The 144,179-nt window shown below is 37.6% G+C and overlaps 1 long non-coding RNA gene across 1 annotated transcript; it reads left to right on the forward strand.

The window, feature by feature from the left end:
- The first annotated feature begins 21,902 nt into the window (after positions 1-21,902).
- On the forward strand, positions 21,903-111,852 carry LOC148005693 (uncharacterized). Its single transcript, XR_015620161.1, has 3 exons — positions 21,903-22,028; positions 83,246-83,313; positions 108,572-111,852. It is a non-coding gene; the product is annotated as an uncharacterized LOC148005693 (long non-coding RNA).
- Positions 111,853-144,179: the final 32,327 nt, after the last annotated feature.

Genomic DNA, 144,179 nt, shown 5'->3' on the forward strand with positions numbered 1-144,179 from the left:
ATCTGCATTGCTTTGTCTCCAGTAATGCTAAATGGGACTAAAGAGTTCTTTTCTAGTTCTATCCATTTGCCTGTGAATTTTATGAAGTCTTTTTAAAAATAGTGGCTGAGTAATACTCATTGTGTAAATGTACCAAATATTCTTTACTCATTCTTTAGTTGAGGGACATCTAGGTTATTTTCAGCCTTTGGACATTACAAATAAGATTCTATAAACGTAGTTGGGCAAGTGTCCTTGGGTAGGACGGAGTGTCCTTTGGGTATATATCCAGAAGTCATATAGCTGGGTATTCAGGTATATGAATTCCCAACTTTCTGAGGAATTGGCATATTGATTTCCATAGTGGCTGTGCAAGCTTACACTCTTACCAGCAACGGAGGAGTGTTCTCCTTGCTTCACAATCTCACTAACATGAGCTGCCACTTGTGTTATTTATCTTAGCCATTATTATGTAAGATGTAAGATGAAATCTCAAAATAGTTTTGACATACATTTCCCTGATGGCTAGCAATGCTGAACATTTCTTCAAGTGTTTCTCACCCACTTGAGATTCCTCTATTGAGGATTCAGTTTAGACCTGCTCCCCATCTTAAAAGTTAGATTGTTTCTTCTTTTTGATATCTTGTTTCTTGAGTTCATTATATATATATTAGTCCTCTGTCAGATGGAGAATTAGTAAAAATCTTTTTCCATGTTGCAAGCTCCACCTTGTTTGATTAATGATATCCTTTGCCTACAGAAGCATTTCAGTTTCTTGAGGTCTCATTGATTAATCATTGCTCTTAGTGCCCATACTATTAATGTTCTGTTCAGAAAGTTTTCTCCTGTGCCAATGTGTTCAGGAATATTCTCCATTTTCTCTGCTATCAGATTCAGTATATCTGATTTTATATCAAGGGCTTTCAATCTTGGATTTCAATCTTGTTCAGGGTGATAAACCTGGATGCATTTGTATTCTCTTACATGCAGACATCCAATTTGAACATCATTTATTGAAGATGCTGTATTTCCCCCATTGTGTGTTTTTGGCTTCTTTATAAAAAATCAGATATTCATATGTAAGTGGACTTGTGTCTAGGATTTTAATTTGATTTTGTTCGTCAATGTGTTTGTTTTTGTGTCAATACCATGCTGTTCTGTTGACTATAGCTCTGGAGCACAAATTGAAATCAGTAATGAAATCTTTTATTGTTTAATATTGTTTTAGCTATCCTGAATTTCTGTTTTTCCACAATAATTTGAAAATGTTCTTGCATTTCTTTAAAAATTACGTTAAAATTTTGATGGAAATTGTTTGACTATGTAAATTGCTTTTGAAAGGATGGCCATTTTGATTACATCAATGTTATATATCCATGGTCATGGGAATTTTTTCAACTTTTGATATCTTCTTTAATTCCTTTCTTCAAAGACTTCAAGTTTATAGTCATATAAGTTTTTTACTTGCTTTGTTAGTTATCTTGAGATATTTCATATTATTTGAGATTATTGTAAAAACTATTGTTTCCTTGATTGTTTTTTCAGTCCATTTTTTGAAAGTATTTATCAGCTGTAGGAATTCACTGGTGGAATTTTCATGGCCATTTATATATAGTATCATCTTTGACCAATAAAAGTACTTTGACATCTTCCTTTTAATTTTTTATTTCCTTGCTCTTCTTCAGTTGTCTTATTGCTTCTACTACAATTTCAAATACTATTGGAGAGAGTGGACAACTCGGTCTTGTAATTTTAGGGGAATTTATTTAAGTTCCTCTTGATGTATTTTTATATTGGCTATGGGCTTGCTATAAATTGCCTTTATTATGTTTATGCATCTCCCTTGCTTGTATCCCTAATATCTCCAGGACTTTTGGTATGAAAGTGTTATGAATTATGTTAAAGGCCTTTTCTGTATCTAATTAGATGATCATATGTATTTTCTTGTTTTCAGTTTGTTTTTATGGTAGGTATCTATTTATTTGTTGGAAATTAAATAGTCCTAGCATCTCAGGGATGAAACCTACTTGATCATAGTGGATGATCTTTTTGATGTGTTCTTGGATTCAGTTTGCCTGTATTTTATTGGGTATTTTTGCATCTATTTTTATAAGGGAAATTGGTCTGTATTTCTCTTTATTGATTCTTTAAGTAGTTTTCATATCAGGTTAACTGTGGCCTCATACAATGAATTTGGCAATGTTCTTTCCGTTTCTTTTTTGTGAAATAACTTGAGCCATATTATTGGTAACTCTTCTTTGAAAGTCTGGTAATATTCTGTGCTAAATTCTTTTTTGTTGTTATTGGAAGTCTTTTAATGACTGCTTCTATTTCATTTAGGAATATAGGTATTTTAAAATTATTTATCTGATTTTTTTCACTTTGGTATTTGGGTACCTATGGAGAAATTATCCATTTCTTTTATTGTTTATAATTTGACAGAGTTCAAGGTTATAAAGTATGTCTTTATGATTCTCTGCATTTGCTAGGAGTCTGTCATTATATCTCCCTTTTCATTTCTCATTTTATTAATTTGGGTATAATTGTCCTGCTAAAATTTTTAGTTAATTTAGGTAAGAGTTTTTCTGTCTTTTTTATTTTCTCAAAGAACCAATTCTTTGTTGCAGTCAATTGCTTTATTTGGTTCTATTTGATTTCAACCCTTTGTTTAATTTTTTTGATGTTTACTCATTTTGAGCTTTATTGCTCCTATTTTTTCTAGAGATTTCAGGTGTGCTGTTAAGTTGCTCTGTTTGTTTGTAATTTGAAAAAATATGCAGTTGCTTAGCGGTATGAGCTTTCATTTTTGTTAAATAAGTTTGGTTATTCTGCATATTCATTTTCATCGAATTCTAGAAAGTCTTTCATGTCTATCTTGACTTAGTTTTCGTTTATCAGAGAGTAGTTCAGTTTCCATGAGTTTGTAAGCTTTGCATTGTTTCTCTTGTTGTTAATATCCAGTTTTATTTCTGATAGGTTACAGGGAATTATTTCAATTTTCTTATATCTGTTGAGACTGCTTTGTGTACATGCATGTAGTCAATTTTAGAAAAAGTTGCATTAGATGTGAAGTAGAGGATAAATTCTTTTGTATTTGGGTGATATGTTCTATTAAATATATGTTACCTCCATTTGGCTTTAGTCCTTCTTTCTTTAGATTTTTGTCTTGATGACCTTTGTGTTGGTGAGAGTTGGGTATCAAAGTCTTCCATTATCAATTAGTGAGGTCAATATAGGATTAAAGCTGTCATATGGTTTCTTTTATGAATTTGGATGTCCTTGTATTTGGGGTATAGATATTAAGTATTTACACACCATGCTGCTGGTGTGTTTTTTGTTTGATATGTAAGTGTTGTTCTTACCCAAAATTATTGCTAGACTTCTTGAATCCCTCTCTTTCGCTTAAGATCCTCACAAAATTTCATTGGCAACTCACTCAATAGCTCCACACCTACTTTCTTACTATTTCACTTTTCCTTATATATTTGAGATTATAGTATGATTACATCATTTCCCCTTCCCTTCCCCCCTCCTTATATTCTTCCTTGTTCTCTTGCAAATTCATGGTCTTTTTTCCATGAATTTTTGTTGCATATTATATATATATACATATGTATATGTATATATATATTCCTAAATATGTAAGTGCAACTTATCTAATCTGTATAAATATATAATACAACACTGGTACTTAAGACTCAGGGAGCACTGTGGATTGTAAGAACCAAAGGATCAGAGAGTTTGCTGTGAGATTGTCTCCCAGAAATGTAGACCTATAATGTCTCACCAACCTGAACAAGGTCAACAACAATAGATATGCCAGTGTGGACTGAGGAAAGCCCAGGAAGCCTAACTCATACACAAAGACTTATAGATAACCCAATACAAAGAATTGAAATACTGAGGATGCGATAAGTAGTCTTTCTCAGGGACAAACATATCAACTGGTTATTTAAAATTGAATGATCAACCCTTAAAATGTACACACATGTAACATTATACATGATTCCCTATCTTTAAAAACAGTGCAATTGCCAATACACCCTGTTATTATAAGGGCTATGTAAGAGATGTTAAACACACAAATCCTCTTGAGTAAGCTATTGTTAGATCAAGAATCTTATTTCTTCTCTGGACTATTGTAATTTGTTTTCTTATCTTTCTGTATCTGTTCTGCTCACTGACAGACTTACAACACTAACCCAAGGAGGATTACCATGTAGAGTCAAAAACTAATTATTCCTTCAATCAATCAATCAATCAATCAAGCAAGCAAACAAACAAACAAGCAAGCAAGCAAACAAGCAAACAAACCCTAATAGCTTTAACTGCTATGAGAATAAAGGCTGAAATCCTTACATCTTAACTTGTCCTCCAAATGTTGCTCGGCTTACACATTCCTCTCTAACATTTGCTTTCTGCCCTCCTCTTGGCAAAGCTGCCTCCATCAGCTTATCAAGAAGTTCATGTCCATCTAGTTTCTCTGAATATATTGTTTGACCTCTCTGGAATGTTTGTTTAATGCACTTCGTTCATTCTCTCCATCTTTCCCACTATAGTCTGGGAACTATTTTCTTGGGTAAACTTATTCTTTAGGCTTAAACATGCTGGTTGAAGTCTCCTGATATAATCTTAAAAATTGCTTCTTTGACAGAGGATCCTTACCTGGTGTGATGGCTTGTATATGCTTAGCCCAAGGAGTGGCAGTGTTGGGAGGTGTGGCTTTGTTGGAGTAGGTGTGGCCTTGTGCTTTTGTTCCTTAATACCCTTGTCCTAGCTGCCTGGGAGAGAGTGTTCTGCTAGCAGCCTTCAGATGAAGATGTAGAACATTCAGCTCCTCTAGTTCCATGTCTGTCTGGACACTGCCAGGCTCCCACATTGATGATACTGGACTGAACCTCCGAACCTGTAAGCCAGCCCCAGTTAAATGTTGTCCTTAAAAAATTGCTTCTTTATTTTGGATAGATTCCAAAATAATCTATATGTGCTTATATTCATATATTCCTTATTGTAGAGTACATGTCTGGTTCTTAGTAGCTTCAATTTTGTCTGAATCAAAGTACTAATTTTTTAAACAATTCACCAAATAGGTTAGGAAATAGTAATCAAGAAGCATTGACAAAAGCTTCCGATGTTTGATGATCTATAGGTCATCAGCTGTCTAAAAACCAAAACAGACAAGCCATTCATGAACTGGTCCTACACTGGGCATGTGTTTATTAGCCTGTAGGGTTCAGAAGGAACATTGATACCTTATTCTAAAGTGACTTCATTTAAACTGATTTCATATATATTATATGTGTGTGTGTGTGTGTGTGTGTGTGTGTGTGTGTGTATTTTAGAAAACTTCGTCAACTATAGATTTCTATGTAACATTTCCAAGTGTCCACAAAAAAAAAAAAAGATTATTTTACAAACAAAATGAAGCCAAAAGAAAGACCATGAGGCTGTGTTTCTTCAGCTTATATTCTCATTCTTTCTGGTCTTTCTTTCTTTCTTTCTTTCTTTCTTTCTTTCTTTCTTTCTTTCTTTCTTTCTTCAGAAGAAGAGTAGGTGGACGTAAGCTGAAGCGTGCATGTAACTATTTGTTTAGTTTACAGCCATCCCAATTTAGTAGCAAAATATGCAAACCTGAATATTTTCTCTAATAGGTACATACAGTGTTAGAATAGCTGACTCACATTGTTTGAATATATCATTGTGTAGTTATTATTCACAAAAATGCAATGGAGCCAAAAATTAAAAATGTACTCTCCAGTTTACTTTCATTTTTATTATTTTTTCTTTAGGAAAGCTCTCATAAGCATAGTAATGGGCTTCTTATTTTTATTTTATCTTTAATTTTTTCTTTTTCAGACTATAATATAATTACATCACTTCCTCCTTCCCTTTCCTCTCTTCAAGCTTTGCCATACATCCCATTTTCTTGGACCCTTTCAAATACATAACCACTTTCTCCATTAATTGTTTTGACCAATTATTCCAATTACTTTAGAGGCAGACATTTGTAGGTTCTCTCATTTTGCTGCAAAAAATTCAGTTGCTTTTGTTTCTTAGTAAAAGTTGTTACATTTTTCTACATAAAATTTTGCTCCATTTATATTCAGCTTTGTTAGTGATTGGAGTGATTATAATTGTTTAAACCATTTTAGATCAGATGCTTTCTAAAATCTAAAAGAGTGCCAGTGGAAGTGAAGCCCTTGGTCCTGCCAAGACTTAACCCCCAGTGAATGAGATTGTTGTGGGGAGGGCAGTAATGGGGGGAGGATGGGGATGGGAACAGCCATAGAGAAGGGGAGGGGGAGGGGTTAGGAGGATGTTGGTCTGGAAACCAGGAAAGGGAATAACAATTGAAATGTAAACAAGAAATACCCAAGTTGATAAAGATGGAGAAAAAAAAAGAAATATATCTAATAAAAATTTTTTAAAAATTTGAAAATCATAAACAGTCAAATCATGACGAAATGGAACCTTTTAAAAAATCCTCACATTCTATTTAAGCAAATTAGGTATTTATGCATACTGGCATGACTTCACAAATAACCTTATATCTTAATGATTTATTTCAAAAATAAAGTTTGTTTATTGTGTTGCATGCATAGTATATTATTTGTATGGTAATTTACCAGATAAATTTATGTTTAATTCTTATTCCATCCCTAAGATTCAGTGTGATAGGGAACATCAATGCTATGAACAACAGGAACTATAGCTATTGCATTGCTGAGGTTCGAATAATAATTTTTGTGATCATACTTCAGATTAAGCTCTAAAATTTATGGCAACCAGTGCAAAGGAGAAATGAGCCTCATTATTGAGGTAGAAAGAAGCATTCAGTTCACTAGACAATATTTTCTCTGATTTAAAATTCTGAAATAAATCCCTGAAGAAGGGCTTTGTGTTCAGGACATGAATTATTTAATAGACAATATTTTCTAAATGTTGAATGGAATTATATGACAAGCAGAATGAATCCTGATTTTGGGATTGGATTGGCACATTATACAGTGTAGTGGTTTATTTGGAATCAGAGGCCTTGTACTTTTGCTGGATGAGGAGAGTTCATGTGAGCATTTTTAGGGAAGCATCATCAAAAAAAAGTAAATGTGTTGTTTGTGTGTGTTTGTTTGTGTGGTTGTGTGTGTGTGTGTATGTATGAGTGATTATATGTGTTTGTGTGCTTGTGTATGTGTGTGAGTGCATGTGCAAGTGCCTGTGGAGGGCGGAAGAGTGTCAAATTTCCTAGAGCTATAGTTACAGGTAGTTGTGGACCTCCTCATGTGAGTGTGAAATGGTTGGGAAGTGAACTGTCCAGCCCCAAGGTTTTTTCTTTTTTTCCTGAATATTTTCTTTTTTTCTTTTTTTTTTATGGGCATAATACATTTTTAATGGGGGAGAGAGAGAAACTGGTATTTTTTGCACCACAAAAATACATTGAACAATTTTGAGAGATTTTCATTTTATGCACAACTATTTGGGGTTCAAATGTAACGCTAATTTCAGGTTTCACAGGAGTGTTTTTTTTTTTTTTTTTTATTAACTTGAGTATTTCTTATATACATTTCGAGTGTTATTCCCTTTCCCGGTTTCCGGGCAAACATCCCCCTCCCCCCTCCACTTCCTTATGGGTGTTCCCCTCCCAACCCTCCCCCCATTGCCACCCTCCCCCCATAGACTAGTTCACTGGGGGTTCAGTCTTAGCAGGACCCAGGGCTTCCCCTTCCACTGGTGCTCTTACTAGGATATTCATTGCTACCTATGGGGTCAGAGTCCAGGGTCAGTCCATGTATAGTCTTTAGGTAGTGGCTTAGTTCCTGGAAGCTCTGGTTGCTTGGCATTGTTGTACTTTTGGGGTCACGAGCCCCTTCAAGCTCTTCCAGTTCTTTCTCTGATTCCTTCATAGGGGACCTATTCTCAGTTCAGTGGTTTGCTGCTGGCATTCGCCTCTGTATTTGCTGTATTCTGGCTGTGTCTCTCAGGAGAGATCTACATCCGGCTCCTGTCGGTCTGCACTTCTTTGCTTCATCCATCTTGTCTAATTGGGTGGCTGTATATGTATGGGCCACATGTGGGGCAGGCTCTAAATGGGTGTTCCTTCAGTCTCTGTTTTAATCTTTGCCTCTCCCTTCCCTGCCAAGGGTATTCTTTTTCCTCATTTAAAGAAGGAGTGAAGCATTCACATTTTGATCATCCGTCTTGAGTTTCGTTTGTTCTAGGGATCTAGGGTAATTCAAGCATTTGGGCTAATAGCCACTTATCAATGAGTGCATACCATGTATGTCTTTCTGTGATTGGGTTAGCTCACTCAGGATGATATTTTCCAGTTCCAACCATTTGCCTACGAATTTCATAAAGTCATTGTTTTTGATAGCTGAGTAATATTCCATTGTGTAGATGTACCACATTTTCTGTATCCACTCCTCTGTTGAAGGGCATCTGGGTTCTTTCCATTTTCTGGCTATTATAAATAAGGCTGCGATGAACATAGTGGAGCACGTGTCTCTTTTATATGTTGAGGCATCTTTTGGGTATATGCCCAAGAGAGGTATAGCTGGATCCTCAGGCAGTTCAATGTCCAATTTTCTGAGGAACCTCCAGACTGATTTCCAGAATGGTTTCACCAGTCTGCAATCAAACCAACAATGGAGTAGTGTTCCTCTTTCTCCACATCCTCGCCAGCATCTGCTGTCACCTGAGTTTTTGATCTTAGCCAATCGCACTGGTGTGAGGTGAAATCTCAGGGTTGTTTTGATTTGCATTTCCGTTATGACTAAAGATGTTGAACATTTCTTTAGGTGTTTCTCAGCCATTCGGCATTCCTCAGCTGTGAATTCTTTATTTAGCTCTGAACCCCATTTTTTAATAGGGTTATTTGTTTCCCTGCGGTCTAACTTCTTGAGTTCTTTGTATATTTTGGATATAAGGCCTCTATCTGTTGTAGGATTGGTAAAGACCTTTTCCCAATCTGTTGGTTGCCGTTTTGTCCTAACCACAGTGTCCTTTGCCTTACAGAAGCTTTGCAGTTTTATGAGATCCCATTTGTCCATTCTTGATCTTAGAGCATAAGCCATTGGTGTTTTGTTCAGGAAATTTTTTCCAGTGCCCATGTGTTCCAGATGCTTCTCTAGTTTTTCTTCTATTAGTTTGAGTGTGTCTGGTTTGATGTGGAGGTCCTTGATCCACTTGGACTTAAGCTTTGTACAGGGTGATAAGCATGGATCGATCTGCATTCTTCTACATGTTGCCCTCCAGTTGAACCAGCACGATTTGCTGAAAATGCTATCTTTTTTCCATTGAACGGTTTTGGCTCCTTTGTCAAAAATCAAGTGACCGTAGGTGTGTGGGTTCATTTCTGGGTCATCAATTCTGTTCCATTGGTCTATCTGTCTGTCTCTGTACCAATACCATGCAGTTTTTATCACTATTGCTCTGTAATACTGCTTGAGTTCAGGGATAGTGATTCCCCCTGAAGTCCTTTTATTGTTGAGGATAGCTTTAGCTATCCTGGGTTTTTTGTTATTCCAGATGAATTTGCAAATTGTTCTGTCTAACTCTTTGAAGAATTGGATTGGTATTTTGATGGGGATTGCATTGAATCTGTAGATTGCTTTTGGTAAAATGGCCATTTTTACTATATTAATCCTGCCAATCCATGAGCATGGGAGAGCTTTCCATCTTCTGAGGTCTTCTTCAATTTCTTTCCTCAGTGTCTTGAAGTTCTTATTGTACAGATCTTTTACTTGCTTGGTTAAAGTCACACCGAGGTACTTTATATTATTTGGGTCTATTATGAAGGGTGTCGTTTCCCTAATTTCTTTCTCGGCTTGTTTCTCTTTTGTATAGAGGAAGGCAACTGATTTATTTGAGTTAATTTTATACCCAGCCACTTTGCTGAAGTTGTTTATCAGCTTTAGTAGTTCTCTGGTGGAACTTTTGGGATCACTTAAATATACTATCATGTCATCTGCAAATAGTGATATTTTGACCTCTTCTTTTCCGATCTGTATCCCCTTGATCTCCTTTTGTTGTCTGATTGCTCTGGCTAGAACTTCAAGAACTATATTGAATAAGTAGGGAGAGAGTGGGCAGCCTTGTCTAGTCCCCGATTTTAGTGGGATTGCTTCAAGTTTCTCTCCATTTAGTTTAATGTTAGCAACTGGTTTGCTGTATATGGCTTTTACTATGTTTAGGTATGGGCCTTGAATTCCTAATTCTTTCCAGGACTTTTATCATAAAGGGGTGTTGAATTTTGTCAAATGCTTTCTCAGCATCTAATGAAATGATCATGTGGTTCTGTTCTTTCAGTTTGTTTATATAATGGATCACGTTGATGGTTTTCCGTATATTAAACCATCCCTGCATGCCTGGGATGAAGCCTGCTTGATCATGGTGGATGATTGTTTTGATGTGCTCTTGAATTCGGTTTGCCAGAATTTTATTGAGTATTTTTGCGTCGATATTCATAAGGGAAATTGGTCTGAAGTTCTCTTTCCTTGTTGCGTCTTTGTGTGGTTTAGGTATAAGAGTAATTGTGGCTTCGTAGAAGGAATTCGTAGGGCTCCATCTGTTTCAATTTTGTGGAATAGTTTGGATAATATTGGTATGAGGTCTTCTATGAAGGTTTGATAGAATTCTGCACTAAACCCGTCTGGACCTGGGCTCTTTTTGGTTGGGAGACCTTTAATGACTGCTTCTATTTCCTTAGGAGTTATGGGGTTGTTTAACTGGTTTATCTGTTCCTGATTTAACTTCGATACCTGGTATCTGTCTAGGAAATTGTCCATTTCCTGAAGATTTTCAAATTTTGTTGAATATAGGTTTTTATAGTAAGATCTGATGATTTTTTGAATTTCCTCTGAATCTGTTGTTATGTCTCCCTTTTCATTTCTGATTTTGTTAATTTGGACGCACTCTCTGTGTCCTCTCGTTAGTCTGGCTAAGGGTTTATCTATCTTGTTGATTTTCTCAAAGAACCAACTTTTGGTTCTGTTGATTCTTTCTATGGTCCTTTTTGTTTCTACTTGGTTGATTTCAGCTCTGAGTTTGATTATTTCCTGCCTTCTACTCCTCCTGGGTGTATTTCCTTCTTTTTGTTCTAGAGCTTTTAGGTGTGCTGTCAAGCTGCTGACATATGCTCTTTCCTGTTTCTTTCTGCAGGCACTCAGCGCTATGAGTTTTCCTCTTAGCACAGCTTTCATTGTGTCCCATAAGTTTGAGTATGTTGTATCTTCATTTTCATTAAATTTTAAAAAGTTTTTAATTTCTTTCTTTATTTCTTCCTTGACTAGGTTATCATTGCGTAGAGCATTGTTCAATTTCCACGTATATGTGGGCATTCTTCCCTTATTGTTATTGAAGACCAGTTTTAGGCCGTGGTGGTCCGATAGCACGCATGGGATTATTTCTATCTTTCTGTACCTGTTGAGGCCCGTTTTTTGACCAATTATATGGTCAATTTTGGAAAGAAGTACCATGAGGAGCTGAGAAGAAGGTATATCCTTTTGCTTTAGGATAGAATGTTCTATAAATATCCATTAAGTCCATTTGGCTCATGACTTCTCTTAGTCTGTCAACATCACTGTTTAATTTCTGTTTCCATGATCTGTCCATTGATGAGAGTGGGGTGTTGAAATCTCCCACTATTATTGTGTGAGGTGCAATGTGTGTTTTGAGCTTTAGTAAGGTTTCTTTTACGTATGTAGGTGCCCTTGTATTTGGGGCATAGATATTTAGGATTGAGAGTTCATCTTGGTGGATTTTTCCTTTGATGAATATGAAGTGTCCTTCCTTATCTTTTTTGATGACTTTTAGTTGGAAATTGCTTTTATTTGATATTAGAATGGCTACTCCAGCTTGCTTCTTCTGACCATTTGCTTGGAAAGTTGTTTTCCAGCCTTTCACTCTGAGGTAGTGTCTGTCTTTGTCTCTGAGGTGTGTTTCCTGTAGGCAGCAGAATGCAGGGTCCTTGTTGCGTATCCAGTTTGTTAATCTATGTCTTTTTATTGGGGAGTTGAGGCCATTGATATTGAGAGATATTAAGGAATAGTGATTATTGTTTCCCTTTATATTCATATTTGGATGTGAGGTTATGTTTGTGTGCTTTCATTCTCTTTGTTTTGTTGCCAAGACGATTAGTTTCTTGCTTCTTCTAGGGTATAGCTTGCCTCCTTATGTTGGGCTTTACCATTTATTATCCTTTGTAGTGTTGGATTTGTGGAAAGATATTGTGTAAATTTGGTTTTGTCATGGAATATCTTGGTTTCTCCATCTAGGTTAATTGAGAGTTTTGCTGGATACAGTAACCTGGGGTGGCATTTGTGTTCTCTTAGGGTCTGTATGACATCAGTCCAGGATCTTCTGGCCTTCATAATTTCTGGCGAGAAATTTGGTGTGATTCTGATAGGTCTGCCTTTATATGTTACTTGACCTTTTTCCCTTACTGCTTTTAATATTCTTTCTTTATTTTGTGCGTTTGGTGTTTTGACAATTATGTGACGGGAGGTGTTTCTTTTCTGGTCCAATCTATTTGGAGTTCTGTAGGCTTCTTGTATGTCTATGGGTATCTCTTTTTTTAGGTTAGGGAGGTTTTCTTCTATGATTTTGTTGAAGATATTTACTGGTCCTTTGAGCTGGGGTCTTCACTCTCTTCTATACCTATTATCCTTAGGTTTGATCTTCTCATTGAGTCCTGGATTTCCTGTATGTTTTGGACCAGTAGCTTTTTCCGCTTTACATTATCTTTGACAGTTGAGTCAATGATTTCTATGGAATCTTCTGCTCCTGAGATTCTCTCTTCAATCTCTTGTATTCTGTTGGTGAAGCTTGTATCTACAGCTCCTTGTCTCTTCTTTTGGTTTTCTATATCCAGGGTTGTTTCCATGTGTTCTTTCTTGATTGCTTCTATTTCCATTTTTAATTCCTTCAACTGTTTGATTGTGTTTTCCTGGCATTCTTTCAGGGATTTTTGTGTCTCCTCTCTTTGGGCTTCTACTTGTTTATTTATGTTTTCCTGGAATTCTTTCAGGGATTTTTGCGATTCTTTGAGGCATTTTTGCGATTCCTCTCTGTAGGCTTCTACTCGTTCTCTAAGGGAGTTCTTCATGTCTTTCTTGAAGTCCTCCAGCATCATGATCAAATATGATTTTGAAACTAGATCTTGCTTTTCTGGTGTGTTTGGATATTCCGTGTTTGCTTTGGTGGGAGAATTGGGCTCCAATGATGCCATGTAGTCTTGGTTTCTGTTGCTTGTGTTCTTGTGCTTGCCTCTCGCCATCAGATTATCTCTAGTGTTACTTTGTTCTGCCATTTCTGACAGTGGCTAGACTGTCCTATAAGCCTGTGTGTCAGGAGTGCTGTAGACCTGTTTTCCTCTCTTTCAGTCAGTTATGGGGACAGAGTGTTCTGCTTTCAGGCGTGTAGTTTTTCCTCTCTACAGGTCTTCAGCTGTTCCTGTGGGCCTGTGTCTTGAGTTCACCAGGCAGCTTTCTTGCAGCAGAAAATTTGGTCTTACCTGTGGTCCTGAGGCTCAAGTTCGCTCGTGGGGTGCTGCCCACGGGCTCTCTGCAGCGGCAGCAACCAGTAAGACCTGTGCCGCCCCTTCCGGGAGCTTCAGTGCACCAGGGTTCCAGATGATCTTTCGCTTTTTCCTCTGGCGTCCGAGATGTGTGTGCAGGGAGCAGTCTCTTCTGGTTTCCCAGGCTTGTCTGCCTCTCTGAAGGTTTAGCTCTCCCTCCCACGGGATTTGGGTGCAGAGAACTGTTTATCCAGTCTGTTTCTTTCAGGTTCCGGAGGTGTCTCAGGCAGGGGTCCTGCCGCTCCTGGGCCCTCCCCCACGGGAGCCCAGAGGCCTTATACAGTTTCCTCTTGGGCCAGGGATGTGGGCAGGGGTGAGCAGTGTTGGTGGTCTCTTCCGCTTGCAGCCTCAGGAGTGCCCACCTGACCAGGCGGTTGGGTCTCTCTCTCACCGGGTCTGGGAGCAGAGAGCTGCTGCGGGCCGGGATCTGTGGGTGTGGGACTTCCGGTAAACACAGAACGTGCTGGTCCTAGAGAAATTCTGCTTCTGTGTGTCCCAAGCTCACCAGGCAGCTTTCTTGCAGCAGAAAATTTGGTCTTACCTATGGTCCCGAGGCTCAGGTTCGCTCGTGGGGTGCTGCCCAGGGGCTCTCTGCAGCAGCAGCAACCAGGAAGACCTGTGCGGCCCCTTCCGGGAGCTTCCGAATATTTTCTTTATTTACATTTCAAATGTTATTACCTTTTTTGGTTTCCCTTTGGGGAACCCCATCCTGGTTTCCCTGACCCCTGCGTTCATGAGAGTGCTCCTCCACCCACCCACCAACTCCAATCCATAAGCCCCCTATCCCATTCCCCCTCTCCTTCTTCTATGAGGGTGTTTCCCCTCCTCAACACTCCCCCTTCCCACCCTAGCATTTCCCTACACTGGGGCAATCGAGCCTTTACAGGATTAAGGGCCTCTCCTACCAATGATGCCAGACAAGACCCAATCTCTGCTACATATGTGGCTGGAACCATTGGTCTGTCCATGTGTACTCTTTGATTGGTGGTTTAGTCCCTGGGAGCTCTGGGGTGTCTGATTGGTTGGTATTGTTGTGCTTTCTATGGGGTTGCAACCCCCCTCAATTACCTCTGTCCTTTCTCTAATTCCTCCATTAGGGACCCCATTCTCAGTCCAATGGTTGACTGCGAGCGTCTGCCTCTGTACATCAGAAAGCAAGCTGAACCAAACCATAAAGAGCAAGCCAATAAAAAGCATTCCTTCCCAGCTTTACTTCAGATTGTTGCCTCCAGAGTCTTGCTTGCATTCTTGCCCTGAATTCCCCTCTTGGCTATAAACTGTGTAATGAAATAAGCCATCTCCTTAAGTTACCCTTGGTCATGGTCTTGATCATAACAATAGAATCAAAATATAGCACTGCATAACACAAGGTTATCCAGGTAAATACATTTTCCTGAAAATTTAATAATTTTATTTTATATTTCAAGATAAATAAAATTCTGTTATATATCTATATATGAATACACACACACACACACACACACACACACACACGTGCACTTGTTTCCTGGCTGTTTTGAATGATGTAACAAATAGCATAAATGGAAAATACCTCTTTGGTATATTAATTTATATTTCCTTTGGATACATATTCAAGAATGATATACACTTATCACGCTTTAGTTTCTTGAGCTTTGATTTTCACAATGGCTGCATGAGTTTTTGGTCCTACCAATAGTGCATAAGATTCTTCTTCCTCTGGAAAAATATATCTTTTATAGTATTATTTCCTGACTATAGTTTCCTTTCTCTTTACTCCTCCAAGTTATTTTCTGTTAACGTTTTGCTACAGTCAGAGGGCCAAGGAATGCTGCAGGTATCATACCATGCAATGAACTTAATGCAAGAGATTGATTGATTGAGTGTGTGTGTGTGTGTGTGTGGCCACCTCTGAGCAGGATGAGAGAGACAGAGACAGTGAGAGACATACACACACAGAGACACAAAGAGAGACAAGGCAGACAGAGTGATAGAGGGAGACAGAGACAGACACTCCATGGAGTGGACTTTATATACCGTGTATCTAACTGGTGGTGACAGTAGAAATGTGTTGCATTTTTCTACTGGTAATGGCATGGCTGTTGGCACAGAAAGCTGAATGGGGAGCTCTTGGTTCTGGAATGTGGGCAATTCTTGGTTTAGCACCACCCCCACCTCGTAGTCCATCTGGATCCACTCTCTTTCTGTCTCTCATTAGAAAATAAGCAGGAATATAACCGTTAATACTAAACTAAAATGTGGTAAGGTAATACAATAGCCATATTTGCAACAGGACAAAAACAGGAGAAAAAGAGCCCAGGACGAGGCACAAGAAACAGACATAGATGCAGAGACCCACTTGTTTGCATACTCAGGAATCTCAAAAAAGTACAAAATTGGAAGCCATAATATTATACACAGAAGTCTTGTAGGGTAACAGCATAAAGTTAAAAAATTAAGAAAAGAGTAAAAAGACTTAGTAAAATATGACATTTACCGTACATTTAAATTATTCAAGGATATTATATGTTTAAAAGTTAAGAAAAATACATTTTAATTTTATTTTTTGCTGAATGAGAATTTTATACATCCATGTATTTTGATCCAGTCCACTTTCTATTTTTGTCCCTTTAATTCCGTACTCATTTCTACTATCACTGCTCTGTCCCAACTTCATGTGTTCTTTCTTAACGCCCTACATAAAATCCACTTTGTGCAGTCAGCATGGGCCTGCATGTAGTCATCTACTGGAGCACAGGCAACCCCTTTTCTAGCAGACTTCAGTTGCCATAGGGCCTCAGCCATAGGTAGAGCTCCCTGGCTACCTCCAGTCTATAACTGGGTTTTTTTTTCTGGTAATGTTAGTAAACTGTCCTTCGCACAAGCAATGTCACCAAGTATAAGTTTATTCCTTGTAAGGAGGAATCATACTATTTTGTACTTTTCAAGTATCTTCTGTCATATGCTATTGTTGTGGCCGGTTGTTATATACCTGTGTGTCTTCTGTATCATGGAATAGGGTATTTTGGCACAATGACAAAGGGATGAGTTGGTAAAGTAATAACCAACTAACATCGCACCATAAAGAAACCACCACTCTTGCCTTTGGTGAGAATTCTACACATCTGCATTATTATTCTGACCGTTGGAGTTCAGGAAGGCATTTGTTCTTCTTAGGTTTTCCCCCAATTATCAACATCCTCTAGGAAACATCATCAAGGGGGTTCCTAGTAAACCTTATGCTTAAGTTTAGTATTGATAAAGGTGAAGGTTTAAGTAAATGGCAATTTTATTAACTTGGGAAAAGAACATTTTGTAATGCTGATAAAATGCTATCGGTGGTGACTATCAGTCCTCTTGCTTTCAAACATTTTTAAATACTAATGGGTTCACTTAAAATCCTGAAGTGCCCTCCTCATTTCAAAAAATTACCCTGAAGTGAATGAATGACAGACACCAGCATCCTTACATTTTGAAGCTTTTGTCTCTTTTATGTGTGTCACATTCACTGCCTTTTCTGTGTCTGCTCGGTTCCAACCTGGACCTGGTTTCTAAGTTATTTAAAGAATGATCCCCCCTACTCAGTTTATAGTTTTTGAGGATAGTGCAGCCTTTACTCAGGAAAAAATACGTTTGTACTTCTTGACATGTTGTATAAGTATGTGACAGGTGCTTAAGCACTGTATATACAATAATCAAGTCAAAGCAACAAGTAATATAGGAACCTATGTACATGAAAGAACATATATGAAGATATCAGTCATTAATTTGTGTGTGTGTGTGTGTGTGTGTGTGTGTGTATTTGTATAAAACATTAGTTAAGATTTGCACAGGGCCAAACACAGCATTATTTTCTTTTAATCTCAGCGCTGAGGAGGCATGTGGATTTCTATAAGTTTGACATCAACCTGGTCTGTATGAAGATGGCCATAATAAGACACTATCTTAAACTAGAAAACAAAAGAATAGATCAGGACATGAGTAAAGATTCATGATAGAAAAGGTAATAAAATTAATATCTTTTTGTTTGAAATATATGGCTTTTAAGCAATTAAGAATTCTAGATACTTTTATTGATTTTGCAGATGTATATGAATCTTCACACCTTTATGAAATTAAAAACATGCTGAAACTCTTTGTATTCCAATAAATTTTACTTTGGAATTGAGATTCTATTAAAGATCTGATTTGATGGACTACTGTGGTGGTTTGAATGAGAAATGTTCCCCAGAATCTCAGGCATTCAAACACACTGGACCCAGTTGGTACTGCTGCTGGGAAGGTTTGGTTGTTTCCTTGCTAGACTAAGGATGGCGCTGGTTGTGGGCTTTGGGAATGCAAGCTTTGCTTATTCCTGGTTTACTATCTCTCCTTCATGCTTGAGGTTTCAGAAATGAACTTTTAGCTTCTTATTCCACCTTACAAGCCTGCTGCTTGCTGCATGCTGCCAATGCTGTCCCAATATTGTGGAATCTAACTCTCTGGAACTGTAAGCCGAAATAAATATTTTCACAAGTTGCCTTGGTTATGGTATTTTACAACAGCAAGAGAAGAGTAGCTAATATGCTAAACACTGACAATTTTTCTGATCTTTATCAGCTTCCTATTGAGCTTCTGGCTAAAGTAAATAAGCTCCTTTGCAAGTGAATGTGCTGCAGGCAGAAATAAGTGAACTTATCTGCATGGAGATAAAGACAAATGTAAATTGTGTTCCTGCTTTCAAAGTCCTCTCCTTCTGAGAATTATAAAATGAAGATGATCATTTGAAATTATTTCAGTCTTCTTGATGCCTGTTATTAGTCATATCATTTAGCCCTGGGCACATGGGCTTTTTTTTTTTTTTTTTTGGTTCTATTTTTCGGAGCTGGGGACTGAACCCAGGGCCTTGTGCTTCCTAGGCAAGCGCTCTACCACTGAGCTAAATCCCCAACCCCAAGGGCTTTTATTGACCCGGTTGACCCATAAAGCTGAAATGTGCTATCTGTGATAACCATTGCATAGGTCTGTATTCTGTATATTTGACTGATGTAAGTTTCAAACATTCACTGAATTCCATGGTGGTTATATAGTAAGAGCTTAGGGTTCAGAAACCCTTCCACAAGCAGTACTTGCTATTGGCAAACAGAATCTAGCTGTCAGGTTCTATCAGTGCCAGTTGATGGCACACATTTGGTACAGTTGCCAAGTCTTATGCGGTAAAAGTTGGAGTTTGTGTAAAGGAAAGTTCTCAGTCCAGTTCTTTGGGGAAGATGGCTATAGACTATGGTTTGTCTGTGTCAGTTTTAAGAAGCAGCTCCTTTTCTGGAGAAATTTAATTTATGACCCAGACTTAATTACAAACCCATACAGCTTTAGACTTTTCCATTCCTGGCCACTGCAACTAAGACAGCTAATGTTTCTTGCCAACGTTTAGTTTCTAAAAGTGCATGGTGGATATGAAACAGCCAACTTTTGTGTAAGCCTTAATAACTTTTTGAGAATAATTCTGAGTAGCGGGCATTATAAAATGTTAAAGGTTATCAAGATTTTAAAATCTAAAATCACCTTTCTTGAAAATACCCGTTAATAACCGCTGACTCACAGTGTGAATCATTTACCCTTCCTCTCAGACTTCACCAAGAAAATACCTTCGGTGAGTCAGGATGGGCCTTCAAGGGGAAATGATTCCAGGAGGAAGCGTCTTTTGAAAGCTCATCAGTTGATAAAACTCTTGCTGTTGTTTTTCAGAATAATCCTGCTTGATTTGTTTACTTTCTTTCCTGTAACCTTGGATTTTGGGGATATCTCACTAAGTCACTGGGAACAATTTGCTTCCCTTTTTTAGAAAGGTTGCTTCCGTACATCAGGCATATTTCCTACAGAGTGTTTGAGCCTCTGGCTCTTGTGCTATCTGATAAATTGTAGCTTTGGTGTCTTCTTTTTGTCCTTTCATTGTTCGGATTTAAATTTAAAATTTTGCTTATTTTAAAAGTCTGGCTTTCTTCATTGTATTTAAGTTTTAAAATTCTATGATGGTTCTTTTAAAAAATAAACTTTTTATTAATACCGTGAGAATTTCATACAAGGTAGTTTGATAGATCATATTCACTCTCCTCCTTTAGCCTTTCCAAATTCTACCCTGACCTTCATACCCAACCAACTTCATGGTCTCTATTAGATTATTCTTTTTAATTAGATAAGGAATATTAAAAACTTGTTAGTTTAACTTAAAATCTCCAGTGCTGGAAGTGAGGTTCAGAGCAGGCTTATGATCTTGAGTTGATGCTTATCATTAGGACCCAGTTAGGGGAACAGGGTCCACAGACAGGCAACTGCTTTAGAAACAGCCCCCATTCCAGTGGTTGAGGGACCCACATGAAGGCAGAGCTACATACCTGCTACATATGTGTGTGGGGCCTAGGTCCAGCCCTTGTATGGCCTTCAATTATTGGTTCAGTCTTTGAGAGCCCCCAAGGGTTCAGTTTAGTTGACTCTGCTGGTCTTCCTGTAGAGTTCTTATCACCTCCAGATTCTTCCCCAACTCTCTTCTTCTCCAAAGACTCCCTGAGCTTTGTCCAATATTTGGCTATGGGTCTCTGCATCTGTTTCAGTCAGCACTCACAGAACAATTATACTAGGTTCCTGACTGCAAGCTTAATAGAGTATTATTAATAATGTCAGAGATCATTGCTTGCCCATGGGATGACCCTCAAGTTGGATCAGTTATTAATTGGTGATTTCCTCCCTCTTTATCCCTGCATATCTTGTAGGTAGATGGTGGCCACTTCACATTCTATACTTCCACTGCTAGGAGTCTCAGGTAATGTCATTACCACAGAGTTCTGGGAGCCTTTCCCATTCCAGGTCTCTGGCAGGTCCTAGAGATCACCCCCATTTTCTGCCAGCCCTGGATTTCCATTAATTCCCCTTGCCCTCTGGTCCTCTCTCCTGTCTCTAAATCCAGACACCCATGGACACTTGATTTTTTACAAAGAAGCCAAAGCCATACAATGGAAAAATGAAAGGATCTTCAATAAATGGTTCTGGTCTAACATGATAGAAGAATACAAGTAGATCTGTATTTATCAACCTGGACAAAATTCAGGTCCAAGTGTATCAAAGACCTCAAAATAAAACCAAATACCCTAAATCTAATAGAAGAGAATGCAAGAAATAACCATTAACTTATTGGTACAGGGGACAACTTCCTGAACAGAACAACAATGACCCATGCACTAAGTTCAAAAATTAATGAATGAGGCCTCACTAAACTGAAAAATCTCTGTAAGGCAAAGGACATTGTCAATAGGATAAAACATTAGCCTACAGATTGGAAAAATGTCTTCACCAACCCCACATTCAACAGAGGGCCAATATCCAAAATATATAAAGAACTCAAGAAGTCAGAGACCAACAACCAAAATATCCAATTAGAAATGAGGTCCGGAGCAGAACAGAAGTCTCAACAAAGGAATTTCAAATGGCCCAAAAGCACTTAAGGAAAATTTGAACATTCTTACTCATCTGGGAAATGCAAATCAAAGCAATTCTGAGGTTTCAGCTTACACCCATGGGAATCACTAAGATCAAAACCTCTGGCTAGATTTGAAGCAACTGGAACACTTCTTCATTGCTGGGGGGAGTACAAACTTGTACAAGCACTCTGGATATAAATCTTGCAGTTTCTCAGAAAATTGGGAATAGTTCTACCTGAAGACCCAGCTATACTGTTCCTGGGCATATATCCAAAAGATGCTCCACCATATGACAAGGGCACTTACTCCACTATATTCATAGCAGATTTATTTGTAATAGCCAGAAACTGGAAATAACTCAGATGACCATCAACCAAAGAATGGGTATAGAAAATGTCATTCATTTACACAGTGAAATATTATTAAGCTATTAAAAATAAAGACATTTTGAAATTTGTAGTCAAATGGATGCAACAAGACAATATCCTGAGTGAGGTAACCCAGACCTAGAAGGACATGTATGGTGTGTATGCACTTATAAATGGATATTATCCATACAGTTCAGGATATACATGGTATATTTCCAAGACTCAAAGAAGCTAATCAAGGAGGAAGGCTCAAGTAGGATGCTTAAATCTCACTTACAAGAGGGAATAAAATAATCATAGGAAGAAGATAGAGGGAGGGCACAGGGTACAAGAGGGGATGAGGCAGGGAAATGGGGGTTCAGGTTCCTGAGAACTGTTTTTAAAGTCTTTATAGTAGTATTTCCAAGTGGAAAACCTCTATTAAGAAGTGTACTTACTATATACATTAGATCCAGTGAACTCCAGTAGAACAGTGTCTGGAATCTGATGGCTGTGTTCCTTGTAGTGTCTTGCTTTCATTATTCTTCCTCACCTGTTCTCTTTCCTCAGAGTTTTTCCTCTTGCCCTGACAGGATGCTTTGGCCTCATTTCCTCTCTCCATAGTCCACAGAGCTTCCTATGAAAGAGACAAAAGAAGAAAAAGAAGGAAATACATATCTCAGGAACATCACAGAGGTAAACATCCATCCAGGAGTCACTCCAATCCCAGCTGTGGCCAAGTTGGAAAAGCTATTTATAATTCCCCTGCTTCTCTCAGTCCCATTACATTTATCCCCTATGCCTGATGCTGGGCTTTCTGGAACTGGCAAAACATCCTTAAAACAAATGTATAAATAGAGACAATACAGAGTGTGAAGCAGTTTATCAGAGTTACCCATGGGGAAGAGAAGTGCTGGAGGGAGGGTGCTACAATTGAGGCGTTCTTGGTCTCATTATCCATTTACCAGTGGATAATAACTGAGAGGAAAATGTTCTACAATTTTAGGCTATGTGCGTTTGCTAATTTAAGTAGTCCTACAATAAAGTCCAGTAATATCTGTATTTTTATAGTTTTGCTATAAACTATATAAATGCATTTTTAAATGTTTGGGTTTTCTAAAGTTCTATCTTGAAATTTTAGTCTTCTGGTAAAATGCAGTTTGTAGATCACAATGATGTCACACTGAATGAATTATAACAGAAACTATTGAATGTAGACTTAAAGTATGTTATTTAGTATCTAGGAAGGAACATGGAGGGCATAGAGCAGTTCATTGAAATTGATACTAGGCAAAATATCTTTCTTTTCAAAATTAGTACTTTAGGATATCATACAAATAATATATTTTATAATAGCAGGGCATTTTTCCTCTTCCTCCTCCTCCCCATCCTCTGTCTTATTCCCTTTTTTCTTTGACATAATTTCCCATATCCCAGAGTGGCCCTGGTTCCCCAATATGTAGCAGAGAATAATTTTGACTTTCTAATTCTTTTTTTTTAACTTGAGTATTTCTTATATACATTTCGAGTATTATTCCCTTTCCCGGTTCCCGGGCAAACATCCCCCTCCCCCCTCCCCTTCCTTATGGGTGTTCCCCTCCCAACCCTCCCCCCATTGCCGCCCTCCCCCCATGGACTAGTTCACTGGGGGTTCAGTCTTAGCAGGACCCAGGGCTTCCCCTTCCACTGGTGCTCTTACTAGGATATTCGTTGCTACCTATGGGGTCAGAGTCCAGGGTCAGTCCATGTATAGTCTTTAGGTAGTGGCTTAGTCCCTGGAAGCTCTGGTTGCTTGGCATTGTTGTACTTTTGGGGTCTCGAGCCCCTTCAAGCTCTTCCAGTTCTTTCTCTGATTCCTTCAATAGAGGACCTATTCTCAGTTCAGTGGTTTGCTGCTGGCATTCGCCTCTGTATTTGCTGTATTCTGGCTGTGTCTCTCAGGAGCGATCTACATCCGGCTCCTGTCGGTCTGCACTTCTTTGCTTCATCCATCTTGTCTAATTGGGTGGCTGTATATGTATGGGCCACATGTGGGGCAGGCTCTGAATGGGTGTTCCTTCAGTCTCTGTTTTAATCTTTGCCTCTCCCTTCCCTGCCAAGGCTATTCTTTTTCCTCATTTAAAGAAGGAGTGAAGCATTCACATTTTGATCATCCGTCTTGAGTTTCATTTGTTCTAGGGATCTAGGGTAATTCAAGCATTTGGGCTAATAGCCACTTATCAATGAGTGCATACCATGTATGTCTTTCTGTGTTTGGGTTAGCTCACTCAGGATGATATTTTCCAGTTCCAACCATTTGCCTACGAATTTCATAAACTCGTTGTTTTTGATAGCTGAGTAATATTCCAAGGTGTAGATGTACCACATTTTCTGTATCCATTCCTCTGTTGAAGGGCATCTGGGTTCTTTCCATTTTCTGGCTATTATAAATAAGGCTGCGATGAACATAGTGGAGCACGTGTCTCTTTTATATGTTGAGGCATCTTTTGGGTATACGCCCAAGAGAGGTATAGCTGGATCCTCAGGCAGTTCAATGTCCAATTTTCTGAGGAACCTCCAGACTGATTTCCAGAATGGTTTTACCAGTCTGCAATCCCACCAACAATGGAGGAGTGTTCCTCTTTCTCCACATCCTCGCCAGCATCTGCTGTCACCTGAGTTTTTGATCTTAGCCAATCGCACTGGTGTGAGGTGAAATATCAGGGTTGTTTTGATTTGCATTTCCCTTATGACTAAAGATGTTGAACATTTCTTTAGGTGTTTCTCAGCCATTCGGCATTCCTCAGCTGTGAATTCTTTGTTTAGCTCTGAACCCCATTTTTTAATAGGGTTATTTGTTTCCCTGCGGTCTAACTTCTTGAGTTCTTTGTATATTTTGGATATAAGGCCTCTATCTGTTGTAGGATTGGTAAAGATCTTTTCCCAATCTGTTGGTTGCCGTTTTGTCCTAACCACAGTGTCCTTTGCCTTACAGAAGCTTTGCAGTTTTATGAGATCCCATTTGTCCATTCTTGATCTTAGAGCATAAGCCATTGGTGTTTTGTTCAGGAAATTTTTTCCAGTGCCCATGTGTTCCAGATGTTTCCCTAGTTTTTCTTCTATTAGTTTGAGTGTGTCTGGTTTGATGTGGAGGTCCTTGATCCACTTGGACTTAAGCTTTGTACAGGGTGATAAGCATGGATCGATCTGCATTCTTCTACATGTTGCCCTCCAGTTGAACCAGCACGATTTGCTGAAAATGCTATCTTTTTTCCATTGGATGGTTTTGGCTCCTTTGTCAAAAATCAAGTGACCATAGGTGTGTGGGTTCATTTCTGGGTCTTCAATTCTATTCCATTGGTCTATCTGTCTGTCTCTGTACCAATACCATGCAGTTTTTATCACTATTGCTCTGTAATACTGCTTGAGTTCAGGGATAGTGATTCCCCCTGAAGTCCTTTTATTGTTGAGGATAGCTTTAGCTATCCTGGGTTTTTTGTTATTCCAGATGAATTTGCAAATTGTTCTGTCTAACTCTTTGAAGAATTGGATTGGTATTTTGATGGGGATTGCATTGAATCTGTAGATTGCTTTTGGTAAAATAGCCATTTTTACTATATTAATCCTGCCAATCCATGAGCATGGGAGATCTTTCCATCTTCTGAGGTCTTCTTCAATTTCCTTCTTCAGTGTCTTGAAGTTCTTATTGTACAAATCTTTTACTTGCTTTGTTAAAGTCACTCCGAGGTACTTTATATTATTTGGGTCTATTATGAAGGGTGTCATTTCCCTAATTTCTTTCTCGGCTTGTTTCTCTTTTGTATAGAGGAAGGCAACTGATTTATTTGAGTTAATTTTATACCCAGCCACTTTGCTGAAGTTGTTTATCAGCTTAGGAAGTTCTCTGGTGGAACTTTTGGGATCACTTAAATATACTATCATGTCATCTGCAAATAGTGATATTTTGACCTCTTCTTTTCCGATCTGTATCCCTTTGATCTCCTTTTTTGCCTGATTGCTCTGGCTAGAACTTCAAGAACTATATTGAATAAGTAGGGAGAGAGTGGGCAGCCTTGTCTAGTCCCTGATTTTAGTGGGATTGCTTCAAGTTTCTCTCCATTTAGTTTAATGTTAGCAACTGGTTTGCTGTATATGGCTTTTACTATGTTTAGGTATGGGCCTTGAATTCCTATTCTTTCCAGGACTTTTATCATGAAGAGGTGTTGGATTTTGTCAAATGCTTTCTCAGCATCTAATGAAATGATCATGTGGTTCTGTTCTTTCAGTTTGTTTATATAATGGATCACGTTGATGGTTTTCCGTATATTAAACCATCCCTGCATGCCTGGGATGAAGCCTACTTGATCATGGTGGATGATTGTTTTGATGTGCTCTTGAATTCGGTTTGCCAGAATTTTATTGAGTATTTTTGCGTCGATATTCATAAGGGAAATTGGTCTGAAGTTCTCTTTCTTTGTTGTGTCTTTGTGTGGTTTAGGTATTAGAGTAATTGTGGCTTCGTAGAAGGAATTCGGTAGGGCTCCATCTGTTTCAATTTTGTGGAATAGTTTGGATAATATTGGTACGAGGTCTTCTATGAAGGTTTGATAGAATTCTGCACTAAACCCGTCTGGACCTGGGCTCTTTTTGGTTGGGAGACCTTTAATGACTGCTTCTATTTCCTTAGGAGTTATGGGGTTGTTTAACTGGTTTATCTGTTCCTGATTTAACTTCGATACCTGGTATCTGTCTAGGAAATTGTCCATTTCCTGAAGATTTTCAAATTTTGTTGAATATAGGTTTTTATAGTAAGATCTAATGATTTTTTGAATTTCCTCTGAATCTGTAGTTATGTCTCCCTTTTCATTTCTGATTTTGTCAATTTGGACGCACTCTCTGTGTCCTCTCGTTAGTCTGGCTAAGGGTTTATCTATCTTGTTGATTTTCTCAAAGAACCAACTTTTGGTTCTGTTGATTCTTTCTATGGTCCTTTTTGTTTCTACTTGGTTGATTTCAGCTCTGAGTTTGATTATTTCCTGCCTTCTACTCCTCCTGGGTGTATTTCCTTCTTTTTGTTCTAGAGCTTTTAGGTGTGCTGTCAAGCTGCTGACATATGCTCTTTCCTGTTTCTTTCTGCAGGCACTCAGCGCTATGAGTTTTCCTCTTAGCACAGCTTTCATTGTGTCCCATAAGTTTGAGTATGTTGTATCTTCATTTTCATTAAATTCTAAAAAGTCTTTAATTTCATTCTTTATTTCTTCCTTGACCAGGTTATCATTGAGTAGAGCATTGTTCAATTTCCACGTATATGTGGGCATTCTTCCCTTATTGTTATTGAAGACCAGTTTTAGGCCGTGGTGGTCCGATAGCACGCATGGGATTATTTCTATCTTTCTGTACCTGTTGAGGCCCGTTTTTTGACCAATTATATGGTCAATTTTGGAGAAAGTACCATGAGGAGCTGAGAAGAAGGTATATCCTTTTGCTTTAGGATAGAATGTTCTATAAATATCCGTTAAGTCCATTTGGCTCATGATTTCTCTTAGTCTGTCGACATCACTGTTTAATTTCTGTTTCCATGATCTGTCCATTGATGAGAGTGGGGTGTTGAAATCTCCCACTATTATTGTGTGAGGTGCAATGTGTGTTTTGAGCTTTAGTAAGGTTTCTTTTACGTATGTAGGTGCCCTTGTATTTGGGGCATAGATATTTAGGATTGAGAGTTCATCTTGGTGGATTTTTCCTTTGATGAATATGAAGTGTCCTTCCTTATCTTTTTTGATGACTTTTAGTTGGAAATGATTTTATTTGATATTAGAATGGCTACTCCAGCTTGCTTCTTCTGACCATTTGCTTGGAAAGTTGTTTTCCAGCCTTTCACTCTGAGGTAGTGTCTGTCTTTGTCTCTGAGGTGTGTTTCCTGTAGGCAGCAGAATGCAGGGTCCTCGTTGCGTATCCAGTTTGTTAATCTATGTCTTTTTATTGGGGAGTTGAGGCCATTGATATTGAGAGATATTAAGGAATAGTGATTATTGTTTCCCTTTATATTCATATTTGGATGTGAGGTTATGTTTGTGTGCTTTCATTCTCTTTGTTTTGTTGCCAAGACGATTAGTTTCTTGCTTCTTCTAGGGTATAGCTTGCCTCCTTATGTTGGGCTTTACCATTTATTATCCTTTGTAGTGCTGGATTTGTAGAAAGATATTATGTAAATTTGGTTTTGTCATGGAATATCTTGGTTTCTCCATCAATGTTAATTGAGAGTTTTGCTGGATACAGTAACCTGGGCTGGCATTTGTGTTCTCTTAGGGTCTGTATGACATCAGTCCAGGATCTTCTGGCCTTCATAGTTTCTGGCGAGAAGTCTGGTGTGATTCTGATAGGTCTCCCTTTATATGTTACTTGACCTTTTTCCCTTACTGCTTTTAATATTCTTTCTTTATTTTGTGCGTTTTGTGTTTTGACAATTATGTGACGGGAGGTGTTTCTTTTCTGGTCCAATCTATTTGGAGTTCTGTAGGCTTCTTGTATGTCTATGGGTATCTCTTTTTTTAGGTTAGGGAAGTTTTCTTCTATGATTTTGTTGAAGATATTTACTGGTCCTTTGAGCTGGGAGTCTTCACTCTCTTCTATACCTATTATCCTTAGGTTTGATCTTCTCATTGAGTCCTGGATTTCCTGTATGTTTTGGACCAGTAGCTTTTTCCGCTTTACATTATCTTTGACAGTTGAGTCAATGATTTCTATGGAATCTTCTGCTCCTGAGATTCTCTCTTCCATCTCTTGTATTCTGTTGGTGAAGCTTGTATCTACAGCTCCTTGTCTCTTCTTTTGGTTTTCTATATCCAGGGTTGTTTCCATGTGTTCTTTCTTGATTGCTTCTATTTCCATTTTTAATTCCTTCAACTGTTTGATTGTGTTTTCCTGGAATTCTTTCAGGGATTTTTGCGATTCCTCTCTGTAGGCTTTTACTTGTTTATTAATGTTTTCCTGTGCTTCCCTAAGTGTGTTCATGTCTTTCTTGAAGTCCTCCAGCATCATGATCAAATATGATTTTGAAACTAGATCTTGCTTTTCTGGTGTGTTTGGATATTCCATGTTTGTTTTGGTGGGAGAATTGGGCTCCGATGATGGCATGTAGTCTTGGTTTCTGTTGCTTGGGTTCCTGCGCTTGCCTCTCGCCATCAGATTATCTCTAGTGTTACTTTGTTCTGCTATTTCTGACAGTGGCTAGACTGTCCTATAAGCCTGTGTGTCAGGAGTGCTGTAGACCTGTTTTCCTCTCTTTCAGTCAGTTATGGGGACAGAGTGTTCTGCTTTCGGGCGTGTAGTTTTTCCTCTCTACAGGTCTTCAGCTGTTCCTGTGGGCCTGTGTCTTGAGTTCACCAGGCAGCTTTCTTGCAGCAGAAAATTTGGTCTTACCTGTGGTCCCGAGGCTCAAGTTCGCTCGTGGGGTGCTGCCCAGGGGCTCTCTGCAGCGGCAGCATCCAGGAAGACCTGTGCCGCCCCTTCTGGGAGCTTCAGTGCACCAGGGTTCCAGATGGTCTTTGGCTTTTTCCTCTGGCGTCCGAGATGTGTGTGCAGGGAGCTGTCTCTTCTGGTTTCCCAGGCTTGTCTGCCTCTCTGAAGGTTTAGCTCTCCCTCCCACAGGATTTGGGTGCAGAGAACTGTTTATCTGGTCTGTTTCTTTCAGGTTCTGGCGGTGTCTCAGGCAGGTGTCCTGCTGCTCCTGGGCCCTCCCCCACGGGAGCCCAGAGGCCTTATACAATTTCCTCTTGGGCCAGGGATGTGGGCAGGGGTGAGCAGTGTTGGTGGTCTCTTCCGCTCTGTAGCCTCAGGAGTGCCCACCTGACCAGGCGGTTGGGTCTCTCTCTCACCGGGTCTGGGAGCAGAGAGCTGCTGCAGGCTGGGATCCGCGGGTGTGGGACTTCCGGTAAACACAGAACGTGCCGGTCCTAGAGAAATTCTGCTTCTGTGTGTCCCAAGCTCACCAGGCAGCTTTCTTGCAGCAGAAAATTTGGTCTTACCTGTGGTCCCGAGGCTCAGGTTCGCTAGTGGGGTGCTGCCCAGGGGCTCTCTGCAGCGGCAGCAACCAGGAAGACCTAATTCTTTTTTTTTTTTTATTTTTATTAACTTGAGTGTTTCTTATTTACATTTCGAGTGTTATTCCCTTTCCCGGTTTCCGGGCAAACATTTCCCTCATCCCTCCCCCTCCCCTTCCTTATAAGTGTTCCCCTCCCCATCCTCCCCCCATTGCCGCCCTCCCCCCAACAATCACGTTCACTGGGAGTTCAGTCTTAGCAGGACCAAGGGCTTCCCCTTCCACTGGTGCTCTTACTAGGATATTCATTGCTACCTATGAGGTCAGAGTCCTGGGTCAGTCCATGTATAGTCCTTAGGTAGTGACTTAGTCCCTGGAAGCTCTGGCTGCTTGGCATTGTTGTTCATAAGGGGTCTCGAGCTCTTTCAAGCTCTTCGAGTTCTTTCTCTGATTCCTTCAACGGGGGTCCCATTCTCAGTTCAGTGGTTTGCTGCTGGCATTCGCCTTTGAATTTGCTGTATTCTGGCTGTGTCTCTGGAGCGATCTACATCCAGCTCCTGTCGGCCTGCACTTCTTTGCTTCATCCATCTTGTCTGATTGGGTGGCTGTATATGTATGGGCCACATGTGGGGCAGGCTCTGAATGGGTGTTCCTTCAGTCTCTGTTTTAATCTTTGCCTCTCCCTTCCCTGCCAAGGGTATTCTTGTTCGCCTTTTAAAGAAGGAGTGAAGTATTCACATTTTGATCATCCGTCTTGAGTTTCATTTGTTCTAGGCATCTAGGGTAATTCAAGCATTTGGGCTAATAGCCACTTATCAATGAGTGCATACCATGTGTGTTTTTCTGTGATTGGGTTACCTCACTCAGGATGATATTTTCCAGTTCCAACCATTTGCCTATGAATTTCATAAAGTCATTGTTTTTGATAGCTGAGTAATATTCCATTGTATAGATGTACCACATTTTCTGTATCCATTCCTCTGTTGAAGGGCATCTGGGTTCTTTCCAGCTTCTGGCTATTATAAATAAGGCTGCAATGAACATAGTGGAGCACGTGTCTTTTTTATATGTTGGGGCATCTTTTGGGTATATGCCCAAGAGAGGTATAGCTGGATCCTCAGGCAGTTCAATGTCCAATTTTCTGAGGAACCTCCAGACTGATTTCCAGAATGGTTTTACCAGTCTGCAATCCCACCAACAATGGAGGAGTGTTCCTCTTTCCCCGCATCCTCCCCAGCATCTGCTGTCACCTGAGTTTTTGATCTTAGCCATTCTCACTGGTGTGAGGTGAAATCTCAGGGTTGTTTTGATTTGCATTTCCCTTATGACTAAAGATGTTGAACATTTCTTTAGGTGTTTCTCAGCCATTTGGCATTCCTCAGCTGTGAATTCTTTCTTTAGCTCTGAACTCCATTTTTAATAGGGTTATTTGTCTCCCTGCGGTCTAACTTCTTGAGTTCTTTGTATATTTTGGATATAAGGCCTCTATCTGTTGTAGGATTGGTAAAGATCTTTTCCCAATCTGTTGGTTGCCATTTTGTCCTAACCTCAGTGTCCTTTGCCTTACAGAAGTTTTGCAGTTTTATGAGATCCCATTTGTCCATTCTTGATCTTAGAGCATAAGCCATTGGTGTTTTGTTCAGGAAATTTTTTTCCAGTGCCCATGTGTTCCAGATGCTTCCCTAGTTTTTCTTCTATTAGTTTGAGTGTGTCTGGTTTGATGTGGAGGTCCTTGACCCACTTGGACTTAAGCTTTGTACAGGGTGATAAGAATAGATCGATCTGCATTCTTCTACATGCTGACCTCCAGTTGAACCAGCACCATTTGCTGAAAATGCTATCTTTTTTCCATTTGATAGTTTTGGCTCCTTTGTCAAAAATCAAGTGCCCATAGGTGTGTGGGTTCATTTCTGGGTCTTCAATTCTGTTCCATTGGTCTATCTGTCTGTCTCTGTACCAATACCATGCATTTTTTTTAATCACTATTGCTCTGTAATACTGCTTGAGTTCAGGGATATTGATTCCCCCTGAAGTCCTTTTATTATTGAGGAGAGTTTTAGCTATCCTGGGTTTTTTGTTATTCCAGATGAATTTGCAAATTGTTCTGTCTAACTCTTTGAAGAATTGGATTGGTATTTTGATGGGGATTGCATTGAATCTGTAGATCGCTTTTGGTAGAATGGCCATTTTTACTATATTAATCCTGCCAATCCATGAGCATGGGAGATCTTTCCATCTTCTGAGGTCTTCTTCAATTTCTTTCTTCAGAGTCTTGATGTTCTTATTGTACAAATCTTTTACTTGCTTGGTTAAAGTCACACCGAGGTACTTTATTTTATTTGGGTCTATTATGAAGGGTGTCGTTTCCCTAATTTCTTTCTCGGCTTGTTTCTCTTTTGTGTAGTGGAAGGCTACCGATTTATTTGAGTTAATTTTATACCCAGCCACTTTGCTGAATTTGTTTATCAGCTTTAGTAGTTCTCTGGTGGAATTTTGGGATCACTTAAATATACTATCATATCATCTGCAAATAGTGATATTTTGACTTCTTCTTTTCCGATCTATATCCCCTTGACCTCCTTTTGTTGTCTGATTGCTCTGGCTAGAACTTCAAGAACTATATTGAATAAGTAGGGAGAGAGTGGGCAGCCTTGTCTAGTCCCTGATTTTAGTGGGATTGTTTCAAGTTTCTCTCCTTTTAGTTTTTTTGTCAGCTACTGGTTTGCTGTATATGGCTTTTACTATATTTAGGTATGGGCCTTGAATTCCTATTCTTTCCAGGACTTTTATCATGAAGGGATGTTGAATTTTGTCAAATGCTTTCTCAGCATCTAATGAAATGATCGTGTGGTTTTGTTCTTTCAGTTTGTTTATATAATGGATCACGTTGATGTTTTTCTGTATATTAAAACATCCCTGCATGCCTGGGATGCAGCCTACTTGATCATGGTGGATGATTGTTTTGATGTGCTCTTGGATTCGGTTTGCCAGAATTTTATTGAGTATTTTTGCATCGATAATCATAAGGGAAATTGGTCTGAAGTTCTCTTTGTTTGTTGGGTCTTTGTGTGGTTTAGGTATAAGAGTAATTGTGTCTTCATAGAAGGTATTCGGAGAGCTCGTAGGCTCTACCCCACGAGCAAACTTGAGTCTCGGGACCACAGGTAAGACAAACTTTTCTGCTGCATTCGACCTGCCTGATGAACTCAAGACACAGGCCCACAGGAACAGCTGAAGACCTGTAGATAGGAAAAAATACACGCCCGAAAGCAGAACACTCTGTCCCCATAACTGGCTGAAAGAAAACAGGAAAACAGGTCTACAGCACTCCTGAAACACAGGCTTATAGGACAGTCTAGCCACTGTCAGAAATAGCAGAACAAAGTAACACTAGAGATAACCTGATAGCGAGAGACAAGTGCAGGAACCCAAGCAACAGAAACCAAGATTACAAGGCATCATCGGAGCCCAATTCTCCCACCAAAGCAAACACGGAATATCCAAACACACCAGAAAAGCAAGATCTAATTTCAAAATCATATTTGATCATGATGCTGGAGGACTTCAAGAAAGACGTGAAGAACTCCCTTATAGAACAAGTAGAAGCTGCATTTGTCATTGAATCTCCTTTGTTTACAAAGGTACAATTATATTTCAGGCCTCGGCTCCTGTGCTATGAATTCGTTTTCCCTCACTTCCCCTTATCAGAGCACCTGGGAAAATCCTTGAATTTCCTGACATAGGCTGTTTGTCATTCTGTATTAAAGTAATGAAGAGAAACATCCCTTATTTATTTATCTTCATCTTGGCATATCACACAGCTCTTGGTGTCACATAGTTGACATACACATTATACTATGGTGTATATTAGTGTTTCTAACCAAATAGAGCCTGTTGGTGTTTTTGTATGCCAAGTAAATAGCCTCTTAAAAGCTAAGCTATTAGCTAAATATTTAAAGTGACCACAGATTTTAGCTTGTGTTTGATGTGTTATGTAAATGCCACAGAACCCTCCTTTCATTTTTACTTACAAGAAAACGTTAATGTAATTTTAAACTTCATCATTTATGATTTGATGTCACGGGTTCACATCCGTAAGTCATATGTTTAATTAGTGTGAATTATGTACAGAGTGGTTATGGACTGTGTTCATTTCCTCAACAGGATATTTTTAGAGAATAGGATGCTTTTAGAATGATTAATTCAAAAGAAGTTGTACTTGTATTATATTTGGATTGAAGTTTACATGTAATCACTTCTCCTCTCCTTTTTCCTCTTTCTCCTCCTACTCTGTATTTCCTCTCCTACCTTCTTCTTTCTTTTTGTTAAATACCAAGACTTAGTTGCTAACACGAAGGTCAGTTTAACTTAGTCCTAGGCACACAAGTTTGCATAAACCCCAAAAGTTTGGTATAAAAGTTTGCATAAAACCCTTCAGTTTGGTCTATGTAATAACGAGGTTATATGAAATGATGACAGTGAGGATTTCAGGTTTTAATAAAGTTAACCCCAGGGGCTAGGGAGATAGTGCAATATGTCATATATTCGCCACACAAACATGAGGATCTGAGTTCAAACCAGCACTTGTAAAAAAAAAAAGGCAGGACATAGTGGCCAGTACTTGTAATTCTGGCTCTGGGGAGATATAGAAAGGAAAACGTCTGGGACTCACTGGCCAGCATGCTTACCCTAATCAGTGTGGTCCGGTATCAAGTACCACCACCACCACCACCACCACCATGATCATCACAACCATCTCTAGAACACACTCAAAAGAATGGCACATAGTAAACAACGCCTTGGGAGCTGTGAGAGGCTCCAGGGAAAAAGGCAGAGAGCCCTTTACCTCAGGTGCAGTTTGTGCCCTGTACCATACTCAGTATGATTATTTCCATCTTCATCCATTTACCTTTAAATTGTAGATTTCCACTTTCCTTTACAGGTGAAGAATTGTCTCCTTTGCATATAAATCACTTTTCACTTCTCACGCATCAGGCGAAGGACATTTAGGCTGTTTGCATTTCCTGGCTGTTGCAGATAGAGTGACAGTGAGCATGGATGAAGAATGGTCTCTCTAGTTGTTTTATCTGAAATATGGAGATGTGACCTGTCATAGCATTTGTCATGGTTAGTGTTAGAGACTTGGATAATAGCATAAATAATTAAAATGTTTCATGCAGGCATCTGGAATAAAGCAGAACATTGCCAATATCAGTGCACAGTAAATGAGCAGCATCCTAAAGGTAACAAATATACCTCTTTATTTCAGTCTCTAGAGATACTGACTTTCATCCCAAACAACATTTGCTATACCTTTTTTCTTTGTCCTTCCTCTTGGCATACTCTTTATTAGAAATTGTGATGTTCTGAAAGCTTGTCTTACATGTGGTCAAATATGAACAATGTGGGGTTTATAAAACTCCCGCTGATTCTGCTAAATCGGTGGCCTCATCCCGTGGTCTGTGCCCTGGTTGAAAATATAAGCACTTTCTTCAAATCTCAGTTTCTATTTCTGTGCTGCTATTTGACCTTGTACATTATAATTAGATTTGCAACTTGTGCAGATATGCACACATTCTTCCCACTGTGTGGAACACGAAGGGACAAAAAATATTCAAATAGGGCTGTGTGCAGAATCTATCTTTTGTCTTATAAAAAACAAGATGTATGTTTTTTCCCTAAGTAGTGATTTCCTTTTTGGTTATCTTTTGATTACCTTGCATGTGGTACAACATACATCCTCATGTAGGTAGTTTTGGATTTAAAACCATCAGTGTATTGCTTAACTTCTGTACTTGACTGTCCGTCTGTGTGTTTATTCATTTCCTAAATGTGGCTCCCTTCTTGAAGGGGTCAAAGACTATTTTTAGATTTATTAATTTGAATTGTAAGCTATATAATCATGTCTCTCTGTATATGTATACATATATATATATATATATATATATATATATATATATATCTGTTTCTTTGTCTCTGTTTCTCTGTCTCTGTCTCTTTCTCTGTCTCTCTGTGTATTTGATATTGCTGTAGGTTTTACTAAACATGTATTGTTATTAATAAGATTTATTTCCTTTAAATAGTGCTGTATTCATCTCTAACAAAGTATATTATTTGTTAGATTTCTGTTTCAATTTCATGTTTCTATAAATGCATTTGTTTTGGTAACTCACAGCTAGCTTACAGTTCTTCAGTCAGAAGTCTAAGTGGTCCAGGGCTCTAGGTCATCACACACATGAAATAAATGCTAGACTGAGCTTTGCCTGGAACCTCTGATTGAGGACATATGATTGCTCAGCCAATTCATGTCATTGCAGAAAAATCCATGCAGTCACAGCTCTGAAGTCTTAGTTATTACATGTATTTTAGGTCTCTTGTCATTTTCTCACATGTCACTGACGATCTGCTTTTTATTTGTAGTTTCCCCTTTCTTTCCAGCCATCCTTCTTGCTCTCTCTAAATAACTTCTGTTACTGTCTTTTCTTTTATATTACCTAATCTGTGACTAAAGTGATATAGTCAAAAATTTTAAAGAATTCTGAGATGTATAAGTTGCCACTTTTATTTTCTGTCAGTCTTTGCCCCTCTACTTAGTTCTATTATTCATTCAGTGTCTATAGTTTTCTTTGATTCCTTGGACATATTTCTAAGCTTTTTAATTTGTTCATTAGAATATTCATGGCATCGTCAGTTGGATTTCTTCTCTGTTATTGATTTCTTTTCATTGTTTTGTTTGTTTGTTTGTTTGTTTGTTGAGATAGGGTTTCTCTGTGTAGAGCCCTGGCTGCCCTGGAACTCACTTTGTAGACCAGGCTGACCTTGAACTTACAGAGATCCTCCTGTCTTTACCTCCTAAGTGCTGGGCTTATAGGCATGTGCCACCATGCCCAGTTGGTTGGATTATGTGTCATACTTTCCTGCTTAGGATATGTACTAATTTCGATTCTATTTTGCACACTGTGAGGTTACAATGCTGGAAAACTATGTGCTATGTTGTATTAAGCAATGTGTGAATTTGCTTTTGTATCCAGTTAATTTAGTAGCTCACACTTTTTCTTCTGTTGAGGCTTATGGTTGGGTACATTTTTGTACAGCTGAGTTCTGGAAACTCAACTAAATGTTTGTGGGGTTCAAGGAAGACCTCATTATGGGAAATCAGAATTGCACACATCTCCACAGCGGATGGTCTCTGGAGTACTCATTGAGCTATAGCACCTACTTGTTATCCATCATGCCCCGGGAAATCTTGCCTGGTAGGTATGAAAGCTACAATTGAGCTACATATAAAGGAACATCTGCAGAGGTTTTGAGAGCCTTCTCTGCACATCTTTCTCTTTTTCATTATCTTATCCCATTTTTTTAACCTTTGTAACAGTCCTGAAACTCTGATATTCTTCTTCATCTATGCTCAAAGGCCATTGCCTTCCTTTGTGCAGACTACTTTTACACTCAGCCCACAGGGCTTATAGTTCTCTCACCAACAAAACTCGACAGACCTAGGATATGCTATTGTGATAGATAATTTGCTGTTCCCATGCCTAAATACTTGACAAAGATACCTCGAAGAAGTAATATTCATTTTAGTTTTCGCTGTAATAGATGTAAGTTTATAAATATTGGTTTTGCTTATTCTGGATCTATGTGAAGCTGACGATGGTGGAGAAAAACTGTTCATCCATGATAGTTAGGAAACACAAGTGATTCTCCTACCATGGCAGACATTGAGAGGTGGGACAGGGAGAGGGATGGTGAGGGAGAGTGAAAGAGAGGGAGAGGGATTAAAATGAAATAAAGATGAGCTATGCTGGAGGAACAACCTTTGGTGATTTACTGCCCACCAGTTGCAGAATCTTCAAAATACATTTCACCAGATGAAGCGCTGGGCGTCAGCTCATCAATCAGTGGGGCCATGTCATATTTAAAACATAACAGCAGTGCAGGCCAAGTTGTAGATATTCAATTGCTTAGGTTGGATCAACTATTGTTCAGCTTGTCAGTTTTGAAATTAAGAAGAACATTTACGCTTCTGTAAGGCAAAGGACACTGTGGTTAGGACAAAACGGCAACCAACAGATTGGGAAAAGATCTTTACCAATCCTACAACAGATAGAGGCCTTATATCCAAAATATACAAAGAACTCAAGAAGTTAGACCGCAGGGAAACAAATAACCCTATTAAAAAATGGGGTTCAGAGCTAAACAAAGAATTCACAGCTGAGGAATGCCGAATGGCTGAGAAACACCTAAAGAAATGTTCAACATCTTTAGTCATAAGGGAAATGCAAATCAAAACAACCCTGAGATTTCACCTCACACCAGTGCGATTGGCTAAGATCAAAAACTCAGGTGACAGCAGATGCTGGCGAGGATGTGGAGAAAGAGGAACACTCCTCCATTGTTGGTGGGATTGCAGACTGGTACAACCATTCTGGAAATCAGTCTGGAGGTTCCTCAGAAAATTGGACATTGAACTGCCTGAGGATCCAGCTATACCTCTCTTGGGCATATACCCAAAAGATGCCTCAACATATAAAAGAGACACGTGCTCCACTATGTTCATCGCAGCCTTATTTATAATAGCCAGAAAATGGAAAGAACCCAGATGCCCTTCAACAGAGGAATGGATACAGAAAATGTGGTACATCTACACAATGGAATATTACTCAGCTATCAAAAACAACGAGTTTATGAAATTCGTAGGCAAATGGTTGGAACTGGAAAATATCATCCTGAGTGAGCTAACCCAATCACAGAAAGACATACATGGTATGCACTCATTGATAAGTGGCTATTAGCCCAAATGCTTGAATTACCCTAGATCCCTAGAACAAACGAAACTCAAGACGGATGATCAAAATGTGAATGCTTCACTCCTTCTTTAAATGAGGAAAAAGAATACCCTTGGCAGGGAAGGGAGAGGCAAAGATTAAAACAGAGACTGAAGGAACACCCATTCAGAGCCTGCCCCACATGTGGCCCATACATATACAGCCACCCAATTAGACAAGATGGATAAAGCAAAGAAGTGCAGACCGACAGGAGCCGGATGTAGATTGCTCCTGAGAGACACAGCCAGAACACAGCAAATATAGAGGCGAATGCCAGCAGCAAACCACTGAACTGAGAATAGGTCCCCTATTGAAGGAATCAGAGAAAGAACTGGAAGAGCTTGAAGGGGCTCGAGACCCCAAAAGTACAACAATGCCAAGCAACCAGAGCTTCCAGGGACTAAGCCACTACCTAAAGACTATACATGGACTGACCCAGGACTCTGACCCCATAGGTAGCAATGAATATCCTAGTAAGAGCACCAGTGGAAGGGGAAGCCCTGGGTCCTGCTAAGACTGAACCCACAGTGAACTAGTCTAAGGGGGGAGGGCGGCAATGGGGGGAGGGTTGGGAGGGGAACACCCATAAGGAAGGGGAGGGGGGAGGGGGATGTTTGCCCGGAAACCGGGAAAGGGAATAACACTCGAAATGTATATAAGAAATACTCAAGTTAATAAAAAAAAAAAACTGAAAAAAAAAAAAAAAGAAGAACATTTACATAATGAATATATCATTTAGATATACTCCTTGATAAAGTAATTACCTAAGCTATTATATGTACATCATAAATTTTGTTTGGGAGAGATTGTTTTAAAATATTTTATTAACTACATTGGGCCTCTAGCCTTCTTAAATTGGGCTATTTCATACTACCTTCAGTTTTTCTTACTTTTTTTTAAAGTTAGATTGAAAAGTATGTTTTCTATGTGTTTTTCTCTTTGGGGTTTAATTTTGGACTTTAGAAATGTCTTTGGGCTAGTGCCTTAAAAACTCTTCACTTATGGCCTACCAATTTTTATCCTTGGGGAACTTTCAATCTTACAATTCTTTACAACTTTCTTCCAATTAGTTTATTGCTAATGGCTAAGTGGGCTGAGTTATTGAATAACCGGTGTGATGGTAGTAACCTATAATCATTTTTCTGCCAAATCTATGACATCTTGTGATTGTTGTACTACATCTGAATTCCCCAATGTGTTAATTTAGCAAGGTCTTTTCTTTTTTTTAGCATAATAAGTGACCATACCAGTTTTAGTATTGCTTGTTTCAGTAAACGTTTTCAAACAATTAAACCCTTGGCTGACAATTTAAATGCATTTTTTATTTCCAAAATGTGTTTTATTTTGTCACAATTAAGCTAGATATATTGGCTGTTAATGAGCTATTGTCAGTTTGTAGCTACATACCAAAGTCATTTTAGTAGCCCCCAAGTGTGCCTTACATTTTTACAAGGGCTTTACATGAGAGATAATGTTAAATATCTTCTTCTACAGTGTAGATTCTAATGAACCAAGGCAGTGCACCATTTTATTCCTTTTGCATCTTTATGTTTTGTAAATTTCATGCAGTAACCTATCCCACTTTTATTTATGCTATCTGTTGTATTGTATGGGCTGATTCATTGTTTCATGGTAAATCTTATAGATCTATTTTATTGTAGAAATTCAAGAGCATGGAACCTAGAAGACACATATTTGGTGCCAAACAGGATTTTGATGAAACACAGTAATGTCTCAAAAAGCACCCATTGGTATTTTAGCTACTCAGATCAAAGACTCTGAAGTATCAAATAGATACATTGAAAGAAAATGTTTTTCTTTCCTTATTCTTAGTCTTTCCATTGAGTCTGAGCGTTCCCACAATGTCAAATAACATCACTTCTTCCTGATAATTGGCTGTTGAATAGCCTTCAAATCAAAATAATGTGATAACTACAAAGAATAATTTATATTGATAGAGGGGAATGTGGGGCGTATTAGCCAATATTCTTCATAGAAAGATAAAGATTAGGAAATTCTGTTTCTCTTCTATCTGTTGACACAAAGTTAGAGATAACCAGCTAGCTATGCATGTTCAGAATCCCCTGCACTGCCTTTTGCAAAAAAAGAGTATTGGGAAATCTGGAAGGATGATTTGGTTCAAGTTGGAATGTCTAAGAGGAAGTATAACAAAAGACACAACTCCCATTCTGTGGGTAAACCTTCAAGATCAAAAGAAGAATACCGTCCAAGCTCAGGTTGGAGACCAAAGGAATTCACTCCAAAGACTTGGTTTTGGGGTCACTGGATTAGAGTATATGGATTTAGATTGATGAAGATGTATTCTTTAATTCGGTCTATCAACTCAAATTGTAATCTCCTTTGAGAGCATCCTCACAGACAAACCTAGAATCAATATTTACCAGCTATCCAAGCATCCCTTATAGCAGTCCAGCTGACATATAAAACTCAGCATCTTGTGGACAGGTTAGCAAAGTGAGAGGTGGATCCTGTGTGTGGGCTATGGTAAAGGACACAACTCCCACTCTTGTTTCCCTGCAGGCAACATGATCTTCTCCACTTCTCATTCTAGTAATTATTTCTTTTTGTTTTGCTCTTAACATAAATAGTATAGGTTTCAGTAGGGGACAGTGGAACAGAGTGTGTCAGCTCAGGGAAAGTGTGGGAAGTCGAGTGGAGCTCAGGATATTTTAGAGGTATCCCTACTACCTCAGGAGAATTAGCTCTCTAGCAAGAAGGTCAAAGACCCTTCCTTATTTCACTTTATCTCAGGCCCTCAAATCAGAACCTGTTGGATCCAAACAAGTATATGTACTCAAATTGTAAACATTTTCAGAGAAACGTCAAGTATCTTACCTCTGTGTTTTTCTTTTCAGTTATGGGTGTGATTGAACTTTGTCTTTTTGCAGCAACTTTCCAAAATCAGCTTCTGCAGACTGGGATAGATTCTCTGAAACCATGGCTATTTATTGATCACATAGATCATCCATGTGTTGCTTCTCAAGTGTGTATTATTTTATTTTCTTCCTTTGTTGGCTCCACCCTGTTCTTTTTTTTTTTTTTTGCCACTTTTCACACGAAGAATTTTTTCCTCAGTTTTTTTCCTTACTACTTCCTCTTATTCCTTGAAAACATTTCTTGACCACCCTTTTCTTCAGCATTTTAGCTCACATATTTGTTCTTTGTGATAAAATACTTAGGTTGGCTATATGGGAACTTTAGACATGAAAAGAATCATATTTTTCAAACATAATACATCTTTAAAAATTCTACTGGCATTTACCTCATTTGCTAAAATTGGTAAGGAACAAATGTGGCTTATTTTTGACAGTTCCATTTTAGGTATAGTGGTTTATCTTAGGGGAATATTAATAAGTCAAGGTTATAGAGGCCTCACGCAACAGGAGAATCATAATCATAGAGAGAACTATTATTGAAATAAGAGGGCAGTGAACTGGTGGAAAGGGCAGAGTTTTACTCATGACTCCCCCTTTTTTCTAGGCATCCTTTATTATCTCCTCAAAGCACAGTTGCTTTGAATGGATAGAATTTCTGTAATTATTCTTTTCTTGTGTCTTTTATTCTGATGCCTTCCAAACTAATTGCTTTATAACAATGGGTTCCAAATATAGAATATCCAAGTTGCTTCATTTTTTAGTAAGAAAATGTTTAGATTATGGAGAGCTGATGTGTTAGTTGTGGTTGGCTCTCTATACCATGGCCATCCCGAACCTCCCAGCATCACAGCTGTATTTTCAATGCTTGGCCTTGTTCATTGTCCATAATAAACTTGTATGTTTTTTTTTAATAAATGGCCATGATGTTAACAGCTGTGCTGAAAATTTTAACATGGTCACCTGGGAACTTGAACATCAGTGCTTTAGATCAAGTTTCATTTTTCTCACTGACTTGTAGAGCTCGACCATCTTAGAAGTGGTAGTCTTAAGTCTCTTTAAATTCATTTGTGCCTTTAACAGAAACTCAAGGGCACATGCACATATCACAAATGAAACATTTTTCCTTAGGCTGTTTTATCATAAGAATGCTATGGTTATGGGTTTGGGCAAGCTTTGCTGGAGGTTGTGGAAATCTATACTCAAAGAAATGTAACTTGCAATTTCTCTTTTTTTGTAATTTTTTATTGGTTATTTTATGTATTTACATTTCAAATGTTATCCCCTTTCCAAGTTTCTTCTCTGGAAGCCCCCTCTCCCATCCCTCCTCACCCTGCTTCTATGAGGGTATACCCCTCCCATCCACCCACTCACACCTCATTGTCCTGGCATTCCTCTAAACTGAAGAAATACAGCCTTCACAGGACCAAAGATTTCACCTCCCCTTGATGCCAGACAATGTCACCCTCTGCTACATATGGGGCTGGAGCCAAGGGTCCCTACATGTATATTCTTGGGTTGGTGGCTTAGTTCCTTGGATCTCTGGGGGGTCTAGTTGGTTGATATTGTTGTTTGTCTGTGGAGTTGCAAACCTCTTTAACTCCTTCAGTCCTTTCTCTAACTTATTCATTGGGGTCCTCATGCTCAGTCCAATGGTTGGTTGTGAGCCTTCAACTCCATATTTGTCATGCTCTGGCAGAGCCTCTCAGGAGACGATTATAACAGGGTCCAGTCAGCAAGCATTTTTTGGCATCTGGGTTTGGTGTTTGCATATGGGATGGATCGCCAGGTGGGGCAGTCCCTGGATGGCCTTTCCCCAGTCTCTGCTCCACACTTCACCCCTGTATTTCCTATAGATAGGAGCCCTTCTGAGTTAAGAATTCAGAGATGAGTGGGTGGTCTGATCCCTAACCGGCCGCCTTGGAGTAATCTCCATTATTAAGCTGGTGAATGACATGGCATGTTGTACAATCAATAGTGTGTGTGTGTGTGTGTGTGTGTGTGTGTGTGTGTGTGTGTACGCATGAATACAATTTTAAGAGCTAGTGTCTACTTTGGTATGTCCAAAGATGATAAAAACTGCTTTAATCTGTTTTGTGTTTCTCTAACACAGGCCTCTAGGCCAGATAATTTATAAAGAAAGAGGCTAATTCACCTCACAGCTTTAGTTTAGAAGTCTAATGTTGGGTGACTCCATCTGCTTAGATTCTGATGAAGGCCTTTAAATTATTTTACATTGTGGTGGATATCACATAGCAAGAATATATATAAGAATGCTGATAGATGTGTGGACGAGACCACTTGTAAAGAGAGGAAACAGCATAATAACAGAGGTTGGGTCCCTTTCCAAGGAAGTCATGATGCTACAACTTCCCATTAGGTCTCTCCTTCTAAATGTCTTACCTCCTCTTTCTACTATGATATTTAAAATCAAGCTCTTTGCACTGAAACCATGATCTAAATCATAGAAGTTACTGTATGTAAAAGCTTACCTATAGTATGTAAGACATGATAGGAGACCCTAAACTTGAAGATTATAATTAATTCATAGTAATAAGTACAGAAAACCTCAATTAATAATCTTTATACAAAAGAACATTCTTCAATTATATTGCTTGTTAAACTAGGATAGCCTGTCCTGGAAGTGTTTCTATGATGAGAATACAGCAAGGAGGACAGCAATAAAAATAACTTATGTTCTCATATAACCATATACCATACACACTGTGTTCAATACAGGTCATTGTCTCACACAGAATATAGAATGATAGGAATCTTTTTTTTATTTATTTTTTAAATTTATTTAATACTTAATAATAATTCTTTGGTTTCCGGGCAAACATCCCCCTCCCCCCTCCCCTTCCTTATGGGTGTTCCCCTCCCAACCCTCCCCCCATTGCCGCCCTCCCCCCAACAGTCTAGTTCACTGGGGGTTCAGTCTTAGCAGGACCCAGGGCTTCCCCTTCCACTGGTGCTCTTACTAGGATATTCATTGCTACCTATGAGGTTAGAGTCCAGGGTCAGTCCATGTATAGTCTTTAGGTAGTGGCTTAGTCCCTGGAAGCTCTGGTTGATTGGCATTGCTGAACATATGGGGTCTCGAGCCCCTTCAAGCTCTTCGAGTTCTTTCTCTGATTCCTTCAACGGGGGTCTTATTCTCAGTTCAGTGGTTTGCTGCTGGCATTCGCCTCTATATTTGCTGTGTTCTGGCTGTGTCTCTCAGGAGCAATCTACATCCGGCTCCTGTCGGTCTGCACTTCTTTGCTTCATCCATCTTGTCTAATTGGGTGGCTGTATATGTATGGGCCACATGTGGGGCAGGCTCTGAATGGATGTTCCTTCAGTCTCTGTTTTAATCTTTGCCTCTCTCTTCCCTGCCAAGGGTATTCTTGTTCCCCTTTTAGAGAAGGAGTGAAGCATTCACATTTTGATCATCTGTCTTGAGTTTCATTTGTTCTAGGCATCTAGGGTAATTCAAGCATTTGGGCTAATAGCCACTTATCAGTGAGTGCATACCACGTATGTCTTTCTGTGATTGGGTTAGCTCACTCAGGATGATATTTTCCAGTTCCAACCATTTGCCAACGAATTTCATAAAGCCGTTGTTTTTGATAGCTGAGTAATATTCCATTGTGTAGATGTACCACATTTTCTGTATCCATTCCTCTGTTGAAGGGCATCTAGGTTCTTTCCAGCTTCTGGCTATTATAAATAAGGCTGCGATGAACATAGTGGAGCACGTGTCTTTTTTATATGTTGGGGCATCTTTTGGGTATATGCCCAAGAGAGGTATAGCTGGATCCTCAGGCAGTTCAATGTCCAATTTTCTGAGGAACCTCCAGACTGATTTCCAGAATGGTTGTGCCAGTTTGCAATCCCACCAACAATGGAGGAGTGTTCCTCTTTCTCCGCATCCTCGCCAGCATCTGCTGTCACCTGAGTTTTTGATCTTAGCCATTCTCACTGGTGTGAGGTGAAATCTCAGGGTTGTTTTGATTTGCATTTCCCTTATGACTAAAGATGTTGAACATTTCTTTAGGTGTTTCTCAGCCATTCGGCATTCCTCAGCTGTGAATTCTTTGTTTAGCTCTGAACCCCATTTTTAATAGGGTTATTTGTCTCCCTGCGGTCTAACTTCTTGAGTTCTCTGTATATTTTGGATATAAGGCCTCTATCTGTTGTAGGATTGGTAAAGATCTTTTCCCAATCTGTTGGTTGCCGATTTGTCCTAACCACAGTGTCCTTTGCCTTACAGAATGATAGGAATCTTTGAGTAGAAAAGTATTTAGTCTACCCAGAACCTCAGAATATGACACTATGTGGAAAGGGAACTTGGGAAATAGAGATAGTTAGGACAAAGGTATACTGCATTAGAACTGGGCTCTTATAAGAAGTATTTGTGACACACAGACTGTGGTGCAGAGGAAACATGAGCTAGTGGAAACAGAGGCACTGGCTATAATTATGTTGCCACAAGAACAAGAAATGTCAGAAGCCACAAGAATCTAATAGAGAAATTATCCTTCCCACACACTTTGGAGGGAGCACGGACCTACTAATATTTTGACTTTGTGCATTTAATCTTTAGTAGCTGTGAAGAATAAATCTCTTGTCTTAAGTTATGCAGTTTGAAGTATATTATGACATCTTAAGAAAATTAACAAAGACTCTGCAGACAAATATGAGGTAGGAAACATAGGACCAGAATATATCTGACTCTCAAAAATGACAAAGTAATACTATTCAGAATGCCCAAAGCTTTCCAAAAAAATCAACATGAAGACAATCCTGATCAACATAAAATAATTGGGGAAAAATGTGGACAACTTGTACATAAGGCAACCTAACATACAATATAAATTAATGCTAAAGTAATTCATAAGAGACAAAAAATAAAGTAAGTAGTTTTTAAGTTCTTAGCTTAGAATTAACTTGAAAAAATCAGATCTGATTACTTTTTTCAATACGTTAAGATATAGGAATCTTGTCTTGCTTGACAGGGTGTAGGCTGGGAAGCCATACAGGGAAAAATGTGATAATAGTCACACAAAGTAGGTGTAGTCCCCGAAGAATTCTGGTATATGCCTGTAATATAGATATAAAAGCCACAGCAATATTGGTACTACTGTTTGGAATTAGAAATTACATGGGTACCTGTTATGAAGAGAATAAATGAGCTTTAATATCTTCCAGATTCACATGCTGAAATCATAGCCCATAGTATGTGGATATGAAGGGGTGGGGGATTTTAGAAAGTGATTAGGTCATGAGTGTGAAACATCCAGGTATGGACGAGTGAGTTTATAAGGGTTTGCAAATCTCTCTCGTTGCTTTTTGCCAGGTGAGGAGACAGGAAAATGTCCAAAGACAGAAATGAGAGGAAGAATCTCAGGAGCACCCCATCGACAGCATACAGATTTTGGACTTCTTGTCTTCAGAATTTTAGAATAAATATTTACTGTTTAACCAGCTCACTTTATGGTTTCTTGTTGCTGTCTATGTTGACTAAAGCAACAAGTGAAATGTGGGCATTTTTATAGCAGTTAGATGCTATCAACCAGGAATACATAACAGTCAGAGGACTTGTGAATAAGAAAGAGATGTGATAAAATGCATTATAAAATACCATTTATTTAATCAAAATATATGTTCTCCAATTGAGAGGTCATCCCACAGCCACCTGTATATGAGCTGTGGACCATTCCGGATCCAGAACCCACTTGTTATTTCCTTTCCATGCCTCTGGCCCTTTAACTTTCATTCGGAGTCTGACACTGTGGTTTGTCATATAAATTTTCCATGTATTTTTAATTATTAAGACCATAAAGAAGGTAATATACAAACAAAAATCCAACCCCAAAATATATCTGTTTAGCAATCTGAGTACCATTAAGTAAGGACACACACACGCAAATACACATGCACATGCACGCACCCCCCCCCCACACACAATATCTATCTATCTAGCATCTATTAGAATGGTGCTAAGGGCAAAAAAAGGAATAAGTACATTAAAAATGAGAGAGGCTACCATATAGAACAATGGCAATATATGATACTAAAAAGAAACAGGATGAAATGAACTTAATTGTTGAATCCAAAAATTGAAGTTCAAATTATAAAATTACTCACAGCCCCGAAAAAAAAGAAAAAAATTACTCAGAGCCACTGGATGATTTGTTTCTCATTCATTCTGTTTTTCAATATCTGTAATGTAGAGCTGTATTTTCTGCTCAATAATGGGTGGTACACTCTAAGTCTATTTCACATTCAAATAACCCACCTGGTTTTCTCTTTTCCGTCTTGATCACAGAGGTTTTCCTTACATATTGTGACTGCCTGTCTTACATGTTGTTAATCTTGCAGGTTCCATCATTTCTCACCTCTTGTTCAATACATATCACTGAAAATTTGATTCATTTCCATGGCTTCAACAACTGATCTGTCTCCAGCTTTTACCTTCTGCTCATCTCTTCTGATATTTCTCATGCTCTAAACCCAGCAGGTCTTCCCTTACTGCCGTTCCAAATGTGATCTTTTAAAATTGCTCTCATATTTCAAGTTTGTCTTTAAAGCGTCTTAGGTTCTCTTTCTTCTCTACTTTATATATCAAATTGTGCTCGTTGTACTTCAGCAGTATCTTTAAATCTCTTCATTATACTGTAGCGAGGAAGTCACTGAAGAACTTCAACACAAAAGTTATTATTATGCTTTCAGTAAGAGGAATTCACTGAAAAGTTTGTAGTGTGGAAACTAGCTGTGAGTTACTGATGAATTCTGCAAATGAGATTGTGGGTGTCTGATCTAAGGTAGGGAAGTCGATATGTGGGCAAAGACATTAATTTCATAGGTAATTTGGATAGCTAGAACTTGGCAAAGAATTCACTGAGTGGTAGTAAGTGTTGGGGGACTGCAAAGGATATGACTGCCCTGGGGGTGAAAAGGTGTGACTCCAGCTATAATTATGTAATACAGAAGCAATTTTTGCATATGTTGAGGTTAAGTTATGCAAGTTAGATATCTAAATAGGCCCAATTCTCAGAATTGAGCTGTGGTTTTATAATCTAAATTTGAAGTTGATTAGAATATGGATGTAATACATATTGTTGGCAGAGGAATGATACCATCCAGGAAAGAATATGTTTAAAGTCTTGGAGAATAAGCATGCTCAGTTGATATTGGAAGAGAAGGCACATACAGAATGACACAAAGGAGAAGACAGGAGAAGCATAAAGGATTCTTTAAGTGTAAAGCAGTATACAGTAAGGGTTTAAGTTTTCAAAAATGTCAAATCCTATGGAATGCAGGAGGGTGACTATTGGAACCATAGGATTTTATGACTCGGGGGTCAATTGGGTGTAGTGGGATGGATGGATTTGTGTTTAAGAGTAAATGGGGTGGCAGGAAATTGGAAAAGAAGTGTAAGTAGCATTCAGGATGTGTGGATGAGAAGTAGAAAGATAAATGATGGAAAGTAAATGTTTATGTAGAAAGCACAGTGGTTGTCCATTTCATTTTGTTTTATTTTGAAAATAGAGAGTAATGTATGCTATTTAAAAACTTACAGGTAGAATAGTCTAGAGATTAAAACTTTATTTTAGTACCAATATTATGCAGGTTACAGCCACTTGTAATTCCAGTTCCAAGGTATCTAATACTCTCGTATGGCCTGTATGGGTACTTACAAACACATACCTTTCCTGCATACACATCATGCAGAAATAAATGAACTTTAAGTGCATTTATAATAGACTATAGCAACACAAAACTGACAAAACTATAAAGCTATTCCATAAAATGAGAGTTCCTGAGAAATAAAAATAGTTTCTATGTTTTTTCTTTTTTCTTTTTTTTTGAAATCTCTCTTATTGAATTTTTATTTACATTTCAAATATCCCCTTTCCTGGTTTCCCATACATTAAACCCCCTCTTCCATTCCCCCTACCCCTTTTTCTATGAGAATGTTCCCTCTCCCCAACCACCCATCCCTTCCCCTACACTGGGGGCATCCAACCTTGACAGGACCAAGGGCTTCTCCTCTCACTGGTGCCCAACTATGCCATTATCTGCTACGTATACAGCTGGAGCCATGGGTCTGTCCATGTGAACTCTTTGGGTAATGGTTTAGTCCCTGTGAACTCTGGTTAGTTGGTATTGTTCTTCTTATAGGGCTTGCAGCCCTTCAGCTCCTTCAACACTTTCTCTAACTCACCCAATGGGGATCCCATTCTCAGTTCAAATGTTTACTGCTTGCACTAGCCTCTGTATTTGTCATGCTCAGTCAGAACCTCTCAGAAGACATCTATATCAGGCTTCCGTCAGCATGCACTTCTTGGCTTCATCGATATTGTCTGAGTTTGGTGGCTGTATGTATGTGGACCGGATCCCCAGGTGGGGCAGGCTCTGAATGGCCATTCCTTCAGTCTCTGCTACAAACTTTGTCTCCATATCTCCTCGTATGAATATTTTTGTTCCCCCTTTTAAGAAGGACTGAACCATCTGCACTTTGGTCCTTCTTGAGCTTCATGTGGTGTGTGGGATTGTATCTTCGGTAATTCGAGCTTTTGGACTAATAGCCACTTATCAGTGAGTGCCTACCATGTGTTTTTTGTTTGTTTGTTTGGTTGGTTGGTTGTTTTTTTTTGTGATTGGGTTACCTCACTAAGGACGATATTGTCTAGTTCCATCCATTTGCCTATGAATTTTATGAAGTCACTGTTTTTGATAGCTGAGTAGTACTCCTTTGTGTAGACGTACCACTATTTCTGTATCTATACCTCTGTTGAAGGGCATCTGGGTTCTTTCCAGCTTCTGACTATTATAAATAAGGCTGCTATGAACACAGTGGAGCATGTGTCTTTGTTATATGTTGGGGCATATTTTGGTTACATGCCCAGAAGTGATATAGCTGGATCCTCAGGTAGTACTCTGTCCAAATTTCTAAGGAAACTCCAGACTGATTTCCAGAGAGATTGTAGCATCTTGCAATCCCACCAACCATGGAGGAGTATTCCTTTATTTCCACATCCTTGTCAGCATCTCCTGTCACCTGAGTTTTTTTATCTTAGCCATTCTGACTGGTGTGAATTGGAATCTGAGGGTTGTTTTGATTTGCATTTCCCTGATGACTAAGGATGTTGAAGATTTCTTTATGTACTTCTCAGCCGTTTGATATTCCTCAGCAGAGAATTCTAAGTTTAGCTCTGTACCCCATTTTTTGATAGGATTATTTGATTCTCTGGTGTTTAACTTCTTGAGTTCTCTTTTTATATTAGACATTAGCTCTCTATCAGATGTTGGATTGGTAAAGATCTTTTCCCAATCTGCTGGTTGCAGGTTTGTCCTAATGACAGTGTCCTTTGCCTTACAGAAGCTTTGAAATTATATGAAGTCCCATTTATTGATTCTTACTTGATTTTAGAGCATAAGCCATTGGTGTTTTGTTCAGGAAATTTTCCCTAGCGCCTGCCCATGTGATCGAGACTCTTCCCAACTTATTCTTTTATTAGTTTGAGTGTATCTGGTTTCATGTGGAGGTCCTTGATCCACTTGGACTTGAACTTTATACAGGGAAATAAGAATGGATTGATTTTCATTCTTCTACATGCTGACCTCCAGTTGAACCAGCACCATTTGTTGAAAATGCTAATTTTTCCACTGGGTGGTTTAGGCTCCTTTGTCAAAGATAAAGTGATCATAGGTGTGTGGGTTCATTTCTTGGTCTTCAATTTTATTCCATTAATCTACTTGCCTGTCTCTGTACCAATACCATACAGCTCTTATCATTATTGCTCTGTAATACTGCTAGAGGAAGTCCTTTTATTGTTGAGGATAGGTTTTGCTATCCTGTGTTTTTTTGTTATTCTGAATGAATTTGCAAATTGTTCTTTCTAACACTATGAAGAATTGAGTTGGAATTTTGATGGGCATTGCATTGAATCTGTAGATTGTTTTTGGCAAAATGGCCATTTTTTTTACTGTATTAATCCTGCCAATTCATGAATATGGGATCTTTCTATCTTCTGAGATCTTCTTCAATTTCTTTAGTCAGAGGCTTGAAGTTCTTGGCATACAGATAGTTCACTTGCTTGGTTAGAGTCACACCAAGGTATTTTATGTTATTTGAGACTATTGTGAAGGGTGTCATTTCCCTAATATCTTTCTAAGCCTATTTATCCTTTGAGTAGAGGAAGGCTACTGATGTTTGAGCTAATTTTATACTTACCCAGCCACTTCGCTGAAGTTGTTTTTCAGGCTTAGTAGTTCTCTGGTGGAACTTTTCAGGTCAGGTAAGTATACTATTATATCATCTGCAAATAGTGATATTTTGGCTTCTTCCTTTCTAATACGTATCCCTTTGACCTCCTTTCATTGTCTGATTGCTCTGGCTAGGACTTCGAGAACTATACTGAATAAGTAGGGAGAGAGTGGGCAGCCTTGTCTACTCCCTGATTTTAGTGGGATTGCTTCAACTTTCTCTTCATTTAGTTTGATTTTTGGTTACTGCTTTGTTATATATTACTTTTACTATGTTTAGGTATGGGCTTTGAATCTTTGATCTTTTCAAGACTTTTAACACGAAGGGGTGTTGAATTTTGTCAAATGCTTTCTCCAGCTTCTAATGATAAAATCATGCGATTTTTTTTGAGTTTGTTTATATAATGAAACATGTTGATGGATTTCCATATATTGAACCCTCCTGGCATCCCTGGGATGAAGCCTAGTTGATCATGATATATGATCATTTTGATATGTTCTTGGATTCAGTTCATGAAAATTTCATTGATTATTTTTGCATCGATATGTTTGAGGGAAATTGGGCTGAATTTTTTTTCTTTGTTAGATATTTGTCTGGTTTAGGTATAAGCATAATTGTGGCTTCATACAAGGAATTGTGTATTCTTTCTGTTTCTGTTTTGTGTAATAATTTGGATAGTATTGGCATTAGGTCTTCTATGAAGGTCTGATAGGATTCCCCACTAAACCCATAAGATGTCTTTGATATTGTATTCTACACAAGTTGCCACCCTCCAAAAAAGAAATCATCACATATAATAGATATTAGGACAATTGACAAATTATCTTCCTATCAAGTTCTTTTGGAAACTAAGAGAAATGGCAATAACCCATCCTGTTTTGGGGAATCTCCATGATATATCTGGCTAACAGATATATAGGGAAAAGGAATCACATGCCTGACACTGACAAATAAATGTAAGGCCTGCCATGGTGGCTCATGCTTGTACCTTTAGCAGCAACTTGGTTGAAGCAGGAGTTCAAGGCTAGAGTAGATTATGTAGTGATGTCTAGGCTAGTTTGTGATTCAGAGTGATGTGTTTACAACAGGAACTATATAGGTTATGGGAAAAATGAGAGAGCAAGATTTTAAAGAAGTGCAAGAATGAAGAAATTGAAGAACAAGAATAAAAGGACAGACATAAAGGACTTTATATTTGCTAATATAAAAGACATTAGCACATTTTCACAGATGATTGTTATTCAGAGAATTACTTTATAAAATAGTGTTTATCTCATTTAAGTTGTCCTTATCCTTGGAATCATGCATTTTATAAGCATTTCTTCCCGATTGTGTTTTTCTCTCTCTATAACCACTTTCCTTTTGGGGTTTTAGCCCACATTCTAAAAGATTGCAAATTCTTTTTATTTGATGGTGATTTTGTAATTTTGTGGTTGTTTGCGTTTATTATATTATTTAAGTAAGATAAATTTTCCTTTGGGCAGTTGCTGGTAGACATTATGAATTTAGCTTAGTCATTAACATGCAATTAATTCTATTTTTACCACAATGCTGTAATTGGCAGAGAATGTTCTTTATTTAAAACAAACATTTTCATGTTCTTGTAGGAATGAAATATAATGAAATATAATCTTTATAATTTGCCAAATGTGAAATGATATTTCCTTTCTTTTGCAAACTTTTTGTATTATGAAATTAGCATCTTAAAATCTTGTGAGAATTTGAAGGAGATTCAATTGATTATTCTAAGTAGTACAATTCCATAATGTAGAGTTTGCAAGTGGTATAAAACAATTTTACATAATAAAATAAATGAGATATTTTAAAAACATTTTCCTTTCAACAATCCCATCTATGTTGATAATCCAAACTGATTTTTTTTGTAATATTGTGAGTTCCATGTTAAAACAGAATACATGCTTGTTTTATCTGACCATTTAAGTTACCATTGCCCCACTGCTGTTTGGAGTCTATGAGGCATGGCATTATCTTGGTGGTTAAAATGAAAGCATCAGCTAGACACCAAATGGCTTTGTTTTTGAATGCTTTCCCTTTTGGGTCTAAAATGAAATTTTAAAAGTTTCTTTTAAAGTTTATCTGATATCTGGGTCATAATTATTTTAGCTTATGGAAACAATTGGTAGCTTGCCATCTGAGTTGTGTTATTATATTCCATTAACCCTGGCATGCTTCCCAAGTTCATCTTCTGTTCCTTAATTGCATATACATGTGGTATCAATTAGAGGAGTGCATAGTAAAATTATGACTCAACTTAGCCATTTATTCAAGCAAATTGTTATTGGTTAAACATCTCTTGTTGCCAAACTGTGTTTACAGGTGGAAAAATCAAAATGTAATTTATATAGGGCTTGGTGAAGAAAGCGAAAGAGCATTGACTATTTTATGGACAACAGTGGACACCACAATTACAGAACCTCTCTTTATCTAGTATGTGGACAAAGGTCTGACATGTGATAAGCAGCCTAGACAAGGGCAAACTGGATAGAGTCCATAGTGTGTCTGTGACATATTCACAGAACAAGGCCAGTTGTGTTGGGAAGACAAGAGGATTAAATTATAATGCTTTGCTTCTCAAGTGAAAGACAGGCAAAATAAATCACAAATCAGTTACTCGAGTAATGGGCTATTATTTATGTTAAACTCACTTTCATTGATCATGTCTCTCAGCAGAAATTGAAGTTTATAAACAGCTTTTAGTTTACAAATTATAGGAATGACAGATGAATGATTCATTTCCCAGTAGTAAACCTTATATAAATGTGTAGAGAATAAATGCTTATTGCCTATTACATTGAAAAGACAACTTGTTCACAATTTAACCTCTTTTCTTCAAAGGGGCTTTCTCCCAGTTTTCCTTGCTCTATGCTTGATAATGCCAGCATCTACAGTACTTGTTGACCTATTGAAACTCCTATGCCATGTTGTCTTTCAGCCACACAATATCATTTGCTAGTGTGCTTATTTTTTAAATTATCTATTTCTTTTTACTATTCTATTTTATTTATTTACATTTCAAATGTTATCCCCCTCCCCCCTCTGTGAACCCCACCATTCTTCTTTGCCACGCACCCTGCCTACCTCACTCCTCTAGCATTCCCCTTCTCTGGGGCATTAAGCCTCTGCAGGACCAAGAACATCCCCTCCCACTGAGGCCAGACTAGGCAGTCCTCCTCTACATATGGAGAGGGGCCATGGACCAGCCTATATATGCTATTTGGATGGTGGCTTAGTAGATAGTGTTCTTCTTCCTACAGGGTTGTAATCCTGTTCAGCTCCTGCAGCTCTTCCCCTAACTGTTCTAATGGAGTTCCTAATTTCAGTCCACTGGTTGGCTGTATGTATCTGCCTCTGTCTCTGTCAGGTGCTAATAGAGTCTCTCGGATGAAAGCCATGCAATGTTCCTGTCTGCAAGCACAGCATAGCATTAGCAATAGTGTTGGGGTTTGGTACCTATGCATGGAATGGATCCTAAGTTGGGGCAGACTCTGGTTGACTTTTTCTTCAGTCTCTGCTCCTTTTTGTCCCTGCATTTCCTTTAGACAGGAACAATTCTGAGTAAATATTTTGAGATGGGTGGGTTGCCTCATCCTTCAACTGGGGCCATGTCTACTGCAGGTGGCCTCTTCAGGTTCCATCTCCCCACTGTTGGGCATCTTGTATAAGGTCATCTCCACTGAGTCCTGGGAGCCTTTCCTACTCCCGGTGTCTAGGGCTTTCTAGGTATTGCTTCATCCCTGATCCCACACTGATGCATATTTCTATTCATTCTTCTGGACCTCTGGGCTTCTTCTTTCTCCCCTCCATACCTGATCCTGCCCCCTTTTTGCCAAAGTTAATTTTATATTTATAATCCTTTTCAGATTATAATTATATCATTTTTCCTTTCTTTTCTTTTTTCCAACCCTCCAATATCCCTCCTTTTTCCTTCTTAAATGTCTTTTCTCTATTTCAAAATTAATTTTTGTTATTTGTGTTTATAGATATTGGGAACTGTTTGCTGTTTCTCTGAAGCAGAGAAAAAATAAAGATAGAAAAAGTCTCCCTGGCAGGCAGAGTCAAGGCAGGTGAGGGCCTGTTGGCAGTTTTCCTGGTCTGCCGAGGCATGAGATGATAAGAGGAGGTGCACTTGGAGCTCAATACTAGGAACAGAAGACTCCACTGACCTTGGTGGAAAGAACAAAGGCTTTTGGTATGGGAAGGAATGTCTTGTGTTCTCTTTAGCACATTGTTTCTGTCAGCTTGTGGCTTTGCTTCACACAATTCTGTGGAGGATACAAAGTCCAAGAAAGTTAAACTTGAGGCTGCTGCAGTACTGACTGGACAGCCCTCTCCATTTCTAATCTTTGCCTCTGAGTCTTTTTTTCAGTCATCTTTCCTGTAGTCATCATCATTCCCCACTTAGAGCACTGTTCAATACCATCTGGACCAGTACACACACACACACACACACACACACACACACACACACACACACACACACACACACACCCCACACCACACACACACATACACACACACACCACACACACACACACACACACACACACACACAAGCATACATACATATTACTAAACAATGTGCTTAGTCTGTATCCTGTTACTTGTGTGTATTTTATTATTGTATGCATACGAGTATTTTGACTGCATTTATTGTAATAGGCCGAAGAGCCAGAAAAGGGTGTTGAATGCCCCGGAGCTGGAGTTACAGATGGCTGTGAGTTTACATGTGGGCTCTGGGAGTCAAACTTGTGTCCTGTGGAAAATCAGCCAGTGCCATCTCTCCAGCCCTTCACTGATTGATTTAGAGAGAATTTGTGTTTTCAATAAGTAGATGTCTTGGGGCATTTGTGATCATAACTAACTAAAACAATGTCTAAATTGGCATAATAAGAGCTGTAGATTTCATGTGGCTGAAAAGTTATGCTCCTGGGAAACCTCATCCTGACAGATGACTGGACCTCAGTACCTGCTTCCTTATAGGATGTCTGTAAAGAACACTGTATACCATGCCTGTCACTTAACAGTACCTTCTACACTCTCCAAATGCCTGTGGCAGCAATAACAGTGAAATAACTAGAATGTTGTTGTCTCTATGTTCATTTGCTTTATTCTTTGCTTATCAGTTCACTGAGGTTCCATCATTATCTCATCTTTCTCTATGTCAATGCACATTATAAACCGTGTTCTTTAATTCTTCTCGTTTCCTTGAGGGTATAGTTGGCTTATGACTAAATTTCTTTTTTATATGTGGCTTATTCCATACATCGGATAAGTGTAGAAACATGAATTTCTACTACCAAAATCTACTCTAGGGACTAGGTATACAATTATTTTTCATTGTGTAGTTTACAATATGCTTATATGATTTAATTATGTTATACACACGTGTGTTAATCATATGAAATATCCCAAGGGTTAAGTGTAATGAACAGTAGAACAATAGAAGAAAACAAGGGAACTTGGGGAGCATAACCAGTTGTCATTTGATTTCCTACCAATCTCATAATATAGACAAGCATTCACAGAAAAGATGTGTTAGAGACTTTAAATGTTTTCACCATAGCCATAGATTTAATGGATAATTAGAAACTGGCAGGAGTAAGGACTTATGCATATTTTATCCTTAACATTTCATGACTTCCTCTCACCTTGAAGATAGTGTTGTGGCTAATAAACATTTTTCATGTAAAATTCTACTATCTATTAAACACTGTGATCACTTGTAATTGTAACATAGGATATGAAAAAAATCACTATTAATTTTTATTAATGAGTAGTAAACTTAACGTAAGTTAAAATGAAGGATTCATCAAAATGGGGAAAAAATGACTTCAGATCTATCTTCACCACTCAGTTAAGTCAACATTAAAATGTTATATTAACCCTTCAGTATTGCTTAGCCCTAGGGTAACTTTACTGCAATAGGTGAATATATAAAAAGATGAATTATATTAGAGCCTGTAGCTCTTCATCTAGGGGTTAGAATAGTGTTAAGAGTTTAATGGGTGTAGCTTATACATATCACATACAGGTGATAGAGTCTTGTAGTTGATGTCCTGATACTCTTGGCCCTTAGAGTTCATGTGTCTTTTCTTTCCTCATGTGTTGTAGTCATATTGTCCATGTAGCATTCAGGTCAATGTCTCTCTAATGTAATGATTTATGTAATGGTCAAAAAGAATGCAATTTAAAATGGTTTAGGTTTGGAAAAGTGGTAGTAGTAGATCTCTTTTAGGGACTGTGACCAAACTTACAATGGGTATTGGCTAGATTTACAGTAGCAGGCATAACATTCTCTTTTTTTTTTTTAGTGGGCCTTCATTCCAATTAGATGTCTTTTGGTTAACCTTTAGATAAAAGTGTCGCCATTGCACTTTTAGAAATATCCTGCTGTTCTGATAATTGTTGTAGTGCATAGGTATCCAAGTTGAATAAGACTGCTCATTACTTTTCTTTCTTAGCAGCTTGCAAGGCACCTTTCAAAACTATGATAGTTCCCAGGGTGAACACTTCTGGGTCAGATCTAGCTTGAGTCTTCCTAGTTTTGTGTTGGAAATGCATGTTGTTTTCAGCAGTAAAGACTTATATTAAAATTGTGAAAGGTAACCAAAGGCAATAGCAATATTGTGTGTTATTTTGGGTGTTACTTGAGCTTTCCTGAGCAATAATTCACAGGGCAGTTTCACCTACCTGATACTGGTGGTTTTGTTGGATATACTATGGCTTTCCAGGAGAAGCCCTAGTGGCATAATTTCATTTCATTATACACAAAAAATATGTAATTTTGGGTAAACACAAAATAGGATGATTTTTTTATGACTTTCAAACATCCTAAGTATTACTCATCTCTCCCCCAACTCCTCTCCCTCTGCATTTTCTTCCTTTCCTAACTTCAAGTTCAACCCCGATCACATTTTCCCCCTTTTCTACCTTTGTAGTACCTACATCCTGCTATTACCCTTTCTAGAGCTTCTCCTCTTCCCTCCATGTATTTTTTTAACTCTTTGGTTTATACAATTATTCCAGATTATATACTTACATAGTTTGAGCTAGGAACCACACATGAGAGAGAACATATGGTACTGGGTTACTGCATTCAGCATATTTTCTAGTTCCATCCATTTACTAGAAAATTTTGTGATTCAGGTTTTCTTTATACCTGAATAGTACTCTACTGTGTATATGTACTATATTACTTATATATCAGGACATTTAGGTTGTTTCCATTTCTTAAGTATTGTGAATAAAGCAACAATAAACACTTCTGAGCAAGTATCCATGGAGTAGAATAGTAAGACACTTGGGTTATGATGAAGAATTATGTATCTGGATTACATGAAAGATGAGTTTTTATCTTTTTGAAAAACTATAAATATTATTTTCTTATGTTAAAATTTTAATGTTAAATATAAGCTCTGTCAGTTGGAGAAAATTATTGAAATTAAGAAAGTAGTAGTGAGAATACTTAAATTATTCGGTACTTGTCATAAGTTAGGATGAATTGGAGACTTATGATCTTTTACCATATTTGAAATGGAAATAGTTTTGAGGTAATATTACCCCATTAAACTGTTAAATTTGGCTCAAAAAACTTGCCTCAACAAACTTGGTCAGAAATAAAATCACTTATGCAGTGTCCAGCAAATAATAGTGCAATATGATGATTTTTGTCCTTTTGATTAAATATCAGTGTGATCAGAATGGAAGCTACATAAGAAGAAGTTAAGTTTATAAATTTACTTAAGTCAATGAATAATTAGTAAATTTAGTTACAGTTAAAAATGCATACTTATTAAGTACTTTTACATCTGTACATTTTGGTGATTTGAAAGACTAGTGTTTGAAAACTACTCTTTCATTGTGTGAGTCAATATTGCTAGCAAGAAGGATATTTCCCGAATTGCCTTCTTGTAAGCTATATTTTAGAAGTATTTTTTAAAATTCACTTCAAGCCCTTAACGTTTGCTGAACGTATTGTCTGTGTTAAACATAATGCTTAGACAGATATATAAGTTAAATAAGACAAGATCTCTTCACTCTAGGGCTCATTATCTACTGGGAGAGGCTGGCATACTAATGAACATCTCCCAGAAGATAGACTGTAATAAGTGTTCTCAGGCAGTCACAATCAAATTATCATGGGAGGATAGGTGATGAAATAACATAAGAAATGCAACTCTTAGCATAAATTTATACTCATGATTCAATGGAAATATGAGTGAAACAATCTGAGGTCACCTCTGGGTATTTCCGCCATTTACAAGTGTGGCAGACCCATTCAATCCTATTCTATGATTTATTAGCCTATGGACCTTAAGTAACCTGTGGTCCTAGAAATTGTTTATTCTTCCATTTATTGTTAGCTCCTTAAAAAACCTGGATGGAAAGGTATTTATTCTAAATTACATTTTACAAGCCTAGGCATAATTTTTCAACCAACACATCTTAAGGGAAAGCAACATTTAATGCTGAGAAAAATACATTTATCATTCCTAAATTTTGAATGTAGAATAGATTCTCATAGGTTAATGAGTGACTTGTTTGATTGGTAATGTAATTAATGATATTGGTCTTTATTTATGAGATACTAGCTTAAGATGAGATATACCGAGGTTAAGAACTGGAAAGGTGGTCAAAGTCTACAGTGAGTTTTTGTTATGAATCTATGCAACAATGGACATTGACTATTCTTGAATAAATATCTGATTTTTGGCCATCCTGAATATACTTAACAATATTGACAAATTTCTAGAAGATGTTGGCAAAATATTTTTGGTTTCAAACAAAAAGGTTAGATGGCAGCTTTTTAATATGTTAAATATTGAATTTAATCTGTTAAACATAGATTATGGGTTGATTATTTTTGTTGCTTTTCTTTTGTCTATATGACACAGTGTCATTTAAGAAGAAGAAACCTGAAATGAGAAAGTGTTTCCATCAGACTGGCTTGCTTGTAGACAAGCCTGTAGTGTATCTTCTTGCTTGAGGATTGATCAGAAAGGGCCAGGCCACTGTGGGAATGCTACACTACAACAGTGGACATGAGTGGTGCTATAAATCAGACTGAGCAAGCCATGAGTAAGCAAGGAAAAAAGCAGCATTCCTTCATGTTCTCTGCTTTGGGTTCTGCCTCCAGGTTCCTGCTTTACTTGAGTTGCACCTCTTATTTTACTTCATGATAGACATAAGCTATTAATTGAAATGAAACTTCCCCCCCCCCAAGTTGGTTTTAATCATGATGCTTTATCAGAACAGTATAACAAAAACTAAGACAACCTTAAATTCATGTATTGATTTAGTTTAGTGTCTTTATAAGAAGAAAGGAGAGACATTCCTTTCTCCATCTAACTTTCCTGCTCTATCCTTTCTTTCCCGCTCCTTGATTTCATTCTTCAGATTTTAGTTACAAATTTATGCTAACCAAGGTGATAAACTTGGCCCGCACTGATGGTTTCTTGGTCTTTTATGTCTCAGACTTCAGAATAGTGAGAAACAAATTTCTGTTGTTGACATGCCTAAGTTTATTGTATATTGTTAAAGTTGCCTGGACCCACCAAGGCATGGCACAAGGAATTTTCTGAAAGTAATTGGATTAGTTTCCTTACATTTCCAACCTTATCTTATAGAAGCAATATATTCATGGTCTTTATATCATGTTCATGACTTCTTACATAGGAAGAAGAGCTTTTAACAGTGTTCCTTATCACTTATATTATATATCTGTCTCCAATAACTTATATATTTTGATTCGCTTGATGAAAACTACCAATGCCTCAAGGCTTATAGGGTAAAGTGTTCTTAAACTACTCCTTGCAACCTCGTATACAAAATGGTACCCAGTGGTGCCTACCTCCTTTTACATAAATACAGTATAAAACCTTCCTCTTGACATTGAACTCTTGACTGGTTTTCAGCAGATAGAATATAGTAATAGTGTTGGAAATCATTTTGAAAATTGAAGTAGGTAAGATTGAAATCATCCTATCCATTTCTGCTCAATTTTTATTCAATTCTAGCAGAATTTGTACAATGTAGAGACCTTCACTGGGAGAAAGTGCTAGAAAATCTGTTTTGACACTACAATGTGCTAGACTTCTTTAACTCCTTGGGTTTTATTTGGGCTCAGGCATTATTGGCAAGGATAGCTTTATTCCAGCTTTTGTTGATGTTTTCAAGTTATCTCTTGCTCCTGTCCAAGGCTATTGTCTATTTTTGGGGTTTTCTGTTTCCAATATCATCAGATGTTCTTGTTCCTTTTACTTCTTCATTGGAGACCAAAAATTAGGAGGATCTTGTGTTTATTGACAACTTCTTATATTTATAGTTCTTTGATAAGTATACCTGCATTCTTTTGTAACTATAGTCCCATAGCCTAAGTTTTATTATCTTGGGAATTATGACAGATCTAAAACTACTGCTCAGAAAAATCATAGCTGCTGGTAGTGAATAGTTCTCTACTGGCTTTATCTTTAAATGCAAATTATTTAGTTTTATTCTAGAGGACCAAACTTGTCCCTACTCTGTATCTCTTTACTTCCGGGCATTGAGACTATCTCCAAGTTCCAGAGCTAGGTAAATCTTTTAAGACAGGAAAACAAAACAAAGTCGCATATCCTAGCAGTAATGGGTTCAATGAGAAATATCAACACATTGAACATAATACTTTGCTAACACTATTAAAATATGACAAATTCTTCCTTTTTGAGAAAATGTGCATGGACTTTTTATACTATAGACCCCTACCTCTGAATAGAGCCAAATAAAAGGCAAAATAATTAACCCACCAAAATGTCATTATTCCTCCTGGTTAAGTTGTGCCTAAATAAATTACACTTCTATGATTTTCACTTATCTAAGCCAATGTATATTTTCCATCCATAAGTAAATTTGACTGACTTTTCTTTCACTTGTAACTCATATTATTATTATTTGATCTTTCCTCAGTCTTGGTCATAGAAAGACATGGAAAAGTTTTGTACAGGAAAACATAGGATTGGATAGTAATGACTTTGGCCAGATGAATTTTTAATAAGTATCAAACATATTTCTTTTTCTGTTCATTGTAGGAGAGATTGCAGAAAGGAAAAATGACAAAGCAAACTGGATGTTTGATAGTGTTTGAGTGAGGAAAAGTCCAAACAAATTAGGAGTTCACTAATAATCTGGGCCAAAGCTAAGTGGCGAAGCCTGAGAAGTCCTCTCTATTGATGTAGCAAGGTCTCATGAAGGAGATTAGCTTTCAGAAGGAATGTGGTCCATTGTAGTGATTCTGACTATCTTAATACAGCCACACCATCTTGAACCAGTGTTTCATTTCTTCTTCTGACACTAATGGTAACTCACATTCACTGAGCACTTATAATGATCTAGCCCCTGACATGAATTTCCCTTGTGTGAAATCACTTGCAAAATCATAATAGTTACTATTATATTTTGTCTGTTCTAATCTAGGTCAGAAAAGATAAACTTAGAAAAATAAAACATAATTTTATCAATAAGAAACTTTTATGAGCAGAGTCAGAATCTTAGTCCAAGTCTCCTGGGTCCTGAGCTTGTATCCCTAACAATATTGTCACATGCCTTTATCTTTATCTATAATTAAAGGAGGTGCATGAACAGCATACACAACAAAGTTCTGGGGAGACTCAGTGAGGAAAATGTGATACATACAGCAACACAGTCTAGTATTATGTCATCTTCTAAGCTATGAGTATTGGTAAGAGGTTTCCTCATTCCTAAATGTATAAATGTCCTGAGCTCTCTCTCTCTCAGATGTTATAATATATTAGATTCAAAGATGTTCTACAGAGAACCACTTAACAGGTAATTTTCAATCCTGGAAAGCACTAATGTGATCTTTGTCAAGATCCACACTTATGCCAAAGCCTTGCACTCTTTGGCCTTTATCTGATGATAAAAGAAACTGGCTTCTCTGTTACAGCTCCTTCGCTTCTCTGTTTTTCCATGTAAATCCCATTCCCTCCTCTAGAACCCTTTGTTTTTACTCGCTTATACAAAAGGCTTTGTTGATCTATGAAACTCAGTGTTTCAACTAATGTTGATCAAAACCAGTATCATTTCTTTGAAGTCAAGACAGGCTTAAGCTTCTGACAATCTAAGGGGACATGGGGAAATTGATATATCCTAATGATGTATCCTAACTGTTGAATACAATACCAGAAGGAAAAATGAGTACACTAGCTGTTTCTGTAATGAGCAAGGTAGAAGGCACAGATCCTATCATATCATGAGAAAGTGCTCCCAGAACTGAAAAGATACTCAGATATGTAAAGGGATGTATAGGCCTATCTCAGGACTTAGTGCATCCAGATTATTGACTTTTTCTACATGTTCTCATCCGTTCATCATCTAGGAATCATGTTAGACATATAACAGGAACACATGCCTTGTGATTAGCTCAGAGTCCTTAGTAATTATTCAACTGAGGACATTAGTTAACAAAACTACTTCATCAGAAATACTCAGTGGTGCAATAACATTTTACACACATTAATTCCTTCATCTTTAGTCAATCACTTGTTAGACTAATGGTTCAAAAAACACTAATAATTTTAATGTTCATAGTATTAGAGAGAATTAAGTGTTTTATATAAAAGGCAACATTGGATCATAAGGATATCAGAAACAAGATATCAGTTTTTGCAACAGATGTTAAAAATAAGATGAACACATGTAAAGTATAATAAATATTCATAAGTCGTGCTTTATTTCTTTCATGTGATAGAAAACTGGAGCGTCTCCTTGACAGCAGTAAAACTGCCATGCAGAAGTGAGCAATTATGTGTGTGTTTCATTGTCGTATGACTCCAGAAACTTACATAAAAATAAGAAAGAAATGGAATGAAGTGCCTGTTATATCAACCAGTGGAAGGAAATCACAGCAGCAGCAGCAGCAGCAGCAACAACAACAACAGTAACAATGACAGCTAAGAGCAAAGATGAAGAAGAAAAATTATGGCACTGGGAAAAAATGATTTTGAGTAATTTATATTTTGTGAAGTTGTTTATTGCCATTACTTAAAAGCATAAAGTAACTAGAAAGTTTATTCTAAAGTACTTCTCATGGGGGACATCAGCTCTCAATACTTTCTACTTCTATTGCAGCACAGCATGCTCCATTGTTCTTGCTATCTTCTGTATGAATTTCTGTGGATTAATTTGCGAGACATAATATAGTTTACAGTCTGAAAAGAATATTGACTTTACTGTGCAGGACTAAGGGATGCACAATAAAGAGGTCTGGTTATTTCATATGTACTGCTTAGGTAATTGCCAACAACTCCATTGGGCTCAGAAAGGAGCACCTTTCCACTCAAGCCTCCATATGTGACCTCCATCCTGGATGACTGCTTATTTAGTGTTCTGCAGGAGAAACAGTTAAGACTACCTCAACTGTTGCTTTCAATTCATAATTTTAATTTTTAATTTAATTTTATTTTTCTTGAATATTTTATGTATTTACATTTCAAATGTTATCCCCCTCTCCCATACCCCTGCTTCTATGAGGATGCTTCAACTTTTGACTCACAGGCAGAGTAATGTAATGAATGGTTGCTGGTTTACATTATAAATCTTTTAGATGGTAATAGATGACTAATATGAGGAACAGAAAGAAAAGACAAGCAGACAAGCAACCAGAGAAGCATAGCTTAGGATTGTGTTAAAAAATGTATGATAAAACTGAATAGGGAAATATTGTTGTAGTTGAGACACTGGCTACTTTAGATGGAAGAATCAAGGGAGGTCTGAGTTGAGAATGGTAAATTTATTAAAACCCAGAAGAAGAAGAGACAGAGACAGAGACAGAGACAGAGACAGAGACAGAGACAGAGACAGACACACACACACACACACAGAGAGAGAGAGAGAGAGAGAGAGAGAGAGAGAGAGAGAGAGAGAGAGAGAGAGAGAACCAGCCTGGCAACTGTGGAGCAGAATGAGGGAGGAATAATGGTTAGAGAAAATACTAATTAAATTCCCCAAGATGATAAAGTCCTTGAGGGCTTTTGGGCAAGCTGAGGACTAAGAGTAAGGTTGGGTCCCACACCAAGGCATGATCCACTGGCACCTAGGAATTTTCACATCTCTCAATGGCTCAGAGAAAACTATAGACTCAGACTGTTGACTGGACCTGAACTGTGGTAAGGAGTATATGAAGAGTTCCACATCTGTCAGGGAAATTCTCAGACCCAGGCAGGAGCCCAAAGTTGACATTGGAATGAATAAAAAGACAGCCTTCAGAATGGCAGAGAATCTTTGTTAGCTATTCATCTAACAGAGGATTAATATTTAAAAGCACAAAAACTTAAAAAAAACTAAACATTAAGGAAATGAGCAGCCCAATTAAAAACAGACCATGCTCTCAACAGAAAATATTTAAAAGAAGAAATGTTAGGAGATAGTTTTAAAACCTGTTCAATGTGCTTAGCCATTAGGGAAATGGTGGTTAAAATTACTTAGATATTCCAATTTGATTCAAGTTAGAATGTCCATCCTCACTGTGGGAAATAAAAATATTAACAACTCAAAGAGACCAGTGACAGTGAAACAATTTTTAATATAAAGTTCTGCAGAAAGAGACACCAGCATAGCAAAAAGGCTGAAATGGCTGGCATGCTGATTAGGCACAAGACAGTAAATTTAAAGTTCAAAGTGAGTGAAACTCCTGCCTTTTCCATAGGCCAGGACCTGCATCTGTCCCAGATTCCTGATTTCTAGTTTAGGACACACAGCCTTATCTAGTAAATGAGGTGTGTGTGTGTGTGTGTGTGTGTGTGTGTGTGTGTGTGTGTGTGTGTGTGTGTGCACTGAGCAGCCTTCTTTCCTAATCCTGGGCTCAGTTACTTAGCAGAGTCCTTATAAATTTCTGAATCTAAACTGTATGACCAGCAGAGGAGAAGTGGGTTTAGTTTAGTGTTTTCTGCTCTTCATACCTGTGTGATGAAATTCATGCACTCTCCACATTGAAAACGCACTGGCAACAATACTAATGACTGGCAATATGAATGACAACAAATGCTCAGGAAAGCAATTCTATGCAATTGATGGGAGTGAAAGGGCTGAAGGATGTAGAGGTGTGCTGTGAAACGCTGTCCTGTGGACATGTCATGGCTACCACATGCATGAGTTACAGTACCTGTGCTTACAAGTGCAAGATGAAGCCAGACAAAATCCAGCACAGATGAGGCACACCATCCCCAGACCTTCCTCCTTACCATGGACATATGTGCCATGGAGGTACTTGCAGTTAATGTATTTCTCTGGGAAAGGAGGAATAGTATTAGTTTTTTGAGGATGTGGCCACTAATAGGATTCCTTTGTTTTAATGTGTTTCCCCACATAAGGCACATATGGATAGCACAGACAGGACTTACTGAGTTATAAAAAAATAAATGAAGTTGGAAGGAGAGGCAGGTTGTGGGGAGTATGGAAAGAATGGGAAGAGGCAAATTTGGGCAGATATGATCACATTTCATTATATACATGTTTGAAATAATGAATGAAAAACATAACATGTTGAAGGGACAAAAACAGATTCCTGCATAAGGAAGAGAAAAGGGCGCAGTCACCAGATAGGTGTCTTAGGCAACAAGAGGGAATCTGAAGTTGATTGGCAGTGCATTGCAAACCCTGAAGGTTTCCTAGAGGGGAATGGTGTGATATATAATGCTTCATTCTGTGAGTAACTGATTAGAGTTAGGAGCCAATGCAAGGCAAAAATGCAGGTGATACAGTCAAATATCAGAAAAAATATTTTCTGATTATAGAAAAGATTATAGCTGAAAATTGAATAACCTGAAGAGAACAGAAAAAAAATAGACAAGAATGTCACTCAAAGGCCAAGGGGAAGTATATTTTCTCATCACGATTTTAAGGTTACTCCCGGTCTGGCTCTAGCTTCAGCTGTCAAACATTGTTGTAGTGAACGGCATACTGCACTGCTGCATGCTTCATAGAAACCCTGCTGTTCTCAACACCATTGTGTATGTGTGCATGCACATGCATGTGCGTGTGTGTGCGTGTGTGTGCATGTGAGCATGTGTGAATGCATGTGTGTACGTGTGTGTGTGTGTGTGAGTGTGTGTGTGTGTGTGTGCGCGCGCGCGTGCAGGAATGCGTGCCCATGTGGGTTTTCTGCCACATATACTGCCCTTTATTTCAATGTCACACTGCACATCTTTTAGGTCCCTTGATACCTACTGTCCCTATCTCTCTGTCTTTCTCCTTCTCAAAAGGTCCTGCTCTGGTGAAATAACAATAAGAAAAGGAACAAGATTAAAGGGATAAAGAAAAAATTGGCCTGTGAAATATTATTCCAGTAAGAATTGATATTCAAGTCATTTTTTTGGATTTGTCAATTTCTCAGTTATTCTACTCCCTTTGCCTTATGATGAATTTTAAGCACCCTCATTTATTACCTTCAATAAGAAGTTGGGGAAGCTAGAACAGCATCTCTGCCAAAACAAAGATGAAGGATGCTGTGTAATTGATCACATTTACATTCCTAGAAAGAGCACATTTGCAATTTAGCCTGGCCTCTAGAACACAAGAAGTGAAAAGAATAAATAACTCATGCACTTCTATAAGAAATATTTGGGGTTTAATTTTCTTAGCATATTTTAGGACTTTACAAGCATTGATTAAAAACACACTTTATGTATTTATATCTAATAAGATATAGCTTTGAAATATTTTAAACACACCACAATATGGCCACATATTGGAAAACCGCACTTGCTATAAGTATAAAATATTTTTAAATGTATCTATTGTTGGTGGCCTCCTCACAATAATTGATCTCTTCATCATGTTAAGTTGTGGTTTTGGGCAATAGTCTCTATTTGTTGTAAAAGATGAAGGGGTAGTAACTATCAACATGATTGCATTTCTCTGTGGGTATAATGATAAGAGTTAGAATGTAGTCAAGATCTTTACCAGTCTAGGAAAGTGGTGGTAATAGGTTCTTTTTAAGGCCTTATTATCCCTGAGAAATTGGCTGTATTATAGCTCCTGCACTTATGGCTCAGGGGACATCATGGAAGAGGGGGCATGTAGATTGCAAGAGTCAGAATACTAGGGTGTCTGCTGCAAAACAGACTCTTGCAGAAACAGCTGCTTAAAGGAGACCTGAATAATGACGATATCAATAGGCATAATAATGAGGAAGGGAGGAAAATCACATTCGTTACACTCCTAGACAAAGAACTATAGATAACTAACTAATGTAGAAAGGTAGAATTATCCTCTTCCAGAGATAAACCTTCTATTGGTTGTCTACTCTAAAGGGGCCATCCCTGAACCTATATATACAAACAATAAAAACAGAGTCAATAGGTTATATTTATATATTTATGCACACATACATATGTACATACATACATATCAATAATAATCAAATAAGAAAGAGGTTATTAATGTGAGGGAGAATATGGAAGGTTTTGGAGGAAGTAGACTTGGGAGGGGCTAGAAGAAGAAAATTTATTAGCAAAGTGATCTAATATGATTAAATTTCAATCAAAATGTATAAAAATATATGTATGTCTGTTTATTTATATATATGTACATGAGTGCATGTGTCCAAGTCCCTTGAACATACAGTTACAGGTGGTTGTGTACCACCTAACATGGGGGCAGGAATCCAAACTTAGATCATCAGAAAGAGTGATATAAACTCTTAACCACTGATCTACCTCTCTTTACCATCTAACATTATTTTAAGTCCTTTGGTTTTGGCTGAAGACAGACAAGAACTCTCCCTTTATAACACTGATTTTTAAGGTGGAGGTGCTTGACCATGTGTGTAGTCATTCTGCCATGGAAAATGAGAAATGCCTTCTGTAGACAGGTTATTCTTCATTCTGTATCATACTGCCTACTCTACCCTTATTCATGAACTCCAACAGTATGTTACAATCCATTACTACCATTTAATCACTGTGCTGTGAAGGTTCTATATGCTTGGCCCAGAGAGTAACACTATTTAAAGGTGTGGCCTTGTTGGAGTAGGTATGGCTTTGTTGGAGTAGATGTATCACTGGGGGCGTGGGCGTGTGTTCCAGACACACATCCAAGCTGTCTGGAAGTCAGTATTCTGCTAACAGTCTTCAGATGAAGATGTAGAACTCTCAGCTCCCCCTGCACCATGCCAGCCTAGATGCTGCTATGCTCCCACCTTTATGATAGTGGACTGAACCTCTGAACCTTTAAGCCAATCCCAATTAATTGTTATCCTTTAGAAGACTTGCCCTAGTCATGGTATCTGTTCATATCAGTAAACCCTGACTAAGACAATGCCTTATTGTATTTACCATATTTGAACCTGACTTGTAAGGAATGAGGGGGCATTTTCATCTTTTGTTATCAATATGCCAATATCTTGGAATAATATGAGGCACATCTGGAGAAAAGATGGTGAATATGGGGCATTACCTAAACTTCTGGTGATGATGATGCTACTTTTCCTTGTGAGGATTAGCTACTATGACTGTTTTTGTTTGTTTGTTTGTTTGTTTATAGAAATGTTGTGAGCCCATTCTATGAACCACACATACCAGACAACTTATTGTTCTTTCTATATAGATTCTCCACTCATTGCATCACATCAACTTAGTTTCATATCTTCTCATCAAATCCAACTGCCTCATTGAAGTAATTTTTCCTAACAAACCAGAGAATTTCCTGTTAAAATAGTCTTTTTATCATGTTATACAAGCCAAAGTCCTAACAGGGTTTCTGAGAGCCATTATTCTAATCCTTTTTCTGTTTTCTTTTTATAGCATTGATATGGTCTCTTTGGTGTTCATGAATGTGCTGAACATTTTCTGACATGGTAGCTTAGTGTAGAGGGCTTGCCTTAACTGTTGGGGGTCCTAGACTCAATTCCCAGTTATTATCAAACAAAACAAACAACAGCAAAAACCAAACTAACCCAAAGACCATGTTGAACTTGTTCTAGTTTAGGAAGTATAAAAATGGTCTTTGTTAGCACATTTTCTCATTTTATAAAGTTTATTAACCAAACATCCTCTTTGTAAAAAGAGGGAACTACATTTGTTTGAGCCCTTTTCAAAGCTGCAGCTGTGAGATTATACTGGATTTTGAGATCCAACCTCTGTTTGCCAGAACAGAATATAATTAAGAACAATTAAAATCAATCTTACAGTAGAGGGGGAGAGCTTAAGAGAGGAAATGACTGAAGGTAGACAGACACATCAGAAAAATTTTCTGGTTAACAAAATGTGAGAAAACAAAAACTTGGATGCTGGAAGTTGTCATGGAAACAGAGAGCCACAGGAAGTTTAAGAGATTCCCCAAAAGGACTGCATGTGCCTGATAGGAGGTATTCCTCTTTCTGACATACTCAAAGGGGTTTAAGTGGGCAGAAACATGCCTAATTTTCTACCCAACCGAAAAGTATACATGGAGGGGCCATTGGCTCAAGCTGCATATGTAGCAGAGGATGACCTTGGGCCTGTGAAGGTTTGTTTCCCCAGTTTAGGGGAATGCCAGGGTGTTGAGGTGGGAGGGAATGGGATCATCTTCATAGAAGTAGGGGGAGGAGATTTGGGAAGGGGGCAAGAGGATAACATTTAAATAATACATAAAATATCCAATAAAAATAAAAAAGAATTGCTTGCTGTTTGAATCCCTCCCTAGCCACATGCATAGAACTATTATAGTACTTCATGAATATGCAATTAAAACAGCCTATTTTTGTTATTTATTTTGCAAATATTTTTTGTTGCAAGGCATAACATGTGGAATTGGAGATATATTATAAATGACAAATATATGGGTTATGTCCAGTATGAAAAATAGATATTAATAAATAATGACTCAAAAACAAAAATAAAATATCTATATCTTTAATGGCTTGTAATAGTGCAAGAGAAAATGAAAAGTTGTTATAGAATGACCGTAGAGGGATCATTGTTTAGTATTTTTTTGTTGGAGGTGGGCTTGAAGTTGTGGTTGACAAACCTATGCTAGTTTACTTTATATATCCACTAATATAATGTTTACAAATAACAATTTTTCTGTAATGACATCTATCATATATGTCGGTTTATTTTAAATCATTTATTAACATTTCTTGTGTTGTTGGATTCTGATGAATGGAGGACAATTGAATGATATTTATAAGATGGTCATTTCATTTAACAATTACTTTTATTTATGTATATATCTGCCTGTGTTAATTTAAGGAACGTGTGTGTGTGTGTGAGTGTGTGTGAGTGCGTGTGTGTGTGTGTGAGTGTGAGTGTGTGTGTCTACCTAGGGATTGTGTGTGTGTCTGTATATGTATGTGTGTGTATGCCTAGGGAGTGTGTATGTGTGTGTGTGTGTACCTAGGGAGTGTGTATGTGTGTGTGTGTGTGCGTGTACTTAGGGAGTGTGTGTGTGTGTGTGTGTGTGTACCTGGGGAGTGTGTATGTGTGTGTGTGTACCTAGGGAGTATGTATGTTTGTGTGTGTGTGTGTGTGTGTGTGTGTGTGTGTGTGTGTGTACTGGAGAGTCCAGGAGAGGGTGTAACATGCACCAGTTATATGATACATGATGTGGGTACCAGGGACTGAACTCAATTCCTCTGGAAGAGCAAGAGCACTTTAATTACTGAGCCATCTTTCTAGTCCTACAGAACGGTCATCTGTATCTCTGCCATTGCAGATGATTATTTCCGCCATTGCAGGGAGGTTATTTCTCTGAGTCGCTGTGAGTAGAGATGTGTTATATGAAGTATAAGATTGTCCCAGTGACCTAAACACAATGAGATGGCGTGCTCATAGAGTTTAAGTGAGGAAGATCTGTGTTTGGGAAAAGAGTTAAATGAGAGATCAAAGGCTTGTGTAGACTGGTACAGGAGAAGTCTGGAGGAATTAGAGAGGGGCATGTGATTTCTGGAGTTGTGAGAGATCCTGGGTTTAGGGATGCGTAGCTGCACTGACTAGGGCTATGACCACTGAATATAAACAAGAAAGTGCCAATGGATGTTGGGCAATAGACATAATACATACCCAATCTTGTTTATTTTATCTTCCTGATTACCCATAGGCCACTTTTCTTATCCTAGAGGAAAATGTAAGTAAGAATTTAGTATATCTTTTAGACAGTCTAGTGGATACAGTGTCTAAGGATGGAATTGTTGTTGTTGGTATAATAAAATATTTAATATTTTTGGCAGATCCCAGATGGTAAATGGCGTTTAGGCATGGTCTGCTAGAATCTTCAGGAGAGCTAAGTAAGAGCTGATGATGTAGGTGACAGTTAAAAAAATTCATCCTAGCAGCAAAGAAACAGGAAACCATAAAAGCATAATAGAAAAATACAGTCTGTCCCACAGAGATTGACATTGGCTAAGCAGCTCTTCCTCCTCCCCCTCACAAAGAGGAACTAGAGCCATGCTTAGGATTGGAGCTTTGGAAAAGTGGGATTGTGCTTTCAGTGACATTTCACATGGGAAAAAAAAAGGATTATGGAAGATGTTGCTTATGGCAACTGCTGAGTGAGGCGAGCCACTGGGGAAAACACTCTTCTTCCAGCGCTTAACCAGAGCAGCAGTGAAATGCTATTTAAAAGGTCCCGGATGAGTCAGCAGTCACAGACTCCCCAAACCATACACTTGGGAAGCTAAGAGTAAATGTCACGGGACTGCTCTCTTGAACCCTGAGAGAAGAATACTTTTAGTATTTCAAGAGGCAGAAAACTGGTTGGAGATGGAGCCTACAGTGGAATACAGACTCAGGTTCCTGGGGAAACAGATTGCGAGGGACTGCCCAGAGCCAGAGTCAACATTTTTACTTTGAAGCATTGAAGAACTACATAGGGGGCTAGAACAATATTCCTAGTAAGACTCCTAGAGGGCTTCTCAGAAGTGGGACCCGACTCGAGAAGTGTCAGTCAAAGCAGCATCTGTGAAAGATGCTGCAGAGGCAACAATGACATTCAGGACTCAAGATTGCCAGCAGGTATGTCCAGCATAAGTAATTCCTGCTAAAAAAAATGGTTTCTGCGAACTGACTGCCCTGTGAAGTAACAAACATCTAGGAAGCAAGAAAGGGACACCAAAGAGTTGAGACTGAAGCCTGCATCTGGATATGACTGCATTCAGACATTGGATGTCCACTCACCTCTCTCTCCTTTGTATTTCTTCCTTAATTTAATGTTCATTGTCAGTTTAGCAGTTCAGCTCTGCTGTGCTCTGTTCATGGCTTTTCTATCTTTTCTATTTTTTCCTTTGTTTTCTATTCATGCATGTGTGCATGTGTGCGTGCGTGCGTGCGTGCGTGCGTGTGTGTGTGTGTGTGTTTTGCCTGTGTGCAGGTAAGAAATTAATGTTGGTTGTCATTCTAAATTGCTTTTCATATTCGTTTTTGAGACATGCTTCTTGCTGTATATTAAATGCATTACCAGCTGACCAGCAAGCTCTGGCATCCCTCCTAACTCTGCCTCTACAGCACATTGAGCTTTTTACATGAGTGTTGGTATTCTAAACTTTGGCCTCTATGCTATTTGTCATTTTAAATTGTGCGTATACCTACATATAGATATATTCAGGTGTATGCACATATTGGACTATTAGTATTTTATTACTTTGTAAAGTTTAAATGCTGGTTGATTTTTCACTACTACTATAAATTCATATTGGGTTGACGACTATTTTGCTGTCATTTCCCACTGACAAGAATACTGTGGATTTAATCAGGTACACCAAACAACAGATTTACCCCAACACATATGCAGCAGAGAACTGCTGGGTCTTGACTCAGTCAGAGAAGATACACATAACCCTCAAGGGACTTGAGGCCTCAGGGAATGGGGAGGTCTTATGGGGTGAAGGTGAGGGGCAGGGACATCCTTTTGGAGACAGGGGGTAGTGCATGGGGGGTATGGAATGTAGAACAGTCAGAGGACTGACCTGGAGGGGGATAAAGACTAGACTGAAAAAAGATTAAAGAATAAAAACAAAGCCCATGAAAACAAAACAAACAAACAAAAAACAAGACATTTTGACTCTCCCAAAAATTACCAATAACATACAATACTTTTTTATTTTTATTTTTCATTAAAAATTGTATTCATTTATATTCCAAATGATATCCCCCTTCCCAGTTAACCCTCCACAAACCCCCATCCCATCCTCCCTCTTCCCCTCCCCTGTGCCTCTGTGAGGGAGCTCCTCCACCCACTCACCCACTCCTGCCTCACTGCTCTAGCATCCCCCTGTGCTGGGCATCAAGTCTGCACAAGGGCCTACCTTCCTACTGATGCCAAATAATGTCATCCTCTGATACATATGTAGCTGGAGCCATTGATCCCTACATGTATATACTTTGGTTGGTACCTGGGTACCTGGGAGCTTTGGATGGTCTAGTTAGTTGATATTGTTCTTCCTATGGGGTTGCAGTACCCTTCAACTCCTTTAGTATTTCCCCTAACTCTTCCATTAACATCCCTGGACTCATTACAATGGTTGGGTGTATCTGCATCTGTATTGGTGAGGTGCTGGTAGAACCTCTCAAAGAACAACCATACATAAGACTCCCATCAACAAGTGCTTCTTGGCATCAACAATAGTGGGGGGTGTTGGTGTCTGCAGATGGGATGGATTCCTAGATGGGTCCATCTCTGGATGCTCTTTCCTTCAGTCTCTATTCCACTTTTTCTCCCTGTCTTTCCTTTGGACAGGAACAATTCTGGGTTAAAAAATTGAGATGAGTAGGAGGTCCTATCACTTACCTGAGGATCATGCCTATCTACTGGAGGTGGTCTCTACAGGTTCTCTCTCCCACTTGTTGAGTATTTTGGCTAAAGTCATCCCTATTGGGTCCTGGGAGTCTCTCACTTTCCTGGCCTTTGGGACTTTCTGATGACTATCCTCAGTTTTCCATCCCCTGCTGCTATGTATTTCTATTCCTGACCTTCTGTACTTCTGACTTGTCTCTTCCGATACCTGATCCTGTCCCTATCTTTTCCCTTCCCCTTCTCTCTCCCTCCCAGATCCCTCCCTCTCTTTATTTCCTGTGATTGTTTTGTTCCCCCTTCTATGTAGGATTGAAGCATACACACCTTGGTTTTTTTCTTCTTCTTAAGCTTCATATGGTTTGTGGGTTGTATCATGTGTATTCTGAGCTTTTGGGCTAATATCCATTTATCAGACTACATATCATGTGTGTTCTTTTGTGTTTGGGTTACCTTACTTGAGATGATATTTTCTAGTTCCATCCATTTGCCTGCAAATTTCATTAAGTCATTGTTTTCAATAGCTGAGTAGTACTCTATTGTGTAAATGTACCACAATTTCTGTATCTATTCTTCTGTTGAGGGGCATCTGGGTTTTTTCCATGTTCTGATTATGATAAATAAGGTTGCTATAGACATAGTGGTGCATGTGTCCTTGTTATATGTTGGAGAATCTTTTGGGTGTATGCCCAATAATGATATAGCTCAATTTTCAGGTAAAATTATTTTCAGTTTTCTGAGGAAGATAACAACTGCCTACAGTGCTCAGCAAAACACCCTGAAACAATTACTGAGATAAAAATTATCACAATAAAAATAGGCTAAAAGAATTCATGTCCACTAATCAAGTTCTGTAGAATATAGTTGAAAGAATCATTTAGGTATAAGAAAGACAAAAACATACATGACACAAAAGAACAAAAATAAGCCATTCTAAAATCATATTTAAATAATAGAGAAATAAAATATCAAACATTGCTACATTAACAAAATTACAAGAATTAAAACACAATTTTCAGTAATAATTCTGAATTATTAATATTAGTTACCTCAATAACACAATGAAAAATCAACAGATTAGCAAAATGTATTAAAAAGTAGATTGCTCTTTATTTTACACCCAAGAAATGCAACTCCTCAAAGGACAAATGATACTTTGGGGGTCAAGGAGAAAAGTTTGGAAAAGGATACTGCAACTCTGTGGAAAGAGTAAGTACCTTTTGGGAAAGAAGAAAAAAAGGTTTCCAGCTTCCCATAAAGACAAATGATACCCGAGGGAAAAAGATGGAGAAAAGGTCGCTAGCACTCCATGAAGGTAAAATGGTACCTTTGGAGAAATGATGGATAGAATGGATAAAGGTACTCCAAGCAAGAGAAACTAGGAAATTTTCTGTATCTATTCCTCTGTTGAGGGACATTCCAACTTCTGGCTGTTATATATAAGGCTGATGTGAACATAGTGCAGCATATGTCCATGTTATATCTTGGAGCATCTTTTGGATATATGCCCTGAAGTAGTATAGCTGGGTCCTCTGGTAGTAAGTACTATGTCCAATTTTCTGAGTAATCTCCAAACTGATTTCCAGAGTGGTTGCACCAGCTTGCAATCCCACCAATAATGGAAGAGTGTTCCTCTTTCTCTACATTTCTGTCAGCATCTGTTGTCACCTGAGTTTTTGCTTCTATTTCTTTAAGGGATATGGGGAGTCTGTTTAGATGGTTTATCTGATCCTGATTTAACTTTGGTACCTGGTATCTGTCTAGAAAATTTTCCATTTCATCTAGATTTTCCAATTTTGTTGAATACAGGCTTTTGTAGTAGGAGCTAATAATTTTTTGAATTTCCTCAGATTCTGTTGTTATGTCTCCAGTTTCATTTTTAATTTTGTTAATTTGGATATTCACTCTGTGCCCTCTTGTTAGTCTGGCTTAGGGTTAATCTATCTTGTTGATTTTTTCAAAGAACCAACTCCTGGTTTTATTGAACCTTTGTATAGTTCTTTTTCTTTCTACTTGGTTGATTTCAGGCCTATGTTTATTTCCTGTCATCTACTCCTTTTGGGAGTATTTGTTTCTTTCTGTTCTAGAGGTTTTAGATGTGCTGTCAAACTGCTGTGGATGCTTTCTCCAGTTTTTCTTTGGAGGCACTCAGAGGTATGAGTTTTCCTCTTAGCACTGCTTTCATTGTGTCCTATCAGTTTGGGAATGTTGTAACTTCATTTTCATTAAATTCTAAAAAGTCTAATTTCTTCCTTTATTTCATCCTTGGCCAAGTTATCATTGAGTAGAACATTTTTTAGCTTCCATGTGTATGTGGGGTTTCTGTCATTTTTGTTGTTATTGAAGAACAGTCTTAGTCTATTATGGTCCTCTGATAGGATGTGTGGGATTATTTCAATCTCCTTGTATATCTGTTGATGTCTGTTTTGTGACTGATAATATGGTCAGTTTTGGAGAAGGTAACATGAAGTGCTGACAAGATGGTATATTCTTTTGTTTTAGGATGAAATGTTCCATAGATATCTGTTAAATCCATTTGGTTCATAACTGTTGGTTTTTCTGTATCTGTGTTTAGTTTCTATTTCCATGATCTGTTCATTGATGAGAGTGGGGGCTTGAAGTCTCCCACTATTACTATGTGAGGTGCACTGTGTGCTTTGAGCTTTAGTAAGGTTTCTTTTATGTATGCAGGTGCCCTTGCATTTGGAGCATAGATACTCAGAATTGAGAGTTCATTTTGGTGGATTTTTCCTTTGATGAATATGAAGTTTCCTTCCTTATGTTTTTTAATGACTTTTGGTTGAAAGTCAATTTTATCTGATATTAGAATGGCAATTCCAGCTTGTTTCTTCAGGCCATTTGCTTAGAAAGTTGTTTTCCAGCCATTTTCTCTGAGGTAGTGTCTGTCTTTGTCTCTGAGGTGTGTTTCCTGCACGTATCAAAAGTGCTAGGTCCTCTTTATGTATCCAGTCTACTAGTCTATGTCTTTTTATTGGGGAATTGAGTCCATTGATGTTAAGAGATATTAGGGATGAATGATTGTTGTTTCTTGTTATTTGTGTGGTTAGAGTTGGAATTATGTTTGTATGGCTATCTTCTTTTGGTTTTGTTGCAAGGAGATTACTTTCTTGCTTTTTCTAGATTGTAGTTTCCCTCCTTGTGCTGGGCTTTTCCATATATTATCCTTTGTAGGGCTGGAATTGTGAAAACATATTGTGTAAACTTGGTTTTGTCATGGAATATCATGACATCTCCATCTATGTTAATTGAGAGTTTTGCTGGATGTAATAGCCTGGCCTGGCATTTGTGTTTTCTTAGGGCCTGTATAATATCTACCCAGTATCTTATGGCTTTCATAGTCTCTGCTAAGAACTCTCGTATAATTCTGATACGTCTTGACCTTTTTCCCTTACTATTTTTAATATTCTTTCTTCGTTTTGTACATTTGTTTTTTAAACTATTATGGGACAGGAGGAATTGCTTTTCTGGTTCAATCTATTTAGAGTTCTGTAGGCTTCTTGTATGTTTATGGACATCTCTTTCTTTAGGTTAGGGAGGTTTTCTTCTATAATTTTATTGAAGATATTTACTGCTCCTTTAAGTTGGGATTCTTCATTCTCTTCTATATCTATTATCCTTAGGTTTGATCTTTTCATTGTGTCTTGAATTTCCTGGATGTTTAGATTAGGAGCTTTTGGTGTATTGCATTTTCTTTGATGGTTGTGTCAATGTTATCTATGGTGTCTTCTGCCCTTGAGATTCTCTTTTCTATCTCTTGTATTCTGTTGGTGATGCTTACATCTATGACTCCTGATCTATTTCCTAGGTTTTCTATCTCCAGGGTTGTCTCCCTTTGTGATTTCTTTATTGTTTTTATTTCAAATTTTAGATCCTGGATGGTTTGTTCACTTCCATCACCTGTTTGGTTGTATTTTCCTGTAATTCTTTAAGGGATTTTTGTGTATTCTTTTTAAGGCTTCTACCTTTTTACCTGTGTTGCCCTGTATTTCTTTAAGTGTATTATTTGTGTTGTTCTTAAAGTCTTCTAACTCCATCATTAGTTGTGCTTTTAAATCAAAATCTTGCTTTTCTGGTGTGTTGGGGTATCCTGAGCTTTCTGTTATGGGGGCACTGGGTTCTGATGATGCCAAGTTGCCTTGGTTTCTGTTGGTTAGGTTCTTTCCTTTGCCTCTCGCCATCTGGTTATCTCTGGTGTTAGCTGGTCTTACTATCTCTGACAGTGGCTTGACCCTCCTGTAAACCCTTGTGTCAACACTCCTGGAGACCAGATTTCTCCCAGCAGGATCTGGGTAAAGAGAGCTGTGTCATAGGGTCAGCTCTGGGTGCAGGTGAAAACTGGAAGGATCCTGTCCCATACTGTTCCTTGCTTCCTGTGTCTAGAGGGCTCCAGGCAGGTTCCTCTTGTGCCAGGAATGTGAGCAGAAGTGATGGTCTCACCTGTGCTGTCAAGGGTGTCAGCGCTTCTGAGAAACAAGCTTTCTCCTAGGGAGATCTGTGTACAGATAGCTGTAGCACAAGGTCATCTCTGGTGCCCCTTCCTCATTTAAAATTCTACTTTCAGATATTTTTGTCATAGCTACCAGAGGGCAACTAATACAGAAAGTAGGTGCTAAACCTCCAGTTAGTATTGATGTAAACCTGCTCATGTAGATTGTGAATCTTTGTGCAGAGTTTGCAAGAGGAATGTGGAAGAATTTGCAACTGGTTATAGAGATAATAGAACATTGCAAGTAGAGCTTAATAGAAGTTTTAAGAGTCTGGTAGAGCAGAATGCTGCTTAGAATACAGACAGTTGATGCAAGGCTAATGAGATATAAGAGGGAAATGAATACTATACCATCACATTGGTTGGAGGCCATTCATGTTATATTTCTTTAGAAATGTGAATGCTTCACTCCTTCTTTAAAAGGGGAACAAGAATACCCTTGGCAGGGAAGAGAGAGGCAAAGATTAAAACAGAGACTGAAGGAACACCCATTCAGAGCCTGCCCCACATGTGGCCCATACATATACAGCCATCCAATTAGACAAGATGGATGAAGCAAAGAAGTGCAGACCGACAGGAGCCGGATGTAGATCGCTCCTGAGAAACACAGCCAGAATACAGCAAATACAGAGGCGAATGCCAGCAGCAAACCACTGAACTGAGAATAGGACCCCCGTTGAAGGAATCAGAGAAAGAACTGGAAGAGCTTGAAGGGGCTCGAGACCCCATATGTACAACAATGTCAAGCAACCAGAGCTTCCAGGGACTAACCCACTACCTAAAGACTATACATGGACTGACCCTGGACTCTGACCTCATAGGTAGCAATGAATATCCTAGTAAGAGCACCAGTGAAAGGGGAAGCCCTGGGTCCTGCTAAGACTGAACCCCCAGTGAACTAGACTGTTGGGGGGAGGGCGGCAATGGGGGGAGGGTTGGGAGGGGAACACCCATAAGGAAGGGGAGGGGGGAGGGGGATGTTTGCCCGGATACCGGGAAAGGGAATAACACTCGAAATGTATATAAGAAATACTCAAGTTATTAAAAAAATGCAAAAAAAACAGAGAAAACGAATTAGTATGTTGTAACCCCCACTAGAAAGATGGGGGGTAAGATTCCTGGTACTCCGTGTTCAGCCAGGCTAGACGAATAAGAACTTCAGGTTCAGGGAGAGAGACTCTGACTCATAAAATAAGGCGGAGGGCCAGAGAGAGAGAGCTCGGCAGTTAAGAGCACTTGCCGCCCTTGCAGAGGGCTTCTCTCAGTACTTAGGTCAGGAGCTCACAGCTGTCTAGAACTTCAGCTGCAGTGAATCTGGTACCTTCTCCTGGTCTCTGTGGGTATCCACAAGTATGTGCGCACCCGAGTGAGACACATACACAGAACAAAATAAATATATCTTTATATAATCTATAATTTACTATTACATATAAGTATGTGATACAAATGATATCACCTGTAATTTATATTAATATGTGATATAAATTATATATATGGAGGAGGAAAACATATGTGTATGCTTGAGGAAGACACTGGATGCACTAGATGTCAGCGTCTGGCCTCCACACGGGTGTGTACAATCATAAACACACACATACAAAATGCACAGAGTGCTCAGGGGAAAGCACGCTCCACGGCAAGGAAAGAGGCAGACCAAAGCCCTCCTCACAGCTCTCAGGAGCCAGCCCTGTTCATAAAAAAAAAAAAGAAATTTGCTATATTTCATTTATGTCTTAAATGTCTTAAAAACTTGATTGTGGAATGAATTCAAAAGCAATATTTTGTGTAGGAATAATTTATGTGAGCATGATATATAGGCTGATACACAGCTAAATGATGTGAGAGAGGGAGAGAGAAAGAACAGAAAACCAATATATTTTGATGAGGAAGAATCAAGAACTGAGTTAAAATTTTGGACCAAGTGTGTACATACAAGGCTTTAAATTGTGAAAAAGATAAGTATAATTAAGGTGAAATCTCATGCTTGGCATTGGAACAAAAGGAGAGGTACTTTAAAGAAAAGAGCCCACCCATTAAATCTTCTAATTATTTAAGTGAAATGTATGTGAAAGGAGAGATCCTGAGTGAGAAGGTCACAGTGAGGGCTTCTTTCTTTAAAAAAACCACCCAGGGAAGAATTTTCCCAGGTGAAGTCATGAAGGCACACACAGTTTACTACAGCTGTGGTCCACACTGGGCTGAAGTATAGCTAGAGCTTAGAGCAGGAATTGGTATCAAGAATGTGATTCTAGGGGGTTGAGGATTTAGCTCAGTGGTAGAGCACTTGCCTAGCAAGTGCAAGGCCCTGGGTTTAGTCCTCAGCTCAAAAAAAAAAAAAAAAAAAAAAAAAAAAAAAGAATGTGATTCTAGTTTTGTAGACATGAAATAACATTAGGAATCACAAAGTCATGAAGGGTTACAGCAAACTTCAGTGGAGGACAGGCAACAAATAGCACTGCTAGATTTGCTCCAGTGAGCTCATAAGCAGTCTGTGTATAAACAGTGAAGGTAAAGTCTGGTATCACTTTGTGCCCTGTCGTTAATTCACATTGCACTAAAATGCAAGCAAGTGTCTGTTGCTAGGTCTGCCCATCGTGGGACAACATGCCATCATGATCTTCCTTTCACAATAGATTGCACCCTTCAAACCTTATCACAGTGTTGAAAAGTAACTAACCTAGCATCCCTACAGTGAACAAAAGTCCACTGGGATACTTAAATAGGCATGTGAAGGACACATATAGTGCATAATTGGAACACCCGAGAGCCTCTGGTGGTGGAGTATTTTACTAGATATTAATGAAATCTAGAATGACCCAAATCTCTAGGAATAAGAGACATTTGGGTATGTTAGATGACATGATTCTGGCATCAGTATGTGGCCATAGATTTCTAGGTCATTAAAAGAAAGTTTCCTGAGTTCTTGGTTAAACACACTTTTTAAAACTTGGCTACATTTTTTTACTGTCTTGGCACTCTTTCCATTTGTTTTACATGCTAAATAAGGAGTCCTAGACAAACCAAACCACATCCAGTCTCAGATTATTCAGGGATCATCCCTCTTACCACTTTCCTTTATTGACTGAAAATTTAATTAAAGACTTAGGCTATATCTTTGTCACTGAACTATGCTTTTTCACTCTGTGCAAACTAGCCAATTTTTATTATTCTTTATCTTCTAGATCAGTTATTTTTAATATCATTGAAATGTTCGAAAATCGAAAAGACCTCTTGGTTAAATATCCAAAAAAATGAAGTAATATTTCTGGAGCTACATTGAATAAATTATACTGATATGATAAACACACAAATTAAGAAGCTTTTTCTCAGACAATATAGAAGAATACAGACAAGCAAACACTTGCTTGACATTTGGATATGATACTAAGTATAAATGAGACATTTGTTGGGTGAATTTTTAGCAATGGGTCTTCTTTTATTTGTATTTGAATTTTAATATATATGTTTTATACACTATTTGTGTACTTTTTACATTCATTACATAATATAGTAGATGATTTTTGACATGTATTATCTACCTACATTGGTTACTAAAAATCTGTGTGAACAAGAGTTTAAAGATTTGCTCATTTAGAATGACACAACCTTTCTGCTTTGCTCTCAGATTTTAATGAGAAGCAGTAATGTGAATTATTTCCATCAGCCTGGAGCCTGAATTTCCAAATGGTGAATGTAAGTGTACATTCTTTCTGTGTTTCATCTTGGTAGAGATATTACTCTAATGAATTTTGCCTAAAGCTGTGGTACTCATTGAGAAATGGTGAAATCAATTAAATGACCCATTTCCCCCATATAAAATGGATGATTTCATGAATGTAAAATATTTAAAAAGAAATATAAATATTAATATTTAATTTGACTTGAATTTCCATTCTGTCTCTTCTCAATAACTGATTCATTCTTCAGCAAGGAAGATATAGTGATCCCACTAGGCATGATTGACAAAATTCTGTTTAGGCCAATTTATTTGGTGGAATGATAACGCCTTAATTATTTGACACCTTCAACATCTTTTATTGCTTGAGGACACAGGAGTTGGACCATGAGAATTCATTCTTACTTTCCACCTCTAAAGAACTCTATATTCTTATGACTTATGGTAAGGTAACCAAGAAAGAATTAAAGAAAAGCATTTGGGATGCCATGTCAAGTCCATGATACTTATTTGTATATTTGAAAGATAGTGTGCTTTTACATTATAAATTCCAATTATTCCTCTAAACCATGTCTACAAAGACAGAGGAAAATTCTAATATTTTGTTTAAAACAGTTACTTTTTCAGTCTTCTGCTAACATATGAAAATGAGCCTCATTAAAATAAATGCTGAAGAATTTTTATCTCACATTATTTGATTCAAACTAAGTCATATTTGCCTCAGTTATGAAGCCCATTTAAGCTAATATAATTCTTCACAATCATTCTTTACAGTGAAGAGAAGTCACAGGATCGAGCTGTCCTCTACCATATCACAATGATTCAGCAGTAGCGGGTAGCATACTGAACTTGTTTTATTTTGTCAAATCACACTCCTAACACATTTTAGAAATTTAACTCACACCAATTGCCTCCATCCTATTCTTCGTTATGTATGTTTTTAGCTTATACTTATTTCCATTATCATTAAACTTCTTCCAATTAACTGATTTATGCATCCATTTAACCATCAAGCATTTGTGAAGCACTTTGCTAATGCTGGGGATTCAGATAAATGTCAGGGTTCTGAAACAAATTACTCAAGCAAACAACAAAACAATCTTTCAACCAGTCACCAAAGCAAGCAAGCAAGCAAGGAAGCAAGCAAGCAAGCAACCAACCAAGCAAACAAACAACCCAGCTTCTAGCCAATCACCCAAGCAAGCAAACAGCTAATCACCCAACCACCTAACCAAGCAATTAACCAACCAATCACCCAAGCAAGTAATCAGCCAAACAACCAGCCAATAAGTCTTCTAGCCAATCACCCACCCACCCACCAAACCAGCCAGCTAATGAACCAACCAACTACTCATCTGAGCAAGCAAGCAAGCAAGCAAGCAAGCAATCACTCACACAACCAATTAAACAGCAAGGCAGTCATTCTCCTGTTTTCTAGTATTTCTTCAGTTCTAAACTGAGAATTATTAGATTAATAGGAGAGGTGCTATGTTTTCCTTGTTAAGAACACTGGGAGCAAGATATGCTACATTCACTTGGTATCTGTGACTGTATCCTGAGGAAAAAGGCAACCCAGTTGACATTTGAGGAATATATAAAGATTTCCAAGAATCTAAGGAAAATGAGCACCTTAAAAATAGAGTGAGGAAAATGTTAAAGATTCACTTAAAAAGGGTTGCTTTTCACAAATTCAAGATTTCTCATTTAGCTTCCATATCCTTAATGTCCTGGCCTAGCTTTTTCTCTGCCTATGCTTCCTCTGCTTCTCAACAGAGAGCCTTTGCGTCAGTAATGGCTCTTCATGTTCCTAAGCAAAGCAAGTTTAATCTGTCATCTAACCTAACCTCTTCCTCAAAGCAGGTTCAAGCCATCTGTAGAAATTGCTACCTCCACTGATCTTCCCGTTGGAGAAATCTTCTCTTTTTCAATTCCTAGCATTCATGTGAAGACTTACCATATAGAGAACAGTTACTTGATGTTTGCTGCCTAAATGAAGATAAAAGTTTTGAAAAAGAGAAATGACAATTAAAATAAGCCCATTCTAAAAAATAATAGAATGAATAATAAAATTTATAAATGTGTAACAATTATTTGTTATTTTTTTAAAGAAAAATTCAGAGCCTCTCTAAGTAACTACTATTGTGATCCCGCTTCAGCCTTCTGAATGCTTGGATTATAATTTTGATCCAATGTAATGGGTAGTAGATACTTTTTTAGAGGAATATTTTAAGTATTTAAGTAACACAGGCAACAATAAGGTGTTATATATAAGGAGTTGATTCAATGATTTCTAGAAAAGTTTAGTAATTTTAGGTAAATTGTGTGTAGTCATATGATTATGTATTCTGACTTACAGAATAACTTTAGTGTGTTAGGTCATGCCATAAGAAGTATGGTGTATACATTAAAAAATTCCCAGGATCACCTTATTTTATCATAAAACCATTTTATACTTCTGGCAAGTGGAAACAGAAAAATGGAGTGACTTTCTCAAGGTCATATATTCAGAATGTGTCTCTTCTAGGATGTGAATCATAGCTATTATATATCCCTAAAACTACACAAAGAAGCAAGGTGAACATTTCAGCAAGTGTAGTTTTTGAATGCATAAATATATATCCAGTTAGGAAATATGAATTGTAGTAGATTGGTGTTATACATTGTGAGCCCTTTGCTATGGCAAACACTAAAGAGATGCCGAGCTGAGTCAGCACAGTGAAGCAGATGGTACAGTCCTGGCTCATTGCAGGTGTGAAGGATAATGGGCTGAGGTTCTGCTAAATATGACATTAATAATACTAAACCACAGCAAAAGAAATCCCTGAAGGTACCTTCTACATGTATTGAAGTCTAGTAGAAAGGTATATAGAAAAGAGAGAAAGTTAGGTATAATAACAAGTAATACCTAATACTTATTCCCAAATTCATTTGAAGATTTTTGGTGACTAAGATTTGAGTTTCATTTCCAAAATAATATAAAATTACTAGATTTCTCCATTTTCTGTTTCTGAAGTATATAGTGGTTTCAGAAATAGGGTCTTAATTTCTGGGAGGCAACCAGGGCAACTGCAATAGTTTATGTACTTGGGGAATTTTGTGGACTTTCCTGACCAGCAACTTAAAGAGAGGTTTCCCAAGCTTGGCACTGGTTACTTTGTTTGATATTATAATTCAGTTTAAATTGACCCAGGAGCCTCCTCACTAAGGACAAACTGTCATAGTCTCTCAAGATTTTATGTAAATTGCTAAGAGAGAAAAGTGTTCAATACTGCTATTCAGCTATAAAGTCTATGAACCACAAAAATGGCTGATCTCACAAGTCCTATCAAATAATGCAAGTTTTTTTTTATCTTGTTACTAAACAACAGCTGCGTAATTTGTTTTTAAGGCACACTCAATATGAAGGAATCCATGCCTTATACTGTAAATCTAGTCAATTATCTACTATAAGCTGGAGATAATGGACTCTGGAGGAGAACCTACTACCTCCATTTTCCTAAACAAATGTAACTTCTAACTGTATTCTAATTAATTATCCTCATACCCACAGATAAATGTAGCTCTAATTGACTGCCAAATAAGCTTCTTTTTGCAGCAGAGGTTGCTTCAGAAATTCACAGCCAATCCCGAAAAAGTGTCAGTTGGGGCACAAAGCCACAACTAATACATCTACAATGAAGGTCCTACATTCGATGTTCAGGAGTTAAGTCATAGAAGCGGAGGAAAAGTAGAAGAGCCAGACATCTGGGAACCAACCTTTAGAGAGGGCAGTGAAGACGCATCCCTGAAATTTGAACACTCTATTTGCCTAAAGAAGACATGCATAATGATGATACTTACCAACGTGGCTACACAGCTGCAGGAAATTGCATAATGCCCCACCCCTAGGTAAACAGCTATAGTCAAACAATGACTGTTGAGAGAGGTAGAATGAGTCTTCTCCACAAGTGATTCAATTGATAGGTTATCCTCTTCTAATTGGTTGACCCTAAAGATATTAGTATAAAACAATAGTAAATGGGATCAATAGGCTGTAATACTATACATACAAATAATAATAATAACGATAATAATAATAATAATGGTAATACATGAACTTGATAAGAAGTTGAATAACAAGATATGAGTGGAGAGGATAGAGGGTTGGAAATGATGCAAACAGAGTGTATTAATATGAAATTCTCAAATGTTTTCAATAAAAATCAAGTTTTTGATACTAAGCAATCTGAACTACTAGCTCTGGTTCTTCCTTCAGTGTCCATTTTATGTGTTCTTGTACTTAAAAAAATTGAGAATTCTCATATTTGTAACTTAATGAACAGCAAGGTTTTTGGAAAATAGGAACAATTAAAACTCAGAAGCCGGAAATGAAATGAAGAAGCACTAAGCTAAATGGGACTGAAAGAATCAGAACAAGAAATTGGCTCATTGAAATGAAAAACAAGATCTATAAACCTTCAGTGAAATAACCAAAAGATAAGACACCAATTAATAAAATTAGAGGTGAAACAGGGAAGAAATGTATGTGTTCATCTATTCACTTATGGTGTCAATGTATTGGCAAGAAGGTATCTGGGTTCAGTTCATATCCAAAACTGAACCACAGTTCTTGCCAGTAGCTTGAGAGTGCATGAATCTGTATTGTTTCTGGATCAAAGCAAAGGGAGCAACGGAGTGATTTCTAGATAATTTATTCCACAGTAGTTCTCACAGGACAAGATGATCTGGTGGGTCCTAGTATGGCAGCCTCCTTGACTGGAGAATCATTAATTTACATCTAGATTCATACCCATAAAAATTTGTATGTTTTTAACTGAAAATTCGGTTAGTTACCACCACAGCTAAACATATCCCATATTGACTAATACACCAAGAACTATTTTACTGATCTAAGAGTAGGGGAAAGGAAGTCTACAGAGAAAAGAAGCAAACTCTGCATTAGTGCGTGCATGACTGAAGCATTCAGTCAAGTAAATTGTGTTTGGAAGCCAGTCCATTTGACCACCAGAACATACTCTGTTTTGTCAGGTGTTAGAAGAAATATGTGGAATCAATTAGCTTTTAGGAGCAACTCATTTATTCTGGGAACTTCATTCCTTCCTTTTACAGTTATGTAGAGTATGGCAGTTACATTTTTTCATGCATGAAGTACTTCATGGAAGGGAAAACCTCAGATACAAGCATTGTTTCTTAAGAGGGTGATGTTGATTATAATTATGGTAAGAATCATAGCTCTTTTCTATGTTTATCATTCTTCAGATTGGGTGACCAAAAGTGCAAGAAAGTTTTGATTTTTAGAGTAAGAGAAACTTTTAGTTTACAGAGAGTGAGGCTTTAGGTGAGTTTAATGTGTGAGTTAAAATGCTATAAAAGAGGTACAGAGATATTCTTTAGCTAAGATGAACAATGCAAAAACACTAAGTCTATTATATTATATTGTATGGGCAAAGTCCTCACTAAGTCCCAATGAAGATAATAAAGTAGTATGTTAGTTTTTCATAATCTTGGCATGTTAGACCCATCTAGGAAGAGGGAACACCAACTGATGACGTTATTGTATCAGAGTGGCCTGTGTGCAAGTCTGTTCAACATATTCTTGATTCAGATTGATGCAGAGGGCTCTGACCACTGTTCATAGTGCCATCCTTAGTCAGGAGGTACCGGGTTACATGACAAAGCAAACTGAGCAAGCAATGAAAGCAAGTCCTGCTTCAGTTATTGTCTCCAGGTTCCTGCCTTTCTCCATAATGGACTTCAACATGGAAATTTTAATAAACCTTTCCACCCCAAGGAACTTTTGGTTATAATGTTCTTCACAGTAATTGATACAAACCAGGACAACCAATCAAGACTAAATAGAAACATGCATATTCTTTTTGTAGTCTTCTAAGACATAATAGCCCTTTGTAATTTTAGTTAATGAATTATTGTAACAATAGGACTTTCTTTCAGGTCTTATAAAACTCTAATTTCTTGTGTGTACTATTAATGTTGTTATATATACATACATATATATTATAAAAACATAGCTAAGAGAACTAATGTTCTGTACATATTCAACTATGGCTTGTTTTATAATCTTGCCTGATTTTGTTATATAAATGAGAAATATGTAATATTTTTAAAATATTGAAACTACTTCAATGCACTTTTGTACACAGAAGGCTAAATATTTAACAGATTATAAAATGTTTTTTTTTTGTTATTTACCATGTCTGTGAGAAACTCATTGAGTATTGATTCTTTTCCTGAGAATTTATTATTTACTTACAATCCCAAATTATTTGTTTGTTCATATGCAAAAAATTAGGAATCGCTACAAAGCTCAATTTTAGTGCAAAGATGTACTGTGATCACATAAAATAACTTACAAACTACAACATAGAAGCTATAGCCAATAGTGAAAGGTATAGAACAGATGTCCACTTCAATCATTGATTCCCTGTGCAGAAATTCTTTACTGAAGTATTATTGAGACCATTCTCTTCAGCTCTGCTATTCTAAAAGCACAAAGCCAGGCAGATACATTGAAATGTGAAATGAATAGCCTCAAAATTGTAACCAGAATCGTCTATGGTAAACCAAATAATATATTTTGAGGTCATATGGATAAGAGCCATTTAAAAAGTGTTTCTTGGGACTAGAAAATATGGCCCAGAATTTGAGAAGGTATCATTCTCCAAGAGCACCTCAGTTTGGCTCCTAGTATTCACATTAGGCAGCCTACAACTACCTGTAAGTTGAGAACCAGTAGATCCAATTTTTACTTCTGGTCTCCAAAGTCACAAAACTCACATGTAGTATGTAGCATACACCTGCATACGTACATGCATGTACACACACACACACACACACACATTACAATTAAAATAAATTGAAGAAATAGTCTCTCTATATATGTATATATATATATTTGCATCTATAAAATCTAAACAGCACAGAGAGTAATCTTTATTTCATGAACTATAAAGTCATAGTGATCTTTTGTAATTCAATTTTGTGAGGAAAGTTATAGGTGAGTCTGAGCTAGGGCCCTTCGTGGATTTAGTTGACTTGCAGATGTCAAATGTTATCATAGTTATGGAAAAGACAAGGAGGCTTTAGTACTCAAAAAAATGATATGCTGTGCTGGGAAATTGAATATTGATACAATACATGGATTAAAAATGACGTTACTCAAATCATGGCCTCCAAGGTACAGACATCTTTATAAAGCCATAGATTATTGACTAAAAGGTTTTTGTCCCATGTTAGCAACAATTTTCTTCAGAAAATGAAGCTGAATATATTTTGAAAAATAGAGAAATTGCCTGAATTCTGCTCTAAATTCCCAGTCCTTATCCACATTTTTCAAATGCAGGTCTTGAGCTGTACTATGTGACAGAAGCTTAATTTGCAAGGTTTCTGAATAATATTAGAGAATAACGCTGTTTTCCCTATAAATTCGAGAGGAACAAAGTTAATGATTACATGCAAATCCAACTGGGACTGCCACATGGTGGCTGTTAGCATTTGTTTTCTCTATTTTCTGTTGGACCATTGCACTTATTTGGCACTCACTATTACAAAAATACTTAATTGCAGTTAAGGGAAAACACAAACCAAGCCAGGCTATTTTTGAGATAATGGTTGTTGCTTCTCTGTATTATGTATTTACTCTCCTTCTGTTCTCAGTATACAAATGTAGGAACAAGTGACACAGATCTTCAGAGAAAAGGTAAACAAATCCTTCAGTTTACCACAGAGTTTGCCAAGTGTGAAGAATCTGACATTGGGGGACAGAATTGCTGAACGTAATTAAATAGAAATAGAATATTCAGATCATGGCATAAACAGAATGGCTGTCCTCATAAAATAGGAATAACAACTTTGACTTACACGCTCTGTCACTCTCTGTGGTGACTTTTCTAATTTGTCACCTTTTAGGTCACCCACACTAGCCTAAGTTGAAGCACAAATCCTAGTCATTTTCTAACGAGAACACTCATTCCCTTGCACTATCTGTCTAAGCATATCCAGATTCTGTTCTCGGAAGTCCCCACTGAGGTCTTCACAGCAGTGTGCTACACTGTGTAAAGAACACACTAGCATTTTAAAGGAGTTCTAACGGCTGTGTTACCTTAGCTCAGAAGACAGTTAAGTTGGGGAGGAAGAGCTCAGAAAGCTGCTTCTTCTCTGCTTGTGTCTGCCCCCTGCATCCGACTCACATCTGGGTTTCACAGACATAGAGCTTAGAATGTCCTTTTACTCCTGGTGTTCGCTGTACCAGCCTCATTCACATGAACTTTAGGACCATGACATCAACTTGACTAGCTATAGCTTAGTCTCCAAGGGTTTTGCCCTTGACTAAAGGGAATTGTCTTATTCACAGCCATACAATCTTTTTTGAGGTTCTGGGCCATAGGGAGTCTGGCTCCCTATGGTCATTAAAAGAATTTATTATATCATTTAAGGACAATAAAGAAGGCTTGCCTCAATTCCAGGACATTTTATGAAATAAGTACAAGGTTCTGTTGTTCTGTTGCAATTCACTAAAAGTCAACTTTCTTCTTCTCCTCCTCCTCCTCCTCCTCCTCCTCCTCCTCCTCCTCCTCCTTCTTCTTCTTCTTCTTCTTCTTCATAGTTATGGCTACTTGAAATGTCCCTAGCATATTGTTCCCTAGCATATTGGCAAACAAAATTTCTGTATGAAAATGTTTACATTGAGTATATAAATATAAAATAAAAGGTTTTTATACTTAAACAGAGGTTTAAGTGAAGAGGTGAAGTTTTTTAACCAATTAGAAGTAGAAGGTTATATAGCTATAATTTAAAATATTGCCACATTTTTCTTAGTTCCAAAGAATGGGATGGAAAGGTCTACTTACCTCCTAAGACTCAGACTTGACATGTTTGAAACCAGGAGAGAAAAGGAAGTTCTTCATTATTTTGACTATCATATTTTCAATTGCTCATAATATACATTAGACTTATTCAAGTTTATGATTTTTCATTTGGCCTCTGATATTTGCTTTTTATTACAGGCATAACACATACACACATCTTTTGACAATATATGACTTTTGACATTTATATTCAGAAAGTATATTGACCCTTTATAAGTAATCTTGAGTGTGTCTTCTGATTTGGGTAGATAAGGTGAAGCAGTGATGTTAACTGCATGCATAATTTAATACCACCATAGCATGTATACCAGCAGACATTCTTCCATGACAGAAACTGCCCAGTAAGAAATTGAACCCTTTTTATCTGGTCTTAAAATCTTTCTCATGAGCTAGGCGTATAATTCTGAGACTAAATATCATTCACAAATGTTGTGGATATTTCTCATTTTCAAGTAAATAAAGGAACAACAGGGATTTCCTGACTGATTTTTCTCACAGATCCAGAATTTTTGGTGCCAATGAAAATGGCACACATGAACATGGTACAGGGAGGTACCATGGCACACTGAAGCCCACTCCATGTTGTCATCAGCAATGACAAGAATGCAGTAGTTTTGTGTTCCTTCTGTGCTTGGAATCATGACATTCATCAGTGAACCAAGCCAGTCTTTAGCTCTCCCTCTGTAATTTTTTTGTCTCTAATTTTCCATTTTGTGAAGACTTTTCTTGTTAACAGTTATAGTTTTCATAGTAACTCTTATTTGTGCAGTTTTTATATAATAGATTATTAGGCATTAGTTGTCTTAAGCCTAATTTCACTCTCATTACCATTCTGGAGACTATTATGAATATCATCTTTGGGTGTATGAGAATGGTGTTTGGGGGTGAGATATATGCCCATGTGCACACAGATGTTAGGTGTGCCATTTGTTTTTTGTACAGTTCATTCCCTTGAGATGAGGTCTCTCATTGAGCCTACAGTTAGGCTGGTGAATAGCAAGGCCCAGTGGACATTTTGTATCCTCCCTCCAAATCTGGGTTGGGAGAGGTATGCATCCATGCCCAACATTTTGTATTGGCTCTGGAAATTTGAACTCTGGTCCTCATGCTTGTGTTACACATCATACAGTCAAAATTGTATGTGCATACCGAACACTCCTACACACACAATAGGACAGGGTTACCTGCTGAGATATGGAAATTTTTGTTGTGAATCCTATGCTCTACACAGTAAAACTGTCATGGAATTAGAAAACACTCATTGATTTGATACTATATAGAAGCACTGTATCTCAGAGAATGCAGAGATATAAAATTATAGTGAATGTTTCAGTGGCTCACAGAATACATATTAGAAGCAAATGAGATAATTATAGCAGAGCAGACCCTATATCACAGACACAAGTGGGTGGGGTGAGGAGGAAGAAAAAGAGACCTTCCCCAGGGAAGGCAGACTGAAAATCACCCTAAGATGTAGCCTTCTTCATTTTGTCAGTGTGAAAACTACTGAAAGAAAGACCTCAAGCTGGACCTGGTGAGAACCCGACCTCTCCTGTTTACAACAACCAAATTCTGAAACTGCCATCACTCCTGATCATCAAATACTTCTATTGACCTGTCTATTGTTGAACTCAGTGTGCATACTCAGTGGTGAATTCCAATAGACTGTTGATACATGGAGGTTTATGCCCTAACTCTTGGGATTGGTAAAGTTACTTACTGCAATTAGTTAGACATCATTTTAGCAGTGATTTTTATTCGTATTGACCTCTGCTGCTATAAATAATGTCTACCTAAAGAGCAGAAAAGGAGGCAGGTTTTATTATTAATATCATCCATGGACATGACTGGCCTGTTTCTTCACACAGCTTTGCTCCTCTCAGGGTACCAAACGCCAAGTGCAGCACTCCCGATAGTTAGGTATATCCTTTCGTATTCACTACTCAGGTTTCCCTTTTGCCACTCAAGGGTAGGTATTTTTTTTAATTATCTGAAATTTATAGCACATTTATTTAAGTCTATTGTCTGTAAAATGTACTAACCCTCATTCCAGTGAAAGATACACTTACCAGAGTTCTGATCAAAGTTCCTTTTGCCTTTTATCATCCAGTTGAGTCCATCAACTTTTCTTCCCCGTTCATGCCAATGGGCTTGTTTCTTCCATTTACAACACAATTTGATTAATCTGTTTGATTTCTACCTTGGGTTCTCTTTCTGAGTTGCTTTAAAAAATTGCAAATAGTAAAACTCTTCTTTGGGATACATAGGATTATGAATTTGGAAAATGTGTGAAGTCCTTCATTGACCAACCCAATTCTTTGCATTATTCTTTCTGCCCCACTTCTCAAGCCCCTGAAAACAGTTCTAATAAGGTGTCCATCTTCATGATCTCCCATTCCAAAGACTGCCATATAAGCATAATCCTATACTAATTGTCTTGTAAATAGATGATGATCTGTTTATATATAAAATAAAGCTCCAGTTTGTAATTAACAGTGCTACACTAGACAAAGTAGTAGCTAAGTTAACCAGCCGAGGGAAATGAATTGTTATCCAGTCTGATATTGTAGGGAGTTGAGCAATCACATCTCTAACACTGTCCCCAAATGTCCAGAGCTCTATTCATAACTGGCAACTGCTCTAATTTTTCCTCCCTGCTTCCAAATGTGTACTAACTCTAGGAAGACAATCATAAAGCTCTTCCAATAAAGTAGGATGCATGTGTCAGTCATTCTAGATCCCTGGTTCCAGAAACCTTTTCTCCTTTTTCTCCTTTTCCTTCTTTGAGAATCTGCCAAATGTAAGCAATGGTGGTTGACTCCATTTCTAGGGCAGGATCTGAATAAATAGCTAGTGGTATTTTTTTCTTTCTCATTTTGCTGTTCACTTATTTCCATACCTGAATTTTAAAATGTATTTCATAGGCCCTACTCCAGACTCAAAGAATCAGAATTTCTGAAGTAAAAGCCCCAAAAATGTGAATTTAAGAGTATTGCCCTAGAGTCATTCTTTCTTACATGAAATTTGAAGACTGATGCATCATGTAATATCCACAGAACTGTCTTTCAAAGTTCTTATGGGCTTATTATTCTCATAAGCTTTTGGATGAAGTTGTCTTTGAAGTTGATAAGTGTTATAAAACTAGAGCTGTCAGAACTATCTAATGTGGGTGATGTCTTACTCAAAATGAATTTTTACCCAAATTTGGAAATATAGACTACAATGAACTTAGTAACATTCAGTGGGAGCTTACATGTTCCCATGTTTAGGTTTAATTATACATGTGTGCTTGTGTATATACCATTGAAAAAATAAGCTGGCTCATGATTGTCTAGTAGACCTTCATCTGACAATGACCTTAAGAGTTGAGAGTGTGCTTCTTTGAAATACAGTCTAAAGCGTAGGTAGGTTTATAACTGCAAAGGCTATGTAGAAAATCAGTAATTTTAAATATCCAATGCTTGTTAGCCTGGACTAGAACATTGTACCTATCGTGGGCTTCACCATCTAAGAAGAACTAGAATATCCAAATTCTCAAAACAGTATAAGTAGTTGGGATTATTTTGTCACCCACAAACTGAATGTTAACTTGGATTCAAACTTCTATGTTACTCATAGTCTATACTTAAAGTTCATACAGTTGTTCATTCCTTTGTAATGTTTTAAATAAGAATTTCGTGGGGGATGGAGTAGAGACTGAGGGAACAACATTCAGATGAATATTTGAAGAGCCTCTAGTTCAAACACATACACACACACACACACACACACACACACACACACACACACACACAAAACACACACACACGCCAGTGATTGAATATTCAATTTAAAAATATAAATACGTCTTGAGTACTCAGTATTAAATGGAACACCTATTAAAGCTGCGGCATCTTAGAGAACTGGGGTCAGAAAAAATGAGACAAAAATGGGGAAGAAGGCTCGTATTGAACTGAGGATACTTGCTTTCGGTCAATTGAAGCTGGGGTGCTTCTAATCTTATATTATGTTTAACAGCTCCTTAGAGAGACTTATCTAGCTTCAAATGCTGGTTCTAAGTTTCTTGGAAGTATGGCAACAAAGTAGTGTAACCATTACTATGATTATAGATAAGGCAAGATTCTAAGTACTTATTTGTTAGGTCAGTATCATTCTCAGGAAAGTTAGGGTTGGAACACTGGAACCATCTACCTTTAATGCTCATCTTTTGCTCCCTGTAAAGTTATGACACCAAGATCATTAATTCTTGGCTAGTCTCTCATCTGATGTATTCTGCATAGTTGTAGAAAATAATTAGTGAATAGCCCATCACTCCTCTCCCATGTCAGTGCATAGCTCTGGCTTATTGATTATAATATGAAGATGTATTTTAGTGAAGAACTTTGCTATTTTTCTTTGATTTGAGGTATGAAAATAAATTGTGCTCTATAAAGAACATAAGGTAGTTTCATTATGAATTATTAAGCTTTCCCTCATTTTTTGTGACTCACACATTAACTTTGAAGTATGATAATTTTCCATGGTTATTTCCAAGAGCAAATGTACAAATTAAAGGTGGTCCTGAAATAAGTTTCACAAAATACAAGATTAGTCTGCTTTGACAATGGAGAGATACTTCAGAGCATAACAAAATGTGAAAATTTAAACATTAAATAAAATTCATTGCTCATAATGGTTAAAATTATAACTATAATCTATACAACAATAAAACTCTTTTTATCAATAATAATTTATAAATGAAATGTTAAGGAATATGACTATTATATTGGTGTTTTTATGTGCTATGCTGCAACTTAACACTTTGTATTAAAACACATGGATTTTTCTATTGAACTTATGTTTCATTTACATATATGGACAAATATAATAAAAAGTAAAAATATAAGAAAAGGTAAATGCCTTTCTAATGTCATTCCTGGTGTTTAGTACATGTTAAAGCCAGTAATAAGAGAAGGCAAGAATAAAATCCACTGGAGAAAGCAAGTTTTCAGTGGAAAATTGCAGTGGCAGTATGAAGTCTCGGAAAGCGAACACAGTGTGAGTTATTTATACTTTGGAATAATAAACAGTCCTTATAAAGAATGAGGTTGCTGTGTGTGCACTCACAAAGTCGGATTTTCAAGATGCTAAATTGAAAAACGCAAGTTGCAGAGTAAGTTGTAAAGATGATTTATTTATGAGAAAAATCCCCCAATGATATATATTTGTAAGTATACATATGCAAATTTACAGACTAGGAATAGAACAAAGGCAGAAAGCAATGGGTGGTGAAGAATGAAGAACTTATTGAGAATAAGAAAAGCTCGACTTTCTCGATTTATTTCTGGATATATTTATTTTATTGGCTAGAATAAAAATGGGATATGGGCCTTTAATAATTAGAAAGATAACTTTATTAACATCAGTGAAGTCCTTTGTTCTTTTAATTTTCATGATAATCCCATGAATGTTTTACTTTAGTCAGTCAGTCAAATAGATATATACACACACAAGTGCATACACACACCCACACATAAACACGCACACACACAAGCTTCCTTTGCAATAACAAGAAGCTGAGGATATTATAGAAATGCTCATTTGCTCCTTGGAAACTGAACAGAAGGTGGTAAGGGATGCATGCATTAATCACATTTGCCTGGAAAGAGTTTCTACTTTCATTAAGAATTGTACTTGAAAAGAATAGGAAAAAAGTGTTTCTTCTGCATCAAAGTAAGGGTGTAAAGTAGGTTAGAAAGAATTTCCAAAGTTGGGAAGCTGAAATTAATTTTGAGGCATGAAGAACTTAAAATATTCAGTCTTACAGCATTTTGGTTCTCATCTTCTGCTTGTTCCTTAACATCCTGAGTTGACCACTCCTATTGCAAGGACAAAGAATAGGACTTGTTCTTCTAGAAGAACTTTTGGTGGCAAACATAGATTTCTATCCAGTGTTCCCAAACCATTGAAGACATGCTTTCTAATTTCTGGTGTTTGGTTTTTGAAGCAAACAGAAGACAATGGAGAATAATGAGACATGTCTTAGTCCATTAACTGTTGCTATATAAAAAAATGACCAAAAACATGGTAATTTATAAAGAATTTATGTTATAATTGGACCTGGTTCTGAGGATGAAGAAATTAAGGGGCATGACACTAGAACATGATGAGACTTGTTTCTTTGTGTTGTTATTTTTATTGTTTTGTTTTGTTTTTGTTTTTGTTTTCATCTGTGTCATAACTTGGCTGAGGACTTTCATGGTGAGAGAAAGCACAAATACTACCTTGGATCTCTTTTACTCTCTTTATAAAAAAAACATGCTATTATTATAGGAGGCACCTTCATGACCTTCTATAATTCTGAGGGCCTCCAAAATACTTCACCTACAAATGCCATCAACATATGAAATAAAGAACCTTGGTATCTTAATCATGGCTGTATGGCAATTTCCTCTAAAATGAAACATTTCATCTTGAAGGGAGGCTCCTTAATATTCAAGAAGTAAACAAAGCTTACAAGGCTCAGGAAAACATTAATTCAAACATCTCAGGGAGTTCCTGAAAGTAGCAAGATTTAGCAAGCCAGTCTCTGAGATTACAAAAGCAGTGATGGCTGATGGGGAGGACTCTGACTCTATTGACCTGTCTTAAAATCATTCAGGGTACTCTAGAGATGCAGACTTTTTGAGTTGTTAAGCAGGCTGTGGAACCCTACCAGCAGGTAGGGAACTTTCAGAGATGCAATTACCTTTGAGTTGTTCAAATTCCTATAAATCATCACCCACATTCTTGTAAGTAACCTTAGTAGGTTACTTCTAATTTTGCCATGTTGAATTTTAGTAGAGTCATTACTTACTCTGTTCTCAGTTGTCTAAATGAAAAAAATTGAAGTCATTTGTCTCTCACCACCATGTTGCAGGGTTTTTCCAGAGGCCTTTTAAGTCAGCCAAAAGACATTCATATAGTATTCTAAAATATATAAAGTTAGACAGCATATAGATACTTATCATTTGTTGGATATTACCTTTTTGACTTCTTTATATCCTCTGTCTCTATGCGAAATGCTCTTGTACTTCAGGGTTGAGCTTATGCTTTTACTGAATTACTACCCTCTCACTAGTGAAATATTTCCCCTTTGTCTTTGTTGTACAGCTCTTTCCTTTGCCACGTTCAATACTTGTTGAATGAGAGCAACAGTGCTTGCCCTGGCCTGACTCCAAGCTCTGAGAGTTGGAAATTTCCCATACCTGACACCCTGCTCACCCTTGTGATTCAATGTTAACTGTCAAAGTAATACTTCCAGCTATGCTATCCTCTTCTGCTAGCTCATTGTGAATGCTCCAAACACCCTATAAAAGCCAACCCCTTTGCTGTCTCTCTTCCCATTTAGAGGCAGCTGCCACTCTGAGTTTCTCCCCAATAAATCTCTTGCCTAACATTCATAGCATGGTGTGTCTTTGGGATATTCCTTGGCTTCCGACTGCCAAGATGCCCTTGTACTGGGAGAATCTTTACAGTGATCATATGTAAAAGATACTTACAAGATAATGTTACATCACATTCCCTCAAGACTCATGAGGCTTTTGTAAGCTTCATCAGCTCAAGAGTCTTTACAAGATCTTATGGAGGCTCTTTTCCATGTTTGATATTATACAAGAGATTAAAATATAATGCTGACGAGAAACCCTTCCCTGCTGGCCTTTTAGTGGATACTGTTCAGTGGTTCAGCTTTTTGTAAGCTATTGATTCTATCTCTTGAGCTATTCATATTATGGGCCAGACTCTTCAGTGATATAGATAATGTCTTCAGGCTAATTCACCATGGTGTAGTTTCTTCCAATATACTCTGCTCCCATAAGAGGCTCCAGCAAACCCATTAGTTAATTAACTTTGGTTTGGAACAAGTTTTGATTCTTTGGTATCCTATCTTTCTTCTATTTCTGGAATGAATGGACTTTTATTTTTCTTTCTTGATATGAGTTCCATCTCTGGAACTTACATTGTAAATGAACCAATTCCTACATGTTGCCCTCTCATTTCTTTATGTGTACTGTGGCATACATGTAGCCCCTAATGAATGTAATAAAAATAAAAATAGAAATAACATAGGGTAGTAGGAAGTGTTCAGATACCTAACAGGAGGGGCAGGACACCACAGAGGGATTACATGGTTCCTGTAAAAATTTTTGAATTGTATCTTTTGTGTGTGGTTAAAAATATTTAACCCTCATCGCTTCTCAGCCTTTTGGCTAAGATCAAGTGTAAAAATATTTAACCCTCCCCATTGACAGCATCATTTAATATTGACGGTATTACTCTGGTACATTGAAACAGGCTAAATAAGAAGCAATAATAAAATCAAAGAAATCATTGACATTTCTACTATGAGTAGATGGGTTTGAGTCATAACAGCATGGGTGTGATAAAAGTTGGCCATATCTAAATGGTTGTAGGTTGATGTCATTATGCAGTTGAGGGTTGATACTAGTTAGATCAAGGCCATGATTACACAGAAAAGACTAAGGTTGGGACAAAGTTTTAAAGGGGAAGGAGAGAGAGAATCAAAATGGAGACTGAAATGAATGACCTATATCCAGGTGGTCCTGAATTGCCATATCTTCTATATATCTTGAGGATAATGGGTCATATTTAATAGTTAATTGGACAGGAATAGCCAGATAGGAAATAAGTAGGAAAAATGATATAGGTGTTTTAAGTCTTTGCAACTATTAAATATAGGGCTTTTATTTACTGTGATGAAGCTTACCAAAGGAGAGGTGAGTTTTTATTAGGATAACTAGGAGTTTGTGGTTTATTAAGTTTGTTATTAAGTTATTATTAAATATCCAAATGAAGATAAAAAAGTTTTGAGTAGAATTTGAAGGAGAGCTCTAAGATGAAGCAGTTTATATGGGAGCCCTGTATCAAAGATCATTATTATGTAGCTTCAGGGAATGAAGTAGCAGAAAGACTGATCCTTGTAGGTCAACACATGACTCATTCTAGAAATTGACAAGTGGAGTGGTTTAGCAAAGTGAAATTGAAGGAGGAGACAAAACAGGAGGATATAAACTGAGACAGAAGGACAGAAACAGAGAAAGACACAGACAAACACAGAAAGAGGTGGGAGGGAGATGAAAAGGTGAAAGGGAAGGGAAGGGGGAGAGGGAGAGGGAAAGGGAGGTTCAAAGTGATGGTATTCAATCAAGATGAAGCTAATACTTGAGATTTGAATCCAAGTGTCATCATCGTGAAACTGTTCTTAGTCTGTTTTCCCAAGTAGCTCTAAGCTTCTTCACACACATCTGTGTCTATGTTCAAAAATCCTACTTTGAGATTATCCTTCTTTCTTTTTTTTCTTTTTTTTTGGTATAAATATAATTTTTTTATTAACTTGAGTATTTCTTATATACATTTCAAGTGTTATTCCCTTTCCCGGTTTCCGGGCAAACATCCCCCTCCCCCTCCCCTTCCTTATGGGTGTTCCCCTCCCAACCCTCCCCCCATTGCCACCCTCCCCCCATAGTCTAGTTCACTGAGGGTTCAGTCTTAGCAGGACCCAGGGCTTCCCCTTCCACTGGTGCTCTAACTAGGATATTCATTGCTACCTATGGGGTCAGAGTCCAGGGTCAGTCCATGTATAGTCTTTTTTTTTTTTTTATTAACTTGAGTATTTCTTATATACATTTTGAGTGTTATTCCCTTTCCCGGTTTCCGGGCAAACATCCCCCTCCCCCCTCCCCTTCCTTATGGGTGTTCCCCTCCCAACCCTCCCCCCATTGCCGCCCTCCCCCCATAGACTAGTTCACTGTGGGTTCAGTCTTAGCAGGACCCAGGGCTTCCCCTTCCACTGGTGCTCTTACTAGGATATTCATTGCTACCTATGGGGTCAGAGTCCAGGGTCAGTCCATGTATAGTCTTTAGGTAGTGGCTTAGTCCCTGGAAGCTCTGGTTGCTTGGCATTGTTGTACTTTTGGGGTCTCGAGCCCCTTCAAGCTCTTCCAGTTCTTTCTCTGATTCCTTCAATAGGGGACCTATTCTCAGTTCAGTGGTTTGCTGCTGGCATTCGCCTCTATATTTGCTGTATTCTGGCTGTGTCTCTCAGGAGCGATCTACATCCGGCTCCTGTCGGTCTGTACTTCTTTGCTTCATCCATCTTGTCTAATTGGGTGGCTGTATATGTATGGGCCACATGTGGGGCAGGCTCTGAATGGGTGTTCCTTCAGTCTCTGTTTTAATCTTTGCCTCTCCCTTCCCTGCCAAGGGTATTCTTTTTCCTCATTTAAAGAAGGAGTGAAGCATTCACATTTTGATCATCTGTCTTGAGTTTCATTTGTTCTAGGGATCTAGGGTAATTCAAGCATTTGGGCTAATAGCCACTTATCAATGAGTGCATACCATGTATGTCTTTCTGTGATTGGGTTAACACACTCAGGATGATATTTTCCAGTTCCAACCATTTGCCTAAGAATTTCATAAACTCGTTGTTTTTGATAGCGGAGTAATATTCCATTGTGTAGATGTACCACATTTTCTGTATCCATTCCTCTGTTGAAGGGCATCTGGGTTCTTTCCAGTTTCTGGCTATTATAAATAAGGCTGCGATGAACATAGTGGAGCACGTGTCTCTTTTATATGTTGAAGCATCTTTTGGGTATGTGCCCAAGAGAGGTATAGCTGGATCCTCAGGCAGTTCAATGTCCAATTTTCTGAGGAATCTCCAGACTGATTTCCAGAATGGTTTTACCAGTCTGCAATCCCACCAACAATGGAGGAGTGTTCCTCTTTCTCCACATCCTCGCCAGCATCTGCTGTCACCTGAGTTTTTGATCTTAGCCATTCTCACTGGTATGAGGTGAAATCTCAGGGTTGTTTTGATTTGCATTTCCCTTATGACTAAAGATGTTGAACATTTCTTTAGGTGTTTCCCAGCCATTCGGCATTCCTCAGCTGTGAATTCTTTGTTTAGCTCTGAACCCCATTTTTTAATAGGGTTATTGGTTTCCCTGTGGTCTAACTTCTTGAGTTCTTTGTATATTTTGGATATAAGGCCTCTATCTGTTGTAGGATTGGTAAAGATCTTTTCCCAATCTGTTGGTTGCCGTTTTGTCCTAACCACGGTGTCCTTTGCCTTACAGAAGCTTTGCAGTTTTATGAGATCCCATTTGTCGATTCTTGATCTTAGAGCATAAGACATTGGTGTTTTGTTCAGGAAATTTTTTCCAGTGCCCATGTGTTCCAGATGCTTCCCTAGTTTTTCTTCTATTAGTTTGAGTGTGTCTGGTTTGATGTGGAGGTCCTTGATCCACTTGGACTTAAGCTTTGTACAGGGTGATAAGGATGGATCGATCTGCATTCTACTACATGTTGCCCTCCAATTGAACCAGCACCATTTGCTGAAAATGCTATCTTTTTTCCATTGGATGGTTTTGGCTCCTTTGTCAAAAATCAAGTGACCATAGGTGTGTGGGTTCATTTCTGGGTCTTCAATTCTATTCCATTGGTCTATCTGCCTGTCTCTGTACCAATACCATGCAGTTTTTATCACTATTGCTCTGTAATACTGCTTGAGTTCAGGGATAGTGATTCCCCCTGAAGTCCTTTTATTGTTGAGGATAGCTTTAGCTATCCTGGGTTTTTGTTATTCCAGATGAATTTGCAAATTGTTCTGTCTAACTCTTTGAAGAATTGGATTGGTATTTTGATGGTGATTGCATTGAATCTGTAGATTGCTTTTGGTAAAATGGCCATTTTTACTATATTAATCCTGCCAATCCATGAGCATGGGAGATCTTTCCATCTTCTGAGGTCTTCTTCAATTTCTTTCTTCAGAGTCTTGAAGTTCTTATTGTACAGATCTTTTACTTGCTTGGTTAAAGTCACACCGAGGTACTTTATATTATTTGGGTCTATTATGAAGGGTGTCGTTTCCCTAATTTCTTTCTCGGCTTGTTTCTCTTTTGTGTAGAGGAAGGCTACTGATTTATTTGAGTTAATTTTATACCCAGCCACTTTGCTGAAGTTGTTTATCAGCTTTAGTAGTTCTCTGGTGGAACTTTTGGGATCACTTAAATATACTATCATATCATCTGCAAACAGTGATATTTTGACTTCTTCTTTTCCGATCTGTATCCACTTGACCTCCTTTTGTTGTCTGATTGCTCTGGCTAGAATTTCAAGAACTATATTGAATAAGTAGGGAGAGAGTGGGCAGCCTTGTCTAGTCCCTGATTTTAGTGGGATTGCTTCGAGTTTCTCTCCATTTAGTTTAATGTTAGCAACTAGTTTGCTGTATATGGCTTTTACTATGTTCAGGTATGGGCCTTGAATTCCTATTCTTTCCAGGACTTTTATCATGAAGGGGTGTTGAATTTTGTCAAATGCTTTCTCAGCGTCTAATGAAATGATCATGTGGTTTTGTTCTTTCAGTTTGTTTATATAATGGATCACGTTGATGGTTTTCCATATATTAAACCATCCCTGCATGCCTGGGATGAAGCCTACTTGGTCATGGTGGATGATTGTTTTGATGTGCTCTTGGATTCGGTTTGCCAGAATTTTGTTGAGTATTTTTGCGTCGATATTCATAAGGGAAATTGGTCTGAAGTTCTCTTTCTTTGTTGTGTCTTTGTGTGGTTTAGGTATAAGAGTAATTGTGGCTTCGTAGAAGGTATTCGGTAGTGCTCCATCTGTTTCAATTTTGTGGAATAGTTTGGGTAATATTGGTATGAGGTCTTCTCTGAAGGTTTGGTAGAATTCTGCACTAAACCCGTCTGGACCTGGGCTCTTTTTGGTTGGGAGACCTTTAATGACTGCTTCTATTTCCTTAGGAGTTATGGGGTTGTTTAACTGGTTTATCTGTTCCTGATTTAACTTCGGTACCTGGTATCTGTCTAGGAAATTGTCCATTTCCTGAAGATTTTCAAGTTTTGTTGAATATAGGTTTTTATAGTAAGATCTGATCATTTTTTGAATTTCCTCTGAATCTGTTGTTATGTCTCCCTTTTCATTTCTGATTTTGTTAATTTGGACGCACTCTCTGTGTCCTCTCGTTAGTCTGGCTAAGGGTTTATCTATCTTGTTGATTTTCTCAAAGAACCAGCTTTTGGTTCTGTTGATTCTTTCTATGGTCCTTTTTGTTTCTACTTGGTTGATTTCAGCTCTGAGTTGATTATTTCCTGCCTTCTACTCCTCCTGGGTGTATTTGCTTCTTTTTGTTCTAGAGCTTTTAGGTGGGCTGTCAAGCTGCTGACATATGCTCTTTCCTGTTTCTTTCTGCAGGCACTCAGCGCTATGAGTTTTCCTCTTAGCACAGCTTTCATTGTGTCCCATAAGTTTGGGTATGTTGTACCTTCATTTTCATTAAATTCTAAAAACTTTTTAATTTGTTTCTTTATTTCTTCCTTGACCAGGTTATGATTGAGTAGAGCATTGTTCAATTTCCAAGTATATGTGGGCATTCTTCCTTGATTGTTATTGAAGACCAGTTTTAGGCCGTGGTGGTCCGATAGCATGCATGGGATTATTTCTATCTTTCTGTACCTGTTGAGGCTGGGAGTCTTCACTCTCTTCTATACCTATTATCCTTAGGTTTGATCTTCTCATTGAGTCCTGGATTTCCTGTATGTTTTGGACCAGTAGCTTTTTCTGCTTTACATTATCTTTGACAGTTGAGTCAATGATTTCTATGGAATCTTCTGCTCCTGAGATTCTCTCTTCCATCTCTTGTATTCTGTTGGTGAAGCTTGTATCTACAGCTCCTTGTCTCTCCTTTTATTTTTCTATATCCACGGTTGTTTCCATGTGTTCTTTCTTGATTGCTTCTATTTCCATTTTTAATTCCTTCAACTGTTTGATTGTGTTTTCCTGGAATTCTTTCAGGGATTTTTGTGACTCCTCTCTATGGGCTTCTACTTGTTTATTTATGATTTCCTGGAATTCTTTCAGGGATTTTTGCGATTCCTCTCTGTAGGCTTCTACTTGTTCTCTAAGGGAGTTCTTCACGTCTTTCTTGAAGTCCTCCAGCATCATGATCAAATATGATTTTGAAACTAGATCTTGCTTTTCTGGTGTGTTTGGATATTCCATGTTTGTTTTGGTGGGAGAATTGGGCTCCGATGACGCCATGTAGTCTTGGTTTCTGCGCTTGCCTCTCGCCATCAGGTTATCTCTAGTGTTACTTTGTTCTGCTATTTCTGACAGTGGCTAGACTGTCCTATAAGCCTGTGTGCCAGGAGTGCTGTAGACCTGTTTTCCTCTCTTTCAGTCAGTTATGGGGACAGAGTGTTCTGCTTTCGGGTGTGTAGTTTTTCCTCTCTACAGGTCTTCAGCTGTTCCTGTGGGCCTGTGTCTTGAGTTCACCAGGCAGGTCACTTGCAGCAGAAAAGTTGGTCTTACCTGTGGTTCTGAGGCTCAAGTTCGCTCCCGGGGTGCTGCCCTTGGGCTCTTTGTGGTGGCAGCAACCAGGAAGATCTGTGCCGCCCCTTCCGGGAGCTTCAGTTCACCAGGGTTCCAGATGGCCTTTGGTGTTTTCCTCTGGCGTCCGAGATGTATGTACAGAGAGCAGTCTCTTCTGGTTTCCCAGGCTTGTCTGCCTCTCTGAAGGTTTAGCTCTCCCTCCCACGGGATTTGGGTGCAGAGAACTGTTTATCTGGTCTGTTTCCTTCAGGTTCCGGCGGTGTCTCAGGCAGGGTCCTGCAGCTCCTGGGCCCTCCTCCACGGGAGCCCAGAAGCCTTATAGAGTTTCCTCTTGGGCCAGGGATGTGGGCAGGGGTGAGCAGTGTTGGTGGTCTCTTCAGCTCTGCAGCCTCAGGAGTGCCCACCTGACCAGGCGGTTGGGTCTCTCTCTCACAGGGTCTGGGAGCAGAGAGCTGCTGCGGGCCAGGATCCGCGGGTGTGGGACTTCCGGTAAACACAGAACGTGGCCGGTCCTAGAGGAATTCTGCTTCCGTGTGTCCCAAGCTCACCAGGCAGCTTTCTTGCAGCAGAAAAGTTGGTCTTACCTGTGGTCCCGAGGCTCAAGTTCGCTTGTGGGGTGCTGCCCATGGGCTCTCTGCGGGGGCAGCAACCATGAACTATCCTTTTTTCTTCACTCCCCTGAATGAATCTTGACAGACAGAATCTTTGTGTTCTATTTGGTATTGCTTATCCATGGTTGTAGGTTGATGTCATTGTGCAGTTGAGGGCTGGCACTAGTTAGATCAAGGCCATGATTACACAGAAAAGACTAAGGTTGGGACAAAGTTTTAAAGGGGAAGGAGAGAGAGAATCAAAATGGAGACTGAAATGAATGACCTATATCCAGGTGGTCCTGAATTGCCAAGGTAGCTGAGATGGATTACTGTAGACAAATTTATCTAGGTAGGCGGTTTTATATTTGTCAATTGGTTGTGAGTTAATTGTGCGGATGTATTGTACATTGAATATTTAACATATAAATCTGGTTGTTGGGTTACAGTTTGTTGAGTCTTGATATTACCAGATAGCTGGGACCAGCGTTCCTGGTTGGCCAGGGCTGGCTAAGGCTGGCTGGGGTGACTATCAATGGAATTGGAGAGACCGCTTGGGCCAGAAGATAGCTAGGCTAATGTGGCATGGTGCCTTGCTGAAGCCAGCTGCCTCTGAGATAAATTAAGGTTAGTTCTATATGGCCTCATTGTGCCTGAACTAGGACCAGGGAGTGACAACCCGAGTCCGAGGGTACCAGGGACCCAGTGTGGAGTGGTGACATGCAGGAACTAGTGGTGCCCTTTTTTAATTATACCACAGCACATGGTGGCCTTCAAATAAGTCTTTCTTGGAAGGTTACTGATAGTTAAGATATAACACACGGAGCTTTGAAGTAACTAAGACTTATAAATCCAAATGCAGCACTTCTTGGGTCAGAAAATTAAAATATTTTATTTAAAAAGTACACAAGGACAAATTTCAGTTCCATGAGAAATTTTGCTCCCTAGTACTTAGGATACCACAGCTTAACTGTCATGAAGAGGAAACACAAACGACTGCTTTGGTCCATTTGTGATGTCTAGGACGGTTGTTTATGGTGTTCTCTATTGTTTCACATCATGCCAGTAGTGAAATAAAGTGACAGTGTTTTGTATATAGATGGAGTTATGCAGGCAAAACATATACAATCTCTCTGACCATGTACTTTCTGTCTCTTCTGATCATTCTGACGGCTGAGGAAGAATGAAATTTTCCTCTTGTAACCACATATAACTAAGCAGTTGGGAAACTGAAAGAGAATGCATAGGGTTCCTTAGTTTTCCTTTCTTTTTAAATTTATATTCTCACAGAGCTTCAGAATTTGTCTCTGTGTAAAATGTATGTCTTTGACAAGTTAGTAAGCAAAGTTGACTTTAGTCTGAATGAGGATATACACTAAATTCAACCATTTGTTTCTTTACAGGAAAAAAAGAACCTGAGAGAGGCTATGTGTTGTTGGAGGCAGAGATGTGAGTAGCTCACGTAAAAGCTGAAGAACCTTAAGAATCGCCAGGATCCAGAAGTCAGAAAGAAAGCATGGACTCACACTGCTCTGACTCACTGGGACCTATCCTTACCGACACATTGCATTTAGTGTTGGCATACTAATACTATGGAAAAGGAAATTCCTTCCTTATAGCTTGCCCCCCCCTCTTTCTGCCATCTAATATCTATATGTATATGTGTATATGTCTATATGTATTATGCATTTATCCATCTACCTATTTATTTGTCTGTCTATCTTTGCTTTAAATGGTGACAATTGAGGGCCTGGGACAGACAAAGAAAATACTTTATCATTAAACTATGAACCATATCCCCTCTTTTTACTTTTTAATTTTAAGATAGGGTCTCATTATAGATCCCAGGCTGGCCTTAATGCTACTAGTCCAAACTCAGCTTTGAGTTGTCTTCCTCTTGCATTAGTCTTCCACATACTTGGAATTATAGTCTGATACAAGGCCTAGCTGAGAAAACACATTTCTCTTGTTTGTTTTGTTTGTTGTAATTTGTTATTGAAACTCGGTAGAACAGTATAAATCAGAACACAAAGTAATCTCAAATTGTAGATGCTTTTTTTGGAATGTAAGCCCAAGTTTGTCAATGTCCACCCAGCCCATTCATCAATAAGAGAAAGCTCATCGCTTCCTGTAATTGCAAGGATTTGTAAAGTAGATTTCATCAGACACACAACAGGATTTACTGTCTAAGCCCACTGATATTAATGGCATGCTTTAGAATTTAAAGTGGTTCTTATCATGTGAGTCACAGCATGCCTCCTGTGGGATTGACCAACTCTTTCACAAGGGTTGCTTAAGACCATTTGAAAAAACACAGGTAGTTATGATTCATAACACTAACATAATTACTGTTAGGATGTAGCAACATAAATAATGTTATGATTGGGGTCACCACAACATGAGGAAGTATATTAAAACATCATAGCATTAGGAAGGTTGAGAACCACTGTTCGACTTTTTTCTCAGTGTTGTCCTCACAATGACAGTTTCCTAGGAATCTGGGAAGTAATTAGATAAATTCTTCACTCCCTTAAGCCTAGTGAACTACAAGGCAAAGGAGGGTCCATAGGCTATGGTTTGAATTCTCCCGGCTGCTTAAGCCCCATGCCTGCTAAAATATAAGAAGCTCTTCCTCTGGAAGTGGCATATGTTCACCCCATGATAGATTTCCTTCCTTCCTTCCTTCCTTCCTTGCTTGCTTCCTTCCTTCCTTCCTTCCTTCCTTCCTTCCTTCCTTCCTTCCTTCTCTCTTTCCCTCCATCCCCTCCTCCCTCCCTCTCCCTCTCTCTCCCTCCTTCCCTCCCTTCCTCATTCATACCCCCACTTTTTCCATACCTCTCTTTTCTTTTGGTTGCTTTAGGAATTCTTTTCTTTGTCCCGTTGAACACTAGAAAAGCGTGGACCAAGTCTTGTACTTTTATATTTATTTTTTAAACTCTCATAAAATTGATACCACTATCTTAGTTAAATTTCCTAGGCACTGAAATTTAGTGGGGGAAATGAACAGGTACAGACTGTCAGCTATAGTAGCTTCTAGGCCGGACAGTTTTCTTGTCACCCTGACACAAACTAAGGCCGTTTGCCATTTGAGTGGAGGGAAGTTCAAATGACCAAATGACTCTGTAAAATCTGGCTGTGGGCTAGCATGTAAATTATCTTCCTAACTGATGATTGATGTGGGAAGGCTATTGTGGGTGGTGCTATTTCTGGTCCTAAGTTCAATAAGAAAGGAAGCTGGGGAAGCCATGAAGGGCAAAACAGTAAATCACACTCTTCCAGTGGCCTCCCTCTATCTTTTTCTGACTCCAGATACTGACTGTGTGAGTTACTGTCCTGACTTTTTTCCATGAACATTGATGTGGAAATGTAAGCTGAATAAACCCTTACTTCACACATTGATTTTGTCATTGTGTTTCATCGTTGCAATAGTAATCCTTAGACAGCTCCCATTCTGACAACAGCACTCTTACTTTAAGACCCTGGAATTAAATCTAATTTCTTATATTTCAAGTTATGGCTTTTCTGTTACAGCCAAGAATTCCATTCTAGTAATACAGTCTAACCTGGAAAAAGACCTTTTGCCACCAGTGGATTTTACTGTAGGCACTGTTGTTGGTATTTTGTTTTTTAAAAAAAATTTGTTTAGGTTTTTTACATTATTATTTAAGTACAACATTTCTTTCTCTTTTTTACTTCCCTCCAAACCTTCCCATATGTCCCTTCCTGTTCTTCAAATTCATGTTATTCTTCATTGTTATTGCATGTATACGTACATCCCCACACAACCTCCTCAAACCCCTAAATATAACCTGTTCATCTATATAATATTACTCATATGTACATTAATCATACATTTAGTAGCCATTAGTTGTTTCTTAAAACTAACTTAACAAATATTGATTTCAATCCTACTCTCACATGAGTACCTTCAGACCCCATTCTTTATACAATGCTGGTGTCCATGTGAGGTCCCTGCTTCACTTTAGAAGGATTGGAGGACATATGTAAGCCATATATTTTGTCTTTGTTTTAATGAGATAGGGTCATACTAGGTAGTGCTGGTTTGTCTCCAAACCACCTTAGCACCCCTTCTGAGTGGTTGAATTGCAACCATGTAACACCACACCTGATTCATCACATGAAAGCATTTTTAAGTCTATATCTTCAATAGATACTATAAGATCATCATGGCCATATTATAATAGCTTGAATCAAATGCTTATAATGTATGATTTAACATTACAAATAAGTGAAATGCATTACATTTATCATTGCAAGACTAGAGAAAATGTGAACACTAAAAGTAGTCTTGTTCAGTAGATAACCATTTGTTTTAAGGAGTACTCATAAATAACATATATTTATACTATGAAGGATTTATCATGTTAGATGCTAAATTAATATTCACAATCTCTATCTACTTTAATCCTTACTAACCATAATGGGTAGGTAATAATATTACCTACCAGTGTCTTTGGAATTTAATATTGCTTTTTATTTTATAAGGGAACTCATAGTTGACAGTTTGTTCATATCCTTCTGGAGTGACTTCTATATTTCTATCTTCCACTGTACATTTTCTATATTCCTCGACTATACTTGAATATCGGACTACTCCCTATGCATTCCTTTTCTGCTATATCTTCCACTTTCTTTGTATGTAATAAATAAAGTAATCAACCTATAAAGAGAAAGAGGATTTTTCTTTATTTGGCTTGCTGCTTTGTAAGTGTCAGGCCATTATCAGTTGTCCCTGATACTTTGGGTGTGCTGTGGTACACCATAGCAGAAGTAAATAGATTCATGTCAAGTAGCAGAAGGGGAAAAGAGGAAGGGCCCAGGGCTCTACTCTGTTCTTCAAGGCTATATCCTCAGTATTGTGAAAAACTCCTGTTGGACCCATCTCTTAAAGTTTCTATCACCAATCTGGGGTGTTTGGGGTAAGCCAATCTGCAGACCAAGTTGTTACCACATAGACTTTCAGAGGCATTTAAGATTCAAAAAGTTGACTGCCTAGAAAGACACCAGGTTTAAGGCTGGGCTGCAGGCCTTGGTGACTATAACAGGATAGACACCAATATAAATGTCATAAAATTCAAAGTTTTGTTTTCTGAACACTGTGATGTTCTAAAACAAAGAAGTCTTTAGGCAAATTTGATTCAGTGGGTCTAACTTTTATATTTGTGAAGAACTCATAGAATCTTGAATTTGTTTTTGTGTATGGCATAAAGTTAAAATGAGGCTGATGTTGACTGCCGAGTTCACAGTTGGGTGACAAGACAGCAATTACGTTTCTCCTGTAGCATGTGTAATCCCTTTCACCATTATGAATCCCAGTCAGTAGGGGTGAAACTTTCTTTCAAATTTTCAATTATCTTTTAATTTTTAAAAATTACCTAAAATATGTTTTGATCAATACTGAAATTTATAAGTTGAGAACCATATGAAGACAGAGGTTGTTTAAAATACTTAGGACTCCTGTGTTTGACACTTGGCACCATCAAAGTTAAAATCTCCTTGTACAAACAATCAGAGGTGGGACCCTTTCTTGATGATGACAGCTCTTATAAATAGTGGAAGAATAGTGGAAAGTTCTTGAGAAACCAATTTTTGGGTTGTGGAAGTAGCAAGAGGCTTGTAGAATGTTTATAATTAATAGGGGTAAAATAAGAATTTACAATTGTGTTTTCTAAAGCACATTTTCTAAGCATAGTGAAACTTATGAAACTTCAGCCAAGCTGAGGATAACTTAAGATTGCCTTAGTCGGACACTTTCTGCCCATACCCTTAATATGAATGTTAAAATCATATCCTCAAGATGTGCAAAGGTATTGTTGGAATTTGACTTAGGTAGTTGAATTTCTGAATTAATTTGAGAAGAAGTAATTTCTTTTCATGAAGTAAAATTATATTTATAGTTTAAAAAACCCTTTCCTATATATCAGGAATTCTTGATTGTATTTTTTATCAGTATCTTTTACAATTCTAATAAATAACTCTAGTATATTGGAAAGTTACTAATTTTTGTGTTGTATTTACTTATATATCTTTCTTTCTTTAGTTATCTTGAATTATAACTGAAAATAGTGACATATCAACATTCTTGTGTTAGTCAAACCATAGATTTAAATCAAACAATGGATTTAAAATAATTAATTAAATAATTTATTTTATGAGCATTTCTGGGTTGTCTGAATGCAGGCCTGTGGAGGCCAGAAGATGTCACTGGACGTCCTAGAAGTGGAGTTACAGGTTTTTTGTGCCTAGACTGTGAATGCCAGGATTTGAACCCCAGGTCTTCTAGAAAAGCAGCCAGTGCTCTTAATCACTGAGCTATTTTTAAAGTCTCTATGCAATAGATTGAGTTTATCTATGTCTAATATATGACAAGATTTATTGTGAAGTATCAAAGTAATTCCAATATTTATGTTTTACTGACTCTCAGTTTTACTTTTAGACCTTATTCTCTCAAGAATTTACTGGTAGAGAAACAAAGTGCTAAGTAGTTTTTATGTTAGATGCAACATATTGGTAGAACTTTCTGAAAAGACAAGAAAAAACATAGATGTTAGTTGAATTATGAATTATGATACTTAAATAAAAGCAATACAAACAAAAGATATGGTTGTTGTCTTTGAGATTAATCTTGGTATTCTAATGTTATGTTTCATTCAAGGAACCTATTGTTTTGTTGGGTATATTGATAAGTATTTGGTGAGTCATTAATACATCACATTTTACATTTTGGTTTGCTAGTCTAATAGATTTTTTTTCAAGACTTTGAGATGTAAGATTCCATCATACCAGTATGCTCTACTTTCAATGTTGTTATGTAGTAAAATATCTTGAAAAGTATAGATATGGGGAAACCAGGTTTATTTTAGCTTGTAATGCTGGCTTATATTTCATTGTTATGGGGAAATCAAGGCAGTGGAAACTAGAAGCTGCTAATTACACTGCATCAATAGTCAAGAACAGAAATGAATACATTCACGTCTAGCACTCACCCAACTTTCTCTGCCCTTATGCAGTTCAGGACCCCAAACGGGGGACATGCTCCCCACTCTCAGGCTAAGTCTTCCCTTTAATTAGAGTAATAATGGCAACTAAATATGAATCAATTCAACATCATCTATAAAATCTCATTGAAATTCCCTTCTCATGTAGCTCATTGGTTCAAGTTAGCCAATCATAAGTATAGAATTAATATATTGCTCATACATAAAGACTATACCGTCTCAGTTTTATGAAATTTGAGTAGAACTGCTCAGCCTGCTTTTAGTGGTCTCTAATGTTTATTGTGGGTTGGTTGCTATGAGGATTAACATTGCAACTCTGATGCTATACATTGAATATCGGGGAGTGCACATCTGCATTGCATTTTCCTTTGCTCTTTGTTTTTGAAGTGCTGAGTTCTGCTACAGATTTTGAGCTGGTCTTAGATCTGAGAATTTCTGGCAAAGCTGCTGAAATGATATCTCTGTATATTATCCTTTAATGAAATAAGTAGAAAGGGCTGACTGATTTACAGAGCAATATTTTTTGCATCATTACCCATCTTGATTATATACAAATAGCTGTTATTTCCATTATGTGAAAGCACTGTATTCTGTTTCATATGTTTATTTTGAAATCTTATACCTTTTCTGGAAATAGAATTAAATCCTACAGAAATTTCTGTGCCCAATCTCTTTAGAAATCCAGAAGATATTTTTGTTGAAATCTTTAACTATGATATTTAAGACTGAAATCTTTTGCATTTTTTGCATGACCTTATCTGTAAAGGACAAAATTGAGAATTGATACCTGACCTAAACTAGCTTAATATGATCATTGTTCTTCAAACGCATGTTAAAAACTGCTTCACACAAACTAATTGTATTAATATGGAGATGCATTATGTTATATTTAGAATTTAGGTTTTAAATAATTTTTTTCATTTTAATTTAGTGTTATTAGAAGACTGAAATTATGAATTACTCTTTCCTACAGCTCATTCTAGTAGACTTGGAATATTTAACATTGTCCACATGATGGGGTTCTAAAATATAACTCTACAGTTTGGAAAGCACAATCTGTTCCTCTGGTCAGCTTCCGATGAGGATTCTTTGTCTCACAATTCAATAGGTGTATATTAAATTATTGGAAGACTATAGTATTCTTTGCATAATAAAGTATGGCTCTATTTCCTTTCATATACTGGTGATCCTAGAAGAGGGAAGATGAGAATCAACAAATCCATTCATAAAGCTCTTGGCTGTGAGAACGTTGACAGCTGGAAGTTAATTAAAAGTAGTTATTGGAAACAGCAAAGTTAAGCCTATAACTAGACAGACTTTAGAAGTACAATACTAATACACAATATTTTCTTTCCTATTTGATTATATTAACACTTGGCTATGCTATAATCTTATATCAATATGGAAAAGTATTCATATTTTTCTATAGTATAAATATAGCTGAGAAGTTAAACACTACTATTGTTGTTTATTTATGATCAACCACAATAGGTTTGAAAATGTGTGTAATTATTAACAACATTTTTTTGTAACAAACAATTTTATGGGGATGGAGAGATAGCTCAGTGGATAAGAACATTTGTTTTGGAAGCAAAAGGACCTGAATTCAAATCACAACATTCAAAACAAAAGTAAAGCATGACTGTACTTATTGTTAGTCCTGGCATTGGAGACTGATTCTGCAAGCTCTCAGCCTAGAGAGCTTAGCAAAAACTAGCAAACACACACACACACACACACACACACACACACACACACACACACACACCCACACACACAAAGTATACATACACACATGGAGACACATGGAGTCCCAAGACAGGAATAGTGGCACACAGTGGTAGTCCCAACATTTAGAGGCTGTGGTAAGAGGAACATTCTGTGTCTGAAGCATACAGTGTGAGCTTGGACTACAGTGTGACTCCCTGCCCTTGAAACCCTAACTGAAGCAACAAAAGTAAACAAGGAGAGCAAGATTGAGAGCCAGAGGATGAAAGAATGGGAATGGCAATGTGGGGGTGAGAATTAAATGAAATGTTCTTAGAGCAGTGTTTTTCAACCTGCCTAAAGCTGTTACCCTTCAGTACAGTTCCTCATTTTGTGGTGACCACCAGCCATAAAATTATTTCCTTGCTATTTCACGATTGTAATGCTGTTTCTATTATGAATTGCAACATTCTGACCTCTGGTATCTGGTATCCATGATATCTGATATGCAACCCCTAATGAGGTCTTGACCCACAAGTTTAAAACCTCTGCCCAATAGGTTTCTTTATTTGAAAACTTGGTCCACCCTTTTGAGAAGGTAGTAGAATTGTCACAGGTAAACATTCCTTCCTGCCTTAGGATGCTTCTTGTTAGATATTTGGTCAGAGTTATGAAAAATGTCATGGGTGGAGGGGAGATGAGAGAATATTCAGAGGAGAGAGAGAGAGAGAGAGAGAGAGAGAGAGAGAGAGAGAGAGAGAGAGAGAGAGAGAGAGAGAGAGATCAATGAGGCAGTAGAAGCACCCCAAGCAATTTACCTCCAAAGCTGGTTCATGCTTTCTCTATGCCACACCACACCTATGGTTATCTGTTTCCTTTCTATAAATGAACATTCAGCAGGCGACCTTCTTCATTTTTTTTCATAATATAAAAGGAAGGGACACTGTGAGTGATTTAAATGAAAGTACATTTAAATCAGTGTCTTTCATATAAAGACAAGTTTAGAGTTATCCAAAAATCTTGTCAAAATGTTCCCAATTCTGGCAGTCTGATTCTCTGCCAAGAATAAAAATATGATTCCAGGTTTGATCTGTATGGGCATCACAATCTTCCCTTATGATCAAATTAATTGATCATAGCAAAATAGAAACTCTAGTTCACCCTGAGCACTCTCAGATAAGTTCCCCAAGGGGCAGCAATGTTGTTTATTCTGGGTGACAGCTCTGAACAGTTCCCAGACATTTCAATTTTAACCAAATTTCTTGAAATTGTTCAGTTTCTACATTATGGGAAGTGAATGATTGCCCTCAAAAAACTATTTCCTATGAACTGGTCCATCAAATTTTTCCTTAAAAGTTGGCAACATCCCTCTCTATTTTTGAGAACAGCTAACCCACACTGCAGACGCAGATAAGACAATCTGTGCGGCTCTCTCGGGAAGATAATTTTATCGCTTAGTAACCATCTGGATTGCATCATTGCTAGCTGAATGGACATCAACATATTTTTCTGAGTTCTCATGCATGTTTGTAAAGTGAAACAGACAGCACCAGGTTTTTAGGATGATTATTTCATACAATGTCAAGGTCATTGTTTCCCGGTACACTCAGAGGACACTGAGTTGTGAGTCATGAATTCCAGAGGTATTGAGTTACTACTTACTGGTTTCTCTAGACTTTGCTATCTCAAAGAGACTTATTTAAATTTCTAAGCTAACATTAACATCATAATTACTTTATTTGTTACACCATTTTATGATGCATTTTCAGTGATCATTTCTGTGAGACAGTCATACAGCTCACTCTGAGTTTTTAAGGTTTAATGTTTGTGTGTGTGTGTGTGTGTGTGTGTGTGTGTGTGTGTGTGTGTGTGTGTGGTTATGTTTACATCAGTTCAAGTTCCCAATCAAGCCAGAAGATGACCTCAGATCCCCCGGAGAACGAGTTAATAGAATTTTAGAGTGTTATGAGTCATCCAAAATGGTGCTAAACCAAACAATGGTCCTCTTTAAGAGGAGTAAGCACTCTTAGAGACCAAGCCATATTTCTAGCCCTATCAGACAGTTTAGGAGTCATATTCTCTGATGTGCAGAGGGCTATTGTAATCTCAGGTGACAGTCATTTACATTTCACTATTTCTTATGTAGCTTGTCCTCTAATTTCAGAACATACTAATTTCTCCAAATACAGAGACAAAATATCCTTTATTGCTGAGGCTAGAAAGATCTTATAAAAAGAGATGGAGTAATTGATTGAAATCTGTTTCCATTTGAGTAACAATTTAACTCAACAATTTGCCTTTTCTCCTTAGCAATTACTTTTGTTTGTCTCTAATTTTTAACAAGTGTTCCAACATCTATGCAAGTCATTGAACTACAGTGTGCTAGTTCACTGAAGCATTTTATGTGATAATGTTACCTCTCAAAAATGAGCCTTAGAGAAACTATGTGATCTTTACCAATCTAATAAATGCATTATGAGAGCACTATGCTGTGTTATAACATTTCATTGCCATTTGACTTTCTTATTCACTAATGAATGCTAAGAAGAAAAATATCCTTGTTAGTAGAAAAGATAACATAGTGTCAGCAGTTTGTATCATAAAGTTACAAATGAGGCATTACTTTCATTTACAAAGTTTAAAATTCTCTTTGGAGAGAAGCTGAGAAGTAGAATTTGTTTTGCACTCATCCTAAATGTGTGCAACACCATTCATTGAACTGAGAAGAAGCCTGAATAAACAGAAGGGGAGATGACCACCATTCATCACTCTCTGTGAGCTGACTATGGATGCAGTTGGGGCCAGTGCACCTTTCTTGTCAGGATGGGCTGTACCCTCAAACTATGAGCCAAAGCCAACCATTTCTTTCTTAAGTTGTTGTTATTAACTAACCTGCATATTTAAATAGGGCGAAACTATGCTAAAGGATGATTGTTGAATTACAGTAGTTCTTAAGATAGAAACTCATTTAAAAAAAGATAGAAACTCATATGCCATACAACAATAACAGGCAGAATTTCTGAAAGAATTCATAAAGTTGCAAACAGAGAATTTGTCTCTACACATATCTTCCATCTCTATCTCAAACACACATATGTATGTGTGCATGGATATGTTTGTATGTGGACACACAAGTGTAATTGGATTTTGCCATTTTTCAAAACTAATTTTAGCATGTGAATTAGGGGGAAGGAACTGGTAAATATTGACCGAAGATACACAATGGGAGAGGGGAATTAGATTTTCTTTATAATGTTTAACATTAACTAGACATGATGAACTTTAAACAGTCCCATTATAAGTGGCTTGGTATGGCTTGGTGTTGCTGTATTTGACTGAAATTGTGTCTGGTCTTCAGTAGTATACATAAGAATGAGAACATAGTCAGAAATTATAAGCATTTTTGAAACTTTTTGTAGACATGAAAAACTGATGTTTGTGCTAAATGATTCCAATAATATAACAGTTCAAATTGAATCTTTTATTAAAAGAAACATGGTCAATAATGCAACCATATATTCAAGTAATTGTTGACTTCTTGGTAATATGTCACAGTATAGATGATATCCAGTTAGAACTAAAGTTAGGATGGAAATAAAAATCTCAGAGGAAATTTGAAGAGAAAAAATTGTTCCCAATTTTATTTAAAAGCAGGCAGCACTTGAATATCACGAAGATTGGATAGCAAACAGGACATGGAAAAGTATTGTCAAGCCCCATTAGAACAACAATACCAACCAACCAGAGCTTCCAGGGACTAAACCACTACCCAAAGACTATACATGGACTGACCCAGGGCTCCAACTGCATATGTAGCAGAGAATAGCCTTGTTGGGGCACCAGTGGAAGGGAAAGCTCTTGGTCCTGCCAAGGTTGGACCCCCAGTGCAGGGGAATGTCCAGGAGGTAATGGAGGGAGAATGGGGAGGGGAATATCCAAATAGAAGGGGAGACGGACAGGTTAGGGGGCTGATGGACAGGAAACTGGGAAAGGGAATAACATTTGAGATGTAAATAAGAAATACCCAATTTAATAAAAATTGAAGAAAAAAGAAGAAAAAGAAAAATCTGTGAATAACAAATTCCAAAACGAACAAACAAAAAGAAAAATTCTGTGTAGAATACTAGGGTTTTGGGTGAGAATTTATAGACGTGAGGTCAGTATTAAGAAATTAATTTAGAAAAATGTGAAATTATCCGCCAGATTACAAATGACTCGAAAGTCAAGCTATGAATTCTGGATAAGAAATTCTATGAATTTCTTCAGCAATTTGCTTGTTTTTCCTGTTGTGAGGCATATAATGCTAAAAATAAAATGGAAAAAATATACAAAACCCATTTTATTCCTTTTCACTATGTTTTCCCTATTGTTTTCTTAGTTAGGATAGCTTTCAAACAAGATAATTACAACAGATCACAAGGAAGGTAACAATATTAAAGTAAAGTTAATTGAAGGTGTATGATTAAAGACATACAAGAAACTGGGCTAGTGACATTGATGGGAAATATTTGAATATCCTTGACTAATTATTTAAACCAATATATTCGAATAGAATTCGTACAAGGGACTTATTGAGAGAGTTAAATACCTCTTGAGCTACATATATATATTCATATATATTTATTACAGAGGTCAGTCTGTGGTAAAATGGGAAATTAGATAATCTTGGAGCATCCAATAACGAAAGATTTGCTTTCATGATGAAATTTAGGCCACAGCTTTGCACGAAGTTCTGTAATTAGGAGGAAGCCACTGGAAGTTTCAACCACAGTTCAGATACTCAGATACTGGCCTCTTACAATGTAGGAAAGATGCTCTGCTCTTTCAGTGTATTTATTGGCGTGGAAATGAATTTAAACAATTATTATCCTAATTCCCCTCAGCACCTTAAGTCTTTCTAGTGACATATCATTAGTAATCACCCTGGGGTCACACTGCTTCTCATCAGCTGCTGCCCTTCTTGAAAATATTCCATTTCATCATTTAAATCTGGAAGGTTCTGAGGAAGTAAATTTGCATGATGAAATTTTAAGAACCTAAGCAGGAAAATCCCTTTGACCTTTTTGTATTTAAGTATTTCCGTAAATGTGGTTTAAAGAATCCCAAAGTGTGTGTGTGTGTGTGTGTGTGTGTGTGTGTGTGTGTGTGTGTGCGCGCGCGCGCACACGCTCGCGCGTGTGTGCATGTATACATGCCTAAAAAACTTAAAAATATTTTCTTTCATTTTTAAAATTTTGGATTTCCTCATTTCTTCTGTTCCTCCAAACCCTTTGATATATACTTTCAAATTCAATCCCCTTTTTAAAAAATTGTTCCACACATATATGAATTTGTGTGTATGCATGAATATATTATACATACACATAAATGTTTTGGGGAAGACTATTTAGAATAATGTTTGCACAAATTTTCTGAAGCTGAAGAAGTGGCTCAGGGGTAAAAAGCACTTTCTTGCAGAGGAACCAGGTCCAGGTTTTATCACCCATGTGGCAATTCACAATCTCCTTACCTATAATTCCAGGAGGTTAGAACACCTGTTCTGATGTCTGTGGTCATTGGACACTCATGTAGTATATATACATACATGCAGGCAAACACTCATACATATAGAATGAATAAAATTTAAATTTTAATGTACCTAAAACAATTCTCTAAAGTAGCTAATTTCTGTGTTTCTTTCTAAGGTCCTTAATATTATTTATCCTCTGCCCCACATCATCTTTTTGTCCTGATCTCTTATACTCTCATCAACTTAAGCCTCCTACCAATACTGTCACTTTACTTCTTTGTACCAAACCCTGTCTCTCTTTAAAACTACCCATGATCCCTTCCAAGATTTCTGGCTTCTGTGGGTACTCCAGTTTAATACACAAACCTAAAGATTTGAAGGTAGGCCATTCTACTGAGAAGAATGTGTGTTCACTTTTCTATTTCTGATTTACCTCATTCAGGGTGATTATTTCCAGTTCCATCCTTTGCTTGCAAATGTCATAATTTCTTTTCCTTTGCATAAAGTTTCATTGTGTATACTACAGTTTCATTAACCATTCAGTTCACTGATGTGTGCATCTTTGCTTTTTCCATTTTCAAGTTATGTAAATAAAAAATGGCTCCTAAATCAATTAAACAGTGTGATCACATTTTGAGGTTTCAAAGTTATGAGTTCCTTGGCCACATTCTAGACCTTTTAGTCAGAACTGTAGAAAATAATCATGGAATTTAGGAGCATGTCAATGAATGATGAAATGCTGCCATTCAAATAACCAGCCTCATTGTTAGTTTTAGAAGCTCTCCTGAGTATCTGGGTGCACTGTTCTAAATTATTCTCTCTAATTATATTTAAGCATATAGTGTCTAACTTCAAAGGAGAATTGGTCTTTTGATTTGCACACACCTAAAAATGTATGATGTCTATTAAAGTAAATACTGAGCAGGCCTTCTTCACTCATTGTCTCTTCAGACCCAATTCCTCAGCCTCATCACTAACACTGCAAAAGAACACAAATGTAGCCAGCCTTTCTCCATCCACACCTCTTATAAATCCCACAGACAATTTCCTCCTGGACGGCCTGCTCCAACTCTATGATATGTCCCAGCCCCAAACTCAGATAGGCACTTGCTGCTACCAGAATGCTAGGTGGGCTGCAGAAAGACCTTCTCCACTTTCTTTGTTCCTCCAGACAACCCTTAGTTGTTGAGGGTTGGTCTTGCTGTCCATTGTAATGCCAACGTGCAAACCCCCAAGACATGGAATCTAAACATATACTCAAGTGACTCTTCCCCAAAGTTATTTCTGATTGGTAAATAAAGATGCCAGCAGCAAATAGCTGGGCAGAAGAGACAGAGTTGGGGTTTAGGTTTCCTGGATCTGGGGTCAGAGGAAAACCACTAGGCGGAGAAGAAGGTGGAGAAGGAAGAGAAGCTGCCATGGGTTAGGTGAGTCATAAAAATGTGGCCCTGAGGACTGACCAGTTGGAGTTAAGAGCAGACCAGATGAAACATAGTAAGTAATATCTCAGGGTTATCAATAGGAAAGTAGACTCTAATAGCATAGACTGGATCTGCCAAGCTCTGGTGCTGATTAGGGCTTATTGTAAATAAAAAGGTGTGTGTGTGTGTGTGTGTGTGTGTGTGTGTGTGTGTGTGTGTGTGTGTGTGTGCGTTCGTGTGTGTGTGTGTGTGTTTTATCCACGAACTGAATGATCAAGGCAGGGTAGAAATGATCTAGGCCTGGGCTGAGGGAGGGGTTAGGGGGATGTTGGCCTGGAAACCGGGAAAGGGAATAACAATAGAAATGTATATAAGAAATACCCAAGTTAATAAAGATGAAAAAAAAGTTTCTATAACATCCAGTCTTCTCTCTAGCACTGGACAGATCACCAGCTGAGACCTTCCTTACTTGTACCCACATCTCCTATGGATACTACTCACCACTTGCTCTTGCTCTCTAGTTGTTGCTTCCAGTCTCCAATGCTATCAGGCATTTCCTTTGAATTCACCAGCCAAGGATACCAGGAAAACAGGCAACACATACCTAACACACTCTGAAATTCTATACAGGAAATAAACTAGGGGGAAAAGCCCTCCCAACAAAGACAAACCTAGAATTCAGCACTTAGACTTAAATCATCCCAATTCCAGATGCCTAGACTCTGGTGTAGAAACACAATAAACAGTAGTCAGGACAATATATCTCCATTAGAGGCTAGCTATCCTACTATCCTATCCCAGCAGACCCAAACATTCTAACAAAGCCACATGCGGGAAAAAGACCTTCAAACCAATTATATGAAGATAACAGAATATTGAGGAATAGACTAACAAATAATCAGAGAAATTTCTTAAAGAGAGTAAAGAAAGCCAAGAAAAAACAAGCAATTGGAAAAACAAAGCTATTCAACTCCTGAAAATGGAAGCAGAAGCAATAAAGAAAGCAGAAAATGAAGGAATTTTGGGAATGGGAAAACCTAGGTAAGCAAACAGTAACTGCAGACACAGGCATCACCAACAGAATACAAGAGGTGGAAGACAGAACCTCTGTCATTGAAGACATGATAGAAGAAATAGATATATTAGTCAAAGTAAATGCTAAATCTAAAAGCTTCCTGACATCAAGCATCAGGAACTATAGGACACTAGGAAAAGACCAAATCTAAGAACAATTGGAGTAGAAGTAGAAGAGCCCCAGCTCAAAGGCGAAAATATTCCTAACAAGATCGTAGAAGAAAATTTACCTAACCTAAAGAAGTAAGTACCTATAAAGGTACTAGAAGCATACTGAATACTAAATAGGCTGCATCTTAATATGTAACAAAATAGATTTCAAATGAAAACAAATAAAAGGAGATGTGTAAGGACACTACATACTCATCAAAGGAAAAACCCACCAAAAGGACATTTCCATTCTTAACATTTATTTCACAAGCACAAGAGCACACACGTTTGTAAAAGAAATACTGCTATAGCTTTAATCACATACTGACCCTCACACACTGGTAATGGGAGACTTGAGTACCCCACTTTCACCCATGGGCAGGTCTTCTAGACAAAAAACTAAAAAGGAATACTGGAGCTAACAACAAATGTTACAAACCAAGTAGACCTAACAGATATTTTCAGACTATTTCACTGAAGCACAAAAAATATACCTTCTAATCAGCACTTCGTGAAACTTTCTCCAAAATTGCTAACATACTCAGTCATAAAGCAAGTCTCAAGCTATACAAGAATATTGAAATAACTCCCTATATGTTATCAGATTACTATAAATTAACACTGGATTTCAATGACAATGGAAGCAACATAAAGCTTACAAATCCATGGGAAGTGGGCAACTCTCAACTGAATGAAAAATGGATCAACAGAGAAGTAGAGAAAGAAATTAAAGACTTCCTAGAACTTAATGCAAATGAATTCATGCCATACCCAAACTTATGAGACACAATGAAATAGTGTTAATAGGCAAGTTTACAGCCTACATTAAAAACAGCAACAACTACAATAGCAACATAGTAGCACACTTGAATTCTCTAGAACAAAAAGAAGAAATCATACCTAAGAGGAGTAGATAAGGTAAGAAATAAACTGAGGGTTGAAATCAATTAAGTAGAAACAAAACAACAATACAAAGAATCAATGAAGCAAAGAGTTGGTTCTTTGAGAAAACTAGCAAGATAGACAAAATCTTACTCAACTACCTAAAAGGCAGGGAGAAAATATCCAAATTAACAAATTCAGAATCTAAAAGAGGGACATAACACTGAGGAAATCCAGAAGATAAGGACATATTTACAAAACACTGTACACTACCAACTTATAAAGTCTAACAGAAATGGATAATTTCTTCATACCACATAACAGAGTTAAAACAAATCAGATAAACTTTTAAAATAGACCTATAACCCATGAGAAAATAAAAACAGTCATTAAAAGTTTCTCAACCAAAAATTGCCAGGGGCAAGATGGTTTTAGAACATGATCCTACCAGACTTTCAAAGAAAAATTAATGCCAATATTTTCTCAATTATTCCACAAAACAGAAACAGAAGGAATACTGCCCAATTCATTTTATGAGGCCACGGTTACCCTGATATCCAAACCACATAAAGATTCAACAAAGAAAAGAATTACAGACCAATTCCCTTATGAACATAGATACAAAACCTTAATAAATTTCTTGCAAACCAAATACAAAAACACATTAAACCCCCACCATTATAAAGCTGGCTTCATTATAGAGATGTAGGGATGATTCAATATATGAAAATTGGTAAATGTGATCCACCGTATAAACAGACTAATAGAAATAAACCACATGATCATCTCATTAGATGCAATAAAGGCCCTTGACAAAATCTAATACCCTTTCATGATAAAAGTAGTGGATAGATTAGCAATACAAGGGTCATACCTAAATAGAATAAAGGCAATTTATAGCAAACACATAATCAATATCGAATTAAATGAAGAGAAACTCAAAGAAATTCTACTAAATTCAAGAACAAGTCAAGCTTATCATCTCCTTCCGTATCTATTCAATATAATACGTGAAGCTTTATCTAGAGCAATAAGCCAACTGAAAGAGATCAAGCAAATACAAATCATTAAATAAGTCAAAGTATGTTATTTGCAGGTGATACGATGCTATACATAAGAGACACAAAAATTTCCAGCAGGGAATTCCTATATATGATAAACACTTTCAGTGAAGTTGCTGGATACAAATTCACACACACACACACACACACACACACACACACACACACACACACACACTCATGTGCCCACCAAGATCAGTAACCCTCCTATATACTAATAACAAATGGACTTAGAATGAAATCAGAGAAACAACACCTTTCACAATACCCTCAAATAATGCTGAACATCTTGGGGTAACTCTAACCGGGGAAGAAAAAGTAAAAGATGGAAAGATCTTCTACACTCATGGACTGGTGGGATTAATATAGTAAAGTGGGCACCCTCAAAATCAGTCTACAACTTTAAGGCAATTCCCATCATGCATGTTAACAGAGTATCTGATGCTGATCCAGGCAGGTCCAGTGCTTGAAGCTTTAGTTTCTATGTTCTTAGGTGAGTTCTGCTTAGTTGATTCAATGAGCCATGTTCTGCTGGTTTTCTTCATCCTCTCTGACTCCTATAATCGTTCTTCTTCCTCTTTCTCTGGTTTCTCTGAAGTCTGAAGTATCAGGACCTAATAGAGACCTCCAATTTGGAGTCTCTGTCTTCATAATGCCTGGCTGTGGATCTCTGTATATGATTCCATATGCTGATGGAGGAAATTTCTCAGATTATGACTTGACAAGGCATTGATCTATGGGTTTCCTTTCAAGAAATGGACTTCAAGTTAAACCAAACAGTGGTTGCCCACTCCCACACGTTCTTCACCACCATTGTCCTAGAATATCTTGCATGCAGGATAGACTATAAGCATAGGATTTTATGGCTGGCTTGCTGTAAAAATGTCAGATGGTTAAGATCAATAATACATACGACAGCACAAGCTGGTGAGGGTTGTTTCAAGGGAACACACCTCCATTGCTTATGGGAGTACAAACTCGTACAGCCACTATAGAAATCAATATGGTGGTTCCTCAGAAAAATTAAGAATCCATCTACCTCAAGACCCATTTATACTTTGGGCATATACCTAAAAAAACTATTCATCCTGTTACAAGGACATTTGCTCAACCATGTTTATTGTAACTTTCACATAATAGCCAGAAACTGGAAGCAACCTAGATGACCTTCAGCTGAGAAATGGACACAGAAAATTTAAACAATGGAGTACTACTCAGCTGTTAAAAATGATATCATGATATTTACAGACAAATGATGGACCTAGAAAAAAAATCATCCTGAGTGAGGTAGCCCAGACCTAAAAAGACTAATATGATATATATTCACATATAAGCCGATATTATCCACTTAGTAAATGATAACTAAGCTAGAGTCCATAAACCCAAAGAGGGTACGTAAAGATAAGGGCTTTATGGATGGTAGTTGTATGCATGGATCTCCCTGGGAAGGAAAAATAGAATGGTTTTGTGGGTATACTAGGGTTCAGTTTGGATAGGAGCAGGATGGATCAGATTGGGGAGTATGCTGGAGGGACAGAGTACAGGGAGAAATGGCTGGGTATTTGAGGAGAGTGCAGAAACAATGTATTGAAAATTTCTTGGAATCTATGTCAGTGATCTTAGTGAAGACTCCCAGTATTAGGGAATACAAAGATCCCAGTAGTGGGACTGGGTTGTATTTGGTTGAGTTGTTGGACAAGTGTGTGCTATGGTAAACTCCAAACAGCCCAGGCTGATGCTCAGAGGTCTGCTCTCTGCAAAGGACAATACAGCTCCATTTCTTAGGCCAAACAGGCATTTCGGTCACTGAATTTGGAGAGTCCAACTGCTGCTTGCATAAAGCCTTCAATCATATGTTCTAGTCTTGATGGTGTGGATAGGTACTCTATGAGCCTCCACATGAGAAATATGGACACCAGCCCACCCATAAAAAGTTTGACCAATAGTCAGTCTTGCCTGTAACATGTTATAGAACAATAGTGGTGTAGAATTTGTGGGAGTGGCTAGCTAATATCCAATTTAACTTGAGGCCAATTCCACAAGAGGAAGCCCCTGCCTGACATTGCTTCAATGGCAGGAATGGGAAACTGGATAGTCCATAGACATAGGAAAGAACCAAACACAACTAGCAATAAACAAAATAAAACAAAACTATGAAATGGTTACTAATGATATTCTGCGATACTCATAGATCAGTGGCTTGTTCAGTCATTATCAAAGAGACTTCCTCTGGCAGCACATGGGAGCAGATGCAGAGATCCAGAGCCAGACATTATGCAGAGAGAGAGAGAGAGAGAGAGAGAGAGAGAGAGAGAGAGAGAGAGAGAGAGAGAGAAAGAGAGAGAGATTCTAAATTAGAGATCTCTGTTCTCTCTACCTCCTCCTCTGGAGTAATCTCTTGCAAGAGCTGGAGAAAGGATTGTAGGAGTCAGAGAGGATAGAGGACACAGGAGAACATGGCCCACTGAATCAGCTAAGCACGGGAATATGAGTTCACAGAGCCCAAAATTGTAAGCACAGAGCCTGCATGGGTCTGCATCAGGTCTTCTGCATATGTTATAGTTATTAGATTGGAGTTTTTATAGGACTCATAACAGAGGGAACTGATGTGACTCTGTTTTTTTTTGCCTGCTCTTGGGAATCTTTCCCTCCTATTGGGTCACCTTGTCCAGCTTTGCTGTTAGGGCTTTTGCCTTGATTGATTATTGTCTTTTGGAGACCTGCTCTTTTTAAATGGGAAAGAATGGAATGGGGAGTAAATAGGGAAGAGGGGAAGTAGGGAGAATCCAGGAAGAATGGAAGGACAGGGCATTCTGTTTAGTATGTATTGTATTTATTTTCAATTACAAATTGAACAATGTAATGTTTATAGTAATAGCAAAGCTAAGACTAAACAGATATGATCATTCATGCTTCTATAGATAATATCTGATATGAAATTTGATTAGTAGTATGACATCTGAGAGAGATGAAATCTTATCCCCTTTGAGTGATAGAACAGAATGGTTGAACATATCATAATTAATGATTAGCTATTCCTTAATGCATAATTGTAAAATGACCTCTGTCATGACTAATTAGGAGACTTTAGCTTTCCTATACCTTAGTTATTTAATGATAAAAATCAAGACATAGAATATGGAAATTACAAAGCAGAAGTCACTGTTATTTGTAATGGCATGCAAACATAGATGCTAGTGAAATGAAGTGATTACAAAATAGGTGATCTCAAGAAGATTCCTCCAAAGACAAAATGTTTAGAGTTTGCTTCGATTAATAACTTATTTTACTTTGAGTATTGCTTAGCAATAACAGAGTATAACATCAAAAGTTCAACTTTATCTTTTCTCTGATTTTGTTCACTTTAGATTAAAAATTACCATTTGGCTTGGTAAAAACTCTTTACTGCTTATTTATTAATTAAACGTGGTGTAAACTTCTGCCAGGAATGAATATTACAGGGCTTGGGGAAATATTTTAGTGGTGAAGCTTTAGATGGGTTGCATAATTAATGCAGATTCTCTCCTGCCTCTAACATTAACAGTGCTAGTCCCCAATTATACTGATGATAAAGTAAAACCATTCTAGTCACTTAAGGAAGGAAGTACAGTTGGCTGTTATTAATGATGAGGACAGGGGAAAATAATCATGAAAACTCTAAAGCTTAAAACTAACCCTTAAATTAGTGATACTATAAATCATGCCAGAGATATGGGTTTTCTCCATGCAAGCCAAATATTACAAAAAGTAGGAAAAAATTCTTCATAATTGGTTGTTTGGACCACCGCATGCCAATTGACTGTTCCTGACAAATACAAATTAATTAGAAAACTTGGTTTAACAATGCCTAGTGGCTTTCTTTATAAGCGTTTATCTCTGCAACAAAATCACAGGCATGTTTGCTAATTTTAACTTCCACAGAGATGATGCTCAATTGTAAAAAACAAAATCTGTGAGGGTGACTCTAACTAATGGGTTGTATGTAGCTTGAACAAGCTTTCTCCTGTAACCATATGAGATTACCAATGGAGGTATTGGGACACCAATCAGCCACAAAACGTTTGACCTGGAGTTTGTCCTGCCTTCCAGATATGCAGAGGCAAAGATAGAGCAGAAATTAAGAGAGTGGCTAACCAACGACTAGTTTAGCTTAAGACATGATGGAGCCTACTCCAGATACTGTTATTCTGCTATCCGTACTTGTAGATAGGAGCCTAGCATATCATCAGAGAGGCTTCACTTAGCAACTGATAAAAAAAAAAGATGCAGAGATCCACAGTCCCAAATAGACTGAGCTTGAGGAATCCTTCAAAATGGAGGGAGGAAGGGTTGTAGGAGTCAGAGGGTAAAGGACACTGAAAGAAAATCTACAGAATCAACTAACCTGGCTACAAAGGGACCATGGAGACTGAAGCACCAACCAAGGAGTATGCATGGGAATGATCTTGGCCTTTTTTGCACATATGGAACAGTTTTGCAGCTTGATCTTCATTTGGGATTCCTAAGAGTGGGCTGTTTCTGACATTCTTGCTTACCTTTGGGACTCTTTCCCTTTTCTAGGCTACATCTTCTAACCTCAGTAAGAGAAGGTCCACCTAGTCTTGCTGCAACTTGATACACCAGAGCTGGTTGCTATCTATGGGAGCTGTCCTCTTCTCTGAAGAGAAAGGAAGGAGGGGTGGATAGGAAGGACTGGGAGGAAAGGAAAGAGAAGAAACTGAGGTCTGGATGTTAAATTAATCATTAATTAATTAATTAAACAACAACAGTAACAATAGTAAATTAGAATGTTTGCAATACATAAGTTGAGATAAAGCTTTTATTTCTTTTCTTGAGAAAAGAAATTAAGGCAAATGACACGTGAATTTTTGTCCACAGCATTTATACAAGTATGTGGAATAATTGCTTAATACAAATCATGACAAAGAACAGAAATAAAACAGTTTTTAATTATCTACTACAAAGATGTATTTATCATTAGTATTATAATAAAAACCATATTTATAGCCTTATGTGTATGACACTTGTATGCTTGTATAGTCAAGCATAGTCTTGACAAGGTCATTCAAATTCTTACAGCTTTAAAGTGTATCTGTAGTTAGTCATGTTCTTGCAGAACCATGAAGTTGAATATTAGGTCCTAAAGATTTCCAAAGGCAAAATAATAAAAAATATTTGAAACAGGAAAGCAGAGGAAGCATTTCAGTTTTATAAAATATAATTAGAACAAGCTGATTTTACCTGAAAAAGAAAAAAGTTCACTTTGTGTAACATAAAAAAAAATCAGAGACAAAGGTGAAGTGCACGGAAGAGGAAATCTCTGTCATGGGATGCAGACTCATGGGATGTTTTGCTGAAGGAGACCCATGGGAGGACACGTGACATTTGGAGAGAATATTAGTAGGACTCAGCAGAGAGTGGTAGTGCATTTGCATAGGTAGCCTTGCAACGTCACATTGGTCTTGCATCTTTGTTGATTTTTAATTCATTAAGAGAAACACAGCAGAGAACTTCTGGAATCCCACCTGGTCCTGGTCACTTCAGTTGATTCATGCTGCTTTGGCAGAGATCTGGCTGTTTCAGCTGGACTGTGCTGTCACTGCTGGTTCATATATGATGACATTTTTGAACAGGACTGTTGGTATCTTGATACTATTGTGTACTCCCAGTATCCTGACATAGGACATTGGAATCACTTCAAAGAACTACTTCTCAACAGGTCCACATCTCCTTGTTCTATTTACCAATTATTGTCCCCTACCTTTTGATGGTGGGATAGAAAAGGGGTCAAAGAATTTGAGGACTCTTATTAAAGTAGGTATTAAAAAATCTAAACCTGTAGTGCATTGCTGTTTATCTCTAACCTAACTTTGAATATAAAATACTCAATATGAGAGCATCAGGAGAAATAGAGAGATGGGAGTGTTTGCCGTGAAATATCATCAGTGGATACTTTGCTCCCCAACCTTGTCTTACATTGTTATATATTTTTATAATGAAAGAAATAAACCAATAAAAATTCAGAACCTGACTTGATTTCCTTGAGAATGGAAGGCTTTTAAGAGAAATGTAAAATGCCAGTAGAAACAAAATATGAACATTATTATGGGTCTAAAATTTTCTCCTTCTGGATGACAATACAAAGAAGTTAAACTTATTCTTAATAAAAATAATTTTATAAAAAACCTCAAACTTTCAAGTGCCTTTTGAATAGGGGTTAATTTCCATCATGTTTTCCTGCATGGAGTAAATAGCCCAGTCATCTAGCTCTATTCTCAGTGACCTTTCCTAGTGTGGTCCCTTAACCAGCAGCAACATCTCCAGAGACATGAGAGGTAAACATTTCCAACCCTGCCCAATACCACTGAATGCTGCACCCAGTAGGGGATTCTGATGCCCCCTGCTGTAGAGAATAGATGTTCAGTGTCATGTTGAAGGCAATATTTTCATAAGGATTCTGTCTAGTTCTGTGAAATGGATAGTCCTCAATCACATAAGAAAAAATACTTCTTATAATCCATGGACCAATGAATTTATTTAGATTTCTGGTGAATAATGAGAAGGAAAAAAATCCCATTTAGCTTTACTTTCCTCATAACAATATTTTCATTTTATATAAAAGGAGCAAAAGCTAGGGGATACCTGTAACTAGATTTGTCCCTGAACCCAATCTTTTATAGTAGAAGAAAAGTCTTCTAAGCTCAGAAGCCTATGCTTTTCTGTAGGCTGTTACAATTATATGGAAGCATAACAGTATAAACTGGCTAAAAGTTAATAATATTACCACTAGCAGAGACTTTCTGATACAGAACAAGAGATTGCTTTCTTTTTGTATCTTAAGAATTAATGCTGAGGCAGAATTGACAGCTGTGTTCACAAAGTGATTGCCTTTAACCATGGGGACTTGAGTTGAATGCCAGAGCTCATATAAAAATGTCGGGCATGGTATTGTATACAAAGTATTGGGAAGGTAGAATAGGCAGATCTCCAGGGTTTGATGGCAAGCTAATTCGAGTCTTTATCTAAAATAAATGTAGCCATTGTTTTAGGAATAAAATAAATTGTTTACTTCCACAAGCATACATCCATATGTGCACATTTACATACACCATGAACCTGCAAACACATGGACACACTTATATACACCTAGTGGGTGGGGGAGAGACAGAGAGACAGAGAGACAGAGGGACACACATAAAGAACTCAACTTGGTCTGTCAGTGATTTAATTTAAAATCAACCTTCAGGGGGCTGGGGATTTAGCTCAGTGGTAGAGCGCTTACCTAGGAAGCGCAAGGCCCTGGGTTCGGTCCCCAGCTCCGAAAAAAAAAAAAAAAAAGAAATCTTAAAATCAACCTTCAGGATAACTGCCTATTTTAGAAATTTAATATATATATATATATACATATATATATATAAAATCAAATTCTACACGTAGGTTGATAGGATCATCTCTGTGGGGACTGCAACAAATATTGAGGAGGAGTAGGAGGAGGAAGTGGAGGTGGCGGAGGATGAATAGTAGTGGTGTTGAGAGTAGAAGAGTGAATGGATATTGTTAGAATGTTGAATGGATATCTTTCTACTGGGAAGACATGAACAAACACCCATTACCCAAGATAGGTTGCTGAGAACGGACCAATGTAATGATTCTACCCAAGTCCAGTTTGGTGAGACCTTGGGTTTATTGTGTTACAGAGTCACCACTACAAGGCTTCAACTCTTGATGGTTACAGACATTATGGAAGTTTTATTATAGAGTTCCAATTTTAGCTAACTTTCCTTTCTCTGTATACTCTCATATCTCCTAGGATCACGCTCAGCTGTTGAGATGTAATAGGAAACCATAATGACAGCAATCTCAGGTGAGAATACTGTGACATTCCCCACTTTTGCTATCAGAATGTCAATAGCTTATTACTGTGGTCACAGCCACAGCTATCAGTGCATTGTTACTTCATTGCCATTGGTATTGGGCCAATGCTATCGTGCCTAATTCTATATTTTGAAAAAGGAATATTTGGTGAGAGGTGAGCTTTGATACTTACGTATTGACATGAGTAAATGTATTTACAAGGTAGGTGAAAATAGTATTAATTCAGCAAAATAGAACTAGTAGGTTCTCCTCCAGGGTCTATGGTATGTATGGTCCCTCTACATGCTTGGTTGTGTTTATAGTATTAGGCATGCTTTCCTTCCTACTGAGGGGGCCTTAGGTCCAATTAGACAGCTGCTGGTTACCTACAAGATAATAGTGCCACTATCACAATGTTGGGTTATCTTGTTGGCCAGTCCTTGTAATTCACTGGATACACAGTTGGGAGGTCTCTTGGTTGATTTTGCTCCTTTAGTAGTTTGTATAACACCTTCCACTACTCTGAGAAGTAGCACTAAGAAAGGAGAAAAGTCCATTTTTCCCCCAAAATAGATCCTTTATTCAAAGAACATGAAAATCCACACTATACTTCGAAAGAGATATTTGTAATGAAATTTAAGATAAATGAAAAGATTATTAGCTGTTTTTCATAAAACATTATGCATTGCTTAGATTAGAGAGCACTTGGTTTAGTTTGACTAGTTTGTTACAGGAAAATGTTATCAAGCATGTTTCTTCTGCAACACGGAAATTTACTTTTCATAGTGGTAGCAGCTTAAAGCCTTACAATAAGGAGCCAGAAAACTAGCTTTTGTGGGAGCGCTGTCCTTGATTTTTATTATGAGGACTCTAATCCCATTTACAAAGCCTTCACTTTTGTAATCTCATCACCTCCCATAGTGCCAAGATTCAGATATTACCATAGTGGGATTAAATTTCACCATACGAATTATCAACATATAAACAAAATCAGTCATTGCAATACCTTTCCACATTGAGTTTAGCTTTTCACCACCTCTAAGCCATTTTAATAACTTTGTAATTCACTGACAAATTATAGTAATGAAAGATAATTCTTGCTCTTAGACATAGAAATAAATTCTGTCTGGTAAAAGTTAATTTTTTTAAAAAACACTCTTTTTACCCTCTGTGGATTTTTCTCCTATAAAATTGTATTTAAAAATTTCTTTAATAAGAAAACTTTATATAAATTTGAGTTTAGTTGAGGCTTGTAAGATAGCATAGTAGTTAAAGTACCAGGGCACAGCTAAACATCCAGGCATGGATCCCAGCACTGGGGAAGTAGAGAGAGGAGGATCCTCAGTACTTGGTGGCTGAGTAGTCTTGTTCATTCAGTGTCCTCCAGGTTCATTGAGAGACTCTGTGACCAAAATCAGAAAGCAATAGAAGACGGCATGAGATAGTAATCTCTAGTTTTTACATGTATACAAAGTTGTATGTGCAAATATACAATTATATTTGCCACACTCACTCAAATGTACCACACACAAATATATTCACATACATATGCTTGTATATATTCATGCATACATACATACACATGGACATGAAAACACGTACACACTTTGTTTTCTTGGACTTCTCTTTTGAGATAGCTGTAATATCTGTTTTACTCGATTCACTCAAATATTTCTATGAAAGCTATGACTTATATTTCTGTACAATCATCCTTTAATATATTGTCAATTGTTTTTTATTGTTGGTTTATAAGAACTCCCAAGAGATTCCATATGGCTTTTCAAAAATCCTTTCCTTGACCCTATTCATCTGCCTTATTATCCCACTTTCTTCCTGGTGGAAACTTCCTCTCCATTATTCTCTCCTTACCCTTTTTATCACTCTCATACCACATTTTATCCTCCCTCCATTAAAGTCCTGTTTCATTTTCCCAATCAATAGTCTATTTCTAGTTTCTAGAAAGCTACTCAAAATTAAGTACAAATTTAAAGATTCCCTTTTTTATTTGAATTATGAATAGATCTTTTCTGTGAAAATTTATATGAGTGAATACAAAGACAGTATCTAGTCTTTCTCAGAATAAGGAAGTGATATACTTCCAAGAGATGAGAAGAAAGACATGAGACAGTGGCCTTAACGCTGGAATCTGGAGCTAGTATTAGGAACTAAAAGGAAAATTTGGGGGTGCTATGCTAGTAAATTTTTGTCAACTTGACACAAACTAGAGTTACTTGGGAAGAAATAAGCTCCATTCAGAAATTGCTTCAACCAGATTGGCCTATGGGAATATCTACACTATATTTATGAATTGTTTATTGATAGTCTCTAACCTACTGTGAGTTGTGCTATCCCTAGAGAAGTGGTCCTGGGTTGTATAAGAAAGATAGTTGAGCAAGTTAGAGTAAAGCCAGCCAATAAGCAGTGCTCCTCTGTGGTCTCTGCTTCTGTCCCTGCCTCCAGGGATCGGCCTTTAGTTTTTGCCTTGGCTTCCCATGATAATAGACTATAATGTACAAGATAAAATAAACCGTTTCTCCCCAGGTTGCTTTGGTTATTGTTTTTATCACCCCAAACACAATTGGAAATTAGGACATAGGGAAAGTTTGAAAAAGGTCATTTGAGACACCTGCTGGAGTGTATGTGAAAACTATATTGCTATTCTATTCTGAATTTAGAGCTGAATTGCTTAATAGAGAATGTGTCTGTAAGACATCTTTGCTTTTATGACCTAAATGTTTAAGTTTGACAAGTGCATACAACCTTTTACTGCAATTCAAAACTATTAGGGCTATTTCCTGGCTTGCAGAAAGCTGAATAAATACACTCTGCTTAACTGAAAACTTGTTATGCTTTTCCTTCCTGCCTTTCAATGTAACCAAAGCACAGCGTTGAAGACTGACTGTCGCACTTGATTCCGATGAATCATTTATTTTGTTTCTAGCTTGATATTTGCATTGCTAAGAAATGTTTTTCAAGCTTTAATGGTATTTCAGTTGGCTACATGTATTTGGATAAGACCATTTTGTGATTGCTATTATTTATGTTGTATCTATCTACCCACCTGTCCTCCCATCCATCTATCCATCCATTCATCCATCCACCCATCTCTAATTATGTATTCTCTATTTGTCATCTATCATTTATTATCAGCTTTCTCCATTGCTTTTCCTCTATGTCTTCTCCCCTTACTTCTCTGCCTTTTCTCACTCATTTTCTTTCCTTTCTTCTCCTCTTCCCTTTCCTTACCTTCTCTCAATCCAAATAAGAGCAAAAATTCAACATTTGTTTTTCTATGTTTGATTTATTCCTTTTACTATGGTACCCTCTAGTTTCATAAGTTTATTTTAATGGTGAAATTTAATTATTTTTAGCTTGGCAAAACTCTATTGTGTATGTACAATGCATTTAATTAATATGTGATGGACACAAATCTAGATATCCCAATACCATTTAACGATTTGCTATAGTGAATAGTGAGCATAGACGTATAAGTAACCCTGTGTTATGTTGATTGAGATTCAGGACTAAAAAAATCTAGGACCTATGGTTATTTTATTTTATTTTTTGAGGAACTTCCATAATGGTTTCAATCATGGAACCATCAGAATTTTTTCTACTGGAAGCCTTCCAGGGTCTCCTTTTCATGATACTTTCATCAACACCAGTCTCTTCATGGCTTTCATTGAGATGCAGTGAGACGGAACATGTTTAACTTTGTCTTCCTCCAATGGGTAATGCTACCAAACAGTTTTTTCATCTGTTTATTAGCCATTTACACATTACATCTTTTGCAAACTATTTGCTTATTTCATTGGCTTCAGTAGATTTTTGGGTTATGCACTTAGGTTTTTTTTTAGAGTTTTTTAAAATATACATTTTGAATATTGATACTGTCTGACTTCTTAACTTGAAAAACTTTATTCTGATTTCCAAGGCCGATCCTTCAGTCAGCTTAATTTGTTAATTTTGTGTAATTCCAAAATTAACTAGTGTGACTAGTTTTCATTTTTATCTTCAGAACTATTGGAGTCCATTTCAGAAACTCCTTGTTTATTGCTATATCTTGAACACTTTCCGCATGGTTTCCTCTAAGAGTTTCTGGTCTTAAACTAAGGTCTTTGGGCCATTTTAGATAGCTATTTTTAACCAGAATGAGGGATATTCGGTTTTAGTTTTCTATTTGCAAATATCCAATACTGTAAGAAAAATTGTAGAAAAGTCCATCTTTGTCCAAAGTCTGGTAGCTATAGTTGCGTAGGTTTAAATTCTTTTAAATTTTGCATGTTTTTCCTTTCTTTCTTTGGTGGCAAGATTATTTTTTAAAATTATCTTAGTTTTGTAGTATTATTTGCAATCACGTATAGTGATAATTTAGCACCGTTAAACTTGCATTTGACTGCTTTGGATATCCAGTGTCATTGTGGTGATTTTCTGGAATTTTTCTATTTCTTCAAAGACTAGCACTAAAATTTAGATGAATATAGAATTCAATCTGTAGATTAACCTTGTAACATTGCAATCTTCTTGGAATTAGTTCTTCTCAATATGAACATAGAAGGCCTTCCCATCTTCTATAATATTCCTCAGTTCCTTTCTCCAGTGTTTAAAGGTTTTCATTGTAGAGGTCTTTCACTTTTTTTTGTTCAAATAATTTAGAGGTATTTTATTCTCTTAGAAAGTCTTTTTAATATGGAACATCATGTATTTGTAGGTCATTCTTACACAGGGGATATATTCCTCTTCACTATATCCATTAATAATATATGTGAGGCTGGAGTGAGCAATAAAGGTGTTATAAATAAGATTGTTTTTACTGATTTCTTTTTTACCATATTTGCTAGTTACTCATATGAAGGGTACTGGTGAGCTTATGAGGTTTTGTGAGCTTATTTTGTATTGTGCTATTTCATTGAAAGTTATTATATGAGTTCTAAGAATTTGTCTGATTTATATTCCCCTTTACATATAGAATTACTGTCTTCAATTAACCTAATTCTTTCTTTTCTATTTTTATTCTTATTTTTTATCAATCTACTAAGATTTAAAACAGTATATAGAATAAATTAGGGAATGTAGACATACTCATCTAAATGGTGATTTTTATGCAATTACTTTTGAATATTTCCCAATTAAGTATAATGTTGGGTATAGATTTGTCACACATACCCTTTATAATGTTAAGAGGTGTTCCTAGTATTTTTAGCTTCTTCAAGATTTTCTCATGAAGAGATGATGAGCTTTGTCAATGTACTTTTCATATCCTTTCTGCCCTGAGTCTACTTAGACATTGTATTATGCTTATTAATTGAAATGCATTAAATAATCTAGCATTCCTGAAACTGAGCCACCTTGATCATGGCGAACTGCCTTTTTGATGTGTTGTTTTTTGTTTGCAATTACTTTTTAATTAAGAAATATTTTAATTTGTAATGGCTATTTTTAACTCTGACAATTTCATACATGACCATATTTACTTAATGGCCAGTTTACCTCTTAGCATTCCCTTTTGTTCCCTCCCTCTCATGATGAAACTCTTCTCCATCCCAAAAAGACTCCCTCTGAATCCAGTGTTTTATTTTGGGGCTACTGATTTTAATTATGTTTTTTACCATGAGCATGAATTGTGTTGGTTATTTATTGCAACTTGGGCAGAATTTCAGTGGCCACACTGAATATGAAAATAGTCTCTTCCTTGACTTCTGCTAATTTCCTCCACAAGTTCAGTGAAGGGTGAGGCTGCATGAGCCCCTCTACTATATATGATGAATTGGAGGAAGACCCAGTCTTGTGGAAGTGACCAGAACTGCAATGAATTCCTAAGTGCAGTGGCTGCTATGTGCTCTATGGAAGTGCCAATTTTCACCAATCTTTCTTATATGGCTCTTGCATTTTTCCTGTTCTATCCTTTGTGAATGTCCCTGAACTTCAGAAAGGATGATGTAGATGTCCTGTTTAGGATCATCACTTCAAAGGCATTTTCATCATGTTAAACAGTTATACTTCTTTATACTTGTCACTACTCACTTCAAAAAGAAGTATATTTTATAATATTAACTCAAACAAATCAGTAGCCTTCCTCTACTCAATGGATAAACATACTGAGAAAGAAGTTAGGGAAACGACGCACTTGACAATAGTCCCAAATATTATAAAAATCTTGATGTGACTTTAAGCAAGTGAAAGATCTGTGTAACAAGAACTTCAAGTCTCTGAAGACAAAAATTGAAGAAGATCTCAGAAGATGAAAAGACCTCCCATGTTCATGGATTGGCAGGATTAATATAGTAAAAATGGTCATTTTTGCCAAAAGCAATCTACAGATTCAATGCAATCCCCATCAAAATTCCTACTCAATTCTTTAGAGATAGAAAGAGCAATTTGCAAATTCATTTGGAATAACAAAAAAAGGGTAGTGAAAACTATCCTCAACAATAAAAGGACTTCTGGGGGAAATCACCATCCTTGACCTCAAGTAGTATTAAAGAACAATAGTCATAAAAGCTTTATGGTATTGGTACAAAGACAGGCAGATAGATCAGTGGAATAGAATTAAAGACCAAGAATTGAATCCACACACCTATGGTCACTTCATCTTTGACATAGGAGCTAAAACCATCCAATGGAAAAAAGATAGCATTTTCAGCATATGGTGCTGATTCAACCAGAGGTCAGCATGTAGAAGAATGCAAACTGATCCATTCTTATCACCTTGTACAAAGCTTAAGTCCAAGTGGATCAAGGACTTCCACATCAAATGAGAGACACTGAAACTAGTAGAAGAAAAAGTATGGAAGACTCTCAAACACATGGGCACTGGAGAAATTTTCCTGAACATAACACCAATGGCTCTAAGATCAAGAATCGACAAATGAGACCTTGTAAAATTGCAAAGCTACTGTATGGCAAAGATCACTGTCATTAGAACAAAATGGCAACCAACAGATTGGGGAAAGATTTTTACCAATCCTACATCTGATAGAGGGCTAATATCCAAAATATACAAAGAACTCAGGAAGTTAGACTCCAGAGAGCCAAATAACCCTATTAAAAATGGGGTACAGAGCTAAACAAACAATTCTCAGCTGAAGAATATCAAATGGCTGAGAAGCACCTAAGGAAATGTTCAATATCCTTAGCCATCAGGGAAATGCAAATCAAAACAACCCTGAGATTCCAACTCATACCAGGCAGAATGGCTAAGATTAAAAAAAAAAACTCAGGTGACAACAGATGCTGGCAAGGATATGGAGCAAGAGGAACACTCCTCCATTGTTGGTGGGACTGCAAATGAGTACAACCACTCTGGAAATCAGTCTGGAGGTTCATCAGAAAATTGGACATTCCACTACCTGAGGACCCAGCTATAGCTCTCCTGGACATATACCTAAAATATGCTCCAACATACAGCAAAAACACAGGCTCCACTATGTTCATAACAGCCTCATTTATAATAGCCAGAAGCTGGAAAGAACCCAGATACCCTTCCACAGAGGAATGGACTAAAAAAATGTGGTATATCTACACAATGGTGTAGTCCTCAGCTATCAAAAACAAAGCCTTCATGAAATTCATAGGCAAGAAGAATGAATTAGAAAATATCATCCTGAGTGAGGTAACCCAATCACAGGAAAATATACTTGGTATGTACTCATTGATAAGTGGATATTTGCCCCAAAGCTTGAATTACCCAAGATGTAATCCACAGACCACAGGAAGCTACAAAAGAAGAATGACCAAAATGCGGATGCCTCCATTCCTTCTTGAATGGGGAAAAATATCCATAGGAGACGATATGGAGTCAAAGTTTAGATCAGAGACTGAAGGAAAGGCCACATGTGAGATATATATATATATGTATATGTATATGTATATGTATATGTATATGTATATGTATATGTATATGTATATGTATATGCATATGTATATGTATATGTATATGTATATGTATATGTATATGTATATGTATATATCCACAAAATCAGAAAAGATTGATGAAGTTAAGAAGTGCATACTCAATGGGACCAGATATAGATCTCTCCTAAGAGACATAACCAGAGCATGTCAAATACAGAGGTGAATGCTAGCAGCAGATCACTGAACTGAGAATGGGACTCCCTTTGGGGGAATTAGAGGAAGAATTGAAAGAGCTGACGGGGCTTGCAACTCCATAAGAACAACAGTGCCAACCAACCAGAACTTTCAGGGACTAAACGACTACCCAAAGACTATACATGGACTGACTCTGGGCTCCAACTTCATAAGTAGCAGAGTATGACCTTGTTGAGGTTCCAGTGGAAAAGGAAGCACTTGGTCCTGCCAAGGTTAGACCCCCACTATAGGGGAATGTTGGGGGGGGTGGTAAGGGGTGGTTTATGGGTGGGCACTCTCATGGGGGAGGGGAAGGGGATAGGGGGCTTATGGACAGGAAACTAGAAAAGGGAATAACATTTGAAATTTAAATAAAGTAACATATCAAGAAAAGAAAAAGAAAAGAAGAAAGGAAAAGAAAAGAGTAAATGCAGAAAAGGAACAGGGAAAAAGGCCAGTGACTCTTCTGTTGTCTATGGTTAGAAGCAAGTATATAATAACTAGAAGGCAGTTCAGAGATGGCATTAGCTGAAATACACAACAAAGAGGAGATAGAACTTGTAGAGACCATCTCCAGTAGATAACCACAACCCCCAGTTGAGGGGTGGGGCCACCCACCCATCTCAAAATTTTCAACCCAGAAGTGTTTCTGTTCAAAGGAAAGACAGAAAGAAAAAAATGGAGTGGAGACTGAAGGAAAGGGTATCCAAAGATCGAGCAACTGAGGGATCCAGTCCATCTGCAGATACCAACCCAGACACTTGTGCTTATCCCAAGAAGTGCTCGCTGACATGGTATGGCTGTTCCCTGAGAGGTTTTATGAGCACCTGATCAGTAGAGACATAGATACTCTACTGATACATCAGATTGAGTCAGAAGACCCCAGTGGAAGACCTAGTAGAAAGACTGAAAGAGGCAAAGGGTCTTCCAATCACACAGGAAGAACAATATCAACTAACCAGATAATCCAGAGACTAAACTACCACCAAAGAGTACACATGGAGGGATCTATGGCTCCAGATATATATGTATCAGCGAATGGCCCTATCTGACATCTGTAGGAGGGGAGGCACTTGGTCCTGTGGAGGTTTGATGCCCTAGATTAATGGGATACTAGAGCAGTGAGGTGGAAGTGGGAGAATGGGTAGAGGAACATTCTCATAGAGACAAAGGGAAGTGGGGAGAGGTGGGATGGGATGCAGCATTGTGGAAGGGTAAGGGGAAAAGGGGTATCATTTGAAATTTAAACAAATACAATGATTAATAAAAAAAGGCAGTTTGTAAGCCATGACTCTTATACCTATGATCTTCCCAGCCACAAGCTCTTGATCAGTTTTATGGTATCATCATGAATTTCTTCATATGGTATTGGCTTCAGAATCTAACAAAAAAAGCCATTGGTTACATCCATAGTAGTCATGCTTCTATTGGTAAGAGTGAGAACATCTTTCTAGGCATATCATTATTATGATTTGGGTCTAGAAATAGAATTTTTGATGACTTTTCTCAGCAAGTAATTTGAATTGCACCTTCTGGCACCATGGAAACTAGCCAATGGGGAGAAAACTTTCATCTTAGTTCCTGCTTGATTTCTCTATGTTCTGCAAAGTATTCAATAACAGAATTTCATAATATGGGTCTTATGGGTAACTAAGTAGTCTATAACAGATTTTTGTTTTATCTTTGTTTTAAAATCTTTGTGTCTAAATTCAACAGGGAGATTCACATATAATTTTACCTTATGTTCTATCTCTATGTGACTTTGTTATGGGATAATATTAATTTCCTAAGACCAAATGGTCGTCTTTTTTCCCTTAAGAAACATTGATATTGTTTAAAATTTTGATATAATTCAGCAATGAATTGATCTGAGCTTACAATTTTTTAGTTTGAAGATTAATAATACATTGGTATAATTTTGAATTTTATGTATCTATGTTAATTATTTCATTCATCTCAGTTTTATTTTAATAGGTATTATGTGTCATATATTATTTCTAGATTTTTTTCTAACTTAGTAGAATGTAGATTCTGCAGGTACATTCTACATATTTTCTATTTTTGTTGCTATCTCTTTCTTTCACTACTAATTTTATTAATCTCATTCATTTTTTTCTTTTTCCTGGTTTTTCAGTCTTATCTTTTTTTAAAAAACAACTCATTCCATTAATTGTATTTTTATACACCATTTCATTAATTTTTGTTTTGAAGTTATCTATTACTTTCTACCTCTTGGAGTTTTATTT

The sequence above is a fragment of the Rattus norvegicus genome, chromosome 5, assembly GCF_021556685.1.
Source record: "Rattus norvegicus strain SHRSP/BbbUtx chromosome 5, alternate assembly SHRSP_T2T, whole genome shotgun sequence".
Classification (NCBI taxonomy): Eukaryota; Metazoa; Chordata; class Mammalia; order Rodentia; family Muridae; genus Rattus; species Rattus norvegicus.